This window comes from Seriola dumerili, unplaced genomic scaffold (assembly GCF_002260705.1).
Source record: "Seriola dumerili isolate Sdu_G_001 unplaced genomic scaffold, Sdu_1.0 BDQW01000242.1, whole genome shotgun sequence".
NCBI lineage: Eukaryota > Metazoa > Chordata > Actinopteri > Carangiformes > Carangidae > Seriola > Seriola dumerili.
In genome coordinates, this window is record NW_019174497.1 from 3,294,504 (window position 1) to 3,438,682 (window position 144,179).

At 41.3% G+C, this 144,179-nt stretch overlaps 5 protein-coding genes across 5 annotated transcripts in view; 1 reads left to right on the plus strand and 4 right to left on the minus strand.

Moving 5' to 3' along the window:
• Window positions 1–5,098: 5,098 nt before the first annotated feature.
• nell2 (neural EGFL like 2) lies at window positions 5,099–87,226 on the minus strand. Its single transcript, XM_022755997.1, has 20 exons — window positions 86,863–87,226; window positions 86,444–86,572; window positions 76,510–76,660; window positions 74,961–75,134; window positions 72,908–73,004; window positions 69,829–69,901; window positions 69,121–69,203; window positions 68,607–68,735; window positions 65,931–66,033; window positions 63,424–63,515; window positions 61,704–61,809; window positions 60,665–60,793; window positions 43,582–43,707; window positions 32,710–32,832; window positions 30,825–30,920; window positions 17,612–17,752; window positions 15,976–16,169; window positions 12,358–12,534; window positions 8,843–9,067; window positions 5,099–5,913 (listed from the first exon to the last, which is right to left on the minus strand). Exons 1-20 carry the CDS (start codon window positions 86,912–86,914, stop codon window positions 5,872–5,874), a joined length of 2,442 nt encoding a protein of 813 aa, XP_022611718.1. The 5' UTR covers window positions 86,915–87,226; the 3' UTR covers window positions 5,099–5,871.
• A 13,414-nt stretch (window positions 87,227–100,640) lies between these two features.
• LOC111229772 (prolactin-like) lies at window positions 100,641–101,894 on the minus strand. Its single transcript, XM_022756243.1, has 5 exons — window positions 101,885–101,894; window positions 101,615–101,793; window positions 101,360–101,461; window positions 101,008–101,193; window positions 100,641–100,850 (listed from the first exon to the last, which is right to left on the minus strand). Exons 1-5 carry the CDS (start codon window positions 101,892–101,894, stop codon window positions 100,641–100,643), a joined length of 687 nt encoding a protein of 228 aa, XP_022611964.1.
• A 1,448-nt stretch (window positions 101,895–103,342) lies between these two features.
• LOC111229894 (secreted frizzled-related protein 5-like) lies at window positions 103,343–104,633 on the minus strand. Its single transcript, XM_022756416.1, has 4 exons — window positions 104,353–104,633; window positions 104,030–104,196; window positions 103,780–103,872; window positions 103,343–103,653 (listed from the first exon to the last, which is right to left on the minus strand). The coding sequence occupies exons 1-4, from the start codon at window positions 104,631–104,633 to the stop codon at window positions 103,343–103,345; spliced, it is 852 nt and encodes a 283-aa protein (XP_022612137.1).
• A 4,952-nt stretch (window positions 104,634–109,585) lies between these two features.
• mov10l1 (Mov10 RISC complex RNA helicase like 1) lies at window positions 109,586–119,108 on the minus strand. The gene is made up of 25 exons (XM_022756244.1): window positions 119,046–119,108; window positions 118,697–118,924; window positions 118,204–118,363; window positions 117,789–117,901; window positions 117,377–117,569; window positions 117,006–117,117; window positions 116,492–116,806; window positions 116,056–116,253; window positions 115,499–115,613; window positions 115,160–115,337; window positions 114,989–115,059; window positions 114,793–114,884; window positions 114,600–114,655; window positions 114,089–114,183; window positions 113,933–114,011; window positions 113,667–113,848; window positions 112,988–113,134; window positions 112,599–112,720; window positions 112,406–112,505; window positions 111,921–112,067; window positions 111,485–111,658; window positions 111,117–111,266; window positions 110,868–110,975; window positions 109,805–109,945; window positions 109,586–109,690 (listed from the first exon to the last, which is right to left on the minus strand). The coding sequence occupies exons 1-25, from the start codon at window positions 119,106–119,108 to the stop codon at window positions 109,586–109,588; spliced, it is 3,444 nt and encodes a 1,147-aa protein (XP_022611965.1).
• A 7,617-nt stretch (window positions 119,109–126,725) lies between these two features.
• Window positions 126,726–144,179, plus strand: part of nuak1 (NUAK family kinase 1) — an 18,560-nt gene continuing 1,106 nt past the window's right edge. The window contains exons 1-7 of the mRNA XM_022756298.1: window positions 126,726–127,040; window positions 132,029–132,149; window positions 136,534–136,685; window positions 137,852–137,917; window positions 138,047–138,166; window positions 139,779–139,911; window positions 140,659–144,179. The exon at window positions 140,659–144,179 is cut by the window's right edge and continues 1,106 nt beyond it. Coding sequence (XP_022612019.1) covers window positions 126,741–127,040; window positions 132,029–132,149; window positions 136,534–136,685; window positions 137,852–137,917; window positions 138,047–138,166; window positions 139,779–139,911; window positions 140,659–141,752 — 1,986 coding nt within the window. The 5' untranslated portion in view covers window positions 126,726–126,740 and the 3' untranslated portion in view covers window positions 141,753–144,179. The remainder of the gene's footprint in view (window positions 127,041–132,028; window positions 132,150–136,533; window positions 136,686–137,851; window positions 137,918–138,046; window positions 138,167–139,778; window positions 139,912–140,658) is intronic.

Consider the following 144,179-nt stretch of genomic DNA (forward strand, 5'->3'; position numbering starts at 1 on the left):
TATTTCTATAGCACCAAATCATCACAGAGGTTATCTCAGGGCCCTTTTCATAAAGAGCAAGTCTAGACTGTATGCTTTACAATATTAAAAGCGCCCCCCCCCCCCCCCAATAGTCCCCTCTGTCAGCTGGTCCTGAGACTCACTGATCAAATAAGACCCAGTACTGTTCAGCCTCACACACTGCTTTCCAACCACTAATCAGACTAAACCAAATTATTCAATTAACAAAAGATGGCTGTCTGGAACATTGGACGAATCAAACCAACACTCACAACAAACTTAATTGCTATCTGGCCCTAAACCATGAATGAATATAAATTGGCAGATTGTCTGTCAGAGACACAAAGCAGAGACAGATCCTGACCACATACACACTCGGTAACCACAGTCTGACCGCAGAGAAAGGACGACACAAGAATGCCTTTCCTCTTTAAATGTGACAAATATAATACTATCAGAGTGGAATACTTTGATTTGATTTATTGATCTCAAACTTCGAAGGTGGATGAAAGTGAAAAGCAACAGATTCTGCTAGGAGAGGGACACGCAGTAAACTTAGCTGCACAATATGTGACTGCATGTGAGCATTTGTATTTGCTGGTTTTTGTTGGGGTTTTTTTTTTTTAATCATTTTCTTGTTCCTTATATTTATTTATTCTATTTTACTTAATGAAATATATTATTTTTTTCATCTCATTCTGGGAGTGTAGTGCTCTAGTGGGGTAATAGGGCACTATTCGTTCTTTAAGATACAATGGTGCCTGACCATTAAGGGCTTCACAGGTGAGGAGGAGGATTTTAAATTCTATTCTGGATTTTACATGGAGCCTGTGCAATGAAGCTAACATATAAGAAATGTAATCTCTTCTCCTAGTTCTTGTCAGAACTCGCGCTGCAACATTTTACATCAGCTGGAGAGTCTTTAGAGACTTGTAAGGGCAGCCTGATAATAAGCAATTACAATAATCCAGCCAAGAAGTAACAAATACTGTGAGACAGGATATGCCTGATTTTTTTGTAATGTTATATAGTTGAAAACAGGCTTTCCTTAAAGTTTATTTTATGTGGGAGTTAAAAAACGTATCCTGATCAATGATGACTCCAGCTAGACATTAGATAATGTGTTTCTGAGGTGTTATTATAATCCTTAGTAAAAGACAGGCAAGACATCAGATAGCTGTTTTCTTAAAGGCAAATATGAAAAAAGTATCTACTGTATGAAACCAAGTAGCTTCTTGTTCGTCTGGAAAATCTCTCATTGCCACAGAGTATTAGCTGTTTGACTGAGGCCTCTTCCAAGTCTGCCATTGAGCTGAGAAATGAGATATTGATTTTTTTTGAGGACCATGCAGTAATTGAGAGAACACATCAAAACTGGAGTTTCAAAAATGTTTGTGGGATGTTGGATCCTGATGCCCGTGTTGTGTTACCGCTGTATTGACTGCTTCCACAATGCAGTGGATGCATTCGTGTTGGTAGCATTCCTTATCGATTTCGCTCTGCTCATAATTAAATTTTTAAGACGGGTTCAAACTTTCTGCATTTATGTCACATTATTTTCTATTTGCTGTTTGCACATATCTTTTACTCCAGAATTGGGAAAGACACAAGAACTAGTTTTTAAAAAAAAAAAAAACAAAAAAAAAAAAAAAAAAAAACTAGTGTTGTACCTACAGCTAAATATAAACCAGAAAATTCCCTGGAGGAGGAAAGCCACAGCAACATATCAACTGGAATCTCCTCTACTGTCTTTGAGCTATCCTCCAATTAGATCAGTGCATCATGTCCTGGCATGGCCCATCACTCCATACTGACAGCTCCGTGACTCTGGGAGACCCTGTGAAATTTATCTGTGCAGTCAGTCCCAGCCAGCTAGTCGCCCCCCCCCCCCCCCCCCCCCCCCCCCCCCCCCCATTCCCATCACCAATCCCAAGATGGTTTCTGTCCCCAGTGGCCACTCGGGAAACAGAATTCATCACCAGCTCCTTCTGCAGGTTTCTGATACTTACAGAGGAACATGTGGGTCGGATAAATCTCTCAACACATCCTCTTACTATTCCTCACATGAAAAACACATATTTTTTAAGTGTGAATTTTGTTCTTGTTTTTGGAAACCTTGTTGGCTCAGCATTTTGGCATCATCAGATTGGTTAGAATATTGTAATATTTTTCTTAACTCAAATCTTAACTCAAGGTCCACTTATTAGACTTCCCCCTGAGCTTTTAGCTGCATTTTCCAGTCTTTCTCAGTGGATGGAGTTTGCTATCCTCAACTGAACTGAACAATCTGCAGTTGCAGTTGAAAGCACCAGAAAAAAAACAGTAAGTGAATCTTGATTTATAATACTTACCGTACATACATTTTTAATTAAATCATTTTCTAGTATCTGTGCGTTGTCCAATTAATCTGACTATACGAAAATCTATTTTTTTTCTCCAACATATATATTCACAATATTTTTAACAATGTAAAATCATGATGTAAATGACAATAAAAGAAAAAGCGCATTTTATTTTTTTATAATTTACCTATTTGGCAAACCATATCCTCTTCATCAGTACCAACAAACATCTGGCTCCCAGATGCAGCGTAGTTATACCAAGTCACAGCTACAGTTGCAGAACAGTTTGAATTGGAATTGATCAAATTTGGAGAGAATTCCCGAAAATGTTTTATAGACGTATTATTCTGATATCCAGCATGTACTGGAGGCTCATTGTGACAGAGTGAATGCATTCCTGATGAATGGTAGTTATGCTGATTATTTACATTTCATCTCCAGCATCAGTTAAATGACAAGGCTATAGACTGTAGAGCGTTTGCACTTGTATCAACGTTTTTTGTTTACTTTCATACAGACAAATATGCCAATTCAAAGTGGCTTCTCTTGTGTTTTGTTTCGCTGTATTTGTGCATTCAGTCAATCCTGCACGTTGCTGCAAACTGACAAATACACAGAAGGCACACAGTTTCAGCTGCAGCGATGAAATCTAAATATTCTACATGTTAATGCTTCAAACTGTATGTGTATGTAATTTTCCTGTACTTACTGCAAATATGGTGCAAGCCAAAACATGAATACTTCTGAGAAACTGCATTCTTGTGTTCTCTCTTTGACAGAAGTAATAATGAAAAAAAAAAATTGGTGCACGGGCAGAAAATATTGCTTGCTAATGCATTTTATCAATTCAAACTCCCCACTAAAGTAAAACTGACTTTTCGCTGTCGCCTTGCTTCACCAGCCACAATCACAATGATATGTGTGGTCATTAACGGGGAATATAGGACAGGCAGTGAAGTGGACTCCCTGTGGGTCCAAGCATCTGTTGCAGAGGGTTCAGCACTGCCATGGAAAATTGGACATTTAGGAGCCAGCTGGAGGACCAGTCTGCCCTGCTGTGCCACCACTACTCAGGTGCCCACTGGCTTCATGCCACCACCAGCTAGAAGCCACTGGACCAAAGCAGGCCAGATGGTGCCCTTGCCAACCTACGAGCAGCCGCTGTGAACTGCCCACTGTCCACTGTCCCCTGTCCTATCATTCAACTCAGGGATGAGTTCGGAGTCATGATAACCTGAGGTAAAAAGTTTTCTGGGTGGGGAGAGAGGTGCAGAAAAAGCTCGAGTGAGCGGAGACTGTGTCGGAATATAAATAGACCCTATTACGTTGCATGTTTGTTAATGTAAGCAGCTGCGAGGTAGAGTCGGGGAATCAGTTGGTAGGAGAGAGACTGCTCCACAGGGAAATAAAGTCATCTTCAGGCTGAACTCATTTGTCTGTTTCTGTGAACTGATAGATAATTATATTAGGAGCTTTAAGTGCTCTTCTGCGATACAAGTATTACTACCATCTCCAGAGGCACAGGACAAAGTAGGGAGGAGAGAAATCGGTGTGCTACAACTGGGAGAGCCATCGCTCTGCATCCCAATACGTGGATGTTTGAGTGTATTCAACACAAGTGGCCACCTTTGAAAGTCCATATCATGGTACAACACTACTGGTGCTGGATCAATGAGACCCATAAATTACATTTTTCTTATTATACAGTATCAACCAGAGACTACGTATTACCCAGGTTAGTGTCTGATCTCAGCATATGCAACAACAAATATTGATAATCCTTAAAAAAAACAGTACACAGTTTATACATACATGGAATTACGTGTTATGAATTAAATAGGAAAGAAATATTCAGATTCTGTACTTAAGTAAAAGCAGCAATAACACAAAGGTCTGTACTTAAAATGTTATTTAAGTAAAACAGATAGAAAGTATCAGCAAAATGTACTTAAGTATACAATAAAGCAAATATTACCTCTATAAATTGTATAAAGAGGTTGAACTAGAAACACAATACGTAACGTACTTGCTACTTTCCACCTAGTTACAATATATACAGTGAATATACCAGCACTGCAAAGGCTACACATATCCTGTATTCATACACCTGCATATCCCTGTTTTTTGACCAGATGGATACATTAATTTTGACTACATTACCGATGTGGACTGAGTGGAATGCTGATAGCTGATCACAAGTCAGTCATATACTATATATATATATATATATATATATATATATATATACGTATATATATATACATTGTCATCAAAAAAAGCAAAACAAATATAGAAGAACAGAAAAAAATATTACTTGAATTCCTGTATTTTACAAATTGACTAACTCACAATTCATAAGGTGGTGTTGACAAAACAGTTTTACCTCAGTGTCCAGTTTTGGAGATTTTGTCCTTCATCACATGATCATCAGCCGAACCAGTTAGCTCAGTTCTCATGGAATTGTGAATGTTAAAATGTCAGGTGCGTTTGTTTTGTTTTGAAGCCCTTTTTTGTTCACATTGGATTAAAAGTTAAGTTTCAAATTTCCTTCTTGACCCTGGAAACAGCAGTTAACAGAATAATCTCACCTCAAGCTCCATTTAGTAGCTGTGTGAGCTTCACAAGCAGATGGAGTTTCCTCAGTTGTTAAACTCAACCTTCAAGCCAACATAGATGAAGCTAATTAAATGAGTACTTAGTCTTCAAACACAATGAATACAAATAAATTACACTCATACAGAAGCCAAAGACGAGAATTAAATGTAAATGGAAATACTTTATTTCACTATTACACAATAACAAGCTTGGAAAGAAAAATTACAAAAGAGAGAAATGGAACAAAATGCTACAAAGCACCACATAATATAGACGACTCATAAATGTGGCAACGAAACCTTATGCTAACTGCCTGTACTCTACCTAAGTTATCATCATCATCATCATCATCATTGAGAATTTAGAAATCAGCAAAAATGTTTGGACATCAAGCACAGTCATGCCAGTAATAGTAATATCTTACAGATTCATGTAGCAATGACTCGGAGTGGGGAATGGTGATCCTTAAAGGTTCACACTAAGTGGTGAGACAGAACAAAGAGAGTGGGTTTGAGGAAACTGTAGTCCATCATCTGTTTGGTATGATATAGGTTTGCATTTGGTATAAAGAGGAGTTGAGGAGGCAGACGAGGGTCACGCAGTATTTGCAAAAACACTTTTTATGAGGTACCAGATGGGTGGAGTTCACCATGTAGAATATAGTATAAGAGCTAGAAATCAGTGGAAAGTACCTGAAGGTTAATTTTGTACAATTGTCTGTATCTGACAATGTGACATATGAGTTATCCTGATTAGTAACCCCCATCCATCTGGTTTCGCAGGCTAAATCAAATCCCAACAATGCAAACGCTATGTGACCCACACCTGTGAGGAGGATAGTGAAGAGACATAGGGGTGGTGTTACTTCTTTTTTTTCTTCTTTTTTTTTTTTTACATGGAGAACACTGTACAGGTGCCTTCAGGTCTGCCACGACTAAAGGCACATGGGGTCCACTGAGCAACAGATGTGTCCATTCTGGAAATGAGAGGAGAGAGAAGGCACATGAGTGGATTATTGTCACACTTTAACCTCAGGCAAACTCTTTTTGAAGCTCAGCAGATCATATTTTCAGGTGGTGGAGGTGGCGCTGCAGAATACAGACTGAATTTGGCATTTAGGATTGCTCTGGGAATCATTTTGGCACCAACTGATCCAAGGCGGCGATATTCTACTGAGAATACAAATGCGAATGGTCACAGAGTTATTCTGCTTTAAACTTAGGGGAGTGATAAACTCCCTGGATCCCTAAAGGTTTGCAGGGACAGCACTGTATAAACTAAATCGCCACACGGACCTAATCAGAATGCTATAAAACAGACTGCACTGGAAGAAGCACCGTTCCAAAACGCTAAATCTGCGTTCGTGCATTTGAATTCAGTGTAAATCTTTGACATTTTTTGAAAAGATGGCATAGAGACTTTGAATATTTATTAGTTTGTCCCTCGAGAAATGCTGCAGTCTTTTGTCTAAGATGCGGACATCATTGCCAGGCAGGCAGGGGGAGAATATGTTATCTTAGAAACTCTGGAAAGCGAGTCAGTCTTGGTTGGTGGATTAGTCCTAAAGCTGAGGCAAACAATTTACACTCACAATTGGTAATGAAGGGGATATTCGCCTGCGTAGTTTACTCTCTCCCTGACTGTTCTACAAAACTCCACAAGTCTTATAGCGAAAACTAGTGGAGGGCAGATTTCTCCACCTGATTTACTAGAACCAATTCTACCAGTTTGTTTCAGTTCTCTAGATAGACAATATGAATCTCCATATCTTGTAAGTACTGTGTGTGCAAACATGTCTGCTTGTTTAACACATTGCAGAGGAGAGAGCAGACTGTGACTACCTGCTGTAACTGAACCAGAGGCCAAGAGACGAGGGGCTGACAGATGTTTTCTCAGTGCAGGTTACTCCTGGTCCAAGGTTTCAGTTCATTTTTATTTAAAGGAATGATTCAACATTCTGGGAAGTGTGCTTGTTGCCGTCGGGCTGAAAATGAGATGAGAAGATCGATGCCACGTTCATATCCGTAAAATAGGGACTTACAGCCGGCACACGGCTAACACAGCCTAGCGTAACGCATGGAAACAGCTGTCTTGTCATTACTGTGAGGTTGCCAGGCAACAAGGGGAGACTTAAGGTAGTTACATCTCCAGTCATTTTTACACTTAGGTCTTTGTATGGATGTAATGAGAGATATATGAGAGCTTTAGAGGTGCTGTTGGTACCTTTGGACTGAGCCAAGCTAGCTGTTTCTCCCTGTTTCCAGTCTTTATACTTAGCTAATCTAACTGTTTGTAGCTTCATATTTAGCAGACAGATACAGACCAGTGACTAATTAAAGGAAAAAGCAACAAAGTATCTCAGTTAAGGTGTCGGGACACCACATGCCAGAACAGCTTCAATGTGCCATGGCATTGATCCTACAAATCTCTGAGCTCTACAGGAAGAATGAGCACCATTCTTCCAAATGATATTCCTTCATTTTGTGTTTTGATGAGTCTCACATAGGTGTTGAATTGAGCTGAGATCTGGTGGCTGCTAAGGTCATAGCATATGATTCACACCAATTTCATGCTCATCAGTGACCTCTAGTGCCCTATGGATGGATACATTGTCGTCCTGGAGGAGACCACTCCCATCATCATGGGATAAAAACTGATCACTCAAAACAACTTTGTATTGATTTGCAGTCACCCCTCCCTCTAAGGAGACAAGTGGATCCAAACCATGACAGCAAAATGCCTCCCCACAGCGTAACAGAGCCACCAGACCCCCTCACTGTAGGAGACAAGCCTGAGGCCTGTACCACTCTGCGTATGCCAAACATGCACACGCCTACTTGTGGAGAACATGGTGAAGCATGACTCATCTGACCATATCATTTTTTCCACATCTCTGTAAACCGTTGCTGATGGTCTTTGCACCACCCAAACTCTCAAATTCGCATTCATCTTCACAATGAGGGGTTTATGCACCGCAGCCCTATAATATCCCTCTGTATGTAACTGTTGTTGCTGACAGTTCAAACACTGTTTACTGGCGTATGTCCCATAGATATAAATACAGATGTCCCTTTAGTCACTGTTCCTACTCAAACACCAGCCAGATGAGCATCTTTGTGAGTGAAGCTCAATTGGTGTCCCAACAATGAACCTTCTTTCACAGTCATTTAAATCATTTCCTCTTGCCATCTTGATACAAAATCAGAATCAACTGGACCTGCCCAGCCGTTGTGCACCTCTGTGGAAGCATCTGCGTTGGTTATGTCTCCCATGTCCCCCTCATTTATTCAGGGTTTTCCTTTAATTTGTTTCCAAGAAAGCAATAAGCATATTTCCCAAGATGTCAAACTATTGCTTTAACAAAGAGCAGTGATAGAACACTTGGATATTTGAAAGTGAATAATTCTCAAATGGAGCATCTTATTTGTTCTGTTCTCTGCTCCCTATTATGGTTTTGAATAAAAAACAGCAGCTGTCACATCCTTAGTGTGAATGTCAGATTTTCTCTCGATGCCATCACTATCATGTGGAACTGTGTGTTTTTGTTTGCAAAATATATAGGGGGTGGGGGGTGTTACTCATTTCATTAGGCTGCATCTCCATTTTTGCCCCCTTCTATCACTGCTCTCTTAAATTTGGTGAAATGTTTGTTTTCTGTGAGCATAAGGTTTGCGTGCAGATCGGTATCAGCACACAAACAGCTGCATCGACACCTCCAGACATATTTATCAGCATGTGTTATAGATACAGCCATGAGGCGTTAAAGATGCACAAATTGCCTCCACAACGCAAAGTCTGGACCACGGTGTACTCTATTTTTTTTCTGAAAAGCACTAAGCCAGGGTTCTCAGTAGGTGAACTATAATTTGCTGGCTGGAAGCTGCTGGCAGGGCCTGGCACCTTACCTTGCACTGGCACAGGGTGCACTCGGTGCCATGTTTAATCCAGGAGGAGCCGCTGAAGCGTGAGATGTTGTGCTCGTCCATGCACGTCTTGGTGATGTCGTTGCGGATGGTGTCGGCCTGGCAGGGGTCGGTGACACAGCGGGGACAGCACTCGCCCTCAGGCACCACGGTAAACTCACAGTCCACGGGCGGGCACGGCAGAGGCCAGCAGTCCACCTGCCCCTGCTGTAAAGGTGGAGGGAGGGAGAGTTTGTGATGGACAGACAGACAGACAGGCAGAGAGAGAGAAAGAAGGAGAAAGTTCAGGATAATCTCTGCTAAGGCACTACTGTATTTTCCATGCCTAGACACATTGCTCATGCAAATACACATATTTCTCCTGACGCTTTGTGTTTGCATGCTAGGGGGAGCGTCCCCCACTTGATTAAAAAAAAAAAAAAAAGAAGAAAAAAAAAGTTGTTAAGGTACCTAGAAAATATAGATGAGCAGAGCAATCTTCCAACACAGTCAGCAATTTTTCTTTTTTCAGACTGTGGAGGTAAATGCTCCAGTGTTTTAATTGACTTGTTCTAGTCCCCCTCTCTTATTGTTGTTCCAATATTAATCTCACAGCAAACTTTCAGCACAGAAAGCCTTATTGGATTTCTCCTGCTGCGGTTTTCCAGTGAGAAAACAGTCATATATATTTATATATTTTGGCCAAATTGACACATCCTGCTGTAAGTTCCATCTCTCTGGCCTGACCCACTTCTTCTCTTTTACGCTGTCACACGGGAGCGTTTCTGCTTCACACCTTACTGGCAAATGAAATATGAACTCAGACTTTGTATGTTTAAACACACAAGGAGATACACAACGCAAACACACACACATTAAGTTACAAGGGGCTTAATGCAAGTGTCCCACGGGGGATATTTAATATCACTGAAAATTGTGTGGTTCAGCATTTCAGAAATGTCGTTGTAAATTAGCCTGGTTTTAAAGCACAGGCTCACGCAGGGCTAATACCCACTCCCTGCCTCCATGTAGTGTGTAAACATTTGAAGTGGGAAATCCCCCCGAGTGGCACTCTTTGCCCGTAGCCAGAGGGAGGGATTGAATGCAGCCTCAGGTATCTGTCCCACACTGCGATAAGGGACACTGTCGTCTTTGTCTGTTTATGCAGATGTGGCCTATGATCACAAAGGAAGAAGAGATTTGCCATACAATCAGCTCTTATTTGCCTTTCACACAGAAACAGTGTGGACGTGTTAACTTGATCAAAGCAAAAACTGGAGCTGCTCTTTCATTTCTTTGCGGTATTTTGGAAGGTTATTATTTAAATCTGAATTTGCATTCAGTGTCCATGGTATCTCTCTGCAATTTAATCTCTTTGCCTTTACATGGACAGATGTAAGGACTTGCTGTAACAAAACGCCTCCAGGATATAAAAAAAAGTGGTGACATTTATCTTTGCCCGCGAATTAGCCGGCAACGATTACGCTCTTTCTTTTATGTCTCTCAACCTAAAGTACAACCTATGGCTAAGGAACTCAATGTTTTTTTTTTTGGTTTTTTTTGGAATATTCTGGCGATTGAACAAGATAGCAAATCACAAGTGGCCCATGTGTGCACAGTTTCTCTGCAAAGGCCAAATTCTTGATTTCAAATGATAGCACAGCCAGCAGAGAAGGATTCACATCTTGGTCTTGAGAGAATGTTTTGCCCATCTGCCTGCTGTCACTGTGTATTTTAAGGCCCCTGCTGAGCCTGGACAGCCGAGGCTCTGTTAAGTGTAGGAGCATTCAAGGTTCATTTCACGTCCCTGTCACGCCACCGGAGTCCCTGTATGGTATCGCACTGCAGCCTTCTCCCTCGCCCTTTCAAGTGCTCACTCTTTATTCTTGGTGGCTGGTGGTCCTTTTTCCTTTGCGTGTCTTCTCCTCTCCGTGCATCTTTAATTGAGTGTATTTTATGTCCGTCTGTGCGCATGCATGGATGTCTGAGAGGATGTTGCCACGGTGACAGGTGTGCCTACATTCTCAAACTGGAGTACACGCCTGTGTACATGTGTATACAATGTACATACATCATGTTTGTACATTGTAGATGTGTGTGTGTGTGTGTGTGTTTGCCTGTTGCAGCTCTGTTTTTTGCCTCAACAGACGAGCCCCTTGTTCTCCAATGTGTTTGCGTCTGCTTGTGTCAACATATATAAGTGCCTATAGTGAGCAGGAGCCTCGGCGAGAGTGAAGCAGAGCGAACCCATTTTCAGCCGACTGTGCTTCCCCGCTGCCTCTCAGCTGAGCGGTGATTTTTCGAGCTCTCCTATAATGGCTTGCTGTAAGAAATCCAAAAAAGCAGCCCTCAGGTCCGAGCATCAGGACAGTATTACAATGGCGGGAGGGGGGAGGAAGGAAAAGGCATTGCTGTTGCTGCTCAGACCATAAATCTGTCAGACTGGAGCCAACTTATATTAGCTACAAGTATGACTAATCTTTAAAAGCAACAAAAAGCAGGAGAAAAAAAAAGCAGAAAGAAAAAGGAGTTGTAAAGTGCTTGTCTGAGATCCACAGTGGAGATGATTTGTGAGTCACTTGAACAGAGGGGGTTGACACTGGTGTGGGTGTGTGTTAGAGCTGAGTGTGAGTGAGACGAGACAGTGGGGTAGAATGTAAAGCATGACATTTGCATTTCATGTGCATATATCTACGCGGTGGGAGGGGGCAACACAGGTAGAATGATTTACGGTTTTTGTCAAGCTGATTGGGAAACACTCATGAAAAGGTTGAAACAGCAGCACAGCCTAAACATTGGAAAGGGTCCACACAGCTGAAGATGTCAACACGAAGAAAACAGTGCATATGTCTCACTGTGAAATATTCATGCGGAGAACGCAAATGTTATTTTGTTTTAGTCTGAGAAATAGGATCGCATGAAGAGGACGCTCGAAGCCACGGAAACAGCAAATAAGTCATCGATCAACAAAAGCACACACTTTGTACGAGCTCCTCAAAGCACACGCAGATGGTACACACACTGTGACACCCTCCCACTCGCTAGACACGCGCACACATTTTCTCCTGTTCTCTTAACCTTGGAAGTATCCTTCAAAAAAAAAAAGTATAATTCCATCACAGCAGAGAACAGAGCAGAGGGTCCTTTTGAATTCTTTAAAATCTCACTAATCACTCACTCCCCCCTTTTCTTCTGCCACGAGATGAAAACCAATCTTCATTTTCTCCTCTCTGCTGCCTTCCTATTCACCTCTTAATCACTCCCCCTCTCTGGCCACAAAACTTCTCTCCTTGACTTTCTTTGCAGAGCTCATCTCTCATTCGTGAGCATTTTCCACAGAGACATTTGTTACATTCATCGTGCGGGCTCTGTGGCACAGCAATGAATGCTTTTGTTTTCACTCTCACCGTAAATGGCTCTGGTTTAAAGCATTGACTAAATTCCTGCCGTGTATATTTCATAAACACAAGGTGGAAAAAAAAAGGGGGAGGGGGGTTAATGTATGCGTCCCTACTCACCAGGCACTGGCACTGCTGGCAGTTCTCCACCCACGTGTCCCCGCTGCCGTAGGTGAGCAGGCCGTTCTGGTGCAGGCACTGGCTGCTCAGTCGAGGGTCGCACTCGGGGCAGCAGAACAGGTCGGCGTTGGGGTTGTCGCAGTCGCACACCATCCTGCGGCACATGACTTGGCCGGCCTGAGGCGCAGAGCACAAACACACACACGAGCACAAATGAAACACTGAACGCGGGGCTGCGCACAGGCATGAGCGCACAATTATATACACGCAAGCACAGACAAGGCCATTTGTTTAATGGGATCATTAAACATGTATGTTGATCGTAAATATTGTACTAAAGGCTCTGTAGCTCGTCCCCAGCTACTGTTTTGAACCTGTGTTTCGTGGTTAGTCGGCCTCAGCTCGCACAATAGACAAGACACCAAAACTGGGATGTATTTTCTGAATACTGATCAACAGCAGTTCTTCAGGGGGTTCCTGTTCATCAGCGTGGTGTTTGAAGAAGTGTTACTTTGCTGTCTTGTTGTCTCGGTGATTTAAGGTGCCTTCCACATATGAGAGCCGCTGTGGGTCTGAGCTCAGTTTTTGTCACATATTTCTCTCCTGCTCACTGCTGTTGCTACTTTTTATGAGTAACTGTGTAAGCCATAAAGGAAATGAATGTAGTAATGTTTATTTCAGACACAATGCTGGGCAGACACAAGAAAACCATTCATCAGCAACTACAGCGTTTTGATACTGAATCGATTAAAGTCATTTTTTAAAGGATATTTGCCCCCAAATTCTTTGGTTCCAGCTTTTCACATATGAATGTTTGCTGGTTTTCTTAGTCTTCTATGATAATAAACCAACGTATCTGGGGTTTGGAGACATGGTCGGACAAAAAAAAGACATTTGAATATATCAGTATGGGCTTTGAGAAATGATAATTGATAATTAAGGCCCACAGACACAATACTACTGATCTTTGATGTACAGTAGGAAAAAAATGAAGATAGGAATAGGTTCTACTTGTTGCCTTTGTATCGATTCTCCTTTAGTTTGCCACTACAGGAAGAGTAAGTCCTCACACTGTTTCTATGACATTTAGGGCTGTTGATCAAGTGTCTAGTATCAGTGATTATATTGATCCCTACTGCATCCAATAATAGTCACTTGGTGATATCATATGAGTAGATATCAAATGAGTCCTCACTTCAAAATTTTGATGACGATTTCATTATTGTTCAGTTATGATCCTGTGACATACTGTGTGTTATCTGTTTCTATATTGTTTGTCACAGTTTTTGCTGCCTATTTTAGCCAAGACACAGAGGCTAAGGTAAATAATAATAGGTAAATAAAGGTTAAGGTAAATAATAATAAAAAATATAGAGAGAGGGTATATTTAAAGAGAACTATGTTATGATCATCTATAGACAACCTGAAACCTAAAACAGAGCCGCAAACATCAAAATAAGTATTCATGAGCATTCAAGTATTCAAACAAATATTTACACAATGGATGACAGTTAATTGACTTAAATCTGCAGGTTGTTCAATGTGCACAGTTTAAAATTGGTTGCCACCTCATTTAGGATTTGGGACCACCTCAGTGCCCATGAACCGCAGCGATACCTAGAGTTTCTGTAAATTGATTTCTTTACAGCAATTAATTAAAAGTATTTTAATTTTTGAAATGTTTTAGAAATTAGCAACCCCCGCTGACAAATGCACTGATGCGGTAAACCCCACCCATCTGCTGCTCCAAGCAGACTGAAACAATGAAGGATTTGCATATTGCATGACCTCAGTCTGGACACCACGCAGTCTTTGTCTTTTCTGAGATGTTTGACCTTGGTTTCCCCCATCACTTAGTTGCAGCTCTCCATCTAATATCCAGCTGTGTCCGCCCATCTCCAAAACAATAACATGTTTACTCCTCTGCTCCTTCAACCGCTCAATATGACTAATTTTGACAGGCAGCTCTTCCATCTCTCAAATCAATTAATATGACTTATTTAATTAGGGAGCCATTTCTGCCCTGGTCCTTTGTAATCAAATGAATAATTTGCTGCTTGATCATTCACTACCGACACTAATCCACTATAATCACCTTCCACTACTGCCAGACACTTGGCATTAGGTTGAGTGAAAAGCTGAAATGCAAAGTATGACTGGTCCGTGACCTGATAATCATGAAAGAAAAATGTTTTTGGGATGATGGAATGAGCTTTCTAGACCAACTGTTCCCAGATGCCTTGTCACTTTGGTGTCAGAAATCAATCAAAACAGCTACATCAAATGCCTGAGTCACTCAGCTAGACCTTTAAAAATCACTATGTATAGCTCATGTACTTTAATTAAATTTCTCATCATTTTGGCATCACTGTCATTGTCAACAGCAGCGTCACATCAGTGTTTTTTCTATGTAGCAGTGATTCCATCTGCACTGAATCTTTCCATGCAACTTAAATCCTACAAATCTCCTGATTTACTCAACGAGGATAAAGCGTGAAAACTGGCACAGTCTTTCATTTTGAGAAGAACTGGATTAAATTTGTGAGCACTACTTGCCCCTACTGCATGTTTTTGTTTGTTCACTTGTGACATTTTACATTCTTTATTCTATATTGGCAGTAGCAGAAGCTAGCTCACTAGCTCCAGCTAGCTTGCAGACAACATCCAAGACTGAGCCTGGTGAGTTGTACCTCTGTTTGTAATAAAATGTTTAACTAAACATATTATCAACTTATTGACATATTATCAACTTTTATAGTTTATATGGTGAACTTGTTAAAAAACAGGTTCCTGTTGACAGCAACATTAGCATTCCTTTAGGGTTGTGTCTCTGGCCACCTATTCACTCCTTTTAGCTCTGCTAGATGCTCCACTATGTTCAACATTTAGAGGCTACTTTGTCCGTCTGCTGTTTGGATCAGCTGAGCAGGTGCTGCACCAGAGTGTGTTTACAGGGGGAGCGCAAACTTGATAATAATAATAATTTTCTGTGGGTTTGTCACTGCAGGTGACCCCTCTCAGACCTCAGACACATTTAAAACGTTGATTAGTTCAGCTTTAAGAACACACAGTTACACTATCCACTTAATCATGTATCATGACTGAGTGCACACTGCAATTTAAATTTTTGTAGAGAAGTAGTGAATGAAACAGTCATGAATTAAACAGCATTTGCCGAGGACATTTTATATTTTGGACTCCACATTATGAATTCCCCTTTAAAGGTCAACTAGGTGCAAATTTACACATCAAAATTACCACGTTTTGACCTTGAGAATGCTCCACAACAATTGATTGTCGTAACTTCAATCAAATTAAGCGTATCATCCGCTGCGCCACTATGCTTCAGCATTTTTCAAAATGTCAGTGATTGGTTAAAGTGGAGCAGTATGTTCACAGGACAAGACAAGGTGACATTTGTTGCTGATTGGCCCTGTGGGAGATGGCATCATTCATGGGGAAGGAGAGGTGTACAGGTGCTTTGTTGTTCTTTGTTCCACTTGTCTGTTACAACTAACCCATATACCTTTGATTTGTTACTCTCCGTCTGTCTTGGTATTTCTCTCTCAGCTTTCTTTGTCTCTATGTTCTCCGTGTCCATCGCCCTCTGTTTCTTACCTGACAGGAGCACACAGAGCACCTATCGCTGTCCAGCACCCAGATCTGCCCACTGTGCTTGACCTTGTTGTCATGGATACAGTCGCCGGTGCAGTTGTGCCCGTGGGGGCACCGGCAGTCATAGCCTCCCTCCAGGTTGAAGCACACAGTGTCGTTGGCACAGGTGTTCCTCCCCGTCTTGCATTCATTAATGTCTGCGGAGAGCACAAAAAAGATGACATCACACATATGCTCCGTACAGATAACACAGTTTCTTTATGACTTGTGGATTTTTTCATTACAAGCCTGGTAATGTTGTTTATTAACATGGAGACGATGTAAAAGAACCTGTCCTGTCGCAATATGGTTACAAATTCAACATGTGTCATTGGGCTGACGTGCAGTTTCCTTTCTTGAACAAAACACTAACCCGCTCTCTGCAGCCATAAGTTGCTCAACACAACAGTGTCAGAGCTTCAAATGCAACTGTAAAAATGCAGCAACAAAACAGCTTCCAGATCTTGGGGAAAATATACAGTATTCAACTGTAATGTAACCCAGAAACCCACTTTTGGTCAAATTATAACTTTGCTTTGTTAGACACAGACAGGTTAGGTTTTCTGAGAGTGCCTTTAATGTGCTTTTTTTCCCTGCCTCTCCCAGCTCAAACTGACAGCCACGATGGGGTCAACGAGTGGAGCAGCGCAGGCACTATTGTTAAAGGCAATGCTTCGATGTTACTGTAGATTGAGGGTTTCCATTTTGACAGCTGACACTTCTCCTGACAGCCTGTATCAGAGAGACTGTTCCAGAAAATGAACAGGCTGCAAAAATAAAGCTGATGTATTTGGGAGAAAAACACACTGATAATGACATACCGATCCTATCGTATCATTACTTACACAAGTGTAACAAAACATTTTATAAAACAAGATTTTAGATGGTGCATGACTCACATATTTCAACCGAGTTTTGGCTAATTAAGAGACGCTGTATTCAGTGCTTGCTTCTGTAACTCTAATTTCTCAATTCTGAACAAAAGAAATCAAAGAGAAGACTGTGAGGAGAAGAGGATGTACAATTAAAAGCCATTCAATGGAAAATTAATGGGGCGTTTTCCATCAATGGGACATTGTGGAGCTATAAGATGCAAAAAAAAAAAAAAGGCCCTATTCTTGCAATACTAAAAGGTATGACCCAGAGTTTAGACTTCATTTGGGTGAAAGAAGTCAAAAAACTGAGGTAAAAAATGTACGTTTCCAATCCAGTTGAGTGGCATCACAGCTTCAAAAGTTCAGACACTTTTTAAAAATGTAAATTTTGGACACAATTAAATATTTAAATGTTATAAACATGTATGGGGATAAACTATCCTGGAAAAAGGAAAAAATTGGGAAATCATTTCTGTTAAAAATATTTTTTTAACGTGTGACTTTTAACATACAACATGCTGTTTCATATGACTTTACTATATGACTGTATGCTTTACACACGATAAAGTTTGTTTTCTGGGGATTTTGGTGTGAACTGTTCAAAAAAAAAAAAAAGAAAAAAGATTCTTATCAAAGTGGCAATTTTTAAAACTGGAGGAAAATTCATACTTTTCTTCACCATATTTTACACATTTGTGTAAAGAAAGCAAAGGTGGGCAACTCACCTACACATGATTCCCCATTGGCAGAAAACAAGCCGTTGTCATGGTAGCCATCACGGCACTCACAGTGGTACCAGCCGGGCAAGTTGACACAAGTGGATTTACTATCACACTCGACAAAGCCGTCGGCACACTCATCAATATCTGAGGGGAGGAGAAGAGAGGAGAAGAGAGGAGAAGAGTGGAGGAGAGTGGAGGAGAGTGGAGGAGAGTGGGGAAGAGAAGAGAAGAGAAGAGAAGAGAAGAGAAGAGAAGAGAAGCGAAGTACAATCAGCATCATGTTGGTTTCAGAAAAATATGCTCCTTACAGTGAATGGGCTATTGAGCTCCATTCTTGCCTGGTAGGCATATTCAACATTGACTGATTCATAATTGATAAAACAACGTGTCTAGCATTTGAGTGAATCTAGTCCATAGGATTTATTGATCAAGCATAGTTGCATAGCCAGAGAAGGACATCTGCATCAATAAAAGATAGCAGGGAATGAATGAATCTAATATAAAAAGCCTATTCTGAGGAGGCAGAGTTGTAACGGGCTTGTATTTTGAAATGCCAGTAAAAGTCCCATACAGTCTAATCCTCCAACACATGCCGGCACACAAACGAATCCGGAGGTGTGTGTGCACACTTTTATTGAACTTTGTTTGGACATGAAGAGTTTCTATGAGGTGACATGTGAAGAAGCTCAGCGAAAGGCTTCGACACATCTTCTACCACAGCCTGTGGGTGGTTGTCAATAGACGGAGCTTGTGTTTGTTTTCACAGAGCTGCACTTAGAAATATCCCTGACTCTGCCTCCGTCTTCAGCTCTTGTCTTTAATACTTTTTTTTTTTTACCCTCGTCCCCTCTTCCTCTATTCGTCTCTTTTTTTTATATCCGCGCTTCCTATCTGTTCATAACAGGCCAACGGTCAACCCTGCAACTTTCCTACAGACATCAACCAAGAAGAATCTGATATAATTTTCAACAATGAGCCTAATAGGCACAGAGAAACAGATCACTCTGATGTTTCAGATTATATTTAATTAAAGTACGGGCCAAGCCCACACCAGAGAGGAAATAAAGCCTGTTATTACACAGTAGGGCTAAATATGTTAGGCCCAGACATGCACCGTGATTAAATGTGTCTGCATAGCCGCTGATGGCTTTTTTATGATTGCGCATGATGCATGATGCTCTGCTCTCATTATGAAAATGGCAGTGTGCCGTGTCTGACCTTCTCTACGACTGCCTGCAACAGTATCCCCCACAGAGCGACAGACAGACGGGCTCATGGTCCCCCACCGCCCAGGCAGTAATGGGATTAAGATCTATTGGCTAATGAGCCCTCAGCCTTTTAATAGAATTTCTGCAGCAGATTAACCGTTGATCAAATGTCCCGCAGATTAGGGCCTTATCTATTTAAAAATTACCCGCATTTGTCTGAGTCAGCTGCAGGTTTGCTAAAAAAACCTACAGCATATTCATTTTTTTTTTTTTTTTTTTCTGTTTTCGACACTGGTCAGGTTCAGCTCTATCTCTCGCTCTCTCTCTCTCTCTTTTTTTGCTGTGGCAGACTTTAAAGCTCTCATTTCACTAATTGCATTGGTTTGGTGAGAGCAGAGCACCTCATTTTACCCCCTTAGGACAGCAAAGCTGGGTTAAAAGGACACTGCTTAAAAATCATGAGTCTACAGCAAATGCTATAACTAGCCTATCTTTGAAAATTAATATACATTCTCCCCACTCCTGAAGAGGAATATCCAATGCTCTTTGTTGCCTGTGAATTCCAGCATGATAAAAGCACAGGGAGGCTTTCAGGGGGAAAGCTGCATGAGGTATCTTGCCAATATATGAAAAAAAAAAACAAGAATTAGTTTGAATCATCCTTTTCTCCCCAATAAGGCTGTATGAAATTGTTCAAAGTACAACTGAGCGGTTAGATACTATTTATAACAGACACTGACGGTGAAGTAAGTCTAAAAATATGCAAATGGGTTATTTTCAGCCAGTTTCATTCAGGCATTTTTTAAAAGCTCGACTGTCGGGCTTGTAACAACAGCGGGTTACACCCTCAACAAAAGATCTGTCGTTCTCCTCTTTTATCTGAGCCAAACCTGTCAGCTACAATTATGGCACGACGCTTCTCAGGCTGCTGTCAAATCAACTTTTAAAGTGCTGCTGTGTTTTAGGAGGGTGAAAGTCACTGTTGTCGCAACTCTCGGACTCGACAAGATTGAATGTGTGAGGTACAGCGAAGCTACGAGGCGCTCGCACAAGTCTCCCCTTCCCTTTTATCATCGTGCGTAAATGATAATGGAAGATCATTGTAATTAAATCATCAGCAATGACAATCAGACAAGGGTGCTGCTTGAAAGCTCCGTCTCTACTGAATCATGAGGGTTTTTGCTTTTGTTGAATCATAGATGTGGATTTTGCAGTATTTTCTCTTGTAAATCATTTTTTCCAATCTCTGCCTTGGGAAAAAAAAAAAAAAGACTACACAAACAAAATAAAAACTGTCTTTGTATCTCCATCTCTTTGAGAGGTCAAGGCCACAGAAATACAGTTATTTTGGAGTTACCTCGGTGACTGAAAGACTGACAGAGAAATACCTACGCACAGAGAGGAGGATGAGGATGGACTAGATGAGGAGAACCAGCGTATTAGCAAAAAAGAAGAGGTGGCGGAGGAGACGGAGAGGAGTAAAAGGAAGAAGCAGGAGAAGAGGAGGAGGAATGGGCGAAGAGGGAGAAAGAGAGACGGAACTGACTGCTGTTATCCTGCTCGTGTGCTGAGTGGCAGCCTGGAAACAAGGGCTCTATTAAGGCAGCTCTCGGAAGACAAAGTAAGGAGCAAGCGGACGGTCTTTCCTCTGCACTCTCCCGGGCTTGTTATGCCACTCTGCCGTGAACTCCCCCTGCTTTCTTTCTTTATCCTCTGCCTTCACCTTTCCCCGTGTTCCTCTTTCGCTTCACCTGTCTATCTGGGTCTCAAAGCTGAGGCAAAAACAGAGCCGCCCTCGTCATCACCTTCCCTCATCCTTGCAGTTTGCTCTCTCTTTGAGCAGGAAAAGGCAGAGTTTAGAGTTTAGTCCGCCCCTGCCCTCTTGTTCTTCACCCCCCCTCCCCTTTTTATCGTTCTTGCTCCCTCCAACCTCTTCACACTGTCCTTGCTACCTATTCTGATCCTGTGCAGGTACAGCCCTCTGCTTTGACCCCTTCCTTCTTTCCTTCTTTCATTCCTCCAATCTCACTCCCCTCCCCAATTTCTTTTCTCATCTTTGACTGACAGATAGCCCTGGGGGCTGGGATACACTTCTGCTGCGTTGCATCACTCAGTGCAGGACCAGCTACTGCCGCCACATGTACATTCACTTGTACAGTAATCCATTTCCATTTCCACAGAGGTCTACCTGATAATCCTGATATAGGCTTCAGGAGGAATTATTCAGAAACATCTCTGGATCTCAACTGAACCTTTCCCTCCTGCTCTTGAGTCAGATGCCAGTACTGTATAAGTGGATTTTAAAATGAGCTGAATTTGTCATGTCATATCACATTTACGATGATGCCTGAGAAAAGGCCGCAGAACCTTTAGGTTGATGATCATGTATACAGAGCCTTTACTGGCATCTACACGACACAGCGATAAGGCAAGACATGGATTGCGGATCCCTGCTCTTTTATGTACAGTAAAGTGTAATTGAGTGATTGTCACTGGTCCTCACTCTTCATTAAGAGAAAGAGCAAACTCAAATAATCAATCAATCATCATGAAACCCGAGGCAAATTGAGTTACACACTGGGTTCCTGAAGATGAAACAGACACTGAAAAGCAAATCCATATCTGCGAGCACTTGAGTGGGAGAGTGGATGAGTAATCATGGAAAATTGGAAACAAGCCTTGTGAACAATCGGTGCATACAGCATGGAATCACTGTGTATCACTTACCTATAGCTGTACAATTCATCCACCCTTTAAAGTACAAGTGAAATAAAGATTCATCAGTGGTGTAGAAGTTATTGTTATTGTTTTATTTTTGAAAGTTTCAGAAATGCTGCTTTAGCTTCTGAGTGGGAGGACGGACGCCATCTGCCAACGGAGACGAAGACGCAATACATACAAACTACATACAGCAGTTGTGTTAACAGTGGCTGCACTAGTCATTATTTTTTATTTAACAATCATGAAATTAACATAAAAGGAGTTGCTCGTTGTGACATACCCACAGGGAATCATCACCCAACTCTCAGAGTCCTTCAGCTCAGTGTCTTAGTTTTCCAGTCCACAATTTTACTGTGTTGGTTCACTCTCACCGTCCCTCTTATCAACCTCTTTTCCAGCCACAGCAGACAGCTGTTCTGAGTGAGAAAGCTAATATTTGTTTCTGAGGAGGTGGTAGAAACACAGAGAGTAACAACTGAACAGAAACATGAAAAATGAATGATAATATTGCCCAGTGTATGATAGATGTGTAATTGTGCAACTGTTTGTTGACATCTCCTCTATATTAACTTGTTGATCTGGCTCTAAGTGGCCACAAAATCAGTTAATGCAGGTTTAATAAGAAGGACTACACCATTTAGCATCTAAACTGACTGAACTTGACATTTGCTGTTAAGTTTTTAATGTGTTCAGTGTGTTACAGCTGACTAGCTAATTAGCTAAGCCACTCATTCAAAGTGCAGGTAGTTGTTTGGTTGCTCATTCAACAACCCGAGGTGCAACACAAGATATGTATCAGGGACATTGGCTGGAAAGCTAATGCGGGTTATGTTCTTTCTGTGCAGCAGTGCGCTACACTACAGATACAGTAGACAGTTCCATGCTTAAAAAAAAGAAAAAAAAGAAAGACGATCTGTTTGTTGCAGCAGAGAAAAACATGCAGTTTAATTTCTGCTGGCCTCTAAAGCAATGTAGCTGACCGGTGCCCGGCGCAGTTCGCTGCACTGCAGCAGCTACAGCAGCACGCTATCCCTAGGAGATGTGTCATTTAGGTAGAAGCAGCAGGTTGTGCTCAGCTAAACGACAGTTCCAGCCATTAGCAGGGCCTAATTAAGACACACTAATTATGGGTGATGGAGTGAGTGCTTTGTAAGGCCGTCTCTAAATAAATAATGAATACATAATCATTGTGCTTAAACAAGCCGCTTGAGCTTAAACAGTCACAGCCCCCCAGGCCTTGTGGGTAAATCATGGAGCAAAGGAGGGAGAGAGGGAGAGCTGCAGTGATGCATCATGGGAGCTGTCAAGGGGTGAAAAAATTAATACGGTTTTAAATATTCACTACCTGTGCCTGAGTGTCGGGTGGGAGGTGCCCAGGGGGGATTTCAACTGTGCTGAGGTTGTGATGGTTTTTTTTTTTTTTTTCTTGCCAACTATTGTATAAGACACACTTTCTTTTTTAAAATTACACATGAGCAAAGCATCAACAACTGATAGCAACTCTTCTGCCCAGTGCAGTTCAACCTGCACACGCCTGTTTTTAATGCACATCAAGCCCATCTTGTATCTGTTTATCTGTATTTCTTTCTTTTTGCTATTTATCTCCCTGCCTGTGTGACCCTGGCTGTCTGTTTACTGGCCTATCTGTAGTTTTGTCTGTTTTTCTGCCTTCTGAGTTTTTGTCTGTCTAGCGTGTCTTTCTGTTTAAAACTGACAAGCTTCCTGGAGCTCGACATCAATGTAAATGAGGTCTGAGGGAACAAATTGTTTGTCTGGCCCCGTTCTGCTCTCTGTCCTAGTCAATATGCCAGCGTGACCTCAGGGCTTAACACTCCTCCTCTCACTGCCTTCAAAGTTTCCTCATGAACTCACTGGCCATCCACTTGTCTCCTCCAATCCTCCTCCTCCACCTCCTCCTCCTCCTCCTCCTCCTCTTCATTGCTATTTTTCCTCTTCCGTTTTTATACCTCATTATAAATCACCACCTTTTAGCTTCCTTTTTCCCATCACTTTTCTCCTCTCCTCTTATCTCCTCTCATCTGCTATTACCCAATAATTAAAAATCCTTTTCTTTGTTCACTTCTTGACTGTCTTTGTCCGTATACTGCACATTCCTTCCTTCCCTCCTCCTCCTTCCTCTTCTTTCCCCATAAGTTAGAAAAAAGGGCATAAAAACTCATTGAATATTTCATGGGGGAAACAAAGAATATTGAAGATCTGATGAAAAAAGGCACCATTTCACTCACATAAACATAACGTTCTCCTCCTTGGATCACGTCTCTTTATGAGAGTATCAATTCAGAAGACGAAGTGTGCCGGTAAATGATCTCGACTTGAGAAAATGAGAGTTTTGCCTACTGATAAAACATCAATTTACCATGTAGGTGTAATGCACAAGGACTCCCTGATGGTGCTCTTGAACATAACCCTCCAGGAGTGTGTAGGAGTCACAAATCTGAATTGCATCATTAACACCAAACATAAAAATCTTTAATCTCTTTCTCCTTGTCCTTAAAAAACATTGTTGATGCTAAACTATCCTCTGTATGATTCTGCCCCGCTGACTAAAAGTGCTTGAGAGGACTTAAGACTGCAGATGAATTAAAAGATGAAAGGGAGGAGTGTCCATCCACAACATCTGATCAAATGCTCCCCCCCCCCTCCAGCAGCCCACTGCATCCTTTGAGAAGCTAGCAAGAGGCCAGACAAGGACAGCAGAGATGGCCATTAGTTACAGAACTGACAGCATAGTGACAGAAAATTTTAACTAGTGGCCAGGCATCCTAATAAGCTTATAGGAGCTTGAAAGGAGAGGATAATGAGCTGAAAATAAAGGCTAAAATACAAAGGCTACCTTCCCATTCATCTCACAGGAACAGTTCAGCAATTCAGTCAATAAACACGCATCTGAGACCTAAACAGAGGAGAGGATGTTCACAGACGTTATGTCCAATTATTTTATGCAGGGCCTATCAGCTGGTAAAAAATCTTTACAGTCCCAGGCCCTGTTTCCTCTGAGGTTCTTAGAGCTAAGACGATCATAATGCCCCGTGTTATAAATCTTCTTAGTTATATACAAAAAGCATTATCAGTAAAGGCGTTCTTAAACTTCTGTCAGACGAAACTACAGCATTGTTCATTTACAGTTTATGGGTTTTATTTATTACATTTAATGATTTAGTCTTTTATCAGGACCAAAGTGATATTTTCTGTGTGCTTTGTGCAACATTGAGTGAAGCTCTTTAAGTGCAAACAATAAATAAATAAACAGCCCTATAGGCCATGACAGGGGAAATGGAAATTACTAGGGATAGGAAGAATTTCTTGAACCTTCTTTTCAAGGATATAAGAATATTCATGAAATTGTCGATTTGTATTAAATGGCTATGAAATGTGCATGGCCACATCCGCCATTCTCTGATTCATCAGTTATGCAAAGGCACCCAGAGCAATGATATTCAACCTTCATAATGAGGACTGCACTTTGATGGGCGGAAGTTTAAACTAGTTCCTTATAGTGCAGCCTTGAAGGAAAGGGCTTTTTGCTCACATATGCCTAAGCACATGCTTTCATTATTACATTCACCCTATCTTGCCGAAGTGCCACTTTTCTTGATCTTTTGTTCTCTATTTTAAATTATTCTTTTCTTTTATTCACGCGCATTAGTCACCTATGTTTTTTTTTTTTTTTTTTAGTAAACCATGCAATTTGAGGCTCAATTTGGATCAAGTGTAACATGTAGCAGCCAATTTGTTTGAAGAACACCAGAGTTACTTTCTCACACCTCCACCCAGTAACATTTATCATGTAAAATGCTGCAAGCTGTGGTTGTTGACTTTAAGCTATACTTTCATTATCTTCTCAGTGATTATAAATTCTCTCATGCGTCATTTTTCACATTTATGGTTTGTATTTTATGTATCTTTATGGATCTGTTATGGTTCATGTAAAGATACTAGAGTTGTTCCGATACCAGTATCGATCAGAAATTATACTAATACTGATACTGACAAAAATAGGTATCGGGTATCGCACCGATCCGATACCACGTAATTTATTAATAAACTTTATAGTTTCACACTTGGATAAAACTGCAGTTTCTCGGAAATCAATTCTTCTTTGCCTACACAGGAAGGAGCAGTGCAGCCACTGGCACCTACTGTTTTAAAGCAGCGAAGAAGAATTGTTGTCTGGTAAATAGCATAACGTGAGCTGCTAGCAACATTGATAGCGATGATATCAGATCCATAGTATACAGCTGTAAAAAAATGTTTTATTGCAATGGTATTGGATCAGTACTTGGTATCATCCGATACACAATACAAGTTCAGGTATCGGAATCAATATTGTGAAGGAACAAAATGCGTCGAAACATCTCTAAAAGACAACCAAAGTTAAAACGTTGTCCATGTGTATTTGCTCTTAAGTGATGTTTTTAGACATGCATGGAAACATCGGAACAGGTGTCCTTTTAGAAAACAGTCTTAACCTCTAAGATCAGATTATGTTGGAAGCAAGGCTGGGACAATTCATTTTGGTTTAGTTATATGGGCAACCTTGTTTCTCTGCACTTTGCAAATGTTACGAGAAACAAAATCTTCTGCAGCATAGACCCAAATGAAAAGAAAAACTTAACAGAGTCACAGTCAAATAGCACAGAAGCTACATCATCGTTCTTGTACTTCAACAAGACACACAGTATGTCAGTTTTACCACATCAAACATCAGTCACAGGACAGTGATCAATCACAAAATAATGACCTCCCCATTCTTTCAAGTGAGCTTAAGTTGTGTAGCAGACCTCTTCTGTCTGGTGTTCAAGCACTGCAGGTTAGAAAACAAAACATCAGAGGCTTTAACAGGCATTTAGTTTGACCTCTGAATCATCCTAATAGCTATTATTGCACATTTTTATTCTCAATTCCTCCAAGCCAAGGAAGAAAATTCATGTCTATTTTGATGAAAAATAAAGGTAATATTCCAGCATTTGCCCATCTCTCACCCAGGCCATATACGGAATAGTGCTAGCCTGGGGCTATGCTGCATGTTCAGGGCACACATTACATGGCTGGCCCTGCGCACATTTATATCCATGACTGAAGTGTATGTGCCCTGCCGCAGCTGTATCCTGCATAATTCATGATGTGTCAGAGTTCTCCACTAGCTGGTGTCTGTCTGTCAGCACTGCATGTCCCCTGTCCCTCCCCATCCATTCCCCCTGAATGGTAATGACAAGCAAGGCGAGCGCACACACAGCCGCAAAAAGACCATAACACAAACAAGAGTCACAGACACACAGAAAGAGACAACACATTATCACACATCCACGTACTTGTACAATTACACACGGTCGGACACAAATGTACACAAAATATTACACGTGCGCACACCTCAGTGCACTGAAAAACAACTATCTGAAATTGGGCGTCAGGTTGACAATGTGCAAACTGTTAGCGTCTTCTTCGCATATGTATGTGTGTGTGTGTGTGTGTGTGTGTGTGTGTGTGTGTTTGTGCATGCTCAGAGGTGCACGCGCATAGCTGCACTGCATTGAAGAGCTCCTGTTCGGTGTCTTATGACAGGCCGTCAGTCTGCCGCTGCAGCAGCAGAAGTGGTGGAGTCCCTGGGGAGGCCTCTAAAAGCTCACAGGGTTCTGGGGGTGGGGAGCCCAGACTTAGTGAAAGCTTTTCCATGTTCATCCACCCAGCTCTGCTTCTCCTCCTCCTGCAGCACCGACTCCACCAGCCTCATTCCGCATCCAAATGCAGAGGAAACTCACTAACCCCTACCCTCTAACCACTCATCTCTCTCCTTCCATTTCCCATTCCATCGCTGCATCTGTCAGTTTTTCCCAACATCTCTGTATCTTCCTTTCCACTTCACCTCCTCTCACCCCCCCTCCCAGTTGTTATCTCTCTTTCCTCTCTCTCTTCAAATTTTGGATCCGTCACTCTCCCCGTACATCTCCATCTCTTTTCCCACCCCGGCTCCCTCCCTGTCCCCCCCATCCTACCCCACCTCCCCCCCATATCAGAGCACCATATCCAACACTACATTAACCTCCATACATCTTTGTGAGCTTCTCCAGCAGACACTTCCCTCACTGGGAGCTCCTGTCACACTGAGGAGACAGTAAGAATGGCCTCCGTTTCACACTGAATGACTGGTGAAGTCTTTAAACAGTGCCAGAGGCTTTAGCCCTGTAGCAAGGGACCCTGACGGTGGTCCTGCAGTATAAAACCACAAGAAAAAAAAAAAAAAAGCACACGAGGATGCTAGCTGTCACAGAGCTGACTCGGATGAGATGGGAGGGATTGTGGGAGGAAGGAGAGAGATATGCACACAGCAGCAGCAGCAGCTGTGGTGACAAACATCGTGTCGCCTGAGGCACTAGGAGCGTGCAGGATTTTTGGCGTGCATGTGAGCGCCGGGTTGTGTTTGCGTCCTCGAACCTCGAATTCTAATCAGATTGAATGAAGAACGGAGAGAGCCTACAAAACAGATTGATCCCAGAGCCACCAACCACTCATCCCCTGCTTCCCCTCACGGTGCGATTAAGAAACAGACAACTGTATTTATGCGAACAACTGTTTGACAGTCACATCTTAAATGTTCAGTTAACCCAAACTGTAATGCAACACATTTTCTCATTTCTCTTTCTTCTTTCTTCCTTGTTGGTTTCTATCCGTGCACATTGTTTTGGTTGCATTTGTTCAAGCTCAAAATATCTGCCTCCGCCTCAGTGCAATGGAGGTAGATGGAATTTTGTTTGTGGTGCCCATTGCATTTTGGTAAATTTGCTTTTTGAAGATTGATGCCACTCTCATATCTGTCTGTTAAATATGAAGCTATAGCCAGGAGACACTTAGTTTAGTTTAGCATAGAGACTGGAAATAAGAAACGTCTAGCCTGGTTCTGGTGAAAGAATCTGCCTATCAGCACCTCTAAACCTCACCAATTAACACACTATGACTTGTTTGTTTAAACTGATCCTGAAAAGGATTTAAATAAAATATAAACGCACTTGCTGTGACCATCATAAACTGCATTTTCTCAAAAGTCTGCACAAATAAAAACAAGCAGGTGCTTAAATGTACAAACGTTAAAACATTTTTGGGATGTATTTATTGGTATTGGTTGTATGAACTTTCAAGTAAATCTATATACGTTTTCATTATCTGACACCGTGTTCATTCATTAAGGTTTGAGTATAGGGAGCTGCATGTGACTGTGTAATTGAAGCTTGTACTTAATTCACTTGTCTGACACTGTGTCGCTGATACTCTTAATCATGTAACCACTATAACAAAGGCTTTTTAAGGGACCCGTGTGCAGGATAGAGGGGGACCTGTTTTCATTAGTGTATAATCACCTGAAACTAAGAGTCATTGTGTTTTCGTTAGCTTAGAATGAGCTCTTCATATCTGTTTAGGCAGGGGGTCCTATTCCATGTAGCCCACCATGTTGCACCACCATGTTTCTACAGTAGCCCAGAATGGACAAACCAAACCCTGGCTCTAGAAAGGGCCTTTCATGTTTTTCCATAACCTTAAGGTATAGGTTATCTTGCACACTTGCAAAGTGAGGGGTATTGAGTTGCTTGCAATCCGCCACCTCACCAATAGGTGCCACTAGATCCTTTACACACTGGTCCTTTACGGCTTTTTTTTTTTTTTTTTTTGTACATTAACGAAGCAGTGTGCTTTGTCTTTTTAGGGAATTCATTCCCTTTTTTTGTGGACAGAGAACTAAAACCTTTCCTAAAAGTAAGCTTGATATGATTGATCTGATGAAAATAGATGCCTGTGTGTTTGTCCACTACAAAGAAATGTTTCAGACAAAACAAATTTATTTGTAGATCTGTGCTTTTGAGATATCGAGTGACAAAAAGAAACATCCTGGATAAAACTTTGTGAGATTTCTCCTTTGATGGACTATTCTGTAACTGTTTTTGAGATGCAGAACACTCTCAAAAGAGAGCATTGTGGGAAAGGAGGGCAGAAAGAAGAAGGCAGGGATCTAAAACACTATAGAAGGTAATGAAATGTGTGATTGCCTGCATCATGGCATTACTAAGGGACGAGGTCCTCAGAACCTTTTCTACCGCAAAATGGGGAGGAGGATAAGTCATTATAGTTTAGGTGTGTTAACACGTTCTCTGTAGCGCTCTCTCTCTCACACACACACACACACACACTCTCTCTCTCTTTCTCTCCTTCGCTCTTTCTCTCCTTCCTCAGCATCTCAGGGCAGTACCATGAGGAAATTCATTTACTTTAAGACAGGCAGTAAAAAGGACGCCTCGTAAAAAAGGTCCTTTATGTGCAATCAATACCGAGAGGCAGAGAGGCTCAGTTTGCTTCGCTCAAACACTAGCGCACACACTGAGAGAACTGTGATGACTTGACTTTCTATTAGCTCGGCCGCTTGTCTCCTGAAGGACACTCCGCGAGGGGTTGAGGCGGGTTATGGGAAGGGTGTTGCTGCAATAGATTAGATTAGCAATATAGTGTTTCTTGGTTACCTTAAATCACCAGCACTGTAGGGGTAAACACACTGAATAGGACCTGAAAGTCTTATCACAATGTTGTGTCTGATATATTTCCATGCATGAGAGCAAGTAGTAACATGGTCTTTCCTATAAACACAAGCTGACTTAATACTTGGTTAAGCTCTCATGCTCTATCGGATATCGTGCATCAGGAGTTTGTGCGGTCGTAATTCGGATGTGGCATGGAGCCTATGAGCAGCAATGCCACGCTGATTAATATGGGCTGTGATATGGGGTAATTCCCATACTGCTGCAACTGCAGTTCAAATCCTCCGTCGGGCCATTGGAAGAGGTACAAGCTCATTATTCACCATGGAGCACAGGCCTACACAGTGTGACGCACTCACGGACACACACTCAGCCACAAACACAATCAAACACTCACATACACACAGCGAATACAGTGGATTGCGAGCACTGAAAACATCTCAGCATTTACAGATCAGCTGTTTTGTCGAGGTCAGAGCAAAGACAGCTCCACAAAGTAAGAATAATCACTGCCTTTTTTAAACAAGAGCCCAGATATGCCAGGATATCTAAAGCAACAACTTTGATCACTCCTCCTCTTTCCTTTTTGTCCTTTTCCTGTTGGATCTGAAAATCGTAAAACACCCCCTCACTTTACGTCACCTCTTCTTCCTGCTTCTTGTCCCTTCTTAAACATTCAGTCAAAAGTGCTCCTTGAGCTATTTTTGAAGAGAGAATCGTGGGAGTGAGACTAAAATTAACTCTTACCTGTCTCGCATCTCTTCCCAGTAAATCCCTGCTGGCAAACACAGTTGTTCGGTGAGATGCAGGTCCCCCCATTCTGGCACAATCCGTCACACATAGCTAGAGGTAGACCAGAAGAGAAGAGCCATTTCTCACTAAGATTAACGAGCATTAACTATGTAATTAGACCAGCAGCGGCATATGTATTTGCATACAGAATAAGAGCTAATTTTGTGATGTGATTCATTACAGGCTCACACAAAATTATTATACATGATTAATGTATCTCACCAAGGTTAATTCAAAAATGTTCATTATCCGTGGGCAGACTGTTAGTTAATGTGTCCCCAAAACACAGAGACATCGCTGAAGTTGACAGAATGCAATGGAAATAAATGTAATAGAACAAAGAGTAAGAAGCATTAAAATCAAAAATTATTCCTATCCAGTAAGATGAGAATCACACTGCTTAAAATTTTGTTAAAGGGGCAAATCTGTAAAGTTGGAAGCTTCACAATAGACAGATTTAAAACAGAACAGTGAAAACAGAAGCAAAAAAGGCATAGATATCCTGACTTCTGTTGACTAATTTATCCAAAAATGCTAAATCCTACCAACCAACACCGTATTTTCTGAAGGCCCTTCCCTCACCCTCTCAAGCCCAACCAAGTTTAACCCTGATGACATCACAATGACACTATCAGTGGTATTTTAGAGCTGATTAGTTGACTAATCGATTAGTCTACTGACAGAATAATAATTGGCATCTGTTTTGGTAATCAATTAATCCTTTAGGTCAATTTTTGATTGAAATTTCATACAAAAAATAGTTATTTGCCTAGTTCCTGCTTCTCATTTGTGAAGATTTGCTTCTTTTCTTTATCCTATTCAATAGAAAACGGAATAATTTTAGGCTTTGGCTCGTTGACTGGGGAAAAGAAACCATTTGATGACATGACCTTAGGCTTTATGAAATTATCATGGGGATATGAGCTATTTTCTAATATTTTTTTAGACTACGCAATTTATCTAGAAAATAATTAGGAGATTAATTGATAATGAAAATATTACTTAGTTCTCCCAGCCCTAGTTAATTTAATTTTAGGAAAGGTCCTCCAGAGCAGTTTTCACAGGATTTGTTGTAGTCCCCATGATGAGTAAACGTATCTTTATGTGTAAAACCATTGCAGTCCCTCTTTAAACAGATTTCTAATAAAGGGATTAATTACAAATAGAAAAGCAAGCAGAGTGAAGCACCCATTAAAGCCGGGCCACAGAAGGCTTTTCAGTAGGCACCGCTGAGAATATGAACACAATACAGTTTACATGGTGATGATAAGGAGGCAGGAACCTTCAAACATCAGACATATGAGATGATTCGACTTTGGGGCATACTTGTGAATATGCCTGTTCTACAAATATTTTTATCGAAAGATTTCGTTATATCATCATATTTCATTTCATTTAGCATGGACAACCCCTGATTAGCAAGGTAAAATCTTTATTTTCTATGACTTGTTTATCCTTTATTTTTAAAAACAGATTACAGTGTAATATTCATGATGCTCAATGCAAACTGATCCTTATGTAAGAGAGAATATGGTCTGTTGATGTTTGGTACAAAACCTGAATAAGAAACAACTTGTCTCATGAATAACAACTGCAAGTTCTTCTGGGTGGATGGTTCTAAATAACTTGAGCTTTGTTTGAGGAAGAGAACCTCTTTTCTGTCAGATTTTATTTGTACAACTAGGGACAGAAGAAGGTCTCTGTTTGCAATGTAATGTAAGGAGATAGTTTATGTCTGACAAATGTTTCAACACTGCAAAGGTATTTTTGGTGTGTTGTAAGTCCACATGGGCTGAGCACTTGACACAACAAATAGCGAAGCTAACACAGTGTTGCTTACCTTTGCAGACTGTCCCATTACCAGTGTAGCCGGGCTTACAGGAGCAGCTGTGTCCTCCAACCATGTTGAAGCACAAGGCATTCTCATCGCAGTTGTGGAGTCCGCTGAGACACTCATCGTGCTCTGCAGAAGGTAAGGTAAGGTACATTTATTCAAAGGGCCTTTTGAAACAAGAGCTACAGAGTGATGTACAATAAAAACAGAAGAGAAATAGACATTTGAAAACAAAGAAGTCACACATTATAAAACAAATTGCTTACAATAAGAGAGTTTTTCACAGTTTCTTAAAACTACCCACTGACTCTGTGTTTTTTATACCTAAGGCAAGACAGTTCTGGAGAGTGGGAGCTAAACTGTGAAAGCTTGGTCACCCTTGGTTTCTAGCCTAGTCTTTGGGACAGTCAGCTGGCCTTGGTCAGAACACCTGACAGATCTCAGTGATCTTGCTGTAGCCAAGGCACACAATAGCCATGCAAGCTAAGTAAGGTGGGGGCAACCCTTGCAGTGCTTTACAGGTGATTATGAGAATCTTAAAATCAATTCTGAAGTCAATGAGCCGCCAATGTAGAGAGGCCAGCACTGGTGTAATGTGACCTATATAGTGTCTGGACACGACACAGAAGAGCAACTCAAAGTGGTGAACAGTGCTTTGCAATAATCAGTGAGGGAAGAAACAAAAAAATGTGAATGATTTTTTTCCAGATCTCGAGTGAAACAGATTTGATTTTCACCATTTTTCAAGTTCATGTGTTGGTCAACAATGACTCCTAGGTTTTTTGAGGCTCATTTAACATTTGCTGCCAATGGACCAATGCACTGCTGTGTTTTATCAGAAATGCTCTCAGGGGCAATAATAAGGATTTCTTTTTTGTCAGGGTTGAGCTGGAGGAAGTTATCTGATAACTAACCAGTCCTTGATAGCTGGTCCAGTTTGAATGAGAAGTAAAGCTGTGTATCGTCCGCAAAAACAATGAGAAGAAACACTTTAGCTCACACCAATTAAGGAACCAAGGGGAAGGTTATTCAGAGAGAAGAGAATAGGACCAAGGATTGAACCCTGGAGCACACCACAAGTCAATGGAGCAGATGAAGAGACATAATCATCAGTAGCTTCAGAAACACTCCTATCTGACAAGAAGGAGGCAAACCAGTCAAGGTCAGTCCCAGTTTAACCCCTGGAGTCTACTCAGGAGAATAAAGTGGCCAATGGTGTCAAAAACTGCACTTTCGTCAAGCAGCAACAGGACCAAACAAGACGACACAACAGGCATCAATGTCAAAAGCAGCAACAGGTTACACGTCATCCTCAGATATGCAAATCACTACTACTATTGAGAAAATAACACTTGATTAGAGAAAGATGAATGTTTATTTTCCTGATAAATATGAGGAATGATCGCTGCCAGCTGGTAGTTTGTTTGACTTTGCTGAAATAAGATTTCAGACTCAGTCTGGGATTAAATGACTTGATAGTTACACAGCTGTGAATCTAGTAATAAGACATCAGTGACATACGGCCAATTGAAGAACAAGCCATTTCTCTATCTCCCGTAATGATCTGGCATTGTCTTAGATGTTCTGCTGCAATTTGTTCTTTGTTTGGCACAAAATGGAACTGGAACCGTCTCAGTGATCAATCTGAGCTTTACAACAACTGAAAGTAAACTCATTAATTTGTATCTATACATTACTGAGGTGCCATCTTGTGTTTTACTTTGCATTTATAAACCATTGGCCTTAAGTTTGAGTGTTCTAAATTGGCACGACTGGCATTACATTAAGTACCAAAAGAATTGCTTTCTGTAAGTTTTACACAAGCATCAACAAAATGTTCCTTTAGAATGAGGACTCCCAAGCTCTCATCACTGCTGCTGCCGAGTTAGTGATATGGTGAGTTATGAATCACTACAAGCTTGACTAATGGCCACAGCCCATGACATGCTGTGTCCAACTGGCAAACAAATCTCTTCCCCTCTGTGTGAAGAACCTCAGGATGGGACGCGGAGACTGAAGCGGCACAGTAGAGGACACAAATCAAACAGTGCAAGTACAAATACAATAATGATACCACATGAAAAAAAACTCTGTTAAGTTCAAACAGCTGCAGTGTTGAGAAAAATGGGAGGAAAAGTGTGATCAAGTTTTCACACATATAGTAAAATCACTATTTAGTGACAGAGAAACACGAGGTACTAAAGAAAATGAAAATATTATTTTTGTATTGTACATATGTAGAAATAATTTAAAACATATTGATCGCACTGTAAAGTTACTATACCAGCTACTATCTACTATAAATCCCTGTAGATAAATTAAATGATTATAATTATAATGTTTCTCCACAGCGTAATGTGAGGGTCCCCGGCACACAAACTGTTTAATGTCTTTATTTTGTTTCTGAGAAGGAAAGTAGACCACTACAGGTAACTACAGCTGAATACAAGTACATTTTTAAAATGTGACATATTGTCATAACATGGCCCACATTTTGTGTTACCTTCATAAGACATAAATAGCTGATAAGGGATTTCATACTTGATCATTATTTCTTACACAGAGGAGTTTATAAACAGGCCTCTTTAGAAATGAAATGCTGTTAATGAGCCAGTTTGAAGCTGCAGAGAAGTTTCCTTATTTTTATGTTGCTATCACACCCCCTGTGTTTTGTACTTCATCTCTTATTGTAAAGAAGCAGTGAGCTCAGATTAATGTGATTTTATCTCTTTGAAGACTGCTGGATCTCAGTTTACTGATCTGAAATAACATCATGTGTAGCGCTCATGAACGTGCATGATATCAATAGTTTCTAGTCTGAAACTCTATTCCAGTTGTTCCCACATTTTTAGCCCAGCTTCACTATTACGTGTCAAACTTGCAGACTACCAACCTTCTGCAGGATTGATAAACGTTTACCCTCCTTAAACTAGAGGCCATCAGTGCTGACTTATCAAACCCTTTGGGCTTTTTCCTTTGGGGGCTCCACCATGTTTGTTTATACAGTGAGATGTTTCTCATGTTTTTATTCTTAATCCCTGCTGCAACCAAGGCGCTCTAACTGCAAAAGCAATGGAAAATATCTGATGCTGGCTTAAGACTTCAACTCAGCAGTTAAAGAATTACCTCTCCCTCGCTGTGTGAACAGGCGCTTTAATGCACGCCCTTCATCTGCCCCTGAACACAAAGGCAGATCTTTATCCCTCTGAGACGCACAAAAGAAGAATACTTATCGCAGTTTCAAAAATCGAATTTTAGCGATCCACATAAATATTGCTTTCTGATAACTGCTTGCTTACCGAGCAATGCATCAGCTGCAGTGTGGAAAACTTTCTGGACTTGTTTTAACCTTCTTAAATCTCCTTTTCTTTGTTTCAAAGCTCTGCATCCAGTCACGCTACAAAAGGATGCAAAACAGGAACTGATTATGAAAGGTCCATCTTTTGGCAAAAGAGTTCTCCCTGCAACTACAGTATTTTAAAAACATTTAGTAATTTAGCTAGACAGCTTTTGTTTTTCTATTACCATGTGTTTAAAGTGCAGAGAGAACTTCCAGAGGATGCTGAAAGGACAAAGAGTCAGCTGAATCCATTTCAAAAAGGTTAAAACTCTTGGAAAAAACAAAGACAAAGACTTTAGTGCAGCAACAGTTTGGACTTTTTATCACATTTTTTTTTGTACATTTCTGGTCCACACTGCGCCTGGTGAAGAATGGAAATAAATTTACTTCTCTTCGCTCTTCAGACATGAAGCAGCTCTCCTGAGCCTTCCTCACCAATAGAGATACAATATTTTTGTGTAGTGTCTATTCATCAGGTGTTTCTCCCACAACATGGAGCTTTTTAAATGCGTGCAGTTGTGAAAGACCTGAGGACTGAAAGATGGCACCTGAAGAGTGAGAGGATCAGAAATCTGACTGCTTGTTGCAGGAGACCTGAGCCGCATCATCCATTTTTCCTGCCATCATCCAATCCATTATATCTCCAGAACAGACCGTAGGCTCATCCAAATTGAAAGTGACATTGTGATGAGCTCCTCCACCGAGAGTATGATGTATGTGTGCGTGTGTGTGTGAGATGGGTTGAAGGGCACTTAGGAGGGCTCGCTGCTCTGCTCTCTTATTGCTGCATCACACACACACACACACACACACACACACACACACACACACATGCACGCACACACCCCCACCTGCTGTTAGGCAGAATTAAAGTCTGCTCATAGGCGTATAAAAACAGTAAAGGGAACACAGGGGAGAGGAAAGAGAATAAGGTGTTTTTTTTTTTTTTTTGTTGTTTTTTTTTTTACCCAAGGTCACATCTGCCAGAGGAGGAAACAGCCAGCCGTCAGTCTGAACAGACAGGACAGCAAAGCCACCAGGTGCTCTGTGTGTGTGTGTGTGTGTGTGTGTGTGTGTGTATGCAGAGTGTGTATTATCACCATGACCCCTGCGTTTAGCATTAGTTACTTGTAATTTTGGTTATTTATGAATTTAGGCTTATTACACTCCTGCACTTAGTGTAAGTGACTCTAAATTTAATCACAAACTAAATCCTCAAAATGTTTGTGTGTGTATGAATGTGTGTGTGTGTGTGTGTGTGTGTGTGTGTGTGTGTGTGTGTGTGTGTGTGTGCGCGCGCGTGTGTTAGCATGACAGAGGTATTTCCTCGCTGACTGCTGCTGCTTAGGCTGCAGACAGATAAGCAATCAATTATGTACAGCCTGTCACCAGGGATCTCTCCCTCTCTCTCTCTTTCTCCCTGGCTGTCCATCTCTCCTCCTGCTTGACTCCCTCCACCTTCTGCCAAAACAACACCAGCCTTAGCGAAGTCTGATCTCAGTCTGCTTTCCTAAAAATATTGTAACCACGACTAGAACCTCGCAATAACAGGTCTTTGAGAGGACGGTGCTCTTATGATACGTATGCCAGGAAAGAAAACTGACTCTTTTGCCTCTTCTACGACTCCAGGATGATAAAGAGGATTTAAAAAGTAAAACCACTGAAATAGTAGCACATCAGGGTACATGAAATCTTTGTTTTTTTTCTTTGTTTTCTTCTACTTGGTTAAAACCAGTATGACTAGTTGCATTATACTTCAAAATCCGCTTTAAACTGTAGATACAGTTCCACCAGGCATCAAACGCACATTATTAACACATTAAATTGGATTTATTCAGTTTATATAACAAACAAAAGTACTGCTCGCAAGAACAGCAGCCTCTAAGCAACCATGCTGAGTTTTTCTTTGTGAGCCAAAAGTTGGATTGCATTGCTTCACTGGGAAAACAGGAGAAATGAAAATGTTCTTTCAACACAAACACAAGGGCAATAAGGTTTGTGGAATAATATCTTTCAACGTATTTAAAGGTGAGCCTCTGTCTAAATCCTTTGTGACATAAAGCGATAGAAATAATAGTTAAGTTTTCATTATTGAAAGATATCAGTTACTATGGCATCAATACGAAACTTAGTTGTACCCGGTGGCATTTTTGACCACTAGTTGGCGCTATAAAGTTTTTTTTTCAGTGTTGGACTTCAAGGATACGCACAATGTGTTTTAGGAATAAACATTGAGTGTAAACATAACTTTTATCAGAAAACTCCATTTGAAAATGCCAAACCCAAAGCATCATTAGCTTTCCCATCATCAGCAATTAAAAACATTGCAGTTCCCATGCAGTTCTACTGTTCAAGCAGAATTCTCGCATATCATGGAAAAAGAGGCAAAAACTTGGGTTTGCCCAAATCTCCCCCCAGGTATCAGACCCTTTGAGCCGTCAGAGTGAAAGTCATCTTTTCTGATCTCTGTTGTTGACGAACCCCCTGCTCCACCTCTGGCCCCTGTCCATCTCTGCTTTCCCCTCTCTGCCCAGCCCTCCTTCCGTTCCTCTGCCTCAGGGGTCCGGGTCTGGTTATCGCAGGATTAGAACAAGGACACACACCCTGCACACACACCTCGGGCACAAGCACAGGCGTGCGAATGTACACCTAGCATACACACACACCTCAGGACAGCCTTCTTTAATAACATTCAAAGGGAGAGCACAACCAATCCGCTACCTTTCATGGATTAGCTGCTAATCTCACAGAGCGAGGAGCACCTCGGGCACTTTGGGGAAAAGACGGAGAGTAGAGGGGAAGAAAAGAGGAGGAATCTTGACCTTCAAGATCAAGGTAAAATACTAGTCAAAGAAAGGGGCAAAAGAAAGTTGGGGATGTTTCTTTTGCTGAAGGCTCCACTGGATACGGAGCCTGGGTTGTGTCGGGACATTTGGTCGTACAGATTTCATTTAAACACGTACACAAAGTCTACATGTTCCAGTCTACCACCAGCTGGGATCTGAACCTGCCACCTCCCTCGCTGCATGTGGGCTCGATGTAAAATACGGACTTCTGTCTGAGCTTGCCGGCCCCCTGACAAGCTGAGTAGAAATATAACCAGGGCTCCATGCTGTTTCACCCAGACTTAAATCTGCGGATCAGTCCTTTAATCCACTATTCTGCACATAAACACTGAGCCATGAAATGAACTACAGTCAACTTAATCCTCTTTACCAGGCAGACTGGTTCACATACAACACAGTAATACATGTGGAAATATGGCTATCAATACCGGGACAGCGTTTCTGCTGAGTTTGCGATTTGTTAATTGGTGAAAGCCATTGAGGATGATAAAGACGCTCGTATATCATGCAAATGTGGAATGTCAATAGGTACTGAAGGGGGGAGGCGGTTTAATGTTTCCTTCCACTGCTGTAATATTTCTTCTGTGGGCAACTTAGAGGAATCAGCGCTCCCTATGGACTCTTTTCAAACACAAGCAGATGTTCAGTTGCTATTAATAAGCAATAGATTCCTGCAGCTAGTAGGTTAGCATCGTCCCGTTTTTATTGTCAATTACTGCCACTAGGACTACAGAGGTGACACTGAACAACATGTATAAGGAGAAGCACCCTGTTGTGCACTCCAGCATTCATTATATTTTTCCATTCAAGCACCCTGAGTGTTGCTGTTGACGCCCAGTTTGGCCATAATTCATCTTTTCTCAGACAGGCTGTAAGAGGTGAGATGTGGCTACAGTAGTGTATTGTTTTTCAGGTACCAAGTTCTTTCTGACGGTGAATGTGTCCGAGCTGATAGTCCAGTAACTCAGTGGGGAGATTACGACGGTAATTTGGCTGAAGCAGGGAAAAAGTCATTACATCAAGCCTCCACATAAGCCTTGGTTTAATCACACAAATTGACTTTTATAAGGAGACACATAGCTGTGTATTCCACTACAGTGACTTGAAGGCATTTTAATAGGAAACTACATAAAATATAGTGACACAATTTAATCCACTGGGCTTTGGGGGTATTAATCTTCATTGTGAATCTGGGGAATGAGCACACAGTGGAAGAAAGACAAATGAGTAAAACAATAAAACTCGCCCCGCGGCTCAGAAGATTAGAGAAAACACAGTGACTGAAATCGCATAAGGTACAGTGGCAGTCTAAAGACAATATGGAAAAGGACTGAGTAAGCAGTGAGGTTTCTTTCTCGAAATAAATCACATGAGCACAAGAAAAGAGATGAATGTGCATTTGTTACTCCCTTAAACACTGTACCTCAATCTCTATTCTAACTTGTTATGCATTTCAGAAGCCTGTTCATAAGCAGATACAAAGTCACGAATCCTTAACTTTGCTCTATTATTTCCTGATTTCTATTGACAAATGAAAAGAGAAAATCCGCAGGGGGCCTAGCTGGAGCAGGAAATAGGAGTTTTCACCAGGTGCTCATTGTGTTGTTGAGTCTTACGGCTTTAATTCAAACTCCAATGGCACTGCAGGAAGGCTGCGGGCCTCAATCGTGTGGCGTACTGCGCAGCCAGCAGCCAGCCCCTTCACTCTGCTGCCGCTGAGTTAGTTTGCATTGGTGCAAATTGCTTTTTTAATTACAGACACGGAGGAGATGCAGCACGTTGCCGCCTCTTCGGAGATGATGCACACAGGGAGCTACTTAGCATCATGTTTCACAAGCTGCAAACAACTTGTGAGGAATGAGGCGGATCTGCTGCTCATCGCTGCGGAGTGACATTGTGTTTTTCTAGACGAAGGACAGCGACATTTCATTATGGAGGGATTACTGACTCAGATTTTGTTCATGTGTTTTATATATGGTTCTACATTTGGCAGGCAGCCGTGGTTTTAAATAGACACACAGGTGGGCCTCACAGCAGTCTTTATAAAGTCTTCCTGTGTTTATGCAGCATTCTTTACTCCTGACATTAAAATACATGTAAAACACAAACTTTAGTTTCTCATTTTGTCCAATAAATCCTGACATCTGATTTTAGACAGAAGGTACTGCCTGTTTTTCTGTTTGTTCTCAATAGATTCCCATGTAAACATTTATTTCTTGCTTACATAGCTCCCATATTTGGAAAAGATTGGGCCTTGATGATATAGAAAACAATCACATTAGTTGATGTCAACAGATATCCAGACATAAATGAAATCAAAATTAACATTTTTTGCTGGGCTTAAAGATTTCCCTATAGCTTTGACTATGAGTTACCAACAAATCCCACACACTGTAAACGTTCAACAGGTAAAATCCCTGCCTATATGAATTTCACCAGATAAAGTTCTGAGGATTCTTGGTTCGTCCACAGTCAGTTTTTGATTAAATGTATTTTTGCATAAGACTTTGTGGTGAGCAACAACTAAAGTGTTAGACTTTAAGTCCCTTGGGGTCACTGGGTCGAAACCACTGCTGTTACCTAATTTATCCACCACTGATCTGTAGGTCTGAAAGTGTTGTGACTGTTGGTTTCCTCACTGTCAGCTGAAGTTTCCTCTGAAGCAGAGCTCATCTCTCCCATCTATCCAGTTTTTAATCAAAAAACATCAATCATGTGGTGTGTTCAGCGAACTCAACCAACCCCTGATAAGCCTATTTTGGGAAGTCTGTTTCTAAAAGACCGGCATATGATTGGTTAGAAACAGCTTATTTTTTATCCTATTGACAGTAAATCAAAGCAACTTGTGCTCTTATCGTGTTTTTCTCATGTTTTTCATTATGTTTCTATTGCAGTGTCAGCCCAGCCCTGTACAAGATAAATGTTGCTTTTATAAAATGGAAGCATAGCTGGCATTTTTAATGCATCAATGAACAAATTACATTTAACATTTGGTGTGTTGTTGCATACAGTCTGATCAATCATGATGATGTAACTGAGGTCTGTTTCTCTCATAGGTATTGAAGTTTTCCTTATCTACCGACAAACTACTGTGGAAGAAGCTGTTAGGAACATCTCAGGCTACAACCGCAATCACCTAAACACAGACAGAGAACAAAGAAAGTGAATCGTCCACGCAATCACTCTCTCAGATTGATTTGCTTTGCTTTTGAAATTGACTTTGGTTTCAACTTTGATCAGGAACAAATGGGTCTGCTGCCTCCGCTCACAGTCTCTCTGTTTCTCAGGTTCTCTGCCACTTTCTTCCTCCTTATCACACACACGCACGCACTCACGCACACACACACGCGCACAGTGTATTCACACAGCAGACAAAGACTGTACACACACACACACACACACACACAAACAAGACAGAGAGTCCACAGACACTTTGACACTTCCAAAGAGGCCTGAAGTTAATCTATGTTTTTATTTTTTTGTTCAAAGTGAAGTTTTCAAAGGATAAAAGTCTTTACATGATCTGTGGGAATCGCTTTTAAAAAAGCTCAGAGTTTCAAATATGTCAAATAACAAACAACTGACTTGTCTCATAATATACTATAAGAGTTTAGAGATATACAGTACCAGACAAAAGTTGGACTTTTGTCTGGTACTAATTAAATATGTGCAATTATGGAGTTTGTCAAAAGTTTAAACAAAGCGGAGACAGATATGCTTCGTAATCTACAGAAGGCAAAACCAATCCAAAATTGATGACAGCTAACTGCTAGCTTTGCTGCATCATAAGGCTGGTATTGATCTGTGTGTGTGTGTGTGTGTGTGTGTGTGTGTGTGTGCGTGTTTGTTTTATTTTAATGTGGTGCTCGTAATCAGAGGAAAACCAATAGAAGCAAATCAAACTCTGACATTCATCTCTCTGCATATTAAATGAACAGACCGAGCATAATTGCAGGGTGACAGATTCAAAGACAAGTGTGTCTAACCAGGCACCGTCTGGAATACGACGAACTCACACTCACACACACACACACACACACACACACACACACACACACACACACACACAAAAAAAAGTGTGTGTGTGTGTAGGTGTAGAGCCTGGCTAAGGTTTACAGTGTGTTTTACAGGTGTTGTCTGATGACTACAGTCCAAAGGTCTGAGCCTCAGGATTCTTGACCCCTACTGTATGTCTCCCTGTCATAACATGATTCTCTATTACACTGCTTCCTTATTCCGTCTCACACTACACTCTGACACTGATAACTCACAATATTTATATCTGAATGTCTGGCTGCCTCTTTCCTCTCTCTCCGTCTCTGGAAGTCTGTGCGTCTCCTGGCAGCAGAATTTATCATGATGAAATCAAATATCATCCTCCAGTGTATGACTAAAGATGCAAATTAAATCATTTCAAACTGGCAATAACTTACTGTTATATAAAATGCTTCCTAAAAGCTCCTGTGGTAGATACCTGCAGTGAAGACATATCCTTCCTATTGGATCTCCTTATACCTACACGGCTCTCCTCATCTCTGCACCCATACAACGACAAAATATAGTCCTTATTTGCACTACTTTGAGTCTGATAGCAACCTTCTACACAAAATGGCTGCTCCAGAGGCTGAAGCTCACAGAGGCTTCTCCACGTGATTCCAGCCTGTCAAAAGGCCAGCGGAGCCCAAAGCTCACCTGTGCAGGAATAGTCATCGATCCTGATGTAGCCCGTATGGCAGATGCACATGAAGGAGCCGGGGGTGTTAACGCACATGGTGTTCTCCCTGCAGTAGTGCTTCCCTTCAGCGCACTCATCAATATCTGAAGAGAAGGGAGAGAGAAGGAGAGGAGGGGGAGAACAAAGCCGGGTTAGATGTGGATTGCTTGTCGCACAGTATTCCGTCAAGAGGCGTGAAATTATCCGCAAGTGAATTTGTAAATGCACATTTTTATAATCATTTTCTGATGATTTTTTTTTTTTTTTAAGTCCCTCCCATTAAAAGGTCAATATATATAGTCAATTATGTCACAGAGATTAATGGACCTTCACATAAAAATTACAAAAACATTTGTTGGTAGATTATCGACCCCCTCTTGTGGCGCAGATCAAACATAATCTTATCATTTTTTAATCAATTTTCTGCATGGACAGCTCATGCCTCAGACTTCAAGTTCAAACCTCCTGATCGATTGCTGTTTATTCGCTCAGACCCCCGTAGCTGAGTGACGTTCAACAGCTTCATCACTTTTTTTAAATTTGTTGCACTTTATTTAATCTAATGTGAAAGTTTTCTATATATATTATCCACAGCATAGCCAAATGTGTGAGAAGTCCATCCCATGATATATTGTATGACGCTTCCTAGTTACATGGAGAGAGGAGTGGGACTGACTTTGGACGTAGGTCTGAAAGAACAAAGAGCACTGAAATGTTTGAAAAGGTGCAACAGGCAGAGAGAAAGAAAAGAAAGGAGGGACTGGAGTTAATTGTTTGCACACAAAAAAAAAGAGCGATAATTTGTTTACACTTGTGGTGTGTAGTCACAGATATTAAGCTGATTTATCATATTTGTTGATGCACATATTTGTCGGCGACGCCTTTTTATTATACAAATAAATGACCTGACCGCGCTGTCTTGTTGTCTTGTGTAAAGTTGGTGTTGAGCTTCCTGAATTCATCAAAGATGTTGGAGCCATAATTGACTTTGGCTTTCATTAATTTCTAATTATGGATGAGACAACATGAATACTGGATGCAGTAACTGCTCTGCTGATCTCTTTAGAAAAAAAGATCCAGCTTTTTTTGACTGATTTTTACAACAAGTCCTCCCAATTGAACAAGGAAATACGTTGTTTGCCTGTGGCCTCTAGAATGAGATTTTTTTTTTTTTTTTTTTGTTGATGCCTGCATACAAGTCCCTGTTCAAAAATAAATCTATTTTATGACTTAACACACTATGGCTAAGGTTTGACTGGGAGGACAGAGTCGATGTTTATTAAGAAGGAAGCACCTTTACAGCATCGTTACAGTGACATCCCCACTATTATACTGTGGCCTATTTTGGGTGTCTCCCCCATTCTGGGAACCACCTTATACAGTTCTCGCTACAGAAGGTTCCTAAAGGATCCTGCGCAGCCAGAGGGAAAGGGCCATTTGTCTTCATCAGTGGGAGACAGAGGTCGAAATGCAGAAGGTCCATGAGAGGTGGGCACTGAAGCACTTAAGGCTGTACCACTCGATTTTCAATCTATTTAAAGTAAAGCACTCCACACAGTGGCTTAGCTGCTTTTGCTCCAGACTACTACTGGCCATTCAGTTAATCTCTGCGCTTTGAGCATACTTTAAATGTTGAATGCTGTGAACAGATAGTGAAGGGGAAGAATTATGCCACTAGAAGAGTTCATTTAAAAAAGTCTCTGAACACAAGCATGGGTGTTTTTAATCATTCTTGGGAAGAGCTGCGCTGGGCGCTATATGAGGTCACCAAACTTCAAGTACAAATAACAATGATGAAGGTGTGCACTGTCCCATCTTAACAGTTGCAACATGGGAGTGAGGGAGATGTCTACAAAGCACAGTCTACACATATCGACTCAGTCCAAACAAAGAGGTCTAATCAGGCACCTGTGTGGGTATACCATGGGTGTCTACGCCCTTTAACTGACCTCTTAAATATGATTTGTGTTTGAATTTCTGAAGCACACTTACACAATATTTGTCACAGTAAACCACTACACACTGATGGTTTCTCATAGGCTATTGGAATAAAGCCTATTTCTGTCTTGAGGAAAAGAAAATCATTTTACACTCAACCATCATGTCAGTGCTTGAGCATGGAGTTATCCTTTATTCTCATGCTGCATGCTTTACTTCAAAACCACTTGATGCAGTTTATCATTGTTGCTTTGCACTCCAGAGACAGATAACATACTCATCTCTGTAAACTATATGAAGAAGAAGGCTGGTCCTCTATCGCAAAAAGAATTGCTTCATTTCTATTCATAAACAATCACCTGCAATAGCTGCCACAGTCTATCACTTCTCTTGTCGCAATTTAAAACCAATGCTCACCAGACCAGATCTCAGTCCTGTCTACCTATCCCTCAAGTAAATACTGTACTTAGAAGACTGCCCTCCACTGCTTCACACCTTATAAATGGAAAGAAATGCGGAGGATTTTAAAACATGACTGTCCAATCCCAACGGCTAATTTTAAACTTTTATCTTTAATCTATTTTTCAATGTTTCTGATCTGTCTCTGATGCTGCATGTGCTTTTCTTATGTCTGGCTATGTTTGTTTATTTTTCTCTCTGCTGTAGACAGAGGTCTGTACCACGAAACAGGATTTGGGGTTTAGGAAGTAACTTCAGGTTTAACCCTGGGTTTTCAGGGTTACTACAATGGTGGTTCATTTTTTACAGGGGTAAATCACCATGGTAACTTATGCTAAACTCCTTACCTGCTCTGGAGCAGGTTAATTTCAGATCAGATCAAAACCTGTCAACAGATGAACTACTGAATCAATCAGACTACTGGACAACCAGTCATCATTCCTACACGATCCTGACAGGAGCAAAAGAGTTTGTAATGAAGTGACAAATAATCATTTTGCTGTTTGAGTCTTTCCATGTGTCCACTCTGGCTTTAAAACAGAGCGTTTAACAAAGAGAGGAGTTTATCACACTAGATAATTACATAATAACTATTACAGCTTTATTTTAATTGAACAAAGAGTCTTTGATTCCAGACAGGATTTCTGACAGTGTTGATGTTTTTAATCTTACTCCATCACTGCAGCTCAGAATAACATGAGGAGACTTTGTGATGATAACTGGAAATAAAACCTAAACCCTGTGATGTCTTTTATTAGAAAAAATTATCCACACACTGTTAAATATTTCCCATGATTATAAATGAGCATTTCAGTCAGATTGACCTCATCAGTCATCAACTTTCTCTCTGCTTTGGTAGTAGTAACAGTCTGACATTACTTTAACTTTTTTCTTTAAAAAGTTTAAAAAGTTTTTTTGTTTCTTCTCAAGTACATGGTTTTTTCCACCTCCAGCAGTGACCCTGACCATCCTGCCATTAAAACTTTAAATGGCATCCATTTTACTCTTACTGATTCATACAAATACTGAGGGCTCAACAAAATACATTATATCATTCAAGGTTTATATATTCAACACTTAATTAGAAAATTCAAAATCAAACTAGGTTCCTTGTATGGAATTGAAGATTGTCTGTCTTCTTCCAGCCGTAAAACTATTGTGCAGTCAACCTTTATGTCTGTTCTATGGAGATATTCTGTATTGTCATGCTGCCCCATCAACACTCCAGCGGTTAAACCCTGTGTATCACAGTGCACTACACTTTATCACAAATGACAAATACCACACTCATTGTTCTCTGTATCGCACCGTGGGTTGGACCTCCCCTACAGTCAAGAAATAGGCATTTCATAATTTTCATTTATAAAGCTTCCAAACTACCTCACATCTCTTTTCTCATTTAAATCTGGTATCTAGAGAACACCATCCAGGAACTACTTAACCTTTGATATCCCTCGTGTATGCACCAGTATTGCCAGAACCGGTTTAAATGCAATGAGCTGCAAACTGCCCTCAAACTAGAGTCTTAGATTTCCCTTGGAGATTTTAAAGCTTTATTATTTGATCTATTTTACGACTCTTGTGAATGTTTTTCTAAATTCTTTGTTTCCTAGTTTCTTGTATTGTGTAGTTGTGTTGTCTTTGTTGTCGATTGCATCTTTGTTATTGTTTCTTGTTTGCAGGCCTCTCTTGAAAAAGAGATCTTAATGTCAATGAGACTGCCTGATTGAATAATAAATAAATAAATAATGGAAAGATATCCTGGTTATGTGACATATAACTTGAGCTTTTTGGCCAAGTGCTTTGAGGGTCTGTTATGTTCTTATATTCTTCAATTTCCCTGTGTGGGATCCGTAAAGTGTATCTATTAGCATAGCTCCACCCAACTTCAACCTGTGCACAGGTCCAATCAGCCAGACTAACTGAAAACACCTGTGTGGGTCTGCAGAGCCACACTGGACACTGGCTGTGTAATCTGTGTGCAAGAGTCATTAGCAGCACCAGACCCACTACGAATAAATAACCAGCTCTTCAGCTTTATGCACACTTAGCTACTTTCAGCTTACTGTTGTGCTTATTTTGCCAGAACGTACTATAAAAGGCTGAGTCTCACTGTTCCCCCTATATAATATCTTAGGCAGCCATTTCCAGCAAACAAGCTGGGATAAGCAGAGTGTACCCCAACTGCCTAACATAAAACACTAGAAAGGTGAAGGAGTGACTGGTGAACCAAACAAGCTAAAGACTGAACAACAACTGAATATTCATCAAATGGTCAAAACTTTGGCTCAGATGGGATGCTCGTGTAGCCTGATAATTAGACCAAATTGCTGTTTCATTTCATTCATTCAAGCAGACATCATGTCCACATCAATTGATTTCTTGTTTTGATGTAACTAATCAGTAGATAGTGACATATCTCTCCCACCCATGTTATTTTCTGTTGCCATGGAAGCTGCAGTAGCAGCTTCTACACAATTAACAATTTTCACATTGATCAAAGAAATATGTTGATGTATGAGTTATATATTGGCTGACTAAAAGCCTGTGAAACTGTTTTTCTTTTTCATAATTGTAGCTAAATAGCTAGCTAGCTACTGTATGTAGGAAGATAGTGACACAGCCGTCTGGAATCAGGCTAATGCTCATGTTGCTCTGCTCCGTTGGATGTAAGTAGTTACATTTTTTGCTAACATGTTAGCTTAAGAATTTGATAAACAAACAGTATGACAGGGCTGTGTTTCTGTGACTTTGTTTTAGAGGTTTTCTGTTCCCTAGTAATTAAAACTGAGTTAGTGCAGCTTTAAAAATATCATTTATTAGATTGTCCTTTGTTTTCCTTCTCACTCTCATGATTCCATATTTGGATCCATATTAGCTGTTGCCTTAGCAACAGCTATTCCTGGGGTCTAACTGCATGCCAAACCATCAGACAGAAGATGCACAACACTGCCAGGGTAAACAAAATAATCTTGATAATGTGATGCAACCAAATGCAATTCGATGCAAATCCAAGTCGAACCAAACGAACCCAGCCGTGTTACATGCTCCAGGGCCTCGTTCCTGTTGATAGTGCAGGTCAAACGTAGGCACTTTTTGAGAGATAAACTACATAGTCCTTGACATTATCAATTTATTATTCATTCACTGCATTCAGTGTCTGTGAGAGCGCAAGAAGACATTCACCCCTGAATATGTTCTGTGCCAGATGCCTTTGCGAAGAGCACTTGAAATTGAATTTCAATAGATTTGCATTGGCATTCACTCAGCTCGCATGTCCTTGGGTAGAGCACCACCCACTACCCCAAAACTCAGAGCTTAGCACCTACCTACAAGTGTGGCATTCACATTTCCTTGGTCTTCTTCCTTTCACAGTTTCATCAATACTTGCTGCCTCCAGCTATTCAAAAGCTTCACAGATAAGTGAATCAGGCAGACAATCACCGGCCATCTATGAAAGTACATGTGTCCTTCACTAAATGAATGGAGGCTAATTAAACCCTGTGACTGGCTTTGAGAGAGAGAGTGAGAAAAAAACAGAGACATTCAGAGTGAGTGGGAAGAAAATGGAAAGTAAAGGGAAGGGCAGATAGCAGCACAGGTAAAGAGAAGAAGTGGATTAGAGACAATGGCAGAGTCATGACAAGCTATACTGTAGTGCCTGATAGAAAAGGGGAGATGAGATAGTTGGGGCGTTGGGGTAAATGACTGAGATATTGAAGTGAGAATGATATAGAGGGAGGTGGAGGGAAAAGAGAAGGCAAAGCGGTGGATTAAACAGAGGATGCAGAATGAGGGAGAGTCAGTATGATGTAAAAAAAAAAAGTGAAAAGTATGGAGTGTGTGTGACAGTGAACAATTTAGAAGGAGAAAAGAGATTTTAGATGGCAAAGGAACAGAAGTGGAGAGAAAGCAGCAAAGGGTATTAACTGTCGCTAAGAGACAGAAAGTAAGAGAGAAAATTCAGTCTGTCCGCAGTCACAATGTTAACCTTGAGGAGAGGTCTTAGGTGACAGCCATCCCGCTTTCTGATTGGCTATCCGCGGTGCTGCTTTGATTTAGAGCCTATTAACTGTAAGACACCATCCATCCTGCCCTCGGTGACAGCAGTTACGTTTGCTAAAACAATATGTTAGGAGGTGAGATGATGAGGGGCAGCACATGCACGTGTGGGGAGGAAACGACCATCTCCATCTCCATTAACGCACTCCATTTCCTTGATTGGCCTGTCACATGGACACACGTGATGCGGCGAGCAAAGACGGCAGGCCAGGAGTCAACGGCGGCTTTTATCCCGGAATAAAGTGATCGGGGTCAAGCTGTTGCCATGCCACCATGGATGGCTAGAAAACGGCTGTGCTCTTTTTTCTCCACCTTTATGCATTCCTGCGTGAGTACTAAATCAATCATAGTCATACCTGAGGAGGGTTGGTATGGAGGGAGATCTTTTAAAGATAGACCTACTGTAGTATTTAGTTGTATAAAGTCAGAGACATTTTAAAAAATCCAGCACCAAATATCCTAAAATATATGTAGCTGTTGATATATTTTACAAAAAAACTATCAACCTGCTTGTGGCACTAAAGGAAAAGTCCGGGGTGGATTTCATCCCCTGGTATTGAAGTTATTTCAGTTTCGACCAAAGTGGTGAACCAACTGACTTGACCAACTGTCACCACTAGCATAGCTAAAGTCACCAAGGTTTCAAGGTCTAATATATCTTAGAGCAGTGGTTCCCAACCTTTTCCAACCCATGGCCCATCTGAAAATCTAAAAAATCACCCGACCCGACTTGTGGATTCAACATTTGTCTCTTGACTCTCTTTCCTTTTCATTCTTCCTGTTGCTAACCAGCTATCTATTTTGATGCTCCAGTTTTTGTCATGGATTTAATCTTTTAGTGCGCAATCAGCCTGAGATATAACACACAAGTACAGCGACAACATGAACGTTCCTATCATTGGTTTATCACGGTGATCGCCTTAATACAAGAAAAAAACAAAAAAAACAATGAAAGGAGTTACCTAACCCTAGCCCTTTTTTAAAGGATCATTTCATATTAAAACATTTAAAACCATTATTTACATTTTTATGATTTTTAAAAAAAATATATTATTACATATTTTCACCAAAATTGTACTGTTTTCCAATTTATTTGTCGGCCCACTTGCAATACCTTCACGGCCAACTAGTGGGCCCCAGCCCACAGGTTGGGAACCACTGTCTTAGAAAATGGACAATAATAAAATACAGCGGCTATCGGGACTTCAGGATGATGAAGTCAAAAACTGTTTGTGCACCCTGACATAGTAAAAATATCTTTGCATTGAAATGCACAATGATATTACATATGCTATTCCCAAGTGTCGATATATTTTTGGAGGTCATAACTGTTCTGACATTTTTCATATTCCAGTCATTGTTCATTTACCACAACTATATACATAGGGAATAACAGCTTATCCCTCTCTGCTTGTATGGCACGTAGTTTCTAATAGAGCAGCCTCACTATCTGCGTTTCATACTGCAGTACACCAAGGTCTGGGAGTAGGAAGATAACACCGCCATTGCCTTTGGATGTCCCACAAAGACACACAAATCTCTGCCATTCCACCAGCGGCCTTTCTCTTTATCTCTCTTTCTTTCCGTCTTTTTCTCATCTATCCATCCCTTCCCCAACCAGCTCACTCACTCACTCAAGCAGATGGTTTTCAATAAATGGCAGAGGGACGAGGCTTGCCAAAACATTGTCTGATATTACTCAGTAGCAAGTTCCCTCGTGGCCAGCTATATAGCAGTCAGAGGGAAGAGTGGAGAGACAGAGCTGTTCCTGCCGGCCAAGCAGTGCCCCACTCAGCAAATAATCTCCACTGTCGGCCTTGGTTCCTCATGGGTGGAGAAAGGTGTCAGAGGATGTTACATGATGCCTCTTTTTCTTTATGGGGGTGTGATTGGGTCAAGTATTGAATTGTAGTTGGTGTTCAGGATGTGGTTCAGTTCAGAAAAATTTCAATCAATGTAAAAGCTGCGAGAGTATGTGATAAATGTTTATGTAGTCATCAAGTCTTTGAAAATAGTTTTTCATTTTAGAAAGAATAAAACAATCTTGAAGAGAGTTGGTGCAGTCTACGTGTTGCTTTGAACCCACTCTTTATAGTGACCCCAGGATCATATTCTCATACTGCAACTGCAGGAAACTAAAGCTTGAAATTTTCAGATTATACACACAGTGGTTTCAATAACGCTTGCAAAGGAATAGTTCGACATTTTGGGGGATACACTTACTTGTTTTCTTTTCAAGAGTTATATGAGGACATCGATATTAAGGGCTTTAAGCAGCAACGGTGGAAGGGGCGGCTATATGGCATGACATGATGTCGTAGGTCCTATTTCAACACTTCCTACTGTTGCAGCCCAACTGTCTACTACAGTAAACCAGTTGTTCTCAGGTAGTAGACAGTAGGAAGTGTCAAGAGAGAATCTACGTCAACACGTCACTGCGCAACTGTCACTGCGCAACTGTCCCTACTATGAAGCTACAGCCAGGACCAAGGGAATGTGTATTGTAGTGCGTGTATGGGAAAGATGGTTCAACAAGTTAAATTACTCTGAATATTCTCCATTTTCTTTCATTCAGACGGAAATTGTAGTAAATGATAAAGGAGAAGGGTGTCTTTTAATCAGTTTGCTTCATTACTGTTGCAATCTTTTGGCGCAACCATTATTTTCATATCTGCTTGAAAGGAAATCAGAATGAACAAAAAACCCAGAGGCAAATTGAATTTCCTTGAAGTGAAAGTGAGCAGCTCTTTTCTGGGTCATTACCTGAACAGGAACCACAGATATACTTTCTTAAGAGAAAACTCTTTTTTTCACCAAACCAAACTGAACAATCACTCCTAAATAAACAGGCTCAGAAAAACCCAAAACAAATATGCAAAACGTCACTGCCAATTTGGGCGAGAGCAGGAGCCAATTAAGATGACTGAGTGGAAAGAATCCCATTAGGAAACAACAAGAGTGAAAATCTGCATTCTGAGAGTACAGTCATTGTCTAAATACCAGACACTCACACTGTGATCAATCACTGTAAACACTTAGAAACCTGCTACCTGACTTAGAACAATGAACGTCAAAGAAGAAAAAGGCAGAGGAGGACGAGAGGGGTGTGTGTGTGTGTGTGTGTGTGTGTGTGTGTATGTGTGTCTGCTGGTGGAGTTGCAAGGTGTGTGAATGTGTGCACACGATGCCTGCATATCCAACTCTTAACAACCTCACAATCTCCATGTGGGGATAAAGTTCTATCCAATTTAACAACACTCAAGAATCCTTTCATAAAAACATCTACCAGGTCTCAGCCTAACTGCATGAAGTGTGTGTGGGTGCCTATGCGTCACATTAAACACGCACTTAACACACGCTTCGATTTGGCACGAGTTAAATGAAGGCCAGTGCATCTTATAGACAAAACTGCCTTGTTTACGTGAATGGGGTTTTGCTCTCCATCACTGCTCTCATTAATCTGGGATAAGATTTTCCACCATGTGTAAATCGATGGAGCATCATCATCCATCACTCTTCACTGTGTGACCAAGTGCAGCCTGTAGGCCAGAGGTCTAAACAATAAGTAACGAGGAGCAGAAACGGCTATCAGAGCTCTATGAAAAGCTGACAACTAATCAAATGCATGTGTGCAACACATTTTTTCTCTTCTTTTCTTTTGCTGTTGTTGTATTTGCTTATATTTTATTGATTGCATTCTTCTTCATGTTAGTTGTTGCTGTATGCATTTAAATGTAAAGCACACTGGGTTTATTTGCTTACTGTTCACCTACTTCCTACTGTCTGCAGAGATCGACATAAACATAAAGAACATGGTATTCATTGAAATTAAATGCAGATGTGGTTATTAATTTACTTACCAATACATGCATTTACTTTACCCAGTTATTACTGAGTGAGATGAAAGAAAATAGCGAGAGCTTAGCAGTCCATCAAAGAGCTTGAATGTTTTACATCATAAAATCTAATTGTATTTGGGTTGTAAACTTGATGATATGTTAATAATAATAAAAGCTTCACAGTAACCCTAACGGCAAGAATTTGTTTTGCTCAGTGGTGGAAGAATGATTTGGATGTTTAACCAAAGTAAAAGTAGCAATGGAAAATTTATTACATTGCAGGTATAGGTCCTGAATTCAAAATTCTGTTTAAGTAAATGAGCATATTGTCAGCGAAATGAACAAAAGTAAATACTGGCAGTACTCAAAGTGACACCTTCATTTGTGTGTTAAATGATTATAAATAAAATATATAAAAAACATTACCTATAAGCATCATTTTAATGTTGCAGCTTATTCAGTGAAGATCATATGAATTTATATGTAAAAACTGAATCTGCATATTAACTATACAGCAATGCAGATTGGCAAACATAAAGTAATGCTCTCTGTAATGTAGTGAAGTAGAAGTTTTATCAGCTCCATAAAGGGAAATACTCCACCTGAGCATAAAGCAGTCAATGAATTAAGCATGTTCCTATCTGGAAAAGCAGCAGAGAGGAAACTTCTCCCATGCGGCATTTGAAGGATATTGGTTGAGCAGTGCTGAGATACTGTTATTTACACTGGAGAGGGACTGTCTGGATGATGGTAGGATTGTCTGTTTTGGGTGACATTTCAGGAGGGTCACAGAGGTGAGATGTGTGTAAACAAACACACAGCCAGTCATAATGTCTATGTGTTTGCCTGTGTGTGTGTGTGTGATTCATCTTTGTGTGTGTGTGTGTGTGTGGGTGTAGAGGGGGGAGTGGGGGTCAGGACCCTAGCAGGTGGGGAACCCAGAGGCTCGGGGCTCATCCCGACAGTGATTGGGTTTTGGAGCAGGCCGTGCTCTTCAGTCAGTGCCAATTAGCCTGCTGCTACCTTGTGACATTCAAAAGATAGCAGCGGCAATCGGTCCCGCGTTCACACACAATATGCTTACACACAAACACACACACACACTCAGTCACACCTTAAAGGTGATAAAACCTTATTCTGTGTTCAAACAGCATTGACCTTTTTAATCATTTATACCACATACATTATCAGATCTACATTAACTGCATTAATAAGTCAGAAATCTGGCTATTGGACAAACTCATGTGTCATTGTGATATTTAAAGCCTCTGCACACACACACAGGTGTTTTCACTTCAGTGTAAAAACTAAGCTTGATTGACATCCTCCTCATTCCCCCCTCTATACTTTTGTTGCACGAATTAGGGTGGATATCTTGTTATTATACTTTTTGGTCCATAGAGTTGTGTGACATCACATAATTTCCCGCCTAGCTCCGCCTTGCTTCAACCTGATGAGAGGTCTAATCAGGGAGTAATTGAAAACACCTGTGTAGGTGTGCAGAGCCTTTAACGAAAGTGCTGTCTTGCTCTGACCACCAACGTCTGACAAGCCTGTTTACTGTTTGTCCAGTGAGTTTGCTTTACAATGTTTTTTAATTGTTTTTCATTTATGCTGCATTTTTTTGCATATTTTTCTTATTCTACCCCAACAAAGAACAGTCCAAAACCAGCAATGCAGCAAAGGAGCTGAAAAAACCCCCAGCAAAAGCACATTTTAATCCACTTAATGGTCGCTGAAAACTACAGTGCCCAGTTGTTTTGGGAGATGACTTAGCCTTTTCTAAAATGGAAACTATATATTTCTGACCCATTTCTGAAGATTTACATCATCAATAGGAACAAACTCAGACTTGGGGCTGAGTGCCACAGACAGGCCAGGAAGTCAGAAAGAAAACAAGAGACTAACTCATTGTAGGTTTAGGTCTTTTCATGGGATTTGCTGGGTACAAAAAAATACAGAATATCAGCAGCCTTTTCCATTTTTGATATGTGATTGATTCGTTCACTTTCCTTTCATTGTATTTGGGTGGAGGCAGACGTCTCTCAGACAGACAAATCAAACCACAACCATCTGCATGGCTAAATACCAGAGAAGGTAAGTGAGAAAATGTTAATTTGGGTGAACCAACCCTTTAATGTTTATGCTGTTATCTAACTACCTACCTATCTATCTAACACTATGCAGTTTTGTAAGTGTGGTGCACATAAGCAATTGAATAATGTGCAGTGTCCCTGATAAATAAAGTGAGTTAGTGCTCTCTAGGATAGGCTGTATATAAAAATAAAATCCTGTTGCATACTTTGTCTCTTTCTATTTCCTCTTTTTCCTCTATTTTACAGAATATCGTTTTATATTTCACATTTCCCATATGGATGGCACAAAAAAAACACACCCAAGCAGTCGTTCTGTCTGAGCAATCCTGACAGAGAATTTCTGAAGTAGGGCATTTCAAAACCAGACAACAATGGGAGATGTCTTTCTGCCTGCAGTCCTCTACAATGCTGAGATGAATAATGGTATTATCTCAACACGTTGAACTATACTGATTGTTCAATTTAGAGACAATCACACAGTCTGTCACTTCTCCACTGCTCGCCCCTCTGTCTAATTCTGTCCTAAACACACGCATGCATGTAGTAAAATAGGCCTTAAGCCTGACTGCGCTCTGAGGATAGGATGGAGGAAAAAACTGAGCTCTTTTTCTGTTGGAGAACTCAGTGCTCAAACCACCACACATACACAGACATGCACCTGCACACTCACACACACACATACACACACAGACTTACACAAAGGCAGGGCTAGTATCCCCCTGAGTTTTCCCTACTGCTGCTTCTATGAAAAATTTACACAGGAGTGATCGCATCGGCTATTTTGAGCCCATCTCTGACCTAGGAATGTTTTTAAAGAGCTGGTATCCATCTCTGCTTTTTTGTCTTTATGTCTGACAACACCCAAAAAATGTTGTGTGCAGTAGTGTCTACATAAAAGAAAACCTATATTCAAGGGTCTGCATATATGTCTTTCTGATTCATGATCCCCCTGCTGTGTTCAATACACAAACATTCTTCTAAGTTGGAGGTCACATCTCATCTCACAGGCACCACTGTGTTGAAACTCATCTAGAAGTGAAAGCAGGCGACTTCACTCATCTTTCGGTACATCTGCTCGCAGCCACAAAATGGTGTATCTATTATATGAACACAAACATTCTCTCATCCATCCACAGAATCCTCGGTGTTTTGGCAAGACGGTCCTTTTATTTTCCACACAGGACACACACACACACACACACACACACACACACACACACACACACACACACACACAATCGTATGTAGTAAGTGAGTTACAGATCCACACAGAAAATCAATTGCTTTTGAGAGAAGTCCATCAGCAAATTGAGTCAATTTCAGGTGTCTCTGTGCAGTCTCTGATGCAAACACTCACCACAAACACTGCCATCCAATTTCATAGCAAGAGTCAGGCTGCTCTTGAGATGAATAGTCTGGGACTGAAGTGTTGATGTTGGAGGCACAAGTCTGTCTGCCTGTACTTTATTTCACACAGTGGTGATGGGATGGGCTGCTCCATCCTTATTTCTACAACAATGAACTGCTGAGAGTCTTTAGGCAGCTCTGATGTTACATATGTGATAACAAAGACACAAAAACCAGGCTGCAAGAAAAGGTTGGTTTGTCAGGCAAAAAAATGTTAATGTGTGAGTGGAAAAAAATGAAGCCTTGACTCAAGACCAATAGAGTCAAAAAATTCCCATCATTTTTTTTATCATCCTCTTTGACACTCAAAATGTAAATGGATGTTAAAAGCTATTTTCAAAGAATTAGAATTTGCTTCCCACCCTCAGGAGACAGGGGTGGAGAAGCATCCAAAATGCATCAATTGATTTTTTTTTCTTTTGGCCACAAGATATATACGCAACATTGACATATTACAACTTTATAAAGTTGTTATTAGCAATGCATCCAGCAGACACAGAGCTACATTAGCATTCATTTGGAGCTGTGTTTGTGACTTTCTGAAAAAAATCTAAGTCCAATATTCATTCTCTTATTCATTCTCATTCTTTTAACACTGTTTTGGTCTCTACCAATATCTGTGAGAAATATCCGACTCTATAGCTGCTAAATGCTCCACTGTGTTCACTAGCTAGTTAACTCTTGTCTGCCTGCTGTAGGCTGATGGACAGATAGCTTATCAGAGGTTTTTCCCTGAGAAAAGCTGCATGCTGCGGCCGAAAATGGGTTGATGAGAGCAGCGGGAGGGAACCAAAATAGCTAAGCTGATGGGCCAGAGAGCCAAATCAATCAGCTGCAAGATGCTAAAATGCTCCATAGAGCTGGAGGGGATTTTAGAGTCAGCAGATAATTCTCACAATGAATGGCATATTTTATACTTCACATGTGATCATTTGACGGACCATTAATGAGGCTTCAACAAATGATCATTGATATGAAATTATCAAATAATTTGCAGAAATTTTCTAGATTGATCAAATAATTCCTGGTCTATATGATAATTATGATAATAATAATAATAATCTAAATAATCTAAATAATAGTAATCTAAAGATATTAACAGAAGCATAATAAGTCATATGAGTAGAGCAGGTTTTACTCACTATATTTTCCTGTTGGGTTGTTTTATAGTGCATCATATTTTCTAACAGATGTTTTGTATGTGACATTTTAATATGCAAAGTAACTGTAAAAAAAAACAAAAAAAAAACAGCATCTGAAATGTGGTGGAGTATGAGTAGAAATACCTCAGTACAACTGCCATCAAATTTTACTTTAGCACTGCGCTTGAGTAAACGTTAATCGCTTTCCACCAGTGCCTGAATTATGTTTTCAAAGACACCATGGTTACACACTGTTATTGTCCACTGGATCACCTACAACCCACCGCATCGTTTCCCATTAATTTAGCACAGATAGCATCTTTAATTATACAGATTCCCTGAGACTAATTACCTGGACAACTGCTCACATGTGTAAATTAATGTGAGATCTGCAGAAGTTGTGAACTTTTACTCTTTCATTTAGCAACCTGGTTACAGTAACAAAAAGCTCTGCCGCTCGACTGACACTTTCGCCCCATCTCGATGAAGGTGACAGAAAATATATTACAGGGAGCGTGTGGACTGTAGATAAAAACGAAACAGGCCGAGGCACGTACTCACAAACACATGCTCTAAAACTGCATACACACAATGAAAAGGGAAGATCAAGAAGGCTGTATATTGACAGAGCAGCTGTCAAGGTCATATGCAGAAAGGATCTGAATAACTTTGATGCCATGTTTGCTCATTAATACCAGAGCTGCACAGGCGTGGCAGTTATGACATGATGTTTACTACATATTTTACTACAGGATAGCATTGGAGATGATAAAGTCATCATTTTTTAATGATGCATCTGGTAAAAATTCAGCCAAGATGTGAGATGAGGAATTCAGTTGAAGCACCATCCGTTAAGTGAGTATGAACTCTGAGATCTCTTCACCATCAGCCTGAAATGACCTGCTCAGTGAGATATAGAGCATGTTTTCCCATCATGTAATGTGGAACATTCAAAAGGCAATCAAGTAAAACATGGTCTGTTTTTATAGGAGAGCAGTGCTGGTATAATAAATTGCATTGTGTTTTGCTTGTAAGTTTAACATGGATGGAGACATCTGAGCCTTAGCATGCAATCAGTAATGAATGACCTCGCTGATGATAGATGGCATGTCTTTAATCGCTGCCGCAGCAGAGTGACGCTGAATGCATGCCAACATAAAGACCATCAGCATGTTTTTATATCACAAATTAATCAGCTGACAGAAAAGAGAAACATTAGTCTCTCAAAGTGCATTCTGAAAAGCAGTTATTATATATCGTGGACCCGAATAATGAGAGGATTACAGTCTCCCATCACAAAAGGATTATGTGATAAAAGCATGAATGCAGCAAAGTGTTGTGATGGTTATTTAGCAAATGTCGACATTATTTTGCAATGCGTGGTCTGTGTTTAACAAATTCAGACAAACTAACAAAAACAGTCCATATATATATAAAAACATGGCACTTAAATGACAAATAAGTTTGTAAGCCAAAATGTTTGAAGGAAATTCTTCCAAGTGTCAGGTCAGCAGAGAGCAACATCGCGTCTTCATCAAACATTAAAATAAAAACAGAGGAACAAAGAAATACAACCAGTATTGTGAAGCACTGATCTCATGTCTTGTATTTATTGCGGCAGGTCTGTGCCAGTTGTTTTTAATACTGTTGGAATGGAATAATAATAACTGGAATAAAAATCAGTAGATACTGTGTTTTGAAAGGTGGGAAATAAATATTAACTGTGCTGACTGTAAGGTGACCATGGCAGGAATAGCAGAAGAAAAAAAAAAAAAAACATAAAGAAATCACTTACTAGTGAGTTCAAGATCAGTGTAGAGAGTCATTCACTTCCCTGACACATGTTATCCGTGTGTTCATTTCACAAAACCGACTCACATCAGGGCTGAGTCCACACAGTCAGAGCGCCCAAACAACTCTAAATTCTTCTTCTCAGTAAAAAAAAAAAATTACACTGAATTAAAACCATGCCCTCCAAAAAAGCAAAGGCCAGCTTCCTCTCGTGACCCATCCGATGCAGCCCAGGCACATTCGCAAGAAACAACCACACATCCACTCTTGGAGGGCAAACAAACTTCAGCTAAAAGTCAGGGTTTGTTATTCAGAGCCATGCCTTACCTTCACAGTAGGCATTATCGTCTCGAAGTGGGCGGAAGCCATCCTTACAAACACAGCAGTCTCCTGCCTCCAGGTTCACACAGTCTGAGTGCTCCACGCAGCCATGGCCCTCTGAGCAGAAGTCATGACCTGCAGGAGGCACAGGGAGGAAAAGGTTGACACCCAGAGGAGCGAAGAGGAGAGCAGTGATGGAGGTGCGGTGGAAAGGTTATGTCATAGTACCACGACCTTTTCTCACAGTATCCTTTTACTGCGGCTTCTTTCCCAGGTATATTAGGGCAAAATAACATTCATTTACTCTGATTTCTCACTGTCACATCTGACTTCATAAAAACAAACATATGCTGATATTGCTAAAAGTACAAATAACTACAAATGAGGAAGCTAAATTTCAAGGAAAATAATACTAAGTTTTAGCCCACTTCTTAAAAATCCCTCGTACTTTGTATAATTCCATTTTGAGACTGATTTTCTACCTTACAGGCAGCCATTGATTTCAGTTCTTGCCTGCACAATAACATATACCAGCAATATTAACTTGCAGGGTAAAATTTGTTTGCGATGGTAATCGATCAAAACGAACACAATGCTGCTTTGTCCAGCCGGTTGAGATGCAAATGTACTGAGCAAAAAAATTGAGCATATAAACATACTATGAAAGGGATGGTGTGAATCTGGTAGTTTTAGTAGCATGAAAAGGTCGCCGATTGTGTGCTGATTCTGAATTCCTGGCTCTGTTCTCTCGAAAGCTCTAGAGAACGAAATGCTTACAAAACAATCGCTACAACACAACTGCAAGTTGATTTTCATAGCCGCAGCCTGGAGGGTGGGAAGTCAGTGCAAGAACATGTGATTTTGAAAAAACTATTATCAATAATGAAATCTCTGACTTCTTTTGCCAGTAGCGATTTCTCACTGTACATGTCTTTATATTTTTCCTTGCAAATATTATTCCTCCTGTATCTGTCTGTATAAACACAAATCTGGTAAAATAAGGATAGTAGTAATATAGTATTGTAGGACAATGTTTCCTCCATACCTCTGCAGACTTTACAGCATCTGTCAGTCAAGGTGATCTGCTCCGACTCTGGACAGTTGAGCTCAGGACAGGGCTCAGTGGGAACCACTCGATGCATAGTCCTGTCCTGTGATGAGTAAAGACAAAATGCTCATGAGCTACTCTCTAGGTCCACTCACCCCCCTCCCACCCCTTCATTTGCTAAGGGTTTGGATGTAATTATGAAGGTAATTATTCATCTATTGTGTTTCCTCTGTCACTCCCCGACTTTCCCTCCTCCCTGTGTGTTCATTACAAACCAATTACTCATTTGGTCAAAAGTTTTTTGTTTTTTTTTTCCAAACTACTTGTGGAAGCGGAAAAGGAGCTTTCTTTTTCTTCTTTTGTCCTGTTCTCCACAATCATTTACATTGTGATTCATGACGCAGCTTTATTATACAAACAGTGAATCAATCTTCTGGATTATCCCTGCATGTGTGTTTAGTCAGAGTGTAAAACCTGATTAGGGGGTTCCTTTCCCCAGCATGCCTTTGGCAGGTCTCTCTAATGATCTCATCTGAGTCCCTCTGACTGATGCTAATTTAGAGTCATTAACACCAGACACAGTTGGACAAAAAACAATAGACCTTCTCCATCTATTTGTCAGCACGAATATTTTACTGGTGGATAATTTTAAACCTGACATCTGCCCGAGGTGTCATGACCTCTACTCGTACACAGGCTGAGCGTGCTTGTTGGAAATCATGGAAAAAACTTCCACAAACTCCCCAAACAACTTTCCAAACAAGCCTCACCATTGACTTCTTACCACCCACCACCCAAAATGCCCCCCACCCCCCTGCAGCCAGCAGGCAGACAGAAGATCAGAGGCGTGACAAGCAGCTGTCAGGGGAAGCCTGCAGGAGTGTGCAGCAGTGGGCTGACTGACAGAACTCCGCGTCCCCATTTCTTTGATCTGCCTGGGACTGCCAGTCAGTAAACTGGGACTACAGATGGGCCAGGTGTGGGCAAGCAAGCCAGACAGCTGTCTGAAACTGCAGATTCTAATGGAGCTTTGCAGAATTCATGGAGGAGCCGGTTGATATGATAGAGTTGGGTGATTAAAACTTCAAATCACTTTTCTGTGATTGATTGGGCCTGCCTGGCATAATGTCATCAAGTGAATTACTCCCAAAAGTGAGCGACCCACCCATCTGGTGCGCCAGGCAGACAAAAGCAAATACTCTGAATAATTGGGAAATGAATCTGATTTGGGACCAGTGTGGTATCTGATGATTGGTACTGAAGAATGGCCGTGGCATCCTGTGATTGACGAGTGATCTGCCCCAGGCCTCCAAATGTAAAGTTAATTAGCAGGATTCAGCCGATTTATTTAAATAACAAAGAAAACAATGACAAGTCAGACCAATGAAATTCAGCTGAAGTGGACAAGCTCGCACTCTGGCTCATGGGGGCTTGATTTATCCTCTCAGGGTGGGCCGAGGTAGCAGTGTTTAGTGAACTGTCATGCACTGCAACACAACATGGAAATTAATAGAGCTGAAGCGCTTGGTTACATGACTTATTGTGGTGTCTCTTTCTGGAGGGGAAGCTGATAAAAAATTCTTTTGAATAAATATGTTTAAGTGTATTTAAAGGCTGTGTGTGTGTGTGTGTGTGTGTGTGTGTGTGTGTGTGTGTGTGTGTGTGTGTGTCTGTGTCTGTGTCGGTGTCTGTGTCTGTGTGTGTTGACATGACTTACCCTACATTCAAACAGCAGGCACCTGCCAGAGGAGTCGCGCACAGCCTTCTGATCCCCCTCCACCAGCTCTCTTCCACCAAACAGGCAGACAGCTGGTAGCAAACGCAGAAACATTACACACACACACATAAACAACGGATATACACATAAAAACACACTGAAGACCGTATTTCTTCTGAATCATACTCCAGATAATAATCTGTGTGTCTGTTTTCTGTAATGATTGTGGCTTATATTTAATGCATTACCCCTGAATAAATGATTGTGAGCATGTCTGAAAATATATGTTGCTGTAAGACTTTTCAGATTCGTAAAAGATAAGTTTGATCTGTTGCTGGACAAATTCCCACTGTATCATACCACTATTTACTGGTCTCTAAAAATTACAACTTTGTAATGACTTTTATTAGAATGGAAATAGCAGAGAAAATGTTTCAATTTCTGGTGTTACAGAAAAAAACATTAATCTCCTAAAGGCTTTCAGCAAAATTCTCAATCTATTGTTCAGCTTGTGATGTTCTTGAACCCAAATGTATTCAATTAACAAACAATCAGAAATAAAGAAGAGCAAGCAAATAATTAAATTTCTGACCCAATTAATCACAAAACAACTGATTTGCATTTATCAAGAACACACTTTTCTCTAACTATTTGTAAATGAACTTATCATTCTAAAAATCAACCCATATATTTCAATCCCACCACTCGCCGGTTGTGGACATAAAGACTGGCAGAACACCAGGGGTCTTATATAACAGTCCTGTTGTACTTGTATGATACAATCTGTCCTTATTATTTTCAGCTTTTTTATAGCTTTTTTTTTTTAGTCCTCAGGTAAATTGAGTCAAACCAAATCAAGCATATCAAACCCAATTAAGCAATGCTACTGAGGAAGTGATGGAATAATTAACATGTAAAGAGAGCAAGCATAGACCCTGTTTTATATAACTGTAGGGGAGGGTAGGTGGGCGCAAAAATAATCATGTGGGCAGAAAGTGAGTGTTTGATGAGCAGTTGGGGTCAGGCAGATTCAGACTGATACGAGAAGGAGTGATGATTGACACCGCAGCTCGGGCCCTATCACAAAGCAAGCGCATCATGAAAGCAAAGGACTTCAGAAACAGCCATTTGACGTTCTACTTGACAGACCATCAAAAAAAACAGACTCGGAACTCCTCCCCGCTAGGCCCTGTGCTGCAAGATAAGGCTTTAATTTGGAGAGCGAATCATGTCTTTGTAGTGGGGAAACTTGCAGCACTCTTCTCTCCAAAGCCGGAGCATGCGTAATTAGCTGTGTGTTTGTCTACCTCGTTGAGATAAGTGAGCACGGGGGTGTTGAGTTTAAGGGGATTACCTGCTACGTGTTTATATTTGTGTAACACAGCAGCACATTCCTAAACCCCTGTGTTGCATCCCTGACCCTTGGGTCAGTGGAAATGATGCCGACTCAAGCTGATTAGAATCCAAGACTAATGGTTTCCTACTGATAAAGAGTTAAATCTCGTCTATTATTTGCTTCGCACGGGAAGCAGGAGCAACGGCAGCAGTGTGTGGGAGTGTGTGGTGAGAAAGTTCTCAAGTGGAGTCAGCTTGCACACAAGATGTGGAGTCAAATCTGCAAAGAAATACTATACGAACGTAAAGTCTGCTACATTTTTTATCATTCATATGGTGCGTAACCCTCTGTAAGGTTGAGAACACCAGCTATTAAAAACACTGAGCTAAGATAATAAATCCCCCTACTTAATGCACATGCGAGATTTTGTTCTAAACACCGACAGGCAACTCTTTCTGCATTTTAAAAGCATACATCACATCTCATTTGGGTTAATATCAGGAGAATGTTGGGGTGAGAAAAGCTAATGTCCTCTGAAATCCATTTTTATTGAGAGGGAAATTGAGAGAATATGAGATGCGGAGCGCTGCTGTGAGGAGGCTAATAAGAGTCCATTGCTGAACTCAGACTCTTTTTGAAAAAGAAAAAAAATAAATAAATAACAGACCCTCTGTGTAGATACGTGATGAAACAGCATTATTTATCCAGCCAGAACTCAAAAGTTTAAAATGGACATTTAAGAAGACACTCGTCAGTGAGCATGTGCATCGTTTCAGACATCACACATCTCTTTTTTTTCTCTTCACTTTTCCCACAGCCATGTTCGTCATAAATAGGAACAGCTTTACATCACATGCAGCCATCGCAGATTTACTGGCTCATGTCTGTGTGACTGGTGGCCATCTGTGTTTTGAAGCCAGCTAGTGAATAATTGATTGGTCCATGTATATGCAAAAGGACAGACCCATCTCAAGAGGCATGTTAGGAGGTAGCTTAGCAACACAGCAGAGCCCTGGTCAATTGTTAGACAGCCCTTGTGGAGGCGTGATGTGTGCTCTAAATCTGGTGGTGGTGGAGGTTGTTTTGCTGCGGCATGTACGTGTTTGTGTACAATTGTGTCCGTGATTGTATGAGTGTAGGAGGGTGATGAGGTTAAGGGTACTCCACTCACGCTGGCACTCCTTGCAGCAGGCACCCTTTACGTAGGCAGGCGCTGTGCCCACTGGGCACTGAGGGGGAGGGCAGGAGATGGCCTCACATTGCACCGTGCCATTCTGGTGGAGAGAGAGAAACATAAGTTGTTTAAAGAGTAACTACCAGGGGCCTACCGATGCTGGATTACTCAGGCTGCTACTGATAGGTATTACACCAATATCTGACTATATTATTGCGGATATTCTATATTATTGCGGAATATTCTTACAAAATTGTGAAAATAATATACAATTAGACATTTTACAGTTAAAAAATCAAAGTTAACAGTTGGTTAACAAAGTCTGTAATGGAGACTCTGTATCTTTGGCATTTCTGTACTTCAGTGTTTTGTTATGTACTGGCCAACATTAATACTGATTTGTCTGCTGTGTGATGTGTCTGTTTTTTTGAGTAGAAAACCTCTATTTATTATTCATCTTTACAGATAAACAAAAAAACAACCACCAAAATTTAAACAATCAAAAGGAAGACCGCAAGATGCTGGTGAAAGACCCAGAAAAAGCAAGTAATTGGACCTTGAGTCAAGATTTTAATGCAATGCAACGAAGGAGATGAGCAGAGGGTTTTCATCAGGGATGATTGTATGTACAACAATGATCACACAGTGACATCACACACAGTGGTAAAGGCGTGGTCAGTGATTTTATAGGCACATGATCCTACTCTTGTTTTCAAACTGTAGGCACTGAGGGATCAGATTTTGAGCAGGACAATTTAACAGTGAGTTACAATCTACGGTTTTAGATATTTGTGGCATTTAAAATTTCGAGCGGCTGTTGTCCCTCCGCCGTTTTTGTTGTCCTCAGTAAGTCTATCGGCAAGGTTTATTGTGAGTCCTTGATATATGTAGGTGGTGAAATTGAGCTGGTGACACACAGTACAGTAGTGTATTGTCCGTTAAGCAATCACCTCTCAACTACTAACTGGATAATAAGTAACAGTTTATTGATTCATACCAGTACTGACTACTGTCTCAGCCTCCAAGCCATATCTCTTCTGTGGAGCCATTTATTCTCCAGCAAATTCAATGGGGCTCGACAACTAATTTAAGTCTGAAAATTTCCATTTTAAATGACAACAACCCCCCCACCTCCCTCCCATATACAAACATTTGCCCCCTGCCTATCTGCCACTCGTCAACTGCACTTTTTAAATATGCTGAGAGGGAGGACTCTGGGAGAAATCGAGGTTATGTTAACTAAACGACAAAAGCCACTGTAAATCTTCTCATCACCTGCAGTAGATTTCAACAGTAACCCCTATACGCAATATATTTAAATGCTATCTCCTTTTCCCCAGCTGTGCCTGTAATTAACATTGCTTCCATGGATGAAAGCTCTGTGACAGCAACATCTATGAACCTGATACACATAATTGATAACATCTTAATGCATGACCTTTGAATTTTAAAGGTCATGGCTAATTGCCACCCATACGGTAAGGAACATATCCCATCTAATTCCTTAATTGCATCCCAGGAATGGCAACACACTGTTCCCGGGGAATGCAGCGATTTCATAGGATGAGTGGGCAGAACAAATCCCTGATGATAATTATCATCTGTCAAGAGCAATTAGGTGCGGTGCACTGAGAGATATGTGATTTACTTTTTTTTTCTTTTTTTTTGCATGTTGGCTAGTGGTGCACGATGGCATCTCATTGGCTGGTTGGAGAGCTTCAGTAGCAGCGAATGAGTTTCATGTTCCAAAACTGAGTAGACTGACAGGGGGTGAAATCTGTTTGCTGATGTGGTACAAGCTCCAGATCGCCAATTGCTTCTAATTCTCTTTTTGGCAATTATTCACAGTTTATGTAGCACAAAGTAGATCCTTGAGAGAATCGAGCATCACTAACCACTGTTGCTGATGTGTCTAATCCTGAGTACTGTGAAGGTTTTCAATACAGTATCTGTTCTCGGATAACTGGGGCAACCCTCTTCTAATGCAAGGAAATAATGAGAATACAAGCTGTCGACAATGGAGCCCCTCCACTCTGCACCTCCACCCCACCCAAACACACCCACCCACAGACCCCCGCCTTCACACACTTGATGAACACAAAAAGCCAAGACTTACAATGGGAGCAATGAACGTGTGTGTAAATGTAGACAGTCACATGCACACACACAAACCGAGGCGTGGAGACAAATGTGAACACACTGCGATACAGACATGATGAAAAATGGATTTTCTCCCTTCTCTTTCTCTAACACACACACACACACACACACACACACACACACACACACACACACACACATAAACACACACACACACACACAAAGACATACACACAAACAAAAACATGTACACACACATATACACACATTCATATTTTCACACACAGACACTAACATACACATCTATTTATTTTATGACACATTCACATGCCTGTAGACATACAATAACACAAACACATCCAGTATGACAAGAACATAATTCCAGATTCAGAATGTTCACACACACACACACACACACACACACACACACACACACACACACACACACACACACACTTAATTAAAACGGAATACCCTCCCTTGGTCTTTATTACTCTAACATGCACACTCGTACCTAATGTGCAGACACACACAGACATACACACAGTCGCACACCCGTGTGTGAAGCCCCACCGTGCATGTGCAGTTCCTGCAGCCATCTGTCCAACCCTCGTCCTCCCTGTAGACGACCCCCTTGACGCTGCAGGTTCTCTCACAATAGCAGCCATCCAGCCCATTCATCTTCTCCTCCGCCCTGGACAGCTGCTCACACCCCCCCACCCCCCCCAAAGAAACAAAAGGCAAGACGAGGAGAAGACGAGAGTGAGCCTTGTTGAGTCTATATTCACATGTAAGCAAACCAGTGGCAGCAGAAAAGTCGGTCATTAGACACCATTAACACCTTTTACACACACACACACACACACACACACACACACACACACACACACACACACACACACACACACACACACACACACACACATACACACAGTCTCTGCATCATTTCAACAACAGCTGATGTCTAATATCAACACGCCCCTGACCGCCTGTTGCAATGGATGTTAACAAATGTATTTTTTTAAGGATAATGCACAAATTGAGACTTAAATGTCAAAGTAAGACAGATTATATCACACTACATTACCTTGCTGGATGTTTTAGCAAGAATGTCCTGAAGCTCCATGATTTTCTGCACAAGTCCGTGGAAATCATTGCAGGTTGGGCATGCTGAGATACGAGACACAATACACTTCACTTTAGTACACATCATTCTTTCAAGAAACTGTGATATAACCAACAATTAAAAATATATGTTAGCTGGAAAGAGCACCACCTACAATAACTTATCATCATAAAATCCAAGAAAATATATATCACCACATTGGCAAGTAACTGAATTGTAAAAATAGCAATAGCGTAAAGTAAACTGAAGAGTCTCACAGATTACCACTTTAAGTCTGAGATATAACTTAATTAACTGAGGTACGTAAATCATTTCTTTAATGTGTGTGATGTTCCTCATAAAGCCACACATTATTATATTTACACAGATGAAATAGAACTTGCACACTGATGTCAGAGTTTGTTTTGCACCTTCACTTGTGAATTCAAAAGAAACTCTATCAAGTTGTATTTAGTCAAGGTCTTTTACTGATTTATTGACCATTCTCAAAACATTTTATTACCAAAGGTTTCAATGAAGGAAAAGCTGTTTTACTCCAGTGAGTATAGAGTCTTTCAAGAATTTAAATACAAAACAAATCAGTGCAATCAAGTGTCAGAGTTTTCATTTAAATCTAACTAAACACTCGGTGAAATGCTTCTTTGAACTGTTAAGGAAGATTGCACTCACTTCTGTTCAGGTCTGGACACTGTGAGATGTAACCCTGTGGCATCACCACAATCTCCACGTCCTGCATCACTCCCTGAGCACACAGACACACAACAAACTTCAAGAAGAGAGAAACACCTTACAGAAAGCAGAAATGACATGAAGCATGTTAACGCGTAGTAAGTGGGTGAGGACCCAGAGGGGCGGTGGTGTCTGAGTGTGCTCGCAGTGCATTTTCCACGTGAGATAACATGAAACCCAAGCATACCCGGGACATGCAAACACAAAACCAACAGCCCTGTTCATGAGAACCTCAGTTACTGCTGCAATCATAAAACTGAACACAGTTCGTCTGGGAACGAGCGCAAATTTATTTTTCAAAGGACGGAGCGAGAGACAGACAAGTTAGTTCTGAGGTAATACATCTCAGAGGTTGTTGCTCTGATGAATCATCTCATAACTGGGCACCAGCAGGAAGTTAAGTGAACTACTGATGTGGGGGTTTTAGTAGGTAGATGGAATTTCTATTTATTCTTCCAATCTCCTCTGATAAGCATAAACAGGAGATACAGATTCAATTTGATTCATAAGTCCCAATTGGTACCCGTTCGTCCTGTGTCCACACCCCAAACACATACACACACGTGTATACACATGCACACGGATGCTCTGTCGCCATGGTAACCTGGCCCATTTCATTCCTTGAGTGCATTATTTCCCTTACAGAAGTGGAGCGGTGCAACTTAGGAGAAATTGTTTTTTAAATTGTCCTGCCACTTCAATTTACCGGCCATAAATTCAAAATCCTGCGGTAATGATGTGCTGATTTTTCACGGCAACGTGCTGAAATGGAGGCAGATAGAGTTGTGTCTATCAAACTTGTAACGGAACCATAAAACTATACACATATCCGCAGCCATTGCACACTTTTCCCATCATGCCTCTCCAGCAAACTTTATCTATACTGTAACTATTACTGTGTTATTACTTTCTATGCTTTTTTTTTAAGTAAATGTGATTAAATTCATTGAAACAGTCAACAGGAATAGTTCTTTATTTTCAGTAATGTCACATATTTCAGAGTGAAATGGAATATATTGGTGAGGTCTAGCTACATAAGGGATTTAAATAAAATCCATTAGCTGTGATTGGATCATTTAGAAGTGGGCATGGCTTAGCAACCATGGCGTGATACAGAGCTCAAGGGAGATAGAGAGCTGTCAATTATCTCATTTATGAATTAGACCCCAGCCCACTTATATATTTACCAAATGACATCCACAAACCCACCTCTTATGATATCCTATAATCCACTATCTTATGGTCAAGTGTAGATTTATATGATGGGTGAGGATAGTTAGTTGCCCCAATTCACATTTCATTGGATACATGTATGTACACATGAAGAAGAATCCTCAAAAGAAGAAAAAACAATAGTCAAAAGTCAAAAACATTTTTTTTTTGACAATTCAAGACAAAACTTGAAGGATTGAACTGAACAATTAACAAAGATACAGGATTAGAAATGGAAAAATGTATTCTTTATTGCAGTGTCTTTAAGCAGAGCCGGTGTCGTAAAGCAGCACTATCTAAACAACCGGTTGCCAGACTTTGCTTTGCACCTTCTGGCGAGTGAAAAAAAAAAAAACGAAGAGACAATTTTCCAAACTGATTCTTCTGTGTCAGGGACTCTGTTTACTGCAGCATGCATACCGTAACACGTGGGATGATTGTCACATCCGTACGGGAAACGTGAATTTGTGAAAAACAGCTTTAGATGCAGTTATATATTAATTATCTACAAGATGCAAACAATCATCAGAAGATATACGTATATCCTGCCAGGCTAAAAAAAAAAGAATGAAATCTGACTGTGCAGTAAAACCTGATTTGCATGTTTCAACAGCTGCTGTTTCTTGTTGCATTTGGGATTGCTTGAAATAACACTAAATTATTTCCAGCCTTTTAAGTTGCAACAATTGCTACATTATCATACAAATCAGCTACAAATAGCATATTAAATTCAAAAATGGTGTCACTAGATAAGTTTAGCTATCGTACAATGTGTGTAGACTATAAAGACGATATTGAAACAGTAGTGAAACACAGGTGCAGATACACTTATTCTGATTAACGTCTATACTATTACTTCTACGGCTGTGATTTTCAGCTGACACCCATGTACACGTACATACATGGACTGTTTCTGTGTGTGTGTGTGTGTGTGTGTGTGTGTGTGTGTGTGTGTGTGTGTGTGTGTGTGTGTGGGAGCGCATGTGTACTAATGAAGCAGTGTGTTTGAAAAGGAGACGTGCCTTGCTAGCCACTAATCAAGGCTTCACAGAGTCGCGGGGAGAGATGCTGCTACGTGACAAGATTAGTGGGTGACCTCCGAGGCTTCTTTCATCTACCAATTAACACAGAGGAAATTCAACAGCCGCGATACAATGTGTAGAGCATTAACAGCCTCCCCCACACACATGCACACACGCACACACACACACACACACACACACACACAAATGCAGGTACACACATACACAAACATCACCACACCATCAAACACAGAGCCAGACTGATTAAAATAGTTATAGCTGCTGGTAAGCTGACATTTTGCCCCAACATGTCTCCCCAGGTGGGAAATTTTTGGAGTTCGGTTCAGTCTGAGAGAGGCGATATATGTCTCCCTGTCTGATAAACAAAGCTATAGACTAAGCTTAATGAGCATAGTCCAGAGGCTATTTAATGATTTCTCCCAAATCAGCGTTGTGGGGGTTGCTGAGATAATTGCACTGGGCTTAGCTGCAGACTAAGGGAAAGGAAGCAACAATGACAAAAAAAAAGTCAATTCCTAGGATAGGCAGAGCAACACTCAAATTAAAATGGTAAGCCTTGAGAAATGCACGCAATTAAATCCAGCAGCTATAATAAATAAAGCTAAACAAGCCAAGCAAAGGGGCAGAAGATACAGTTTAAACCAAGACTGAGTGTGGAGCAAAAAAGCTGGCGCAACAGCTCAGATGAATGACTTGTTCTTGCCATTCGGATTCATTTGCTGCTCAGTAATATCACAGATCACAGTTTGTACGGCCATGCTAACCTTGAAGAAGCCATGAGCAGCATTTCTCTGTCCTAGCCAGAAGGAAGCATCCTCAGGTATGTCCATGTAGGGCGCTTCCACAACCCGCTCATAGATCCTGCAACAAACGCAAAGAGTAGTTATAGGAATCCATGCAAGTCATATTCACTTTTTTAATCTCAATTTCAGATGACCCCCCCCCCCCCCCCCCCCCCCCCCCCCCCCCCCCCACCCCCCCCGTCCCCCCCCCTCCCCTCCCTCACACTGCAGGACTTGCCCTGTTAAATCCTCCTGTTAACTCTTTCTCTGAGGAGGGTATGGATAGCCACATGCTCTCTGCGATACACATGGTGTCACCGTCTGCCTCTTTTATCGTGCCAAGGAAGGAATCCTAACACATGAACAGTAACACCCCTGTCATACAGCAGAGCAGATGCATGTATAACGCGGGTGTACTGACCCATGTTGCCGTCAGCAGAGACCGCAGTCTGCAGTGTCGTTCCGTGCACTTAACTGCTAAACAACAGCAATACACTAAATTACACAGAGTAATTACCAAATTAAGTTTCGTTTTTCAGTCCACACAAATGTTCTCTCGCTTGCCCACATGTGCTCACATGTTGTTTCTCGCCTCTTTTCTCTCTCTCTCTCTCTCTCTCTCTCTCTCTCTGGCTCTCTGCTCTTGAGGAGTTAGTTAGATGATGTTTCAGCTGTGATATCATGAAATTATTTTTCCATCTCTGAAGGAAAGGCCAGTTCACCAAAGGCGGAGAGCCTCCAACCCTCATTAAACTCTGACTGAGAGGAGGGTAGTGAAAGAGGGTCGGCTGACGCGTGTTGTTGACCCATTCTGATAGACTGCCCGTCTGAGTGTGGTCTAAGAGACGAGGCTGTGATCCCTAAAGAGCTTCCCACCAGAAAACACTGACAAAAAATTGAAAGTTGCCAGAAATAATTTCACATTTTTGTTCTCTGTGGTTAACTGTGAAAGGTGTGTTTTGTGGTCAAGCAAAACAGCGGTACTGTTGCATTCAAGTTCTCATATAAAGCTGTAAAAGTGTTTCTTTTCCATTTACAACTTGATTGACTTGTTGACTAAGGATAGTATCATGAAAAGAGAAGTTATATGACAACTGCATTTGACAAGTTAAACTAGGAATGCATCGATCCAATTGTTTCTCTTGCGATGATGATTTCAGTACCTCAACTCAGTGCATCCGCCTGTAAAGAGCACCGATCCAATACTAATGCTCTCTTTTGCCCAAATTTAAAATGTGTGAGATTGGAATCATTTTTATGTAAGGTAACATAAGGGGAGGCATTGCTGTCACACAGAGTTGGAGGGTTGCCATGACTAAATTAATGTAACTGATAGTGGAGACAGTGAATTTTATAATATTGACTGAAACTGAATTTAATGTGGATCAGTCATGTCATGGCTGATACCAATCTGATGTATTGGAATGGTGCGTCCCTGATTAACAGTTATTTTTTGAAACACAGGAGTAAATCATATCTCTTTTCTCAGTTTTAATCAGATATGAAACTGGAGAGCCGCTATTTTCCCAAACTGCAGCATATACAGCGGAGCAGAACAAGAGATATACTCTCTTTTATTCCACACATTCTTCTTCCTTATCAAAACCTGGCACCTACATTACCCAGAATGCATCGTGTCCACTGACAGTTTGGTCAGAGATTCAGGTATGTTATGCTAATAGCACATATAGTAGCCTGGAGCCGTTAGCCTCAAACAGAGATGAGGGGCAGCCACAGATGTCTGGTAACCTCATTTCTCCCGTACTCCACACTCCCACATTTTTTTTTTTCCGTTTTCAAACTTGTAGTCTTCAGCCCCAGAGGACACTGACTCAAGTGACATCACTTGAGGCAGATTATCAGAACTCACACAGCTCCACTTGGAGCCCCAAAAGGCTTTATTAAACTTCTTTCACATATGCAGAATTTCTCCTCAAGACCTGTAAAACAGACTTTGATGTGTAAAATTGGTTGTGTTCCTCTTCAACTTCATTTTCACTTTTAGTACTTATGCAGCAAATTCCCAGAATCTTACCTGTTGCAGTCAACATGTAGTATGACATGAGAGGCACTGACGGCCACAGAGACCTTGTGCCACTGGTCATCAGCCAGGCTGTAAGGGAACACCTCGGTGTGGGCCTGTTGGCCTTTGGTACGGTAGTGAAGACGCACCTCGCTGCGCTGGCCGCTGCTCTCCAGCTCCAGGAACCTGCAGAATAAAAGTAGCAGCAAAACCTGCTTCTAGTAACAGCCACACAGTGACAGGTTCTCTGAGAATTTGAATTCCCTGCATTGTATAGTATGTCTTGTTGCATTAAAGTCTCATTACTAGAAGTGAATCCTGGAAAATTTCTCTTCGCACAAAAACCTGCATGCATCACCAAAGTGTCTGAACTCGGGGCTCCTCTCGGCACAGTGCTGAGAGGTAAACGCGTCACTCATTTCCAAGCAGTGCACTCACATCTCCTCAGGTTTGCAACACCATTTAGAATTTAATCACATCGGTAGTCAAGCATAATGGCACTATATGGCTTTTAAGTGCAGCATCAGCAACACACCACAATGGTCCACATGTAGAGGTTCAGCTCTTTACATTGGAGTATTAGTATTCTAGGAGAATCCTCTTCTCCACACCACTGAGATTCAACCAGCATAGTGACACTAATGGAAAGAGCTGCTGATACACACTCATCACCTCTGCCTTTAAAGACATACTTATTTAAACTCGAGTCATTTGCTGGAAAAAATATTCAAAAGAAAAATACACACTCGTGCTAGCAAGGCAATGGAACTGACTTATCTGCAAACCACATCTAATAGATTTACTCTCCCCCAGCCATGCATGCACATTCATCCCGGCTCCATAAATGCACCTCCTAACACTTCTGACGCCGAATTAGTCCTCGCCATGTCTCCGAATGAAACCATGCAGCGCTGCTTAGTTGCATTTGAATGGCTGGGAAAGCTAATCAGCAGCGGGGAAAGCCATTAACAACCCTGTGAGCTCTCTTCTCAGGACTGACTTTAATGTACAAACTGTTCAATCAACGCATTATGTGGAATTCAGATTGCTGTTCTGATCATCCAACGGCTCAGCTACCACAAACTAATGGAAAACATTAGCATGCTAACTGCAGATAGTGTGTCATTAGTTTTCGATCCACGATTACAGACTCAATGTTTGGATCGTTGATGGACTGTGAATAATACATTGGCATACAGGGTGATTTGCTTTGTTTGCTCGCGTGTAAAGCATCCAAAATGCTCATCAAATACAAATATTCTGGTTTCAATCAACATATCACAGACTGCTGATATGACAAAATAGGCAGCAGTACTAAATTAAAAGTAAAACAACTTCAATTATGGTTTAGCAGCTTTACTGCACTCCATATGACACTGCTAAAATATGCATCTCAAATTAACTTTACAATATATGTTTCCAAAAACTTGTTTTAAAATGTACTTTCACATATTCTATATAACATTGATTTTTTTTTTATCTGTATGCATTTCTGTTGTGTAGCTTTGTGTAGCTATTATAAAACATATTTTAAATATATTATAGAGTGAACTGATCATACCTGTGTTCAGACTGATGGATGGAGAGGATGACCCCCGAGTTGAGATGATCCTGTTTAAGGGTCACCAGCACAGTAAACTCATTCTTGCCTCTCAGCTTCTGCACCATTTGCTCGGAGACCTCAAAAGGAGCCTTCACTTCCCTGGAGGACCCTGAATGAACACATAAACATGGCATCATCATTTTCAGCATTAAAAGCCACCTTTCTCGTGGAGATTGCCTTTAAACTGTGTGTTATAAAAAAAAAAAATAGAACTAACAATGTGTCTTTAATATTTACATTTCATTCATCTTACAAAGACTTTTGCTGAATATATTGATGCCACCGCTGAAAAGCAGTTGTAGTTGCATGTGAAAGCAATATTTAAACACATTACACATTTATGTGGATACGTTAAAAAAAAAAAATTTCTTTATCAAAATCTAGATCTTTTTTCGTCAACCTTAATCATTTCCTTGTTTTAGTAAATGTGTACCAGCGGTCTTGCTTTATTTAAGCAATAGATGTCTGGAAATGTAAACACTGACGAGATGAGGGAAGCTATAATAATCTTAATTATATACTACAATTTAACTGAGTGATGTTAAAATATGCTGTAGCTGAAATGAAATGCACAACTGATATTTTAGGGATACAAGTCATTAAACAGGAAAATTTGCTGTACAAAACTACAGAACATTCGGATGGGATTTCACAGGGCATATGCTGTAAATATTTCATGTATTCACTCTCTGGACGAATTTGAATTCATAAATGTAAAATCAACACTAAACCCACTAAACACACTTACTGGCATGAAAATAATTTAAAGAAAATGTTTCATATTTCCTGTAAAAATGTTTCATGGCTCTATACCAACATATTTCACAGTGCTTACAGCTGTGTTGCCATTTCACTCACACCTTAGGCAGGTGCAAGTCAAACAAAAATTTTATGTTTAGTGCTGTGTTTATGTTGATGTAAAATGTCTTGTGATAAACGTTTCTGTCCCCTCAAGATGATGATGGGGTGGTCTGTCAGATTAAGGCATTAGGAAACTAGCCAGCAGCTATTTTGAAGATTCGGTGCTTTCAAGATAAGGTCAGGTCATTCACCCTAAAACAAAACTATCACATCAATGGATCAACCAATTTCTTCTTGGCTTAGCGCAGGACTAGAGATATGAACCTGTGTATTTGGGGAGAAGAAGTGAGAGGCTAATGGTGCTGGTGTGGATGGGAGGGGCATTTTCTGTGTAGTTAGTTCGTAAGCTCCTGTTCCCACCGGTGTGCCCCCTTCCTCCTCTCCAACTCTACACAGACATCTATGCTACTTTAATGGAAGCATCAATAAATGATGACGTTTCTCAGAAGCAATCACATCAAAGAGTTCACTTCCAGCTATGGGATGCATGCAAGATGCCCTGGCACATTTAAGCGCTCCAGGAAGCTAGCGTGGTGGCTTTTCCACAGTGTATTAACATTACTTCCAGCTGGTGGAAGAAGCCAATTAACACAATGCAACATGAAACAGCAGGCAACACCATGACGAAGACTGATGAACTCATCCTTATATATGACACAATGACATCACGCTGAAAACAGAGACCTGTTCATACTTCTCTTCTTAAACTTTCAGCGAGCACTTACACGCTAGCATTAGCCTCCTCCTGGTGTAGGCTTTTAAGCCCATCAGGGACATATTTTGAGTCATTTCTGTCTAAACAAAATTGCTCACTCGATTTGTTGCTCACCAGAAGAGAGGCACAGGGCACGGTCTCATGCATTTTGCATTGGCAGTGCAGTATCATTCCAGTGTCATTGGCTGAGATGGGACAGATGGTCCAATGACTGCAACAGGAGCTCTGCCTTGCAGTAATCTGCTGTCATCAACAGATCCCCCTTAATAACCAAATCCAAATGACCACTGTCGACAGTAACCTCAGAAACTACAGGAAATTTTAGTTTTAGATCAAAATTACTGAAGTGCAATTAAAGCTAGAGTTCTTGAGTAAGTTTGATGTATACATATTTATTCATTTATTTTTAGACAAAACTTGTGCCGTTTTTCATTTTCCACAGGATTTATGATTTCTATGAAAATAAGCGCTGGTCAGTCTATTGCCATGCCATGTGTTGAACAGAGACTACGCTGACATTTCAATCATGGACAAAATGAGCGCAGTGGGAGCAGGTGTCAGGGCGGGGTCCACACTGAGAGAAGGTTGATGAGGCGGGGGGGATGGTGGAGGATTGAGGAACCACTACCACTGGGCTGCTCCACAGCCTGGCAGCCATGAGCCTTTGATCTATGAGTGGATGACTCTCATCACCAGTCTTTATGCTCTGAGGGGAAGGGGCTGCTTCAAATGGGACTGTGGGGGATTGGAGGGCAGAGGCATCTTCTCGTTTGGATGGAGTGATGAGATCGGTTGCCTGTATGAAAGACGTGATGATCTTCACACTCTTTAACAGCCACTCAAACCAAGATTGAGACAGCTATAGCAGTAACATCTCTGCGTTCCTAAAACATACATGAAAGAGCAGTAGACTAGTTTGTGCTGTAAGGAGGAGGCCAGTTTTCCTCCCTGCCAAATCAATGTGGCCCTGCTGAGAGGGCCTTTGGTCGATTATCTATTGGCAGGCGCCTGGATGGGGCAGCCACCACCTGCTCCTAACGACCACTCTGATGTGAGACACTGACACAAAATAGCTTGGAAATGATGACTTAGCATAAAATTCTAAACTGCACATTTTTCAGCCCAATAACACGGCTCTTGTCGTCTATCCAAGTTGTTTACAGGATATGAGCACCGGCTGATTGTGAGAAAAGTGTGTTTTTGAGACATACAAAGTTTTATCAGCTGACTAAAGCTCTTCAAAAGCCTCAGGCTCAACAGCATGCCTAGGAAGCACAGCTTTGGGCTACAGCCTAATCTTATCTTCTGGATACATTGTGCTTTAATGGTTACACTCCGGCCACGATTTCCATCCCACAGCTTCACTTCTAATCTTAAACTGTCTAATGTGGTCTTATTTTGTCTGACCCTTAGTACAAACACTGCTGTAATCCCCCCCCCCCCACACACACACACACACACTCGCCCATCACTGCGTTCTCATGGAGGTGTATAGGCAGTGCTGCACCAGTCACTTGCTCACACATTTAGCATTTAGAGCAGGTGCCCTGCAGCAAAGCTTGAGAGTCCAGATACACCCAGCTTTGACACAATCCTTTTCTCACACACCGCTTTCACTTCTGCCTGTATTTACAGAATGGAAGTTTTTGTACTAGAAAGAGATAATTTCCCCCATTTTGAAGCAGAAGGAACAGACTGAAGTATATTTTTCTGCTCATTACATGTTTGGCTTCTAATTTAATAATTTCCCAGAGGAAACTGTGACTAAAAACAGTATTACTGATACTAGATGGGAAGATCATAGCTACTTTTGTATGTGAATAATCAGGACTTTCTTTGGTCTCTAGTGACTTGCCAGAACAAAATAACACCTCCTACGTCTTTGCAAAAACTCTTCAACAACATTTTGCAAATAAGTAAAGCTATCTTTCCACCAGTGAAGAGCGAGCAAGCCATGAGATACAGTAAACACAAAGAGCCAAGAGAGGTCAGAATAAACACTGTGATCCAATCAGCAGAGGAAGGAACACAATATTACAATATACCAAGTAAAAATATACAATTTTCTTGTTGCACAATGTTTTCTATTTTAAAAAATGACAGCACATATTTCAAAAAACACATTTTATCTGCTGGCCTGAGCAGAGAGGAACACATGTGGGAGGGACAGGCAAGAGAATATCTCTCAAGGGGGATTAGAGTAATGATAAACTCTCCACTGGCAGCAAACTCAAAACCTTTCATTACAGTCAATACACACACACACACACACACACACACACACACACACACACACACACACATGAGTTTGTGAATATATTCACATACACAAAAAGGTGTGGATGACTGCACGTACAAACATACACAGACTCTATAACAGACATTTTGGCCAGCCCACAGCTCCAAACACTGAGTCAATATAAAGAGGGAGACGGCTGCAGAGATATGCATAGACATGGGCTACCACAAAGATGTATGCATACACATACGCTCACACACACACACACACACACACACACTGACACACAGACCGACCCCCAAAAGCTGGTCTTTACAGCTCCTGAATATTCCGCCGCGCTCAGTCAATCTGCATTCGGCGCCCCATCTCCCCCCACTGTGTCTCCACTCTCCTGGAACAAATACTAAACTGAGCCAAGGGCACCTCCAGGACTGCTTTGGCCAGCAATTTCTCCCCCAATTCTCAGATCTCCTCCTCAGTGACCGCCTGTCTGACATTCACACATACACAGAGCTAATGACAGCCTTCCAGCCGCCCAACTGTATAACTGCCCCAGGGGGACAGAAATATCTCTCTCTCTCCATGGTCACCGGTGCTCCTGTGTGGAACGTGGGATCAGCCTCGCCTCAGAAGGCAGCAAGCAAAACAGACGTTGACCACATGGGGCTGGGGATAATGTCAGTCAACAGTTTGGAAAAGGAAGGGGAACTTTTGGGCAATGCGACAGAATGCAGCAGAAGTGGGATAATCTTATATTTAGATATAAAATCAAGGTGAACTGGATTACCTAGTGCTAATTAATTCGGGTAAATGTCACCTGCCTTGTCTTGATCTGACATTTCATCCTTGTTCAGGTTGTTAAAACACAAAAAAGTGATGTCATAACAAGCCCACACAGACGCATTCCTTCGAGTTATTCTGTCTGTCATTGAGTCCTAAAAGTCTTACTCTTCTAAAACTAGAATTATCATCTTGCGGTTGTATCCCTCCGCCAACCAGCCAAGTTGCAGGAAATATGGTCACATTATGATGTCACAGTGAACTTGACCTTGACCATCTGGACATAAAAGGTCATCACCTCATCACACAACATTTATGTTAAATTGTGTCATAATTAGGGTATGAATTAGGGTATTCTGTTTGGTATCAATTCAACCGAGACGAGGTGAATGTTTGTGCCAGATCAAATTCCCTTGGGTTCCTGATACATCGCATTCACAAGAACGTGAGGTCACCATGACCTTGACTTTTGCCCACCACAATCTGATCGGTACATCTTTGAGTCCAAGTGAATGTTTGTGCCAAAACTGAAGAGATTCTTTCAAGATGGTCTCGAAATATCACTTTCAAGAGGCCAAAAATGTGTTTAGTGAGATCACAGTGACCGTGACCTTTGACCGCTGACCACCAAAATCTAATCAGTTCATCCCTGAGTTCAAATTTGAGGTGCTACTAAGATATCGTGTTCATTAGAATGGGACAGACGGATAGACCACCGATGCCTCAGGCCATGGCTGTCACCGGCACGGAGGCATAACAACTGAAAGGATGTGTCACACTGTACAATTATTTCAACATATAAATTGACAGACATTTTCTGGAATTAGGTTTTTAGAAACAAGACTGAATGAGGCAGATTGTTGTATATTGCCAAGGAAAAGATTCTAGGCAATTTGCACACATTATAGCCTCCTGGTCTGGTTCCATTTTTTTCAAGTATATCCTAATACAGCACACACATGCCTTTATGTACATTGAAAAACTTGTCGGTCACTGTAATAATGCAATTTTAATGCAAGTGATGGGGGACAAAATCTGCAGTGCTTGTTCTGTGCAAACAGAACATTAGTTTACTGTTCTAAACTAATGTGAGACTTCTGCAGTTTGAGTTGGACAAATCAGTCTGGTATTTTTGAAAATTACAATCTTATTAGTACCAAATTCCCACTTTGTCTTACTATCCTGCTGCTGCGGTTCAGCAAATAAAACACCGTATGTAGATGCATTAAGACTAAAAAGTTTGGAATAAAGCCCAACTGATTTGTCTGACTCAGACTGCAAAAGCCCCATATTAGCTTGTGATAAACTTTGGAGTGCATTTTTACACACATGGAGGGCTGTGGATTTTGTTTCCTATCTATTACCTTGAAATCACTCTAGGAAGGAAGTGGAAGCTCTTTGTAGCCGGTATGGAAAGGACAAACCAATGATGCTTTTAACATACATTTGCCCCTTACAGTATTGTTTTCAAATGATAAAATGTGAGCCTATCCTTTAAGCTCTTCAACATCAGGGTATAAAATATGAACTCCCAAACCACGTTGAACTGAAGGAAAAATAGTTTTGTGCACCTTTAATTTGAATTTTTTGACATTGCTCATATCTAACTACAAAAATGGTTAATCTGGACCAATTTCAGGTCAATTTACACATTATGTAGAACACGACACAGGGAGGGAGAAGTCTAGAGAAAACCTTTGTGACAAACTGGTGGTTAGGAAATTGAAAGCAGTGGGCTTCTCCAGGCAGGTAGCATTATGGGAAGCAGACCCAGCTTTTTTTGGATCCTAAGCACTAAAGGCCAGGATACAGCAGTCTTTGCTGCATCGATTTTCAACATTCATTTCTCTCTCACAAATCGCCTAATTTTATGGAGGTGTAAAACTTAATCATTAAAGTACTCTTTTAAGTCTTTTCAATAGTTTATGGTCAGGGTGAAGGGCTAAATTTCTGTGCTACTTAAAAAAAAACAATTTTTTTTTTCCATTTTTTCCTCATTGGTAGAATTTCTCTCTACTCTTTTTAGTATGAATGATTCTGTCTATTATGGGAGATTTGCACTGCATTATGCAATAGGAACTGCAATGAAACAAACCGCAAAATATAATTTTTGCTCATGGCTATTATCCACAGCACCTTACAGCATAAAGAAGGCATAGAAGTTTAGAATGAGTGTTACACTAACCTCTATTGTCAGTGTTAATTACCTTATTGATCCCTGGTAAATTTCCATTTTGCTTTCTTGTCCTTCCTTTAAGTGTGGGGTTGGCTACAGAATGGCACCCTCTGAACCTGCTCTATACAATTCAGCAGAGAGTGCAGAAGGTGCTCACCGATACAGCAGCTTGAATCTGGGCTCTACTGTTGAAAGACTAAGCTGCCCTCCCACCCATTGCATTACATCCTTGTACAGTATAGCGCAGTACTCCTGTGTATTATAGCTACAAGTAACTGGAAACACACAACGGCCATTCCTATACAAACTCTTCTGTCTACACAGACATTACTGCAGGATAACTAACATTCACACGTAGTCTGTCTTCCTTTTTTCCCCCTCCACACACTTACACAAGAAGACACACACAAGGCTTTGCTGTATTATAAATGAGTCTCTTCCATCCTGTTACACTTAAGTGTCGCTGCAGTCTGGGACATAATCACCACAACATACAGAGAAACACCTTACTGGCAGTGTTCAAACAGCCTGAGCAAGAACATGCCTCTGAGACAGACTGGATTCACACATACACACTCACATACACACAGAGATACAATTACAGGGGAGTCTGGCGCTGCAGTTGAAAGGATGCTTCTATCAATTGTGTTGTTTGCACTTCGAATGAGTTTGGTCCTTACGCTTGTAGCCAGAGAGGGAGAGAGTGTGGGTGCATGTGTGTTGGGGGAAGGGAGTGCTTCTGGGTGTGGCCCCTGTGCTTGTTTATACAGCAGAGACAGATAGATATCTAAATGTCTCGATATTAAAAAGTGTGGGGGAAGTGCTAATGATGTGATGATTCTGTGGCGTGGCTGAGCATCACCTGCCATCAGGACATAAGAGGAGCGTAGCCCCGAGGCTTTTCTCCCTCTCCATTATGCCTGTGCCTGAGGTCCACCTCTCCTAATGCCATGCAATGTAGCATTGACAGCTACCTTCAAAAGCATCAGCAGGGGTGCGCTAAACAGCAATCCCTCCCCTGCTTCCTGCTCTTCTCTTTCTCAGACACAAAAACAACATGTTTTGGCAGATATAGCGAATAGCAATGTGCACATCACAATTGCTTATCCACGCACATGCACATATACACATTCCTATAATGTGAATTACACTCTCCTCCTGCTCCTTCTCTTTGAGCTCTCAGCAGCTACCCCTCCTCCTGCCTCCACCCAGCACCCAGCGATAACAACCATCCCTTCGGGCGGGCGGGCAGGCAGGCAGGCAGTGGAGGGGACAGCCATGGATATGTTCTGCCTGCTATCTAATGAGCGTCGGAATGTCACCGTGGGCCTGTCTGCTGGTCCCAGCCAGCCAAGCATCCACACATGTGGAATCAGCGCAGTCTATCAAACAGCTGGCAGACAGCTCTGCTCCCTATTTCTTTCTCCTCCTTCCTCTCTTTCTCATTTTCTTCCTATCTCAGCTTCTCTCCCTCACTCTCTGTGCATCTCCACAGTACTGTATGTGCCTCTCCCCGTCTATTTCTGATCACAAACAAGCAGAGGCCCAGGTCTGCTTTGCCGGTACGCCTCTCCCTGCCTCCCCCTCAACCAACATCATTGACTTAACATAGACATCCCAAATGAAGGATGGAGGCGAGCACTGCCATAAATAACATGCCGCCTGCTCCGCCTGGGTAACTGAATGTACTTAGCAAAGGTAATGCAGAGAAATAACAGGGAGTAATGACGGAGAGGTGCCAGTCGCCGAACCGTCATGTTTTTCATTTCATGATAAAAGCTGTGGGAGCTTCTTTCTATAACTGTCTTTGTTGCTCCCATTCTCTCTCTCTCTCTCCCTTCCTCCAACTCTTCCTTGTGGTCTCTCTCCCTCCCTCCCTCCCTCCCTCTCACTACCTGCCTGGGTAAAGCACTTCTGAGTGTTGTCTACACAGAGGACATCAAATGGCCTGCATTCACAGAGATGCTGGAGTTGCTGCTCCATGCAGAAGTGCTGCTGTCTCAGCGGCTGTGCAGGGAGATTAGAAGATATCAGCAAGGAGGAGGGAAAGCAGGGAAATGTCGACAAATTATTGCGGCGTTTCTCTGTTCCAAAACAACATTGTCACTTTGGTATATTATGTGATCCATGTTGAGATCCTCCTTGTGAAGATCTGAATGATGCTACGTCTTTGGTATTGCCACTGATCTGGAAGCCAAAAGCAATTTCCTCTGTTGCTACTTTTGGCTGGGTTATGATAGACATCTCCATCCCTGTGATGGGACTGTTAACAGTCTCATTTGGACTGTAATAAGTGTCTGACATCAAATGACAAAGATGTAACACTGGCAAAACAGAGCGTATAGAAGTCAAGCACGGCCGCAGATTTGACAACTCCATTTTGCACAGTGCCATTAGCTAAATGCCATAGATAACATATTTAGCCTAATCACTGCCTTACAACTGACAACAAGAACATCTGACTCACTTTTCTACCCATTCATATTTTGGGTAGGGAAAAATGCTCAAACTGGTTACACACTCCAGAGGATCACCATGGGGTATATTCTAGCAGGGGACCCATTCACCCTCCAGACTCACATCATACATCTCCGTGAACGCAAGGTTTTGTCCCTGCCTAATCTGATTATGCTCAGATTCTTTGAATGATTCACCCATCTCTCCCCCTCTGCTCGCCCTGCTCACCCCACTTTTTCAAGAGGACCTAACATTGCCTATTGTTCAGGCAGGTGGCAGTCTGAGGGCCCCCCGAGCTCAGTCCTGTTATGGAGAACTGAAAATCCACTGTGCGTTGCCCCCAACAGTCTCTCACACAGTTGTGCTATGGACAGTAAGAAACATATACAGGCATACAGGCTACAGTATTATCAGATCTGACATTTTCAGAAAAAGCTCTGTACTGGGCATCTCACTAGGAGAGCAGATCCATGGATTACAGCACTGCACCCTGTTAGTCTTGCAAGTTGTTAAAACAAAATATAAAAAGCACAGCAATGTTCGTGACAGTCAGTTGTCATTAGAAGCAGTTTGGTCAACATTGCTTCACATATAGAGCAACTCATCCGGAGACATTTTATCTCCCATTCATGAACAAAAACACAAGGAGTGTGTGTTACTGTACCTTGGAAGTGGAAAGCTCTAGACTCGCTGTGGAAGCCCTGGACCTGAGTAACTCCATCAAAGCCTTCTCCAAGTGTTAGTTCATCAAACACGCTGATGCGCAGGGCAGGGTCAACCCCAAAACCTACAACTAATTTGCAAAACACAGAAACATTATTGTCATTGTTTTAACAGTAGGCAAGGTTACCTGTGATGGTATAAAAAATAAAAAAAAACTGCTGGCGTCAGGGGGAAGACATGGGAGGTTAGTGTACTGTGTACAATGTACAAGCTGATTAATCAGGTAGGTGTGATTATCTTTGACAAGCCTTAGTGGCAAATTGTCCAAAACAACACATCATGTAATTGTGTACCTCATCTTATAAGCTACATGTTGCAAGAGATGGTTACTGTATAATCAGTGACAGCCCTGTGTCCTACCTGAGGAGGCGCAAAATATGCTGAGAACCAGAAATAGCTGTAATAATCCCATGGTGAATGTATAAAAAAAAAATTAGTCCATGTTTTGTCCACTTCCGAGATACAGTATTGTTCAATCACATGCGAATGATGTTATCACCCTCGCGCAGAAGGCTATTACCAATCCCAAATGTTGAGCGGGGGCATCATCACAACTTTAGATGCCCAGTGATGCAAAAAGCAAATCCGGAGAGAAGAAAAATGTAACAGTGTGCAAATTATTCCATGTAACGCAAGGTCTGCTCCATCAGCACCATCCGCGGCACAGGTGGGCAACAGAGGATGCACAAAGCGAAGCTGCCGCTGCCTCACCAGCTCCACAGACGCTCCTACAGCAGCGTGAATGAGAGCTGCGGCCGCTGAAGGAGGAGTGGAGAGAGGAGGGGAGAGCAGAGAAACCTGTCGAGGAGTGAGAGAGGAAAGAGAGAAAGAGGGACGATGAAGCCCCCTTGTGGCCCGAGACGAGAATAACCTTGATGGATTCAAAAATAAATCCACTGGTATTGATTGCAACCACGCCTATTGCCAAGAAAAGAAAATGTCCACAGTGCACATTCATATTAAAAATATTAATTTCAGAATGGCTCAGAATTGAATAGTTCTTTCAATTTAATAGCCTCCACATGGAGCTGTTTTGCTAGCAGGACTTGCCAGTTAGAAAGTTACCCTAATACACTAACCAAGCCAAACCTAACACTAAGTTTAGTTTCTTAGCCCGTGCCTAACTAATCCTGATTAATCTTTTGCAGAGTGGAATGGCAACAGTGAGACAGGAAGAGAGATGCAGGAAGACAGCAAGAGGACGAGCAAAGAGAAAGAACAAACAAACAGCAAGGAAAAAAATACAACTAGTGGAGCAAGGAGAGGATGAAGGGAGCCATTGAGGAGTACAGAGGGATAGTGGAGACAGGGAGACACACCCAAGTTAAGGTTCTTGGCCAGGGCCTGGAACATGCCACAATCAACTCTGCAGAGGCAAGTGACGGCAGTCGAAAAGGCTATAGCGCATTGCTGGGAATAAGTCCTGTGTTCCCCAAGATGAGGCCCAGCTTATGAGAAAACCAGAGATATAAGTTCTTGTCGCTCACTTTGTAGAAGTCAATGGAATAAAAGGCCTTTCACACAAAAAGGCATGGCCACCATTGTTTTCAATGATTACCAAAGAGAAACCCAGGCCAGCCTGAAGTAGTTCACTTCTTGCAGCAATATCATTATTGAGCTCGGGATCCAGGACACATTGAGAACTGCAATGAAACAGGTTGACAGGACCACTTCCTGTCTACAAGAGTTTAGGTTGAAGCAGAATCACCCTGCTTTGAAATCAATGCAAACGAGAGGGGAGAAACGACAACGCTGATATCATGTCTCAGCAGGAGAGTATATTCAAAGGCAAACATATCCAGGCTGACTGGTGTTTTGGGGCACCAAACAACACCCTTGTAAGAATATCAAAGAGTGGACAGATCAACACTGGGGTGCCTTTGGACTGGGGAAAGCAGTTCATAGCCCACCTGCCCAAAGAATACCCACATCCACATGTGCTTCTTGACAAGCACAGCAGCCACGAGTTTCTTACTCTCATGAGAGACAACAACGTGCAAGTTGTGTGCTTGCGTGCATGTACAAGCAGGAATCAGGGTCAGCAGGATCTACCCACTAGATCTCAAAGGAAAAAGGAAAACAAACATTCCAAAAAACCAAAAGGTAAGAATTGTGTGTGGTTCATTTGCAGCAATATGGGGACACAGAGGAGCCAGAAGAAGGCAGAGGACCGGATCTCATGTGTAATCTCTCAGTGGTGGTTTGGTGAGTCATGTGAAGATAGTGGGGTCATTGATTTTTGCCTGAATCAAATGATGTGTTCCTCAAACACTTTGAGGGGGTGGGAGACAGTTTTTAATGAATTTTGGACCTGAAGCATTTTTTAATTCAGTTAAATATATTCTTTGAATTTTGGACTTCAATCGTTTTTTTTTTTTTATACCTCAATTAAATGTGTTAAATTTGTTTTTGACCTCAAGCATTTTTGTTTTACCTCAATTAAATGTGTTCATTGAAATTAAGGGAGAATTAAGGGAGGGAGTGGAACAACGGGGGGTTGTTGTGACAGTGAGGAAAAGCAGTCCCAATCATTCTTAATTCATCCTTAGTGCAATCGACAGTGCTAAATTCCTGGTTGCTACAAAAAGTCAGCAGACATAAAGTGGTCTTAGAAGTACGAAGCCAAATGCATCTAGATTTGTTGTTTCTTAGTCCTGAAGATGTTCCGGCACTCATCTAGGAAGCTTCATCTGTTCTACTGACAGGTGGAGAGTCCCCAAGCATTTAAAACTCTCTGGCAGGTTCACATTGATGTTACATAAGGTCACAGAAGTTGTCAAAGTCATACAGCAATCATGGGAGTCTAGAGTATAATGAACAAAACTGTAAATTTGGGTGAAACTGCCTGGGAAGGGATGTCTGGGTGGCATTGTGAGCAGCTGATGAGTAAGCCCTCTATTTTCTGTTCAGGAATGGTTGTTCCAGTTTGAAGTGGATGGCCTCCTTTATTCCTCTTTCAAACCATCTGTCTTCTCTGTCCTCTTGTGAATAGAGGTCGATAGAGAAAATACCAACTGTCTCAAAGCCTTACATTTACCAGTGTGTCATAAATGCTTTGATTGTTCTATGATCAGAGCAATGACCTCCTGTAAGCATACAGTTTCATTTCTTCAATTAGTTAAGTCATTCAGTAAAGTTAAAGTTTTGCTTTTCGGCAGGTGGTATGAAAATGAATTAAAATGGAATGCTTGGCTGCCTGTGTGACTCAGCCTTGCTTTTTTATACTGCCTTTTTAAAGAGCACAGATGCTTTGTGCTTTGAATGTTTTTTTATTCATCTTGCATCTTCTTCATCCACGGAAGCAATTATCATTTTTGAAACATAACTGTTTTATCAGCAGCCATGCTATGCTAGTGATGATTTTTTTTAAGGGATAATATACAGTCACATTTTTCCTGAGTCCTAATAAAATTTCCTGCCAGATGGACATGAATCGAAGCATTTTCGTAAAGGCTTGTTCAGAGGCGATCACACATCCTCAACAAACTCCAGCCAATCCCTGGATCGCAGGGAAAGTCTTTTGTTGGCTTTGGTGGTGTGTTGAAGTAGGCTGACAAGTCAAGGCCAGCAGATATGATTATAGGGAAAATTCCAGATCTTGTGTGGTGCACAGTTCCTTACTGAGTACCCCAGATTAACACCAATATATTTGTCATATCAATCTGCCTCCCCTTCGATACAGATTTCCTTAATGCCAAAACATGTTTTGTTTTAATTATGATTCATACAAAGTGGATATACTTTGACAAAAAGGTTCTTATCTGTCTCCAATTCAGATAGCTTGTTCATAGGTCCACAGTGTGTAACTAATGGGTGCCTATTGTTAATAAAACAAAGGCAGGCAATGGCTCTCCATGCAGTGGTAGAGCGTCACATCTGCTGTGTGAGAAGGCCTCCAACCCTCTATTCATTATTAATAATACTAGATTTTTTCTGGGTCCAGACACAGGAAATGTAATTGCTTTGTATTGCCCACAAGTTGTCATTTCCTAAAGTGCCATCAGGAAAATAAGAGTCATTAAAGCATGTGCCCAGCCAAGAATGAAAAGTAATAAACGCACATAGTGCCAAGACACACTTGCTGTGCACGTGCGCACACACACACACACACACACACACACACACTTATACATACAGACACGCACACACACAGTGACACACCCACACACACACTCAGGGCAAGGACAGAGGGACAGTGGTCCTTTCGTTCTTCTCGAAAAGATCCAGATGGGAGATGCATTACAAATCTCTCAGGAGGTTATTCACTTAGGGCCACAACTGCACCATACAGACATATTAATGCCAGAGACCAAATGGATATCGCTTACAGTAGCTCTGCCAGGATTTGAATGAACTGCAGAAAAGAAACTGGCCCCATTGTTCCCACAGGGGTCTGCCAGGATTAATTTTTTGCATTATTTCATGTTGTATTGACCTTGTCTGTCTTTCAAATCTGACATTCATTAGTCATATTGAAAACTGTATGCTCTAAAGATCTATTACATTCATCTGCTAAATAAAGTGTTTCATATTCATTAGCACTACTTTGACATTATATGATGGATTTAAATATAAGGAAAAATATGACTTCAGTGAAACTGACAACAAAGAGTTTTCACATTTGTATACATTTTGATTCATCTTTTAGTATGAATGATTTCACTGCAAAGTCACTATTAATTTGTATGTTCAGGCATTTAATGCTCCTATTCTAATAAGGGGACTCACAAGAACTTCTACACCACAAAAAAGATAAAATTATTAGTTTGACAAATTGACAAGGCATCAATAGAAACAAGTGCAAAATCATATATATATATATATGTACTTCAAATAAGTGATCAACAAAAATAAATAAATAAAATCAAGTTTTTAAAAAGAAAAAAAAACTATTCATTTTCCAGATACAATGTTAAACAAAGCCTAGATTTAAAGGTAGATATAAAAAAATCATAAAAGAAATCATTAATTAATCCACTGAAATACAGACAGTTCGCATTCTCTCAGTGCCATCTTGTGTTCATGGGTGTGAACTGCAACTACAGTATCAGAGTGTGGCAGTACTGAGGTCAGACAGACAGTGTCACCCTTTGACCATCCCAGAATTAAATACTTGATGAGTTGTTATATAGGCAGCACAAAGTTGCTGCAAGAACAAGGTAAAGTGTAAACAAAAAGTGAAAAGAAAAGACTATGTACTCCACGACCTCCTTCAGATTTTAAAGGTTTAGACCTGTTTATTGTTAAAGGTTTGCCTGTATCCTGATGGTAATCATTTGTTCAGTAGTACAGTGGAATTATTTGTTGGGAATACAAGACTATAAAACTGGAGCTGTGCGTAGCATCGAGTGTAGCTGCCCCTGAAGAATTCTTTGGACATTGAAAAGACTTACCGAGAGATGGTAATTCTCAGGACTGACAAACAAAATACAGCCAGTCACAGACAAATAGGGTTTATTGGTGGGGGGAAAAAACCCCAGAAAACATAAGAGATTATTTATCTGTGCGCTATTTTGTTTGTCCGTTCCGATTGCTACGATCATGCACCTGATTCATTGCTCAAGATTTCAAGCAGTGCACACTGGTGCTCTCTACAATACTCAAGACTGCCCATCACATATCTAACACATATTACAACAAACAGTTTAGGGAGATAATTATTGATGGTGCTTATAATAATAATATTTTGTCTAGGAATGGGTGACAAATCAGAGTAAAGGGTGAAACACAAGTCACCTAATGTTGCAGGATTTTGTGGGCTTTTCATGATATATCTCAAGAAGATTGTGGAAAGGCTCCATTTTTACGGGTGAAAAAAACCCACCAGCAGAGGGCTGAAACAAAGATAAAAAAAAAAAAAAAAAGCTGTATTTTTAAATGTGACCAGCTTAATATGGTCGTACTCTTAATCGAAACACGGTTATACGTATGTTGATCTTTTATAGACTGTCCATGCAGTGCGGTTGCTCCACACAGCCACTCCCATTCTCCCTGGATCCTATTGTGAATGTGTTCAGTGAGCTGGCTCATTGGGCCCTCATGGTGAATGGCCTGCAACCATTCACTCAGCATACAGAAGCTCATTAGAACTCTATAGACACACAATTGTGAGGCTCACATTAGAAACTTCCTCCTCTGGGGCACAGACACTGCACACAAAGTGCCAGTTTGCTGCTAAGCTAAGCTCATTGTCTTCCTGATTCATAGAGCCTGGCCCTCCATTCACGATATTAAGTTCGAGTGGTGGAATATCAATTGCGTGTGCAATGGGCCGGTATCTTTTTAAGGGCTTTAGTGGGGTTAAAAAAGAGAGAAAAGGGATCTCAGCCAGTCTGCAGAGTGCTAGCTTTCAACAGGGCCATTGTGAGGATTCTGAATGAAGGGACCCCCGTTTTTTTCCCTCCATTTCTAAAAAGAGATGGACATCAAATAAATTCACATGAACTTGCTTCAGGGTGTTTCCAAGACCTACCGTTTAAGAATAGCTTAATTATACCTCCCTCTCCTGGAGAGCTCTATTGGAATCTGGCTAATTACGAAGTGGTGAATCTTAATGATGATACGCTCTTAGCGACGCCTTTTAAAATGTGCACAAAGTCGTGTGAGATTTGTTCTACCTAAAATGTCAATGAAATATATGATTTTAACAGGAACACACAGTGTTGTAAGGAGGGTTGTTAGTTTTGAGGTGCACGAAACAACTTTTGAACTTGCCACAGATTCTCATTTATTGCTCAGAGGCTAATTGAAGGGGAGAAAAAGTGTGACTGTATGAATAAAATGCACAAATATCCTCAGTGTTATCACATACCTCGAGCACTATCTGGATTTTTTCAAATTCTAAACAAATACAGTTAATAGTAACACTGGAGGGCAGTCTGGGGTTCCCTCCTGTTTTCTGTGTCATATAAACAAATGACTCCACCAAACAAAAAGCCTTGGGGGACTACCACAGTCACTGGTCTATGTGGAGCATGTTAACACACACTCACTACACAAAAGTAGATAGTGCACACAGACTTGCTGACACTCATCATGTGACAGAGTTCTATGCCTTCTCCACCAGTCTGAGGAATAAAACCTCAAATTTGATTACAAGCAACCTTTGGCTCCCTGGCCATCACACAATAGGCTGAGCTGTCTGGGCCAATTTCCATGCTCAGCATGAGGTATCTACACGCGCAGACTGCAGCTCCCTGCCACCCCCAACACCCCCCGACCAGTGTGGATATGCCTGTTTACTGTGCCTAAACTCCGGGTCTGTCGCCCCTCTTGTTGGATTTTCCATTATGATGTTGAGGATCATTAGTTGCAGTGTGAAAGGTTACACAAGCCTCTTCTTGGATGCGTTTGTACCAAAACATCACTACATGCATATGTGTGTGTGTTTTTGTGACCATTTTTATTGTACAGTTGCAACCTTCAAATATTCAGCATATGCCCCCATTGCACTAAAGACTGGCTCTAAATAAATAATTAGTCTGCTGCCTGGTGGGCCACATGGATTTCTCAAGGCTGACCTAAAACTGAATCCTACCAGGACTTAAACAACTCAGTATAGGTAAAATAAAAGTTTTAACCTATTGGCTAAACTAGCCCAAATTTTACCAAAACTGAAACAGTAATGGTTAGGAAATCTGACATGTTAATGACATGTAGGACTTACAATATATAATAATGCTGCCATGCTATCAGTCTCTGAGTATTATGCACTAGACTTATGCAAAACTTTTCATCCAAAGAAACATTTCAACATTTGCATTTTCATGCAAAAAGTTTCATTTTCATGAGTTTCATTTGAAATATTTTATATATTTGTATAATTGCATACAAATGAAAAAACATCAGGTCATCTAGTCAGGCAATGTAAAGTGACATTAATGGTGTTGTGCTTTTAGAAAAAAATATATATTTTCATTAGATTCTTGCACTTTTTCTCTGATCTTTGAGGAGAAAATTTTATTATTTATTATTTATTATTATTTATCCAAACTAATGTGGTCTGTTTCTGGATCATTTTGCAATCAAGAAAACCCTCACAGAGAAATGTTTCTGAAATGAAACAGAAAAAAAGCACATTGCAAAAGAACTGCTGTGGGGTTTGTATGAGGCACAATGGAGCTGTGAGGGAGTCTAGAGAAAAGAGAAAACTATTTACTACTAGAGAAGACTGTTTGGTGCATGTTAAACTTTGGCCAGCAGTTCATTGTCTCTGGTGTCTATCATTTAATAGGCTAGTTGACATAATGAATGAGCCAGACCCACCTTCTGCCACTCCAGAAAGGACCCCAGCCTTATCTGAATTGAGAAGCACATTAGAGCCTCTCAGCCAATCACAGCACAGCTCTGTAGCAAAGTGCAGGCCCGAAAGAGGAAGAGCAGAGAACTTTTGTTTTCTTCAGAGTTTAATGAAGTTGGCCTGGTCACTCAAGAAGGGATTAAAGGCGAATTTAGTGTCACTGAGCTGTGACTGTTGAAGAGGGAACTCAAGTGTTCGGGTCACTGTGTGAACAGGATGGTCTCAGTTCATAGCTGTACCAGGAGGAATATGGCTGGATCTCCTCCTGCTTTACCGGGCTTCGGGAGCTCTGGAAAGAGTTTTCTCATTGACAATCTGCTGCAGACATCTTCAGCCCATTCAGAAGGAACAACAGGTGGACACCTGAGACGAGCAGCATGTGAACATCCAAGGAGAACCTGGGGCCTGGAGCTTGGAGCCTACCAAAGTCAGGCTCAGGGTCCCCAGCAGGTGAAAGACTTAGGAGGACCACTTCTGCCACATTCAGGTAAACAGTTTTTTCTTTTCATCGAAGCAGAACAAACTAAATTTAACATGTTTGGATTATGTTTTTATTGCGAGAGGCTACAATGTTAACACAATGACAGCATTTTTTTTTCTGTCTAGAAATATTTTATTTCTTCCTTCTTAACTGTTATATTCAAACTATAAAAATGATAAATGTTGTGTAACTTGTCATGTTTTAAACATTTTCAATTTTTAGGCTGGAAATGATTAATAAATCTTCATTTTAAATTAAGTAGATTATATGCATCTTTGAGAGATGTTGTAAGAGATATCACAAATTAGCGTGGCATGAGTCATTTACATTTTTCCATTAAAACAGATTTTTGTATGTATGTATAGATGTATAAGGTTATTTAATAGGCAATTACTTTTAAACGAGCAGTTTCCCTGCTTTGAGAGCACAGAATTTCCCACCAAATATTGTACACTACCAAAGTAAAGAAAATAAGTCCTTTTTGTAACATAAATTCCGATTTATATTTTCAGTGTTAATAAAGGTTGGTATAAGCGGCAGTATCCACACTGAAGTAGAGAGTTTGTGATCTTTTTAAACTATTGGGTATGCGTTCTAAGTGTTATAACATTTAACTAAAATTCAATTTGAAATATAAAAGTAACAAATTAACATAAACACTTTTATCCACAAACAATTCCAATAATCTCAACCTTGGTCAGGAATAACAATGACTGCAAATATTTTGCAAAAGCAAATTAAATTTTTTCAATTAGAATACTAAAAACATATTCAAACTCAAGAAATATGTGAGCCTTCAGATTCCAGCATGTTCATTATTATTGCCTATACTATATAAGCAATCAATGTTGAGACTGGATTAGTACATTTCTGTCCATGTCTAGATTTAGTTTTAGTTTTCAAATAGAATTTTCCAATAAAAGCATTTAATTATCAAAAAAAAAAAAGTTCAGGGTTCCATCAGTACACATCAGCTAAACCATAGCACTGTCTTAAAAATGTAGATAAAAAGAAAACAACTGTTGAAATGTGAAAGGTGGGACTCCAAATGCCCTCAGAAATTGGCAATGATCCAGGTAGAGCCCCTTGAGGATTATACATGTCACATATCTGACTGTCCCTATCTATATTTGCAGGTGTGCTGAGCAGTGTTTTCCTGCGGAGCCCGCAGTATTTGTTGGCATGCTGCGGTGGGTCCAGCCCCCCTCCTGTCTTCTCCAGTGAGTGTTTTATGCCTCATCAGCAATGCCTCAGCTACTCTCTAAGCATTAGCAGCAGGGTCTCCCATGCTCTCCACAGCTAATTACTGATGCAATGCCAAAGAGCTAATTCTCCGCTCAACTCTGCACAGCTCTATTCATAACCATTCACGGCTGTTCAGGATGGGGAAGGGGGGTGGGTTGCAAGGCTTTTAAGAGTCCCAGGGGCCCCCTATTTTGTACTTGCAAATACAGACTTTTACTAGCGCAAATATGCAGAGCTAATAAACATCTTGTCTTCTGTCATATTAAGATTACAATTACCAGGTGCCAATTGTTACTTCTGAGCAAGGCAGATTGTTTCAACACTCAGTACTCCTTAAGCACATTAATAAGTTTGGTGGTGAACCCCAGCAGTTTAAAGTTTAATTTTCTGGCTGCAAGAAATTTGAAAACATCCAGGAAAGCTGTAATTGCATCTGAAATGTTTCGATTTTCCACTGAATTGTGCTTGAAATGTTCCACCGTATATTATTTAAGACTTGTGTTGAGTAGGTTACTTGTACTATATTGTAGCCTACACTGGTAGTATTCATTAAGACTAGCAGCTGTCTTATTTTTGTATTGTCAGAAAGCAACTGGAAGTTATTAGTTGCTGCATCCTATGATGCCTGTCAAGAATTGTGGAAAAGAACAGAAATCAGAAAGCCCTCATCCCACAGGTCCCTGGAGTCCTCTTAGTAGGTTGACACTTTCCCACAGTGCCCAGCAACACAACAATGCCAAGTCTGGCCGTGACCAATTGGCACATTCACTCCACCATCCACACGCGACCTCACTGCAATTTTTCACTGCAGCAATGAACTCCGCCAAGCACAAAAAACTTGCCCATTTCTCTGCTGAAGAGGGCTGGACCAGGAACATCCCCCGGCCATTGTGTGGCTAAAGAGCTTGGTTCGTTGACCCCCCTCCTTTCTCCTGTCCTTCAACTCTCATTCCTGCCCATTGGAGACCTCTTGACTAGGACATAAAGCATTCAATGAAAGTGACTTTTATAGACTTATTCGAGCTCATCTTCACATACAAACTGGCTTCATACCTGCAAGTGAAAAGATTTAGTGTTGGGCCACTGAGCCATCGAGTAATGGCATTTCCATTGAACGGCTCTATTGTTGGTGTCCCACAGGGCTCTATAGCTGGCCCACTAGGGTAGACACACACGTTGCCCAGGAATGACCTGGTAATCAGCTATTTAAGTGAAAGCCATTGAGTCCCAATAGAGAAGTGAGAAGCATGTCCAAACCTCTTATGTGCTCCCTAGAGGTGGTCTATGTGCAGATTTGTCGTACAGATTAAAAAGGCAATGTTGAATGGATTGGATAAATTGTTCCACTTGACTTTTGTTGTGTGTGCACCTGTGAGTGAAGCAGCGTGGGATTGCTCCTCACAGGTCACCAAATCCCTTTTTTCTCAGTTGAAATGGTTTTCTATTCTCTTTAGTCACCCTCAGTTTGTTAAATTTGGCAAATAGAAAGAGAGGAATTGAAAGTGAGTGATAAAGTGAGTGTGACAAAAACAGCCATCAGCTTGGTTTGAAAAGGTAGGGAATGCGGTAATGGTTGGTAAAATGTACAAACCGATTGTGGATAGAATCAGATTGTGTACCTTTAAACCAAAATAATCAAAATCATGAATAAATGAACCATAAATTATCTGGGCAATTTAACCATTAATTTAGCTGTTTGATCACAATTCCCCACACTTCTATATTCAACAGGCTGCTACTTGTACCCTCTATACCCATTTGCATATGGAGCTACACTTTATTTTAGGATTGTGACAACCTGCACATGGCCCAGAGACACACAATCCACCAATGACAATTAAAAACCAATGACCCATACAAAAGTCATGATGTCAGTATATCAGTATGGGTCAACACATCTATTTTTGTTTTTTCCATTTATCTTTCAGAGGGAGCAAATATTCGAATGTGGTCTGCTGACATAAGCCCTAAATCACGCAGAGGGATCCTTAGGAGGGCTGTGTTTTCTGAAGAACAACGGAAGGAGCTGGAGAGAACTTTTCGGAGACAGAAGTATATCAGCAAGACAGACCGGAACAAACTGGCAGCTGATCTCAGTCTCAAGGAGTCACAGGTAGTCCAATATGAATTACCTAAACATTTGCCAATTTAATTCCTCTAATTTTAAAAGAAATTATCTAAAAAAATAAAATAAATTTAAAAAAAAAAATGTGTATTTATGAGGCACATGACAGCCATATCACATTTTACAGATCAAAGTTGAGCAGGAGTGCAAGGGAAGGTTCAGCAAAATCCCACTCAGTGACCAACAATCGAAGACTGTATTCATTAAATGTGAAGTGGCAGGAATATTATGAAAGTCAGCAAAACACAAATTAATTAATTAATTATTGGCTTTAACGTGAATAGGAGTCTACAGCAATGCCACTGGGGACAGGGGTTCTCTTAGCTAAATGCTAACATGAGCATGCTTGCATGACAATGCTAATCTACTGATGCTAACCAGACATAATGCTTATAATTTTCACCGTCTTAGTTTACCATGTTATCATGCTAATGTTTGATAATTAGTTGTATTAGCATTGAACTCAAAGTATGGCTCAGGCTGTTGAGAATGTCATTAGACAAACTGAAATGTTGACCTGATGATGGGGCTATATGGAAAGTCAGGATCACTAAAGTTATTATAACTTACTCTGAACGGGACATGAATGTCTATACCAAATTTCATCATATAAGTTGTTGAGACATTTCATTCAAAACCATAAATGGGAACTTCATAGTGGGCCTGGAAAGGGATCATTAAAGTCAGTACGATTCTTCCTCCGGGCACCATAAATGTCTGAACAAAATTTCATGGCAATCCATCCAACAGTAGAGGATGTTTCTGTCAGGACCCAAGTGGTGGACATACAACAGACATTGCTATCCCTAGAGCTGGCTAAAAATGAATGGACAACCCGAATTGAACTAAAATGCCTCTTCCACTCTCCTGCTGCTTTAGGTGAAGATCTGGTTCCAGAACCGCCGAATGAAGTGGAGAAACTGTAAGGAGAAGGAGGTTCATAATACTCGGTCCCCAATGGATGAGCTCATGGCCCGAGGTCTCGCTCAGGAAGAGGAAGAACCATCACAGAATCACAATGTTGCAAAAACAGAAAGATCAACACCGCAGAAGAGTGTTAAGGACACATGAAGGGCTGTAATGAGGCGAAAGTAATCCAGGGACTTTCTCACTTCCACAAAAGCCTCAAAAAAAGGCTACAGTACTGGGGTGCGCTTAAAAATGTGTGGATGGAATATACTGTCTGTGAAAACTAACATTGATAATATTAACTTGTCTTTCAATGCATGTAACTGTTTTGTTGCATCATAAATGTAATTAGGTTCAACTGCATGGTCAATCATCTTATTGCATTTCACTGGCTTCAGTAAGCAATTTCATGGTTATTTCACTGACATATCTTTCCAGGAAAGAGTCCCACTCTCCGATTGTAATTGCAATCAGTTAAAGGCAAAAATGAGTCACTTCATTTATTGCATTTACAAATCAGACTTTTTCCCATATTTCCTGTTTTGGTAAGCTTTAAACTAATACTCTGTTATTCTCATAATCCAAATCCCTTTTGAAGTCAAATTTCTCTTGGTGTGTTTTGTAAATATTTTTTTCATGATCTTGAATGCATAGATCAGCTGTAAATAAAGTGTTTAAATGAATCCAGATCTCTACACTGCTTATTGCTGCTGTGTTGGGCTCTGTGGAGCAAAACCCTTACATATTAATGAAAACTTGACTACATTACCATTTAAATATGTAGAACTTGTGCTCTCCATTAATAAGATGACCAAAAACAATAATGATGGTTACTTAACTTTTATTTTTTTTTTACCATTTAATATTCAGAAGCAAAATTGTTTAATTACCTATAACAATAATACTACAAGAGGCATACACAATCCTCAATGGTAAATGCACATATGAAATGCATTACAATGGATATAAGCACATACACTGAGAGAAGGATGTGTAGTTAAAAGCAAATGAGAAACAAAGACTGTTTTCTAGTTAGTCATAATTTGAGGATACTACACTCCACTGCTTTGCTATCACTATTAGCAATCCAGTCCAGGAAGGATGGTGCATTTCAGGATACGGAGATAATTTTTGACCTTGTTGGAGTCTCTGCGGAAGCAGTAGAGGAGGTCATGATGATCCATTAAGTTGAGATCCCCACGTTTGTAGAAGGAAAAGGCAGAAGAGGGGACCAAACTCTCAGGAGAGATGTAACCCACAGTGTTACCAAGCACTCCCAATACCTTCATCTGAGGTGGACAGAAGAAAAATTAAAGACATAATTAATTCCTTAAGGAAAGCATGAAGTCACACATAGTATGTCACAGAAATACCAATCTAAAAACACTTCATAAACATGATAAACATGAAGATTTGATGTAATTCTATTTTTTATTTCTTCCTTACCTTGTCAGCCATTTTTGCCACTCCATCCCTCAGGTCATGCACCATATCACTGATCTCCAGTGCCTTTTCTGTGCTGTAGTGGTTGAAATCTTGATTCTGTTCCTGAGACATGCTCTGGTAGAGTTGTGACAGGGGGTTGCCCCAGGCCTCCAGAAGCCTCAGGATCACTTCTGTCAGTTGTTCTCGCTGCACATAGGACAATTGCTTAAATATCTTGGTGGTAAAGTACAACTTAATTCCAGAAAAAACATGCAAAAATTAGCTTGTTATTAACTCTTATGCAATGCAGTGACATCACTTATGTGCATGTATTAGCCTTGGCCATATGTAAATTAACAATATGAACACTCACTCCTAGTCTTTGTGCATTTTCTTTGTCGTCTGGTGTTAATATGCCATATGTGTGGCATTTCCGTTTTCCTATCAGGTTCTTGCTGGGAAAGAAATATTGCTCCTGCGCAGACAGAAACACATATCACAAAGAGCGATAGTAGAGCTTGAAAAATAGACAGCTCTAAGAAGAATGATTGATGATGAAGGAATGGGGACTGAATGAAGCATGATGGATGGTGATGTCAATATCGGCATTAAAAAAAAAAGAACTCACAAATTCAGAGTGCAGATCACTGGAGATGCCATGCATTCTTGAAGACTGTTGTATGACCCTGTCAAAGAGGTCTGCAAGGGAAAGGACATGGCACCCAGCCTGTCCATAGGGACAGAGTGGGGCAGTGCCAACCCTCATGGAAAGCTCCAGGTACACCAGTGTAAGGGCAGCAAACCAAACTGAGGAAAAAGATAATGATTTGGATCACCAAAAAACATGACACTAGTTTAAAACAAGTTTTCTATTTGATGTTTCATCTTGCCAACTTACCTTTTTTCATGGTTCCTTTCTTATGGTGGAGCTCCAGATGATGAGCAGAGTTCTTTTGCTGCCAGAGTTACTCTTGCGGAGGCTAACTCATACAATGATGACGCTACTGATGGGACAAATTGCTTTAAAGAGGACAAAAACGTGATTTTTTTTTTCTTTGCACGTCATACGCTTCGCTTAGTTATCTGCTCAGCCGATAGCAGACAAAACTAATCCAGGCGGATAAGGTCCTACACACTGTAGACTGGCTTAGGCAATTTGGCAATTACAGTAACAAACATTAGAGTGTGGGATGAATAAAAACTTTTAATTTTGTTTCCCTTTACTGTAATAAGAAATGAAGATAACAAAATCAGATGCAGGCTGTCTATCTGTCCACACACAACCTTGGATTGAAACAATTTATCCTTATTAAAGTCTCAATATATTTCTCTTGCTTTAGCAGTACAATCAAAAGTGTGATGTTAACATTTGGAAAATGTGGACTAATGACGCTATGACTTCACTGCTACTCACTGCTACTCATCTGTCCCCAGAAGGAAGACTAACAAGACAGCTCATTATCTGTCATGAAACATGAAAATGAACAGTATTGTGAAAATAGTACTGAATAAGCCATTACTACACCCTAACTAGAACTATTCAGCCTGGTAGTAAAAACAACACTATTCAAATGTAAAGTGAGTGATCTCATTAGTGCTACACAGTTCAATCAATGCCACATGCATCTTACTGTGACCACAGTCATGAGTCATTCTAAAGAGCTTGACCGCTTATACACAGCCTCTTTCCACATTATGGATTGACCAATTTGTAAATTGGGACATGGCACCACACGAGTAAACCAGTTCTCCTTTAGTGTGCCACCTTGTGGTGAAATGAGTGATGAGCACATAAGGCAAAAGATATAAATGACCTACTCATGACTCTTGCCCTTCGTGTGTTTGCCACAGGAGCCTAAAGGGCCAGATGTCTAAAGCAATACGGTCAAAAGATTTGGTGACTAAACATCATAAATACCCAGCAAGTATCATTTCACAAAGCAAATATTTTATTGTCTTTTTCCACAAAACATACAAATAAAAAAGATGTCATAAATACACCAATATCCTTATAGAAAATAGAATCTACAATCAATTTACATGCATTAATACTATGTACAGGTTTGAGTGCATTCCATTACTATGTGCTTTAAGAGCAGAGATGAGATATTGAGCTACTGAGGGAAGCAAAAGGTGTTGATGTCCAGCTGAGTCCAGCTCTGTTCCTATATCCATTTATCTTACTTTACAAATTCTCTTTAACACCCAATGCTAAGAAACTCTCCATCTCAAAATTCTTCCTTGACTGTCTTAAATCATGTGCGTGCTACGTGTGGAATCATATAAGATCTTAAGAGATTCTACACTTCAAACACCAATTCAGAGCTCTAATTTTTAAATGCAAGTATCAGTCCATTCAACATCTGTGGTGCTTCCACTTGCGAGTGGCCACTGCAATGTTTGTGTCCTTTTTGTGCCAAGGGAAGAGACGAGTCAGAGCAAGAGTGCCATCGGGCTGCACAGAACCAGTCAGCACATAGAACTGTGACCGTCCAGGGCGCACAAGGACATTGGCACACTGAAGGTTGATAAGGAGCCACTGCTGAATTAGGTGCTGGGTATCATAGGGCAGCAGAGGTCCCTGACGGATAAACTCAACCCGGCCCTCCACCTCAAATTCAGGTTCTCCCATGGGTAGGCGACAACGATGAAGTTTGGCAGTTACAGCTATGAAGAAGAGAGAAAAGAAATTAATCATGTAGGTTTGAAAATTAAACACAATTGGATGAAAATGAAACAAACATCATTACACATCCACAAACCAAAGCTTTCTGAGAGAATATTGATACTTACCAAAGTCATGCTGGCAAAAAGCATCCAGGACTGTTTTCATTGCAGGAGCCTCTTCCACAGAGGGACAATTTTGGCAAGCAGGTTTGGGTAAGTCTGTGATAAAAGAGTAGACATAATTTAATATAACTATAGGCTGTGTGCAGTAATTACAGGCAACCTAAAAGAGCAAGCACATGGTACTCTATTCTGCTGATGGGATGACAAAGAATTGAGTAAAATAGCATTTGAATAATCAGTCTGTAACCCTTACCTTTGGCAAAGTGACTAAATTTTGCATGGGGAGAAAGGCACATGTCCTCTTCAGTAGGGAAGCGGTCACAGTCAAGAGCCTCAGGCCATGGGTGACCCTGGCAGGCGAGCACTGGGGCGCAGCTGTCCCTCACTGCCACACACAGACTACGGCAAGGCTGGATAAATCTGAGGGAACGAAAGACAAAATGTCAAACAATGAACCCAAAATGAACGCAATAATGAACACACAATTAAAAAAATAAAATGAACGTTTAACAAATTTGTGAAAGGGTATGTATTTCAGAAATAGTAAACAAACAAACAATTGTAAAATATCCTTACGTGTCAAGACAGACAGGAGCAATGAGGGAGCAGAGGAAGGCCTGGGCTTGAGGGTGGCAGCCTGTCTGCAACAAGGGCCTCCAGTCCTCTGAACGTGGCACCACCTCGCCTTCTAGGTTGCTGTGGCCCAGGAAGTTGGGCAGTCGCATCTCTGAGTACCCTACATCTTTGCAGACTTTCATCTGGTTGGGGATGGCAACGCAACGAGTGGACTGACCCATGTCAAATGCCATTAAAGGAGATGCCATAGCCAGGAGAGCCACAGTGAAGAATACGGCCATACTGACGAGTTCACAAATTCCGGAGAATCCACGAGATAGATACGTGAGCTTTTGCCGAGGTTGCTTGTTGTCAGTAGACTATGCTGTCTTTGAATGGCTTTATAAGTGCTGCTGCTTGCTTTATATACAGCAAGGTAAGCCAGCCCCATCAGTCTGTAAGTCTGTTATCAACTACCTATCAAAGACACAGAGACGATGTGTTTGGAGACAACGGCTTGTTTTGTGATGACTGCAGACAGAGAGGGGGCAGTAAGCAGATGGAGGGTGTGTGTGAGGGGGGAGTAGGGAGGGGGGACAATGGGCAATAATAGCCCAGCTTTCTCTGAGTGAAGCCTAGTTACAGAGGGTTCAATCTTCACTAGCTTTTATAGTCCAGGAGGTTGGAAAAATAATGAAAAATAACGCCTCATGGAAAAGAAGTTGAAAACTACAACTTTTGGTCAATATATTGCTGACAAGTAATGCTACTTGGCATGCAATATTTGCTATGTTTGCAATAGTGACTCAGTTACATCAAAAATGAATGATGTGTTTGTTATTTTGTCAAAAATGCCACTTGTTTTTCATTGGCTGATAACGTAAAAACAACCAAATCCATCTCTGAAAGTTCCTTTAGAAAAGAAATCAGAAGTGTTTGTAGACAGACAGTCTCCTTCATATTGCTAGTCTCTTTCATGTGTTCCTGCTTCCTAATTGGAGGGTTTCATTGGCAGAGCCACCAAGTTCCCATTAGCAAAGCAGCGTCTCCTCTGCTCACCTGGCTTTGATCTGCCAATAACACAAACTCAGATCTACATTCAAAATACCATTAGCCCACCACTTTTGCTTATGTTTTTTCTGCAGCAGTAGCAAAGAAATTTCAGCAGCAGCTATTTACTGTACATGACACTCACATGGAAACACTTATTATGCAGTTTCAACATGTTGCTGCAGACATTTTCCTAAGGATATATACAAACATTCCATTAGACAGGTTTTGATGATCTGTCCAATGAACTGAACAAATATTTACTTTGAGTAAATATTCAAGTATTCAATGTGTTTTATTTAAAAGGTACTTAATATAATACCATATATAATCAGAGCAACATGCAACATCCGCATGCTCAGTCCAAACTTGCCAACATCCCATTCAAGAGAGCAGAGATCTTGTACTGAGATACAAACTAGGGGCACAGACACAAGTGCTAATTTGTCTTGTTTCTCTGTCTCATGTATTTACACCTCATAATCCAACAACAGAACTGCATTACTGAATCCTCGTATTTGTTTGGATGTCGTCTGTCTCCAGATTTAGATGTATATCTGGGGTTGATGCCTCTGGGCCCTTTGAAAATTTTCCCTCATGAATCAGAGGTCTCTATCCCACCCAGCCTGACACAAGCATTGTAGCTTAAGACATGCCATAGTAATGCCCTTCCTGATTGGCCCCACTTCCATTTCTGTGCCTGTACACCAGCCTAGTCTGCAGCAAGGACTACGCTCTTGCAGCCAGCCAGAATCCTCAATCAGTCCCAGCTTAGCCAATTTTTACAGCCTAATCTGATGAGTGGAGGCTGGTTCCAGTTCGGGTAGACGAGTGTAGCCCGTAAGAGGGGACTAACTGGGCAATTAGAGTCACAGACCAATTTGGGAGAACAATAGGTCCACACATTTAACAAGCTCCCCCTGCCAGGAGCCCAGCAGGGGTTTGTTGTTGGGCCTAATGGCTGCCCTGTAGACACAGTGTCTGTCTTGGTAATGTGTTGCCTACCCCTGCCTCAGTTAATGAGAAGGTGATAGAGTATGAGCTGAATGGTTGGGCACCTGTCTGTCAAACAAACGTCCAGTAGAAAATCTAGCCAAACTAATACTTGGCATTTCAAAAGGAGCATAAAAATCTATGAAAACAAAAAACAGTTTCCCAAACAAAGTCAATATTTTTCCTTTAAAATAGATAACATATTTACTGTATCTTACAGCTAGGCACTGGCTTCTTTGCTAGCGCATGACGTCCTGCTCCAATTCGCATGGCTATGGTCAAATGTGCCACCATTAAAATCACAACACTGTGGGTCTTTGTGCCACAAAAAAAAAACACAGTAACCTTCATAATCTCTATACTTTGCAATTAAGAAAATCTGATTCAGCTCTGCCGGATGTTTCACTGGAATCTAAATGAAAAATCCACCCTAAAATACAATTCATGTTATATCTACCATAAAGCATGGCTGAGTTTTGAGTTCTGACATAAAAAAAATCTCATCTTTAGCTGGTGATAAAGTATGAGCTTTCAGTGGTTGGGCACCTGTCTGTCATACACACCTCCCATAGATGATCTGGCCATGGTAGTATTTGGTTTTAAAAGGCACATGAAAAACACAAAAATAAATGACTACACCAAGTTAGAATTTATCGTTTATAACACAACTATCTTGCAATGCTTCTCTTGGAAGATAGAAAATTGTTTAAGACAACTTGCAGGGGATCTGTGAGAGTAAAACCAGAGGTCTCCCAATTGTGGTTCAGAGCTGCAGTTCTGGCAAAGTCACAATACAAAAGCCACTCAAAACTGAAAACAGAATAAATGGAAAACACCAATCATTAAAGCTCCAAACTACAACTCACAAATCAATTCATCAACCTGATTTTGTACTGAGCATATAATGTTCCACTGGTGACCTGTCTTAGTATATCGCCATTCTTGTATATACTGATATTTCATAAAAGAGGTCCTTCCACTTGCTCCAGTCACTGGCTGTAGAACTGAAGCAGCTTTTGAGGTGACTGCAGGCAAAATTACTATTATTATTATTATTTTCTATATGATTGCTATGTACAAGTTTACTACTCAGCTAGTTATTCTTGAAGGGGAAATTCTACTCTACAACAATTCATGTTATTTCTATCAAATTGTGAATTTTAAAAAGTCTTCTCTAAACCAGCAGAGAGGCAAGACTGTACCTTTCCATCATTTAGACAAATCTTGGCTGCATAAAAATGTTGAATAATGGAACAACTCATCACTATGTCAGCACACCATGGCAGGGATATGGAGTTGACTTCTGGTTCACAGATATGAATTTTGAGAGGGATTTCGCAAATATTCTATGAGCACAGTAGTGCAGTAGTCACAACAGTACTGCTAATAGACCAATTTTAAAACACATCACCTGAGGACATTATCAACTCAAGTCTTGATGCTGCAATAGATGTAGATGCTGACGTTATAGTTAAAAATTATTTGAGTAGCATACACCCATGTATATTGCATGTTTATTCTCTAGACTACAGTCTCCACTGGCAGAAAGGGACAGCAGAACAAACACCTGAGACATACATCAAAGAGAGGAGTGATTGGGAAGGAAAGGGGGGGGGGTACTGGGTGTCTGAGCTGGGCTCCCTTGCAGCACAGTGAACTCAGATAAAAGCTGTCTCCTCCCTACACATAAGAGACTCATTAACTTAAGAGAATTAACCCCCATTTGCCTCTTTTTTCTTTCCCATTCCTCCACCCCCCACACCCCCCTCTCCCCCATCCTGCTGGGCTCCAGTGGGACTGACAGTCTGCACAGGGACTGTCAGTAGCACTCAATTGTCACATCCAGTCTCCGGGCCTTGTGGGCAGACACTGCCACGCCGAGGTGTGCAGACAACTCGCCCCTGAAAACCGCAGACATCTGTGGATCGACTCAGTATGCTAAACCAAAACAATGCACTCCACATTCAAAAAGTTGAAGCATTGTCTTGTGTATAATTTCCTTTTCTCAACAAAAGGTCGAACATTAAACCACTGGAAATTCTGCTTTTAAAATCAGGCCAACACCAATCAAATCATTTTACAAGTATTATTGTACAGTCTTGGCAGATGAACTTGGTGTATCTCCTATGACGCAATTCACAATAATTTACCACTCATTTGTGAGAGTTTCATTGAAAAATCTTATGCACAGTCAAGCACATCATCTTAATAATCACAGAACAGAAAAATAATTGTGCAGTGTACACATACATCATCTTTATTTCTACCCCCGAGTGGAACTGAGTTTGGCTTTCACAGAAACAAGAAATTTCTCACTTCACTTTGCAAACTGTCAACAGAAGCCAAGGAAATGTAAAGGGAAAAAAAACTTAAGAGTCAGGTTGATGGAGCTGAGGTACACCATCCATGATTACATCATCCTCTTATGTACTCCTTTGCTCCTCTGCAACTCTGTGGGAGAAAAAAAAGTGGTGGGTTGATTACTGGCAAAAAACAAACTCAAACTGAGGCAGTTAATGTTGTTGGTAGTCATTTTTAGCTTGTGTATTTTCAGTCACATAAAGTATGTTAAATAAAAGCTAGACATGGACATTTCTTCTACTTTGCATAAAAATAACACAATATTAACATTTTTACCATAAAAAATAATAAATAAAATATATACTTTTTTTTTCAATAACATATATATATATATATATATATATATATATATTTACAATTGCTATCCGTCACATATTCAATTTTCGATCCAGATTACTTTGATTACTCATGCCTATTCTGTATGGCCCTATAATGACAATAATACACTCAGTGGCCATTTAATTACACCTGTACAATCTACTACAATTCAATACAACAGCTCTGCTATAAATTCTTTTACAAAGGCTATAACATTTAGTTTTGGTTACATTCTCAAAAATGTGTAAATTAAATGTTTATTACTGAAACTAATACTTAAAGGTGGTGTTGTACTATATTACATTATACTGAGAGGTGTTAATCATTTTTTGTCTCCCCAAATGTCCATACATGAGGCGGGGAGAATATTAGACAAGTGCAAGACCACCATCAAGTATGACCCCTATGAAATTGAATAAATGAATGAATGAATGAATGAATAAATAAATAATATAGGCATCATAAGGGTTAACTTTAAGGCAGAACAGTTCTGAGTGTAAATCTTCATTACGAATAAAGACCCTGTAGCTGATCAGTTTGCATACATCTGAGAGTCTCTTAGGTAGGGAGGGGGGTCACAGCCCAGATATGCCCCGTTGATGAAACAGTACTGCAGTAGGGCCCTGAAGCATGAATCCTGGAAAGAAATGATGAGATTTAAAGTACTTGAAAGGCAGGACATACTGTATAACACACCTAAATCAACAAAAACACACTTCAGAAATATCAAATTAAGTGATTTGTCACTTACCTTGATTAGAATGTGGGGGTTTCCAACAATTAAGAGCAGGGCTTTGGGACGAGTGACGGCCACGTTGAAGCGTTTAGGGTTGGCCAGAAAGCCGAGCACACTCTGCAAATCATCACTTTGTACCAATTCATTAGATCGCACCTATATTATAGGAGAACGAATAAAGTATACAAATAAACTATGGAAAGGTTATGAATGACGTTTTTGCTCCACAGTCTCTTTTTCCTCATTTGAAATGGAGGCTAATGGATAATGTGATGACTTGATTGTAGGAAAAGTTTCATGTTTTATTTCTTTATTACAGGCTTAAAGTGTAATTTTATGATTATTGAGCTATTAAAAGATGTTATTGTTGAACACATTATTGTAAAAATGCCACAGTATTATCAGTATACCTTAGATCAATGCAAAAGACAAAAAAGCAACACAAAGCACATCCTAAACACTCACAAGTTGAAAAGCAAAGTTGTTTAAAGAGTCTACGCTTAAGCTAAAGAAAGACAATGTCTGGTAAGGTTTGTGTTAGGTTAGGCCTTCTCTCCATCATTATGAAAGTGGTAAATAGTAAACTTCCAATTTTTCCTGTATGCTTTTGGTGTAGTGCAAAGTGTGCTGCTTTTTACAAAAGTTCATACTGTATATAAAAACTGCTACTTTTTGAGTTCAAGCACCTTCCATGCTGATGGGATTACTCCTCTGCCCTAAATTCATCAGCATCACAAAAACCACATCTACATCAACCAAACTCAGCAGATAAAAGTTTAACATTTAACCAAACAACTACACTAACTGACCACATGGTGGCGATAAAATAATTCAAAAGTTTTGGTCAATAACTTCTTCACTGTACTAGAAACATTTTTTGAAGTACACGCGTTTGCTCACAAAACATCTTTAATTTAATTAGAAGTAATTTTGATGCACAGATGTGCTGTATTCCTGTACAGAACCTGAACTTGATTTGAGTAAATGCCATTTAAATAAAAAAAGGACCTCTCATTCAAAAGAAAGCACATTCTGATGTTTATCACTTCAGAATGATCCAAATTCTGTTTCTGCCTACCGTAGACATGATGATGACCAGGAACTCTTGTCCTTGGAACTCCTCCACAGACCCCACTTTGATGTCAGACAGGCCAACTTTACCCAGCAGCACTCGAATCTTCTCACACTGAAGAGTGATATGAAAACAAGGACATTTCAGGGTGTATAGTATGCAATGCTGACAAGTTTCAAGGCCTTTTTTTTTTTTTTTTATTCCTCTAAAGATGGAAAAAGAAAGTTACTTGAAAGCTACACTGTGTGGTCTTACTTGTTTCTTGTAGGGGGCAATGATGCCAATGTCAGAGACATCCACAGGGTTGTAGAGCTTCTTGGCCAGCTGGCAGCAGTAGAGCATGACCTGTACAGCCTCCCCTGGGTTGAACCATGATGGGTTGTTACCTTCCCTCATTTCTGTGCCCTAAAGCAGAGCAAAACCACAGAAATAAATGTGTATATCCCAGTAACATGAAGCATCATTATAATCCTAAAATATTAGATGCAATTAGAATATACAGATGTAACTATTAAACTGGTAACTGAGTGTGGATGTACACTAAATCTATGATAAAGAATAGACCTCATTCTACAGTAGATTAGACTTGTAGAAGTGCAGATATATTTATATGTCTTCAGTACCCTGACACCATGAAAGAGGAGAGGGAAGCCTTTTTTGGGCAGGTTTTTCCACTGGCAAAGGGAGTCTACTACAGCCCTGGGGGCTTTAAAACACAGTTCCCCCTGGTAAAAGAGCTTGGAAGGCAGCATGAGCAAGGACTCATGGGAGCGGTAGTTGTAGATCAGCTTGGTCACCTGTAGTAATAAAAAAAAAGCAGGGGTTCATTATGCATGCAGTGCACACTTGTATTCTCCAATACATTCCTCTATAATGAGTTAAAGAATGTACAATGGCCCAAAAATAAAGATAAATGCAACATGAGTCGCCACATAGCCAGGAGCTGCATAGCATGTGAAACATTTTCACTATCTCATGACTGTCAGTGTGATACTTGCTTACAAAGGACACTTTAAAATTGCTGATCAAACATTAGACTTTTGAAAGCTGTGCACCAACCAGCTTAGGGTTGTATCCCCAGTCCTGTCTGGAGTACAGTGGGTTGGCCATCAGCCTCTCCAACAAAGACACTCCCAGGCCAAAGGCAGCGGCCAGCTTCGACTTCACTATTGGACCCAACTGACAGGGGTCTCCGGCTAAAACTATCTAAGCAGGCAAGGGTATAGAAAAAAGCCACACATTTTTAAAAAAGAGTTGCTTAAAATTCACCAAGTATACAGAAACATGTGTGGATCAGTTTAGATAGGAATGGGCTGCCAGTGAAAAGAAATTCATGAATAAATGAGAGGGTAAGAAATATCAATACAGTTAATGAAGAAAACAAGCTAAACTGAGTTGTTGTTTCTTCTATGCATCCACAGTAGAAACACAGTATCTGTAATACAAATATGACATGACTGCTGTACTGTACACAGGACAAAGGCACTGGATACTGGACTTTAAGCTCTGAATATGATCAGAGTGTGTGTATAATTGGTGCTGACCTGTCCATCTCTCTCTGATACAAGGCTCATGGGGATCAGGGACTCTGGCTCAGTGGCCTGGCCGGCCTCATCCAAGAACACATGGGTGAAATGTCCCACTCTGAGCAAAAGCAAATTCCATTAGTAAACTGAATCTAAAGTGGGAGATAAAGAGTGAACTTCTATCTACCATCTACAACAGCCCAGGCCTTACTGTAGTCCTATATTATGGAACATGCCAGCACTGGAGCAGGTGCTGACCACAATCCTGTGAAAAGAGGCATGACGGATGTCCTCTCCTGCCCTAGAGTAGGGTCTCAGCACTTCAGGGACTGACTAGGGAGAGACACAGTCACATCAACATGGCATGTAAATTTTAGAAAATAAAGCAAGATAGATGCAGACAGAGCATGTTACCACAACATCATTCATTATTTTAAAAAGGATTACCAACAACTGTACCACCCTACCTGGTGGCAATGGCATCTGTACAGACCTTGCTGAACACCAGAACTTGCATATTTTCCCTTTGATCATACATAATCTCACTTGTGTGCCTGTAGCCAAAAACCTGCAGGGAATTTTATTGCTGTTGTTCAGTACCTCGTCCTGCCTACAAGATGCATTGACGCGGGCCAAACTTGCAGCATGCAGGAAGCCACTGTGATGCAGGCGGACGCAGATGAGGTCAGCAGCACTGTTGGAAGGAGTACAGACAAGTATCCGACTGCTGGGAAGAAAGTGATAAACCTGGAGATGAAAGAGTTAATGAAGTCACTCAAACAGGCGAAGAAACATATTCACAAGATAAGATAGATTTGATCAGCCTTATACGTTGTTGAGATGTTTTCCTTCAATCCCACTATTTTCAGATTGTTTTCAGTTATCTTTGTCCACACTAACATGAGACCTTCTTTTTTGGATTTACCAACTTAGATAGTATTTGTGAAAAACTATTGTTCGATGTGGAAAATGTTGACACTGAAGGATAAAATAGAAAAACAAAAATTTGGTACTAAAACTTAAATAAAGAAAATCTATGTATTTGTTTAAGAACATATTGTGTTATTGGTCTAATTATCTTTGACCAAAAGCACAATAGTCCTATAGTTAGGACTGATATATTATCATTATTATTATTATTGTTATTATTATTATGAAACCCATTATCACCAATTTAAGGGATTTCCTCTAAATCCAGGAGTTAGGAGCTACTCTTAGCCTTATAATGTATATAGCCCTTGATTAGGAAGTATATTCTATAGTGCTTGCATGTATGCACCTGTAGTATGGCCTCTATGAGGGTGACTGTCTTTCCAGTGCCTGGAGGTCCAAACAGCACATAAGGAATGGGCCGACACTCTCCTGCCAGGATCCTCTTCACCGCCTCTCTCTGAGCGGGGTTCAGGTCGGGGTTAAAGAAGTGCCCTTCGCTGGGGTTGGGTTTAGATGGCAGTCTACCATCTAGAGGCAATCATACATTTGTTATCGATGTTCGCCATGTGATCTGATATGTAAAGGCAAAGCTGCAAATGGAAAATCAAATACCTGTACTTTTAGTCTGTGTGGCCTTTGACTTCATGTCGATGGAAATGCTTGACACCTTTCCATTTTCCATGGCTGGAACCTGGTTTTCAGATAGTTACACTTAATCAAAAACTATACTAACCAGACATCAATGTCTTTTATTATTCTTTCTCTCACCTCATTGTCCTCTATTGTTTTATTTTGGTCTGGCTCCTCTATCCATTTTCCTGTCCACAGAGGGGTCTGAGGAGTCGCTCTAGAGGGGAAGAGTACTGCACAACAATGGAAAATTACAGCAGTATAAGTCTAACTGGACTACTTTTGAAGTTGACTGCCATTAAAACTTCTGTGAAGCTCTCCAGTATGAATAAAAACCATAAGTGTAATTCCCTGATTAAAAAGTAAACCAAGAATGGGCACACTTATTTAACGTGTAAATATTTAATTGGAAATTTTGTCTATAAACAACCATAGAGCTACAATGTCAAAATGATTCCAAGCATCTGTAAAAGGAAATATTACTGGAGCGGTAAAATGTGTGGAAGCAATACTAGTTTAAGAGGAGGTAAGATACAAACAGCACCCTCTGGAGCCAATTTTGTGTCAGTGTCAATTAGTGTCCTCCCCAAAATGCCAGGGAACACATGCTGTAAAGATTTAAAGCAATTCAAATAAAGCCTCAGCTTACTCTCCCCAAACTGTTTCGTCTGGTCAAGTGCATTATGACACCGCCTCATGGTTATTCTGGAAATGAAAGCAGTCAAAATATTCATATTACCAGCAAATTGAATCAGATCAACTATGACATGTTATGTCTGGATGAAAAATAAAAGCAACATTGAGGCAATCTAAGATGATATTGAGACTCTCCTGTTTCTCACCTGTTGTAAGAGAACTCAACATCAAGTGGCTCTCCGAGGTAGCTGCGCTGAAACTCTGAGTTCACTCTCAAACTCACATTCTCATCATTGATCTGTGTCAAAACAGAGCATCACATTAAATCTTCAATTCAAGGAACATTTATGTTTGACTATGCAGAACATAAAAGATGCTCCGGCGTATTAAATAAGTCTGTACCTCTGTGACATAACTAACACACTCCATTACCACACCGTTACTCCGTGGTTTCTTCAACATTATTTTGTCACCTGTAGAGAAGGCTAGTCAAGACTTCTTGTGTTGCACAAAAGAGATGAATGTTTGCAATAGTTCAGCAATAATGATGAAAGACACTTAAGGCCTCCTCACCTATATTGAGACTGGGCCTGCCTTCAGCCAACCCAAGGACCTCTAAGTGCAGGTAGACAGCTCCCTTCCTGAGAAGGGCTCCATTGATTGTGAATTCTCTCAGTTCCCTCTCTGCATTCAGCTCCTCCAGCCAGAGAAGGGTGGAGAAGCGTGAATGCATGTTGGAGGGTGACAGCACCTGCGCAAACAGACACAGCAGAAGGATAATGTAATATTTGAAATGATCCCTGGAGGCAAATTACATTTTTTTCTTTCAGAGCCCTAATCAAACTCTTAATCTGAAACTTTTATAACGTTATTCTAATTGACCACACTAAACTTCATCATGGGCATGCTCACCTCTCCTAGGCAAGGCTGAACCACCAGCACATCGCTTTGCGCCTCCACACAGTCTCTTAGAGCCTGAGACACTGGGTAGTTCGGTAGAAAGTTTGGCAGCCGCCGCTTAATAATCCTAGAGGTGGAAAAGGCAAGTGTCACACAAGAGGTGACATAATACATTAATTTCGTATAAATAACAGCCTTTATTTCAGAGACACCCGGAAGACAATCAAACTAAAGAAAGCTACCTTCATAGCAGATGAAGCAACAGCAACAGGGATTGTAGTAACTAAGTTATACTGATATTCAATGTAATGTTAAGTTTGTGTATAATCTGTTCAATTTGTTTATTTTATCTATAATGATAAATGATTTCACCATCTAATTTTTGAGAATACTGACAAATGCAAAAAGACAACTTGCATTCAAAAAGTGAGAATATTAATCTTAACTATCAGTTAACACAAGGAAACAGTTAACATCAGTATCTGTCACAAAACATATAGACAGCTGCTCAACACATTTCAAGCTCAGTGCTCTTCCTCACGCATCAGTGAAATCAGCTGATTTGATACCTTGGTTTGTCTTTTGGAGTAGAGACAGTGATCACATGAGTGGGTATTGGTGGGACTGGACGAGGATCACTGGGAGTGTAGGGCACAGAGGGCTTCAGCACAATCTCCTCTTCACTTCCCACTGTGACCTCCAGGCACCTCCCGATGGTGAAAGAGGAGAAGTGCAGCAACAGCAGCTCAGCACAGCTTCCCAGGCTCCTGAATATTTCCCACACATGGAATTCAGCTGTTCAGACAACATGCTAACAAGAGCCTGACAGATACACTTGACACCTCAATAAGTAGAGCTCATTTTATATGGCAAGACAGCAGGCCCCAACAGAGATGAAGCCAAAAAACTTTCAATTCTACATTTATCTTTTTGATGCATTGCCCCCTACAACTGCTTCTCTTATTTATACTACTGCCACTACAAGAATTTAAAAAAGTAACTTACTTTGCTTGGCAGGCTACTACAACAGACAGCCTCTCTCCTGGTGGAATATCCAGCTCTCTTTCCTCCCTCCTTACACCAGGGGAATGGATATTCTCCTTCAGCACTTCACCGTTTTCTTTGTCTACCTCCTTTGCATCACAGACTTGTTTCTCAAAAGACTCAAGAGTAGACCCAGATTCTGAGCTGTTTACTTGCAAAGGCTGTTTCTGTCTCAGTTGTGTGGATCCTTTGACAGTAACCAGGCTGAACTGTTCTTCAGAGTCCCAGCCAGCAAAGTTACAGTATTTCAACCTGTGGGTCTCTGAACCTTTATTTCTGTTATAATAGAAATATGAAGATTATACATAACAGTATATTGTACTACTAATTTGCTCTGCAACAGCTAGACAACAGCAAGAGTCGAGACTTCTACCCAAACACCTTTGCTGCCATAAGTTGTAATGAAAGTTGCAAAGAAATCTTTTTACTTTTACACTCAGAATGTGAATATGTTCTCGTTTCTTTGGTCACTCACTGTATCCAGAGCACCAGCTCTCGCCTCTCCCCAATCATCAGATCCCCAAACTGTCCATAGTCTGTTACATCCAGCTCTCCTTTGTTTTCCACGATGCTCTGAAGTTCAGTCTCTGGGAGAAGTTTAGGAGAGGAATTCACACTGCAACAAGATTGACATTCAAATTACTAATCTGTGTCACGAACATCAAAATTTGAACAAATAGTAAACTGAATACCATTTGAAGACATCACCTTAGGAAGTCATGTGACTTTAGATATTTCATAGACCAAAAGATTAATCAATAAAAAACAGCAGATTAATTAATAATGAACTATAGCGTGTGAACTGTTATTTCCAGCCCTGCAAAGATACAAGTCCAAAAAAGGTACCACAATACCTCTGACAGGGCGCCATGCACAGTGCCCTCCAACTGTAGATGGATTGACTGCTCTCTACCATTACTAGGTTGACCAGGTGCCCTGGCAAAGGCTGGTAGTGGGCAGGCAGCAGCAGAGAGTCCAGGCTGAAGAACACACTGTCCTCCACCACTCCATTGTTGCCATACACGCTGGTCACGCACACCTGGGGACAGAGGATCATTGAAAGGAGATGAAAAGAATGAAATAAGTCATTAGATTGATAACTAATCAAGATTTTAATCTTGCTCATTTGGATTAGACCAACATGAATGACCTTTTAAGCATTAACACTTCAGAGTCAAGACCTTTTACAAGTGAAGCACTAAAAAGTACTTAAGTCTAATGAATGGGTATAGCCCAAAACTTTCATTGATGCAATTACCTGGTCTCGGCGGCAATAGCGCAAAGGGGCCACAGAATGAGCCTGGGTGGTCCACTGGGTTGGATTGATAAAATATTTTGCTTGGACCCAGTCTCCTTTCATTGGTTCATAACCTAAGAGAAAGGAGAGAAAATACACAATGTGTGCCAGCAGGCAGAGAAGTTAACATGAGCCTTCAGCCAAGTGGTAGTAAATTTTGGTGGGGCTGTGAGTTTGTCTAATTCATTCCTAGCCTGTAAGATAACCAAACATCAACTGTAAAATATAGGTTGATGTTAAATCATACAAAACATGGTGTATGGGGGTCTATGGCTACTGTGGGTGTATGCAACAGAGTAAGTTTATGCAAAGCATCATGGGGTTAAGAGGATCATGCTCACAATTTTAGTGTGTGAAGTGCAGTGAGTAGCAGTACCTTCCCAAAGGCTATAGCGTGGGAAGTATGTGGTCTGGTTTATGTAGCCGCCATCTCCATCAAATGATGTGACTGTGCCAATGAGAGGCCGCAGCTGCATACTGTCAGCTTCTAGGGAGGTTTGTCCTCCATCCTCCCAAGCATCTGCACTCTTCTCCACCTAAATGACAGGATTAAATGGTCCATGTCTGACAAAGCTCATGAATGCCGTTTTTTTTCTAACTGAAACACATGTAGTGGGAACAGTAAACAAGCACTAGGTTAAATTCACATACAGCTCAGTCAACTCTTGTGCGAGTAAGCTCTTAGTCTGGTAACAGGAAAACATTATGAGTACATCACCATTTGGATTCTTGCATTTGATAAACAGGGTGCACATATAGAAAATATTGTATGTCTTTTGTTTTTTTTTTAACACAATCATAACAACACAATTTAAGTGATGCTAAGTAAACATAACTGTTTATGCTTTAACTAAGCACAGATTACTTACCCTTAAAGCTCTCCATCCCCCTTGTGCACCATCTCTTACTGCCATGCAGTTCACCAGGTCTCCTTCTTTCAGTAGCATCCCGCCCAAAACCTCCCCACTGGTGAAGTATACGGCATCGTCTATCATGCCATAGTCAAGGCACTGCTGGGTCACCACACTGCCCCGTAGGTGGCGAATATCCTCCATGCCTGACCACCAAAAACGACATGTCATTAATGTGTTAGTGTGCTGGTATTTGGTTTAGGCGTATTCCAATACAGAACGGCAAGGCCAACTGAGTGAACTTTATCTGACTATACTTGGGAATATTGTATTGACCTGGTGTGACGGGGACGTCTTCTCCACCCACGTCCACTGTCCTCCACAATGGAGACACCAGCTTGGACAGCATACACCGCACAGCAGTAAGCATTTCTGCGAAATGGCAGTTTAAGTATCTATCCACACAATGAAAACAGGATACAGGACTGACGCCACAAACTAATTTCACTTAGACTGCAATTGTCTGCAGGTTAAACTGTGCTGGCTAACACGTCGAGGAACCAAAGAATAGCCAATAAAAAAAAAATAGATTCCAATTTATCCAAATAAATATGTCTGCCAACAAACGCTGGTTTGCTGCAGGTTAGCAAGAAAGCTATTTTACAAATTCAAAGCTAATGTTAGCTAAACGTGACCTTAGCTGTCGAGCAAAGTCCGGCCTGTAGATGAAAGTAATTAAAATATTATTTACCGAACAAATGATATGTGAAGGTGTTTTAAAATGACCGTTCTCAACACAAAATAGTAAACTACAGTTCACGTGTGAGAACCGAGGCCTCTTCCGCAGTTTCAGGCCGAACACGAAGCGCTTCACGGGCACACGTACGTGCGCGGGAGGGCCGGTTCATGGTTATGACGAGGGGCGGTGTTATGCGAAATTTGGTGAACCTGTATGGTGGGTATGGCGGGTGGATAGTGCCACGATTCCGCCATAAAGCCATAGACATATATAAGTAGACATCCATTGGCCGCTGGATCTAATGTTAACGTCACCGTCATATTAGACCATACAGGACTGGCCTGTGAAGAAACAAGTGAGCTGCTGTTTGTCTGAATAAAAATCACATTTCTCAATGATTTCAAGTAGTCGTTGTTATATGCAAGGTCCATGTCATCTGCGTGGAGTACAAAAGAAAAAAGTTTTGTCTCCATTTCCTCAGAATCTATCTTTAATTTTGTTGAATTGGGAAACACAACTCAAGAGTTTCATGATAAAGCCGCAGCAATGCTGAAACTGATCTTTCAGTTATGTCAAAAAACTTATTCTTGTATTATTTTATTTTTATTTGTATTATTTTTCACTAGGACATCAGAGCCAGCAGCTCACCTGTCTGTGTCTATGTTGCTCAGGCTGCTGCTGACAAGATTTTCAGAATAAAATGATGCCTTACATTAACAAAGGAATCAGTTGGACAGACTGTGGCTGATTTACCTTATAAAAATGTTCATGTCTTAATGGATGCAGTAAAAACTCTGCTTTTCATCCACTCATGGAGAGGGGGAGGGAGGCATTAAAGAAAATATATCTCCCACCAATTTCAAAGAGGATACCTGTTTTGGATTGATTAAGGAACAGTTTTATTAGTTGACCTCAGCTTTTACTTACACTTTGGTTCTTTAAAAAGGAGCTCTTGCTTGGGAGGCATTTTAATTTTAAGCCAATTTAAATATAATATCAACTGATGCAAATTGTATCAGTAAAGACATTTTCATCTCTGACATTTGAAACATTTAAACTATAAATAGGCTTGGTGGTCTTGATTAATAACATTTTTGCCATCAGATGATAATGACACTATCACAATCATCACATCCGAGATGACAGAGTCACTAGATAATAACTGTTGGCAAGTCACTCTGTTAATGTCCTAACATGGCAAACAGTGCAGGGCTCTTGAAATATCTATATGAATCAAATCCATACTTGAAAAAAGTTGAGTTATTTCCTCATTTGCCATACTCTAGTTGTTTGGCAAATGCAGTTTGACATTTTATCCTGTGAGATAAAATAAACCATGTATATTTGTAAGTTGCAAACAAATGGCTAATTCTGTTTCAAAAGGAATAAAGACTCAAGCTGTGAATCCATATTCATACAGAGGATGGATATGGATAGTCATACTGCATTGTATTTCCTAAATTCAATGCAGTATGAAATTAATCTGAAAGTACAGCTATACAGCTTGCAATTTAGACACATTTGAGCATTAAAGCACCATCTGTTTACTCACCAACTGCCTCATTCGCCCCGCTCCTCTTGCAAATTGACTTTTTTTTTGGCACTTCAAAGCAGATGGAACACTTTTTTTTGAGAGATTTTATACCTGGAAGGAAAATACCTACTGTGCTCTTTTTTCAGCAACGGCTTGCTGCCATGTTTTCACAGTACCATCACATTCACATCTGCGATCTGCCTGCTGAAAACTGTGCCTCTGTTGCTTTCCTAAATTAATGACAAACTGAACTGATGAGTCACCAGTCTGCTGATGTGATCTAATGACAAAGTGGCAAATGTTCCCCTGTCATTATCCCCCCCCCAGCCATCACTCTCTTATAGGCTATTAGAACCATATGTCATTTTTGATTCTCACTGTGTGCCTACCAGGGTTGTCAAATATGTGGGTGTTGTTTCTGAGAGACTCATAGTAATACCAATGCAACAAGAGTTTCTGAATAATCATTTCAATCATCACAACTTAAGACTTAAGAAATGTATGTCAGGCAGTGCCGCCAAGGAGGGTGCAACATTTATCACAGACTGTAAACTTTTCATATTTTTTTTCTCCTGGCAGCTTTACTGTAGATGTGAAGAGCTGTTATAGCTTATGTCTTCTAAAAGTTGTATATAAGTATGTGAGACAGTGATGTTTGGCATGCACTCTGAACATGTCCCTATATTAACTTTCATAGCTTACTATAATTGAACACAATGATATGTAGCCAAGAATACAGTTTCAGCATATCTCTGTCATTCTCCATCAGGCTTGTGACTTTTGTCCTCTGGCATTTGTTAGTGTCAGTTAAAACATATACTGTACTGTGCTGTACAGATCACATACTTTATATTACTGCCACCAGATACTGATACCAGATATTTTCTAAGATATTTTGAATTAACTTTTACTGTCAGGGCTGTAGCCAGGATTTAAAGAATATTGAAGTGCTAAAACTATAAAAATGTTAAAGAATAAAAGACTAGACACGCACACCTTAGAAATAGGCCCCTATTGGACTAACCAGCTAAAATTCTGTGAAAAATTTCCTCATGATTAAAAAAGAAGAAAATTCCACATTTAATTGATTAATTTAACCTTTCAGTTACATTGTGTGTAAGTGTTATGTCCTACTTTATGAAATGTTCCTTTACACTACCAGGTATGTGGTTCCTCTGGACACTAAATCCCTTTAACTCAAATTCATTTAGATTTTTGCTTAAAGGATTCAAATTTAAAGACTAAGAAATATCAGAATTTTCAATTGTATCACACAATCTTCCTCAGCAGATGAAGTCGTCGTGGTATTGCAGATGTTGAAATCTCTCTGAGCGCTTAAAGGATTTCTTGTTGTTGGCTTAGAAATTGAAATTTTGATGTTCATTTTTAAACTGGTAAACAGGAGCTGAAAAAACAGTCTTACCACAAGGTCCGTTTAGTAGCTTTTCTGGAGCGTTTTATCCAAATCACACTGTCCATCAGTGTTATTAAACTGGTGATGTTACTTTTGCAATAAGTTGATTTCACACTGCCATAATTCTTCCTTAAAAAGTGGGGGAAAAAATCCCAAATCTTATGAGGAAAAAAAAAATGTTTTGCTTTGGAAAGTGCTCAACAGTCAGGTGAGGTATTTATGATTTGTAGTTAATGGACACGCAGAAAGCAGTAAAACATGCAAAAACAGTGTTATGGTCTGGATGGCAGAGCCGTTATGTTGATTTACAACTGTTGCCAAAAGGCATTTTTATGTAGTTGGTTTAAAATTGTGTGACTTTAAAAGACTGATATGACATTAACATCAGGGGTTTACATTAGAACCATTCCAACAGTTTCCACAGGTGCTGCCCAGAGTTGTTTCATAAGCACATGTAGCTGTTTGCTGAGTGCTGGATGAGAACAGTTTACAGTGGCTCAATGATCAAACCAATTTTTGATTTCGTCATATCTAAGGAAGCTGATAATGTTTTCATATAGTTAGGCACCGCCAGGACTTAATACCATTTGGTTGTGTTCATTCTGTGTCCCTTTGATATGACCCTACTTCCACCACAAGAGGGCAGTGGTTGCACTTTTGGTACACTAGACAGCCACAGTCTTTGCCACAGAGTGCAAATGAGGCCAAGGAAGGAATCAGATCAGATTCTAATCTCAGTCTGTGTTGCTATTGCTGGACAGTCTGCTAACCCTGTTTAATGGCAACAAATGCCACGAATGCTCAGAAATTAAGCCAGCTATTGTGAGGACCATAGGGGAAAAACTGATTCCCTGCTTAATCAGATGGTGTTTGACAAGGGCCTAAACTTCCCCTACGTAATTAGCAGCTAAAATACACAAGCATAGCAAGCACCAGTACAGTTAAGAATCTGACTGTTAGACAGGAGTTTGGCTGCAACAGGTTATCTCCTCTGAGTGCCTTCAGGCATTAAAAGAAGAAGTGGCTCCCTGCCTGTATTACAAAGAATAAGCATGTCAACTTAAAAATGTTTGCAGACATGTTTGAAATCATACAAGACTGATGAAATAAACATAGATTTACATGTTGATGACATATATTCAAAATGTTTTGAGCTGCCAAAACATGATGTCTTTAGAGAAAACTTCCCTACAATTTGAAACACACTTACTTTATTCAACATGTATTCTTGGTTTCCCCACAAAGTTATATTAGTCCTGCATTTTTACATTATCTTATAATCAATTAATATTCCTCTTCATCATGATACATGTTAAATTATCAAGTGCCCTGAAGAGAAGAAAAGGCAATGTAAGCTCAAAATTAAGTCCCACAGATGCACAATACATCCCCATAGAAGTACAGAGAGGAAAATGATCTGTTTCAGAGGCATCAGTTATTATACTCTACACTTTTTTCTTTGGTTAATGATCTGTCAACACACATTTTGTTTATTCAGGTAACAAACACGTGTGTATACACATATGTATGTACAGTGCAGCCCACATGAAAAAAATAGATCACTAGATAATCCCTTCTGAGATTCATCTCCATTCCCCTTCAGTATGGAAACCAGATGCAAAAAGGAATTCATTTGGCGTGATGAATGTATAGAAGACACAGGGGAAGTGTAGGAACATTGCAATAGCAAACAGAGCCAGTGTTTTTTTTTTGTGTGTGTCTGTTATTAATCATATTATTGCTCAACATTGTACTGTGTAACATAACATACCTAAAATGCCTCTCATAATCATTAATTGTATATTTTTACATATTTCATACTTTTGTGCACAGTGCTTTAATTTTTCTGTAGTTGAAACTGACTAAACTGCAGACAAACTTTCTTGAAACTATAATAATAAGAAGAATGAGAATACAACAGCCATGGTTTGAGATCAGTGGACTGTAACTGTGCCTGTAACAATCCAGCTAGTGCTGTCATGATAATTACCAAATCCTATATTGACAACTAGACCAGTCAGAGAGCACACACTGTACCTCCACCAGAGCTGAACAATCCTTCTATTTGATAATAAAAAATGTTAACATTGTATTCATTTTAATCCTGATCCATATCTGAACTGAAACCAAAAATAAACTGCTGCATTTCCTGTTATCTAACTTTCCACCACAAATATATAAAAAAAAATGTAGACAAAAAATTAAAAACATTAAGCAGCGATCACAGTATGAATGACATTGATTACCTTTGTTAACAGTCAGTTAATAAATTATCTAATCAGTAGATCATGGTGTGATGTTTCATCACAAAATTGTCTGTGTATACAGGTGTGCTTACACTGGCAATTGTGTCTACGCATTTGGGATCAAGCAAGCTGCACGTAGGTCTTTTTTTGTCTTTCAGTGCAGATTGCCTCTACCCGACACCTGCAAGGAATTTAAGGGATAGTTTAACATTTTGGGAGATACACTAAATGTCTGGTTCCCAAATGATGACTATAGAGTTCAAGCCAAGAACTAGCCCAGCACATCATTTTTACACTACACTTTTTGATAATTTGGTAATTAGTGAGCTTTGAAGGTGCTGATATAGGCTGATTTTGCTGCCTTCAAACTCGGGCTACCACAATATCAGATTTTCACAGCACGATTAACGTGGCCAAAAGAATACATGATAGCGATATTATCGACATATCTATAGTAAATTCATCTTTAACTTTGTTTATGTGTGTTTTGTCTCTTTTTGGCAAATGAATTAGACTCAAATCAGGTGTAGGAGGTGGAGAGAGCATCTATTGGGCCTACACTTAATAGATAGTGAAAAGGCAACCAGATAAACTGATAAACAAAAGATGCACAAGGCTTAACATCTGCCATCCTGGTATTATCATATGTTTAATATTAACAAAATATCAATATTGAATTTTTTGAATATGATGGTTATCGTCAATACCGCTATATCACAACACACCTACTTCAGACAAAGCAAGGCTTGCTGTTTCTCCGTTTTCAGTCCGTATGTTTAGATAATCTGCTAATGGCTGTAGTTTAATATTCACTGGACGAAAGGAAGAGTGGTATGGATCTTCTCATCTCTCATTATATTTTCTAAAATGTCACCCAATTAAAGATATCCACATGTCTCATGAAGGTATCTGTATTTGAGTTATGAATGGTAAAACATTTTTGAGAAAGATGGATGACACACAATAGGGATAAGACATTGAAGTGTGTGTGTGTGTGGGGTGGGGTGGGGGGGGTGGGGGGGTCACCTCCTGCGCACATGATTCCTGGCTACGCCCCTGATCGGCGTCAGTCATATCAGAGATGTGAGAGGGGAAGGGAGCACAAAGAGGGAAGGGGAGAAGGGAGAAGACAGGGAAGGAGGAGGTCTGCGTTAACTCCGCCTCCGGTCTCGGATCCTCTCGCATTCCTTATTCACAGCCTCTCACGTTGAGGATAGAGAGAGAAAGGGGAGAAACGAGAAGAAGGGCACACGAAGAAGAAGGAGAAGAAGAAAAAAGAAGAAGGGGAGCAGCAGAACGACCATGGCAATATCCAAAACGTCTCAGCTCGAGATAGTGTCCGATCACAGCGCACCTCTACCACCGTCGACCACGGCACGGAGCATGCAGTCGCACAATAGACAGAGTCCAGATGAATGAGGGGCGACACCTGGGCCGTGGACAAAATGAGGGTCATCTTCATCCAAAACGCCGGTTTCGTCGCAGCTTTCTCGCCTTTTAGATGTGAGTCGGTGATGTTGGCAGCGTTTAGGATGACAGATAATGTGAACGAGCCAGAATTAACCACCGCTAGATCATGCCAGTCAACTGAAGAGTGAGGAGATCAGACCAATTTATTTAGGCATTTTTCTTTTATTGGACTAGAGCTTGCACACATATTATAGCCAGTGTATCATTTTTAAATCGAAAGCGTGCTCAGCTTCCGACATGCAGCCTGCTGTCGAAATCTGAACACATATTTTTTATTACAATATTGGCACTAGAATTAATTGTTATCCAGTGATACGATACAGGACTATGTATCAGGTTATTATAGACCGATGATGTCCTTTTAGACTTTTTGTGCTTAATCTGTTAGTAGATTGATTATATATCGATAATAACATGAATAGGTAGGAGGAGAAATCTCTGTTCGCTTTGATCAAAGCCAACTGATCAATCAAGACAATCTGGAAATGTTAGTTTCCACATGTTATAATATGACTAGCAAGCTACGCGTTATTCCTTGTAATTTATTTATTTATTATTACTATTATTAGGCCTATAAGTATTATATTATCAATTTGTTTTAAGTAGGTAGTTTGAAATATTTAACAGTGGGAAGGTTGTTGAAACACTTCCCTAGTGAGATGGAAACCCCTTATTTATCGCCCCACCGCGGGGCAACCTGTCCCGAGGCCAAGAAAGGCCAAACCTCAGCGGGCGAACCGGCGGGGGGTGACCTCTCACGTCCACCTCCGTCTCCACCACTACCTGCCGGCAGCTCAGCCGAAGAGTTCCCGGCAAGCAGTGATGGACGAAGAAACTCGGGCGTGAAGAAACACCACCACAAGCATAACCTGAAACACCGCTACGAGCTGCTGGAGACGCTGGGAAGAGGCACCTATGGCAAAGTCAAGAAGGCCATTGAGCGGCACTCCGGCAGAGAGGTGAGCCACTTCTGAGACGCTCTTTAAACGACTGTGAACGTCTGTTATGATGCTTTGGTGCTTCTAATAAGGCTATATGCATACTTTTGTAGTAGCCACCGCACACAACAGAGGCGTGTGCACCTCCTTCCCCTGCTGGGAATTCCCCCCATGCTCAAAAAGCCCCATGGGGCCGGGGAGTTGTGGCTGCGCACGCCTTGTCCTAAGCAGGGGCACACGACCGGATGCTGGAGAGCAAATCCGGCTACTGACTGACTGATTTGACTCCAGTGACCCCAGTGAGCATCATGAAAACCAGTTAACATACTGCTAAGGGCCCACTCACATGTTGTGTTCACTATTTCTTGAGTGCTGTAGACCTGGAGTTTGTCTTTTCGGTTTTGTTTGTGTTTGACAGAGAGGGTGTGAGTGTGGTCATGGGTCAGCCCAGCACTTTCTGTTTCTTTATGAAAAACAAGTTACTGGCATACTCTGCCTCAGTGAACCCACCATCTGCTGCTATGTCCTTGCAGTTCTGCACATCTTTCCAAAATGTTTCCACGTGTGGCAAAATTTGACCCCTGTGTCCATCCTGGCAGGACATGAGGATCTTTCCATCAGTGGAGGATGCCGGGGGTGGGGGTGGGGGGGTGGCTTAGTATAGGTCAACAATGTCCCCTAGTGGTTTCATAGCTCCTGGCAAATCCATGCTTGATAGCGGGACCATAAACCCGGTGGTGTTTACTCTCTCTTGGCCTGTCCCACTGGGCACCTTGTCCTTTCTTTATTATGTTTCTCTATTCATTATCGCCATGGCAGCAACTCTAATGTGAAGTATTTTACTTTCACTAGCACTGTAAAATTGCACAATGTATGCATGCTGGACAGGTCAAAGTGTTTCATTTTGACATGAGTGAGAGTGAGATACTGTTTCCCTCAGATAACTCCAGCTGGCTCAAATAGTTGGCTGTAGATGATTCATTGGATACTTTTTTCTGAAGGAGTTTGATACAAGGTCTACATTTGCTTACATTTGTAATGTTTCTAAAACCATGCAATAAAGCATACCTTGTTAGACTGATGTTTAAAAGTAATCTCTTAGCCAAACACCCAAAATATAGAGACACACAAATACTGCTGTGTAGGTCAGCACTCAGTAGCCTAATGCCTTCCATTCTCCTGTTATCTGCAGTACTCCTCCATGCATAGTGCTCAGACCTAAAATAAAAGGGCAGTAAAGTATAGGACGTCCTCAGATCACTATGTTTCATGTGGGAGTTTGTTAGGGGAGTCCTTGGAGAAGCAGCGCCTCTGCACATGGAGTACCAGCAGAGCATGACTGCCGGCCACCTCACGGGCCACGTGTGTCTGGCACTGCATCGCTAGAGTTTGCTTGACCCCTGACCCAGAGGAAGTCCCTTGTGTCCATATGGCAGATACAGCGGTGCGGTGAGGCTGTTATGCAATCATCGCGACTCCTTGTCCCGATTACAGGTTTGTTCCACGAACCAAATGAGAAGAGCAGAAATACAGCTCGGTGAGGACGCAGGCTGAGGAAGTTTTGTGTGTGCCTGTGTTTGGACATGTGTGGAATAAACTCAAGGCACTTGAGGAAGATTGATTAGATGTACACACACATTCAGTGTGTCAACGAAAGTGGAACTGAGTGACTGTCTGCCTTAATATGCTAAGCCGTATGTTATACTGCTTGGCAGCCTTGTGGAAACCCAACATTATATGAAGTGCAATTGATCATAGAGATCATAGTGGGGATATGTGACACATGCACAGACCCATGTGTTTGTTCATGCCTCCAGAAGATGTGTTTCATGTTTGTACACTTGTGAGAGAGATACAAAGAGACAGTGTGTGTCTTAATGTATTATTTGCTGTCTAGATGACTATAGTGAAAAGGTTGTGGTGACAGCCAGGCCTAAAATGGGCAGTGACACATGAAAGGCCATCCCCAGCAGGAAATGAGATTGCAGGGGAAGGTTAATATCCTGTGTGGGGGATCCATCACAGACAGGAGGGGGTGGACAGTTAGCATAGAGACACAGGGAAGCCCACCACTATAACAAGAGAGGCACGGCCTCAGTTAAAGGGGCTGCACAGTCATATTAATATGAGCTTAAAGCACCAGATTACATCATTCCTCAACAATGGATTCACTGGAGAGGTGCGCGAGAGGCGAAAACACTGACGTTCCTCTGCTATATGTGGTGCCATTGATGAGGTATTATGATTCCTGGCTGTGTTTAAGAATATAGTTCTCTGGAAAACTTCTCATCCCTTCTCCCCCTCCACACACCCTCTAACTCTGACTCAAGCACACAGTCAACACAACAGATGATCATGATCTTTAGAAAACGCAGGGACGGGTGAGCTTGTGATGAATACTTCATCTATTTTAATGGCCTGAGAAAGTGCAGGAAGATGTCAGGCTCCACTGAAGCGAAACGTGGACTTTCACTTCAAACAAGCCCTGTTGCGAACAAGAGGGTGGGGGATGTGGACGGGTGGGGTGGGTGTGGGGGCGGGCAGACAAGACCGGCCCCATACCTGGCAGGGGCCAGCGCGGGCAGTAGTGCGGCGCCTGTTTACTGTGAGTGACAGTAATAGGGATCCACTTAAGGACAAGCGTAGCTGTGTCAGCCGGCCCGGCCAGCTGGCAAGTGGCTGATCTGCAGTCCTGTTTAATGATCCACATCGGGGTCGGGGCAAGGGAACATGAGGAGATACACAAGAGATACCTGGCTGTGTCTCAAGCCCAATGTGGGAGAGCTGGCTCAGTCAATGAGCTAGCATACAGTGTGGAATTAGGTTTGTGGCTGTTAAAGATTGATTACTATCCTTTTAGGAGCAAAGATCATTTTGGTTTTAGGCAGCAGTCACACAGATGTATTTGACTTGCCTTTGCATGTAACTTTTCTTCATCATCTCTCTGTTGTAGCTTAAATTGAAAATTAATGAACTCCTGCATTAAAAGCAGGACAACTCACATTCTGCTTCACTGATAAATACCAAAGTCAAAAAGGTTACTCACATTTTGGGGATCGGTAATAAGATTAATGATTCTGATGAGGTAAAGGAAAACAACAGTGTTAAGACAAACAACTTTTACCAATTAGGAACACAGCATGCGGACCCCCTGGACCCCCGCTTGTTTATTATGGTATCATTTCTTTAAATTCTATGTAATCAAGGCTTGCTCTGGAAGGGAACTATTCCGGTTTGGGGTTATTTTTATTGATGTACACGGTAATTAGCTTGGCACTCGCTACTGCCTGTGGTTTCTGCTGCATGGAATAAAGCTGGGCTCCTCAGAAAACACAGCTTAGCTAGGAGAGGACAAAAGTTTAAACTAACAGAATTTAGAGCGAACAGACTCTATACAGGCCGGATCAAAGCAAAACCAGGACTCAATCCAGAATGTTTAGGCTACAATTATAGTGACATGTGCTAGACTGTGTACTCTCCATGGGTTTATTTGGAGAAGGCCGCTAACCTCTCATTTAAGGAGTGTATAGGCTAGAGGTTTGAATGCATCCAGTTGCGGTTGACTCTTACCCCGGTGGCATTGCCATGACAGTGAAAAATTGTCAAATCAAGTGTATTTGTTGAATCTCCTGCAGCAGACCCGTTTCAAGGCAAGTAGACTGAATCGCTTCCGCAACCCCTGCTCATTCTCATGATCTGATTTCGCCATGAAACTCCCAGCAGGCTACATTTTCGGGCTATTTCAAAAGTAGGCCATTAACTGCTCTTAATCAGAATGACTAAAAATAAGAGAGCAGTCAGTGATTTAGTGTCCTCTCAAGGACTTTTTGACAGTAGAGGAAACACAGCTGTGTATGTTAATACTGACATCTGATTTATGGAGGAGCATTCTGAGGTCAGAGGCCTCCCCTCCTTCCTCCAGAAATCATGAACATTTAACACCTTGCTCACCTCTTTTTCATGATACTCATGGTCCTCACTGGCTCAGTGGATTGCAGTGTTGGCCTATCATTCAGTCAATCCACCACTTTGGTGCAGACTGAAATATCTCTTCAAATATCTATTTGAATGGATTGTCATGAAATCCTGTATAGTCATCCGTGTGGTCCAGAAGATGAGGCCTACTTCCTCTTGTGTCACCGTGAGATGCACTTTTCTGGTTCTGAATGACATGTGGAAGGATTGCCATGAAATGTAGTACAGACATTAATGGTAAACATAATACCTGCTGAACATGCTGACATTAGCATTTAGCACAAAGCACCTGTGTGCTCGCGTGGCTGCAGAATTATAGTCTTGTTTTCTAACAATAGCTGCACTCAGGTAGACAGTTGCTATGGAAACCCCCCGTGTGAATTTGTCTATCTGATCTCTCGTTGAGAGAAAGGTGGGCTCAGATCACAGGTCCAGCCCAAACACTAACTGACTAATGCCTGGTTAAATGTAGGCTCTGGCCCTAAAAGAGTACAAAACAAGCCTCCATTATGGCACCATGTGTCTCGGTTGTTTTTTTCTCTCCCTCATTTTGCTTCATGCAGAAAGGAGGAGGCTGAGTAAATTACACATTGTGAGACTAAGATGATACCTCTACTTGCTTGACTCATTGGGCTGTCATGTCAGCGAGGCTTGGCGATGAGGTCAAAGGTTTCTATACAGGCTCTATAGGACCCCTGAGAGGGGGGAGGTAAATGAGGTTGAACGAAGTACACAGAGTTTATTAGAGAAAGAGATGAAGCAATAGACACAGACACAGACAGACATCACAAGGTATCCTTTATGTACATTTTAAAGTTCACTGATAAGATAATGTATGTGATATATGTTGTCCTCTAGTATCATTTAACAGTTTTTTTTGTGCTCATTTAACTTCACAAATTAAATTGATATATGTATGTGACCAGTTTAAGTGAAAACAAGGACTTTGTGTTTTAAGCAGGTATCTCTTACTTTGAAATCTGCATTTTATTTCGCTCTAAGTCATCTGATCATGTGTCTTCTTCTGTTTCCAGGTGGCTATCAAGTCCATTCGGAAGGAGAAGATCAAGGATGAGCAGGACATGGTTCACATCCGCCGAGAGATTGAGATCATGTCATCCCTCCGCCACCCGCACATCATCTCTATATATGAAGGTGAGGGTCTGCTGCACGTCTGTCATTACGCGCACACACATGACAAATCGTACACATTTGTTTGACTGGAACCCTCAAAAACAAAAACACACATGTCCAAAACGCACCCCTCCCTCAGCTCATTCAAGCACTCGTGGCTGAGCTTCAGGATTGTCATGTTATGACATGCAGATGTCATAATAAGACCTGGACTACAGCTCTGGGATGTTATTCATCTTCTCTGCTCCGTCTGGCCGCCTGGGCCAGTAAAAGTCTGGATGGCTTTGAATACACGTGTGTGTGTGTGTGTGTGTGTGTGTGTGTGTGTGTGTGTGTGTGTGTGTGTGTGTGTGCGCGCGCATGTGTGTGTGTGCATATGTAGGTTTGTGTGTATAAGAGGGGTGGTATTCTAAGGGATTGCCTCTCCCACATCTAAGAGGTCTCATCCCTTGTCTTCTCTGGTCTTGATCTCAGGGCCAGACATCTGCTGATACTTAGAGACAACTGCAGCTGGAAACCAGACTTTTTTTGTATGTGTGTGTGCGTGCGTGCGTGTGTGTGTGTGTGTGTGTGTGTGTGTGTGTGTGTGTGTGTGTGTGTGTGTGTGTGTGTGTGCGTGTGTATGCGTGTCTGTGTGTCTATGTGTCTGTGTGTGTGTGTGTGTGTGTGTATTTGGAGATATGTGTGTCTGCATAACTTCTTGTATATTTGTATCTATGTATGTGCCTGTGAGTGTGTGTGTGTGTGTGTGTGTGTGTGTATGTGTGTGTGTGTGTGTGTGCATAGCAAGGGAGACACTGGATTGACCCCAGTCACCCAGGCTTGCACCCTGTCTGACTACAGTCCAGTGCTATGCAGAAGGAGGAAAGGCCTTAAGCCCTCCCTGGAGCCACGTCAACATATATCTACCCCAGGAAGCAACTCTCTAAATATCAAAGCCTTCAAGTCAGGCTTTAACAGCACATACTTACTCCTTTTTTGATATGAGCCCTTTTGAATGACCTTAACCTTTCTGGAAGAAAACATAGAGTGGAAAGGCTGAACAATTCCCACCGAACTTTTTCAACATATTGCTTGCAATTAATCATGTCTCATAACGTAGTCTGGACCTATGTGCAGGTAATTAAAGTCACAAGGCGTTGCAGTGTGAGTCGGTTTCATATGATTTGTGACTCGTGACTATTTTTATGCCTGTGTCAACAAAGCAACAGTTTCAATGCCCTTTTCAGGATAGCTACCCTAGCACAATGGCAACCGGTTGTGTGCCACTGCCCAAACTGGCTTACCCACTGTCCTTTGTTCAGTTTCAAAGTCCCCAGGTCGTTATCAGCAATGTGTATATGTGACAAACATCGCTATTTGTCATGGGAACGCGCCAGGAGTCAGCTGGAGGGCTCAAGTGCAGCTGGGTTTTATGTGTTTTGTAGGAGAATGATTAAAAGTACACCCAGCTTTATGAACTCCGAGGAGCCTGTACAGTGTTCCTGTGTGTGCTGCCGTCCTTTATAAGCAGCGTACTCCACCACCATACTCAACCAGACTCATTGCTCTCACTCTTTAGTGTTTCTCCTCAAACCCAGTGTTTACTGTTGTGGCCTGGCCTCCACCCAGCCTTGCTTTAGAGATATATAGGAGGCCCAGAGATTTGTGTATCCGGCAACACCCTCTTCAACAGCCCCTGCCTACTGCCTTGTGTGAAGCAAAGCTGAACCAGATGTGTGTGTGAGGATTGATTCTTACCACTCCCTCACATTCTGCATCCATCAGCATGCTGTGCGGAGCATTTAAAAGCAGATTTTGGTCTTCGCTCCTCAGGCATAACTATGTACTCTAGTGCCCCCCTTTTAAAACAAAGAGTCAACCTCGAAGAATGCTGTAAATGCACAAATTCATAAATGTTACTGGCATGTCCATGTTTGTAGAGACAGATGGATTAGTAGAACTAAGCCCGATAAGTCAGAGAAAAGTTAAAGGAATAATTAAGAGTTAGAATTAGATGAGAAGATGTCTTCATAGTAAATATGACACAAGCAGCTGGTTAGCTTAGCTGAACTATGTAACTTTCTGGAATCTGACATATGACGCTCTATAAAACCAGAACTTGTATTGTTTTTATCAGGTTTTTTTTCATCTAATTTCATGGTAAGAAACCAAATAAGTGTTCCCCTAAAATGTTGTATTATTCCTTTAGGAGTGAAAAGGGAACTGAGGAGGACATATAAAGTTAGAGCAGACATAAAACCAACCACCCTGCTGTGAATAAAGAGCCACAACTTTTATTGTACTCATTATACTGCATTCTCTAAGGGTGACACACACCTAGATAGTAAGTTAATGTCTGAGGATCTGTTTTAATGGTAGTTAAGTCCAGTTCAGGACTAAAAAACTATTAATAAAGCATTAAAATACATCAAACCTCAAAACTATGCAGTTATGAATGTTTGCCTTTTTATTGTCTGCATCAGTACTAGTCCACTAATCTTCTGTATTACACTTTGTAATTATACTCTGCTTCTTGCCCCTAAGCAAGCTTTTAACAGCAGCCTATCATCAGTGCAGGCAATAGGACAATAGGTGCTAATTAGTCAGATGTGAAGGTCTGACCTGCAAACAAAGCCCAGTGAGTGACAGCGAGGCTGTAGCGGTGGCTGGCGTACCCAACGGGTTGTAACAAACCCAAGTTATGTAAGCCAGGTAATTACTTCAACACCAGGGGTCAAAGGTAAATGGGAGTGCAAGCTGAGAATTGGCTCTCCAAGCACAACCCCACCACGGATCACTGCGAATGTCACCCCAGGTCACCACTCCGTCCACCAATCAGAGGGCTGGATCCACTCTGCCCTCCCGGGTGCTTGGCTTATGTCCCGTCTGTTACTTCCCGAGCGGCCAGACAGTCACAATAAGGGAGCATTACCATCACTCAGCAACTGTGTGTTTTTGTAGAGGATTATATCTTTAAAAGGACCCTGGTAAGGGAGAGAGGGGAGGGTGAGGAAAGTAGTGTGACAAACTATGAAGGTGCTCACTCAAGGGTGCAGAAAGCAGAGGCCCTCACCCCGGTGACCCTGCTGTGTGGGAAAATCAACCCACACAATACGGAGCAACATGGCTGACTCTGTTGTTGTCATCTCCTCAGTATTCCCTTGGTCTTTTTCTCCCTCATTTTCTCTTTCTCTCTCTGCCTAACCATTTTCATTCCCTACATGCCAAGGCGCTGGGAGAGAAGTAAGTTGCCAAGCTGAAATTATACACCAGGAGGCTAAATACTGACACAGAATGATATGTTTGGTGAGCTGCAGTTGGATAGAAATGCATTACAGTAATACAACTGTAATAACATTGCTTTACCCCTGGTCACCAGATGTGTAGCAAATCGCCGTTTTCATTCAAGTGATACTGTTATACACAAAAATATCTTCACCATTCTGCTGTTGCTTCTGAAAGCCAGATTGAAGCTAAATTATCTGGAATTGTTGTCCATTCATTTGTTTTGGTCATGTAATGTAATGTAATGTCATGAATTTCCCCGAGGGGATAAATAAAGTATCTGTCTATCTATCTATCTATCTATCAATCTGTCTATCTATCTATCTAAGGTCAATGCCTGTCAGGTGTATAAGATAGCTTAGATGCTAGCTAGCTTGTCGCTACTTTGACAAGATGGAGAGCAAACAGTGGTAGCTGGTTTCCATTTTCAGTCACACACAGAAACACGTGAGAGTTTTAGTGATAATCTTGAAATAAAAAGTTGTTCTTAGCTCATTACTAATGAGTAATGTGTTATTTTTTCTGAGTGATAATGAGCCCAATCCTACTGCAAAGAGGGGGAGTTCCACCGTGTTGCCGCAATAAAGTGTTGTTGTAATTTATGTGATAGTTTCCCCATCAGATGGATGCTCACACACGGTGGTTAGGAATGTGGGAGTGTGTTGTGAAATATGGTGACATGATGCAAAGTCAAAATGGGATGTGTCCAGGGCATTGCTTGACGCTGTGGTGGAACTCTTCTTGTCCTGGTTCATGTTTTTTTTTCTTCTTCTCTGTTTTCACTGCTCTCCACTCGCTCTGGTCTCGGAGGAGTGGGCTTGATTGAGTTAACAGCCCCTCCCGGCAATGTTGTGAGGGAGCCAGACACATGAGGTGGGGTTTGGGTGATGTAACCCTGGGAGAAGTGTAGAGATGTAATGTGCTCCTCTGGAATTTGGATTCCTGCTCCAAAACTGAAGTGGGGGGGGGGCTTTACTCTGCATTTTACATAACAATGTCCATTTGTGATTTTAACATGATGAAATGAACCTGGATTGATTTTAGAAGTTGTCCTCCCTCCTCTCCTCTTGTTAATATAGATATATTTTCCTGCAAGCAGATATTAACAGACTCCAATTGTTTTCTTATCATTTCTCAGTGTTTGAGAACAAGGACAAGATTGTGATCGTGATGGAGTACGCCAGCAAGGGCGAGCTGTATGACTACATCAGCGAGCGCCGGCGCCTTAGCGAGCGAGAGACGCGACACTTCTTCAGACAGATAGTCTCCGCCGTGCACCACTGCCACAAGGTGAGAAAAGCCATACCATACCATACAGAGAGGAAAAACACGCACACTCATTTTCTGGTCACCTTAGATCTCTCTTTGCTCCTCTCATGCACATCCAGACTTTGTTTTCCAGGCTTATTGTAACATTAACCATGCACCTCCACAGTCAGCCATATAGCCAGTTAATCTGCAGGCCCTACACAGTATGCTTTTCTTGGCGTGCTGGTGTTGAGGAGTCATCTGTTTCTGAGTGAAGATGGAACACAGGCCAGTTTAATTCAGGCTAACGCTCTCATGTGCACTATAGTGCATTATACAAGCCTTAATTCTGGCCTCATCTGTTGGCACACAAATTGACGTCCCAAGATACCCCCAAAGCTTTTCCCCAGAGATTTATCTCCAGCCACACCCATGTCAACCCCTGTTCCACACCTCACTAACTCCCATCAAAACCCACAAGGTCCCGGGGCTTGTTTGGATGGGCTCCCCCCTTGCCATACTCTTCCCAGCTGGAAGATAGGGATGATGTCATTCTCCTCAGATAGGAGAGTCCCAGACAGCCATGAGTGATGAATCATCACTGCCATGCACAACCTCCCGCCGGGTGGGGTGGTGTGAGTCACTGACACAACAAGCAAGCAACCATTTCTTCATTGTATCCACCAATCAGGGTCATGTGAACACGAGCTCCCTACCAGGCAATAACCAATAGGAGATGCCACGCAGAGCGCAACCCTGGGTGGGGGGTGAGTGATGGGTGAAGTCACTCCTCCACATCTGAGCTGGGGTTCTGTCTGTCTGCATACCACATGTTAATTCCTAGGTTGTTTTTTTTTTTTCAAACCCAGGCATTAACAGCATAGTTTTCTTTTTAATCCAAAGATGTTGTGAGAACATCATTCATACACGGTGGTAATTACAGGCTCATGTTTATATGACACATGTGAGTCGATTTAAAAAAGAAAATCACAGCAGATGTCAGCATAGAGAGCCCAGAAGGGACAAGACCAATTAAAGAGTACTAGACCAACAGGCTGCCTTGATTTCCCCTGAGAGCCTCAAGCTAGCATTGTCAGAGTAAATCATCTGTTAATACAAAGGACTGTTTATTACTTGGATCCATCTCGCATGAATAATACATTGATAGATAGATCAGTCATGACTCAATTTTTTTCCCTGTCTTTCAGAATGGAGTGGTGCACAGGGATCTGAAACTGGAAAATGTGCTACTGGATGAAAACTGTAATATTAAGGTAAGTTTGCTCCTTGATCTGTGATGCGTTACCCATCCGACTGTAATACCTTACCTCAAATGAACTTTGTACGAGAGATTAACAATCACGTGGCTAGTGTAAAATTCACACGTACCCCTGTTTCCACAGATTGCTGACTTCGGGCTGTCAAACCTCTACCACAAGGACAAGCTGCTGCAAACCTTCTGTGGCAGTCCGCTCTACGCTTCACCAGAAATCGTCAATGGGAGACCGTACCGTGGCCCAGAGGTGAGGACCAGTGAACCAAACAATGACAATGACTAAAACCCCAGCTGTTTGTGTGAATTTAATTTCCAGGAAAGGATTTCCTTTTTCTATATCAGTCATCATCAGTATTGTCCTCTCTGGTTGTTATCTTGGTATAACCCTTCCTGTACCTCACCTTATATAGCTTTTATCATTGTTATCTCACTTGTGATTATCATCTTCGCATAAGGCCGTACACAAAGTAGTGAGGAGGCTTTATTTTCTGCTTCTTTGATGGGATTACTATTAGTTTCCAGTCAAAGGGAGGTCTCTCTTGAAACTCCACAGTAGGTCAGCTCTGATACTGTCTGCATCCCTCCCCAGTCCTCCCCTTCCTGCAGTATCTGGGTCCTTTGAAGTGAGGAACTGGAGGATAGTTTCTGCTCACTTTCTTTTCAGCTTAATGGGATAGGAATGAGCTCCACAGCCTCAAAAAGCCGCTCATGGTCAAAGTCAAATAGTTTTGGTGAAGGAGAGAGTGAAAATGTCTCCCTAAAGCCACTTATCTGGCAATTCCAGAGGCACTCTGAAGGGCGTTGTCTCTAAAACTGCATCAGTTCCATAAAACAAAGCAGCAGAGGGGGAAAAAAAAGTTGCATTTTTAGATATTCAAGTCCAACCGTTCAATTTAGTGTAATTCACTATAATTTACTTGAGAGTGCTAAAAACTACAGCAGTCCGATTGCAATCGAAATTACAGAACCCCAGATGGGGTGAGGCCACAAATTACAGCAAACACAGGCAACAAAAATAGAACACAACAATAGTGCGTGCCCTGTCTCGCCCTCGGGAATGGACCAATGGCAACAGGAGAGTGAAACATTCTTGATGTGGGTTCCAGAGCTGTAGAGGAAGTACACCAGTTCCTAAACTGGTTCTATCGGATTTCCTCTTCCTAGACTTTGTCTCAAAGCTTCAGCTACAACCATCAGAAGCTCATTCCTCAGGACATCTCATCCTCCCCTATCCACAGTCAACACAGACACACACGCACATTACATTTCCCTCTCTGTCACACTTGCATATGCACACACACACACACACACACACACACACACAGGTCATCTGGAGATCACTGACTGGCAGCGTGTCTCCAGTAAGTCTTCAGGGGCTCAGGATATCACGACTCTGCCATCTCTGCTGGACTCATTACACTCTTCCACTCCCACCACTCTCCCCTGTGGCTCTGCACCTCCTTATGCCCCAGACACAAAGTGTTATGTAACAGCTTACTTAGAAAGCCACATCGGGGGTTATCTTTGTGGAAACAGACCATTTCCCTTCAGAGTACTGGCGTTTGTCATTTGTCTCTTTAACAGAGATGTTGTGTGATGTTAGTGTGAAAAAGTGATTGGAGTGCTTATTAATGTCAAAGTAAACTCAAGGATATTACTCAAAGGTCCTTTTAATGCAGTCTATCACAAATCAAAACAGGCCTGGGAATGCTGAATTTTTATTGTTTAACTCCAGATCTAACACACCTGACCTTTTGTATTGTTTGCTGTATGTATATACACATCTCATGAAGTGGCAAGTGTGTGTTCTGCATATGACTGAATGAACTGGCTTATGACCGGGTTTTCATTTTCACCAGGTGGACAGCTGGGCTCTGGGGGTGCTGTTGTATACCCTGGTCTATGGGACCATGCCATTCGATGGGGGAGACCACAAGAACCTCATTCGCCAAATTAGCAACGGCGAGTACAAGGAGCCCACTCAGTCCTCAGGTACTGCAGGAACCTTTGCCTCTGTGTTTTTTGCCGTGATAGGAAGACACACCCGCCCTTTACAAAACAATATCATAAACTATACTCGGCAAATCGACTTCAGCTGGACTGTAGATGAGGTCAGCGAGGAACCATGGACCCCTGACTTTCTATAAATTGGATACAGATCTTTTCATGTAAATTCCAGAAAATACTCGAGATGTTGGTCCATAGACTGTTGGATGGAATATGGATCAGGCTGCACTGAATGTACACACATACTAGAATCTGCACAATCCATTATGTATGATGCTCAATGCCATTTAAAAGACATTAAAAAGAAACTCAGTATCACCACAGCTACAAACCTGTCTTTGTGCTCCCTTTTTTTAACCATATTCATTCATTGTTGATGAATCATTGTCTAAGTGGTTAGATACCAGGTCACTAGGAACCAAACTGTATTGTAAAAAGTGGAATTTAAAGATTACCTTTAAAGTTAATTTTTCCTGAAGAACAGAGCGACTGGAAAATGGTTTTGTTTTTCAAGCCATTGTCAGTTCTGAATGACATGTCACTGCCATTTGTTGTGTTATATAATCAAGGATGCATTATTTTTTGGTTGTGCTTACAGTGTCACACTCACACTCCACCTCTCCATTCAGTACTGTGTAATTTCATACAGTATACTTTTATCAAATCGCATTTTTATGTCGAGTGGTGTGTAGTATGAGACATGTCACAAATAGTTTTTTGTTTTCCTGCCAGATGCCCGTGGACTGATCCGCTGGATGCTGATGGTGAACCCTGAGCGCCGGGCCACAGTGGAGGACATAGCCAATCACTGGTGGGTAAACTGGGGCTGGAAGAACAGTGTGTGTGACTGCGAGACCCAACGAGACCACGGAGGCTCGCCCATGCTGGCCCGCTTCATCGACTGGCAGAACCGCACTGAGCCACGTGGTTCTGGAGCCAAAGCTGCCGCCATGCCCCAGCTGCTGCGCCAGAGGCCCAAAAAGTCCAAGAAGGAAAATGTGGAGGCAGAACAGACCCACTGTGGAGCGGAGGACAAGCCAGGTCTGAAGAGACCCAAGGGGATCCTGAAGACCAGGGTCACGGGGGAGCAGCAGTCTGCCAGTCTGGAGGAAGTGGAGTTGGGCCAGGCACCGCTGCCGCAACAAGCTGAAGGGGGAGAGGAGGCCTCAAGTCCAGATCGAGAGGAAGAGGAGCCGGCTCTGGGAGGAGGCTCGCCAGCTAAGATGGTGCCCTCTCTGCCAAAGAAAGGCATCTTGAAGAACAACCAACAGCGGGAATCAGGGTACTACTCCTCCCCGGAGCGCAGCGAGTCCTCCGAGCTTTTAGGGGGTGCCAGTATGTCTCTACTAGCCACCTCCCCGCCCAAGAGAGTGATGGGGAGAAAAGGCATCTTGAAGCGAAACGGCAAGTACTCCACCTACAGCGGGCCTCCCTCAGCGGCGGCAGTGGCCGGAGCTCTTGGTGAGGCTCCTCCATCGACCGACTCTGGTCTGTCCCGCAGTCAGAGTCGGCCCTCCAGTATAGTAGGGGAGGACAGCTCCAACCTGTCCCTGTCGCCCAGCTCCCTCAGCGGGGCCGAGTGGCATCCCTCCACCCCCCACCTCCGCCCAAACATCAGGGCGTGTGTCTCGGCTGAAAACCTGCTACAGCTCGCCAACTTCAAGGGCTTCCAGGCAGCCCCGCCGCTCCAGGGACCCAAGTTCAGCCGCGGCTCCAAAACGAAAGGCTCCCCGGGGGACAATGGCAGCTTCTCCTTGCTGGGGGACCTGGAGGACATGACTCAGGTGTACCAGCAAGCCCTGGACATCAGCAGCAACCTCACCTAACACATGGGTAGCAGAGAGAGAAGAAGCAGAGGGAATGAAACCTGACTGTGTGTGTGTGTGTTTGTGTGCGTGTGTGTGTGCGCACAGATGTATATGGGTGGCATTAACGACCAGTGTGTTACTGGGATACACCTTTTTGGGAGTTGCGGCTTTTCAAATGGGACTGAAGTCTTGATGGAAAATATATATATCTACGTGCACACACACGCACGCACGCGCGCGCACACACACACACACACAAATGTACACACTTAGGTGCACTTCTCCGGCCAGAGGAAATTCAGTTAAGGTTTTGTGAACAGGAGAGAGAAGGAGCTGGCACGAGAGAATGCCACCCACTCTGCTTTCTTGGCCCGCCCATAGACTTTGCTGTGTTCAACATGTTTACATATTCAGCAAGAAGGCAAGTTAGAATCACAAACGCAGCAACCAGAGACTGGTTGGCTCTCCTTGTACACCACCCATTTTGAGTTTGAGTTTACAAAAGCACCTTAAAACTCACACAGAGCACATGCTTTTGTGATCTTTACTTCCTTTTAGAAAAGAAACAAACCAGGGTCTTGTTCCAAAAATAACTGACATTGCTGATTATTTATTAATATTTTTTTGTAGCTTTTAGTTTTAATTGCAAAACTGGTGGATGCTGGCTGTTACTGGAAGAGTCCAAAGCTCCCTGTCTCCAACTCTTTGTGTGGAACTGACATATATAATTATGTTGCTCAGTGATGAGAAACATATATATACTCAGCATATATAACTACGTCTGCACATGTAAAACATGCAGGCAATTATACCTTCATAAAAGCGTATGTCCTATATATGTGTATGATACTAGGGAATATGTAGGAAGTGCCTTTTTTGATTCATAATAAAAATTATGTATGTCATTTCCTTAAAGTGGAGGGAAAAGCCAGGCCAACCTGTCACCAGTTGTGCTTTTTTTTTTTAATGTTGTTTGTGAATGTGGAGAGACCCAGGGCCTCCAGCACACAGCTGTCTAGCCTTACTTGTTTTGGGGTTCAAAGGTCAATCTGAGACAGTTGAGATCAAACAGTCTCGTCTCCCTCCTCCCCACCCCGTTCTTTCCACAAGTAGAATCACACACAGATATGCCAACATCTACAGGCAGCCTCGCAAAAAAAAAAAAAAAAAAAAAACTCCTCTGTGTTCTTTTGTCAGTGTTTAAGCCCAGAGTTTGGTTTGTCAGCAGTTTAGGTGGCTTGGTTGAGCACAGATTTGCTGGCAGCACCAGAGGTCTGGAGGGACTCACCTAGTGGGACATTTAGTGAAGGGAGATGGCGCAGACACCACCTCACAGTCCTGGAATGTGCCTGGCTCTTTTAGCCTTGTTGTTTCACATTTACGGGGCTATCTGATCAAATAGGCTCTTTCTTTTGTTTTTTAACCAAAGACAAGTAAGGTGTTTTCCATTGTCAGACCGGTTAATATTTTACCCAAAGCTCTTCAAAAGAGCTAAGTAAGGTGGTTTGTTTTAGCCTGCTGATGACACAGCAAATTCCTCAGACAGCGGCCGGAGACGTGTTGGTGCTAGAGATCTCTATCAACCCCAGCCCGACTCAGCACAGGTGGGATCTGCGGTCCGTGCTGAGCCCTCCAGCTGTGTATACTACTCCATTATTTCAACCAAGCACAATTAGCCAGCTATTGTTTTCATTTGTGAGTGAGAGAGAGAGAGAGAGACAGACAGACAGACAGAGAGAGAGAGAGAGAGAGAGAGAGAGAGAGGCAGCGCGTAGAGATTTATAGCTAGAGGGAAAAGAAGAGTGTGAAAGAGTGATGCACGGAGCGGTGCTGAGATTTAGAGAGGACTTCCCTGTAAAACACAGGAAAGGTCGAGGAGTTAGATTTATTTTTTTGGAAGGTATTGTAATGTAGATTAGCGAAAGTAAAGAAAGTGAGTAGAACGAGTAGATGGAAAGTTTTTGTTTTATACCAAAGATGTGGTGAAGCTTTTGACATGATTCAGGGGAATGGATAGGTCAGGGTCTAATGAGAGCCCTTCAGATTTTTCTTTGACGTGGGAATCCCCAATGGTGAATGAAATCATCCCCACATTGGCTTTAACTCACGTCTGTTTTATTTTTTTTTTCTCCATGCGGGTTTTTATTTGAGATGCTGGAGGCTGTTGATACAGCTTGTCTTGAGGGTCAGTGTGTGACTTGTGTGTTCTTGTGTATGGCCTTAGAAAGTGTGTTACACTCTTCAACAGCAGCAAAAAATGTGGGGAAACGGTGACTGACATCATCCAAAATATCAAATGATGTGGATGGAAAACCATGCAGTAGATGAACCCCGAGGAAAAAGATCACATGTTGAATGTTTTCAGTGGTCCGCTCGTGTGAAGGAAAGGTCCTGGGTATTGATTCAAATGAAAGACCCGCTGCGTATTATATTGCATTTTACTGC

Excerpts from the sequence above, each read along its gene's own strand:
- nell2 (XM_022755997.1), bottom strand. The coding sequence starts at position 86,914 with ATGGGATTATTACAGCTATTTCTGGTTCTCAGCATATTTTGCGCCTCC. Across the intron at positions 63,516-65,930 it reads CTGCTGCAAGGAGTGCCAGC|CTGTCTGCCTGTTTGGTGGA; the intron begins GTGAGTGGAGTA and ends GTTTGCTACCAG. Across the intron at positions 5,914-8,842 it reads GCACCCTGTGCCAGTGCAAG|AATGGACACATCTGTTGCTC; the intron begins GTAAGGTGCCAG and ends TCTCATTTCCAG.
- mov10l1 (XM_022756244.1), bottom strand. The coding sequence starts at position 119,108 with ATGCTTACTGCTGTGCGGTGTATGCTGTCCAAGCTGGTGTCTCCATTG. Across the intron at positions 115,338-115,498 it reads TTCAGCCTTGCCTAGGAGAG|GTGCTGTCACCCTCCAACAT; the intron begins GTGAGCATGCCC and ends CTGTTTGCGCAG. Across the intron at positions 110,976-111,116 it reads TTGCCCCCTACAAGAAACAA|TGTGAGAAGATTCGAGTGCT; the intron begins GTAAGACCACAC and ends ATCACTCTTCAG.
- LOC111229772 (XM_022756243.1), bottom strand. Across the intron at positions 101,194-101,359 it reads AAAATGCACAAAGACTAGGA|CGAGAACAACTGACAGAAGT; the intron begins GTGAGTGTTCAT and ends TCCTATGTGCAG. Across the intron at positions 100,851-101,007 it reads TGGCAAAAATGGCTGACAAG|ATGAAGGTATTGGGAGTGCT; the intron begins GTAAGGAAGAAA and ends TGTCCACCTCAG.
- LOC111229894 (XM_022756416.1), bottom strand. The coding sequence starts at position 104,633 with ATGGCCGTATTCTTCACTGTGGCTCTCCTGGCTATGGCATCTCCTTTA. Across the intron at positions 104,197-104,352 it reads GCTCCTGTCTGTCTTGACAC|ATTTATCCAGCCTTGCCGTA; the intron begins GTAAGGATATTT and ends TCGTTCCCTCAG. Across the intron at positions 103,654-103,779 it reads TTTTTGCCAGCATGACTTTG|CTGTAACTGCCAAACTTCAT; the intron begins GTAAGTATCAAT and ends TCTTCTTCATAG.